The sequence below is a fragment of the Oncorhynchus kisutch genome, linkage group LG1 (assembly GCF_002021735.2).
Source record: "Oncorhynchus kisutch isolate 150728-3 linkage group LG1, Okis_V2, whole genome shotgun sequence".
NCBI lineage: Eukaryota > Metazoa > Chordata > Actinopteri > Salmoniformes > Salmonidae > Oncorhynchus > Oncorhynchus kisutch.
In genome coordinates this window covers 57,220,753-57,364,931 of record NC_034174.2, presented here as the reverse complement: position 1 = coordinate 57,364,931, position 144,179 = coordinate 57,220,753, and the positions used below count along the sequence as shown (strand labels likewise).

General features: G+C 41.6%; 3 protein-coding genes and 1 non-coding gene across 12 annotated transcripts; 2 read left to right on the top strand and 2 right to left on the bottom strand.

Annotated features, from left to right (window-relative positions):
* Positions 1-29,276: 29,276 nt before the first annotated feature.
* LOC109896851 (transmembrane protein 74B-like) lies at positions 29,277-57,429 on the bottom strand. 3 transcript variants are annotated; one of them, XM_020491303.2, is made up of 4 exons: positions 57,039-57,429; positions 54,912-55,537; positions 29,626-29,783; positions 29,388-29,517 (listed from the first exon to the last, which is right to left on the bottom strand). In XM_020491303.2, the coding sequence occupies exons 2-3, from the start codon at positions 55,474-55,476 to the stop codon at positions 29,659-29,661; spliced, it is 690 nt and encodes a 229-aa protein (XP_020346892.1). In that variant the 5' UTR covers positions 55,477-55,537; positions 57,039-57,429; the 3' UTR covers positions 29,388-29,517; positions 29,626-29,658. The 3 variants fall into 3 exon arrangements, 1 of the variants encoding a protein (XP_020346892.1); XR_002256162.2 differs by lacking the exon at positions 54,912-55,537 and having other exon boundaries at positions 29,277-29,517; positions 57,039-57,360; XR_002256156.2 differs by lacking the exons at positions 54,912-55,537; positions 57,039-57,429 and adding an exon at positions 39,877-39,989.
* trnaa-ugc (transfer RNA alanine (anticodon UGC)) lies at positions 54,272-54,342 on the top strand. Its single transcript has one exon. It is a non-coding gene; the product is annotated as a tRNA-Ala (tRNA).
* A 13,226-nt stretch (positions 57,430-70,655) lies between the features above and the next one.
* Positions 70,656-82,557, top strand: LOC109890971 (bladder cancer-associated protein-like). Of its 3 annotated transcripts, none has more exons than XM_020483201.2 (2): positions 70,656-70,802; positions 79,337-81,739. In XM_020483201.2, exon 2 carries the CDS (start codon positions 79,475-79,477, stop codon positions 79,736-79,738), a length of 264 nt encoding a protein of 87 aa, XP_020338790.1. In that variant the 5' UTR covers positions 70,656-70,802; positions 79,337-79,474; the 3' UTR covers positions 79,739-81,739. The 3 variants fall into 3 exon arrangements, 1 of the variants encoding a protein (XP_020338790.1); XR_004210401.1 differs by lacking the exon at positions 70,656-70,802 and adding an exon at positions 72,231-72,356 and having other exon boundaries at positions 79,337-82,557; XR_004210402.1 differs by lacking the exon at positions 70,656-70,802 and adding an exon at positions 73,566-78,514.
* A 202-nt stretch (positions 82,558-82,759) lies between these two features.
* Positions 82,760-140,782, bottom strand: ripor3 (RIPOR family member 3). 5 transcript variants are annotated; one of them, XM_020483213.2, is made up of 22 exons: positions 140,463-140,782; positions 121,551-121,662; positions 110,425-110,577; positions 110,097-110,175; positions 109,429-109,452; positions 107,230-107,283; positions 106,698-106,847; positions 105,888-105,951; positions 105,740-105,783; positions 105,420-105,545; positions 104,436-104,581; positions 101,675-101,804; positions 96,893-97,564; positions 96,314-96,462; positions 94,753-94,912; positions 93,240-93,369; positions 91,184-91,345; positions 90,066-90,224; positions 86,555-86,757; positions 84,083-84,166; positions 83,545-83,635; positions 82,760-83,196 (listed from the first exon to the last, which is right to left on the bottom strand). In XM_020483213.2, the coding sequence occupies exons 2-22, from the start codon at positions 121,646-121,648 to the stop codon at positions 83,096-83,098; spliced, it is 2,979 nt and encodes a 992-aa protein (XP_020338802.2). In that variant the 5' UTR covers positions 121,649-121,662; positions 140,463-140,782; the 3' UTR covers positions 82,760-83,095. The 5 variants fall into 5 exon arrangements, with proteins under 5 accessions (XP_020338802.2, XP_020338810.2, XP_031683325.1 ...); XM_020483221.2 differs by having other exon boundaries at positions 96,314-96,441; XM_031827465.1 differs by having other exon boundaries at positions 121,551-121,666; positions 140,463-140,779.
* Between the last annotated feature and the right edge of the window lie 3,397 nt (positions 140,783-144,179).

Here is a 144,179-nt window from a genome sequence, read left to right as displayed (position 1 = left end):
TTTACTAGGGTAAGCTTGGCGGCTTGAGTGAAGGAGGCTTTGTTGCGGAATAGAAAGCCGACTCTTGATTTGATTTTCGATTGGAGATGTTTGATATGAGTCTGGAAGGAGAGTTTGCAGTCTAGCCAGACACCTAGGTACTTATAGACGTCCACATATTCTAGGTCGGAACCATCCAGGGTGGTGATGCTAGTCGGGCATGCAGGTGCAGGCAGCGACCGGTTGAAAAGCATGCATTTGGTCTTACTAGCGTTTAAGAGCAGTTGGAGGCCACGGAAGGAGTGTTGTATGGCATTGAAGCTTGTTTGGAGGTTAGATAGCACAGTGTCCAAAGACGGGCCGAAAGTATATAGAATGGTGTCGTCTGCGTAGAGGTGGATCAGGGAATCGCCCGCAGCAAGAGCAACATCATTGATATACACAGAGAAAAGAGTCGGCCCGAGAATTGAACCCTGTGGCACCCCCATAGAGACTGCCAGAGGACCGGACAGCATGCCCTCCGATTTGACACACTGAACTCTGTCTGCAAAGTAATTGGTGAACCAGGCAAGGCAGTCATCCGAAAAAACGAGGCTACTGAGTCTGCCGATAAGAATATGGTGATTGACAGAGTCGAAAGCCTTGGCGAGGTCGATGAAGACGGCTGCACAGTACTGTCTTTTATCGATGGCGGTTATGATGTCGTTTAGTACCTTGAGTGTGGCTGAGGTGCACCCATGACCGGCTCGGAAACCAGATTGCACAGCGGAGAAGGTACGGTGGGATTCGAGATGGTCAGTGACCTGTTTGTTGACTTGGCTTTCGAAGACCTTAGATAGGCAGGGCAGGATGGATATAGGTCTGTAACAGTTTGGGTCCAGGGTGTCTCCCCCTTTGAAGAGGGGGATGACTGCGGCAGCTTTCCAATCCTTGGGGATCTCAGACGAGATGAAAGAGAGGTTGAACAGGCTGGTAATAGGGGTTGCGACAATGGTGGCAGATAGTTTCAGAAATAGAGGGTCCAGATTGTCAAGCCCAGCTGATTTGTACGGGTCCAGGTTTTGCAGCTCTTTCAGAACATCTGCTATCTGGATTTGGGTAAAGGAGAACCTGGAGAGGCTTGGGCGAGGAGCTGCGGGGGGGGCGGAGCTGTTGGCCGAGGTTGAAGTAGCCAGGCGGAAGGCATGGCCAGCCGTTGAGAAATGCTTATTGAAGTTTTCGATAATCATGGATTTATCAGTGGTGACCGTGTTACCTAGCCTCAGTGCAGTGGGCAGCTGGGAGGAGGTGCTCTTGTTCTCCATGGACTTCACAGTGTCCCAGAACTTTTTGGAGTTGGAGCTACAGGATGCAAACTTCTGCCTGAAGAAGCTGGCCTTAGCTTTCCTGACTGACTGCGTGTATTGGTTCCGGACTTCCCTGAACAGTTGCATATCACGGGGACTATTCGATGCTATTGCAGTCCGCCACAGGATGTTTTTGTGCTGGTCGAGGGCAGTCAGGTCTGGGGTGAACCAAGGGCTGTATCTGTTCTTAGTTCTGCATTTTTTGAACGGAGCATGCTTATCTAAAATGGTGAGGAAGTTACTTTTAAAGAATGACCAGGCATCCTCAACTGACGGGATGAGGTCAATGTCCTTCCAGGATACCCGGGCCAGGTCGATTAGAAAGGCCTGCTCACAGAAGTGTTTTAGGGAGCGCTTGACAGTGATGAGGGGTGGTCGTTTGACTGCGGCTCCGTAGCGGATACAGGCAATGAGGCAGTGATCGCTGAGATCCTGGTTGAAGACAGCGGAGGTGTATTTGGAGGGCCAGTTGGTCAGGATGACGTCTATGAGGGTGCCCTTGTTTACAGAGTTAGGGTTGTACCTGGTGGGTTCCTTGATGATTTGTGTGAGATTGAGGGCATCTAGCTTAGATTGTAGGACTGGCGGGGTGTTAAGCATATCCCAGTTTAGGTCACCTAACAGAACAAACTCTGAAGCTAGATGGGGGGCGATCAATTCACAAATGGTGTCCAGGGCACAGCTGGGAGCTGAGGGGGGTCGGTAGCAGGCGGCAACCGTGAGAGACTTATTTCTGGAGAGAGTAATTTTCAAAATTAGTAGTTCGAACTGTTTGGGTATGGACCTGGAAAGTATGACATTACTTTGCAGGCCATCTCTGCAGTAAACTGCAACTCCTCCCCCTTTGGCGGTTCTATCTTGACGGAAGATGTTATAGTTGGGTATGGAAATCTCTGAATTTTTGGTGGCCTTCCTGAGCCAGGATTCAGACACAGCAAGGACATCAGGGTTAGCAGAGTGTGCTAAAGCAGTGAGTAAGACAAACTTAGGGAGGAGGCTTCTGATGTTGACATGCATGAAACCAAGGCTTTTTCGAACACAGAAGTCAACAAATGAGGGTGCCTGGGGACATGCAGGGCCTGGGTTTACCTCCACATCACCCGCGGAACAGAGAAGGAGTAGTATGAGGGTGCGGCTAAAGGCTATCAAAACTGGTCGCCTAGAGCGTTGGGGACAGAGAATAAGAGGAGCAGGTTTCTGGGCATGGTAGAATATATTCAGGGCATAATGCGCAGACAGGGGTATGGTGGGGTGCGGGTACAGCGGAGGTAAGCCCAGGCACTGGGTGATGATGAGAGAGGTTGTATCTCTGGACATGCTGGTAGTAATGGGTGAGGTCACCGCATGTGTGGGAGGTGGGACAAAGGAGTTATCAGGGGTATGAAGAGTGGAACTAGGGGCTCCATTGTGAACTAAAACAATGATAACTAACCTGAACAACAGTATACAAGGCATATTGACATTTGAGAGAGACATATAGCGAGGCATACAGTAATCACAGGTGTTGAATTGGGAAAGCTAGCTAAAACAGTAGGTGAGACAACAGCTAATCAGCTAGCACAACAACAGCAGGTAAAATGGCGTAGACTAGGCAACGGGGCCAACAGATAAAACAAACAAGCAGAATGGAGTACCGTGATTTATGGACAGTCCAGCGTGCATCAGCTATGTAGCCAAGAGATCAGTGTCCAGGGGGCAGCGGTGGATGGGGAAGGGAAGCTGGACTGGCGAGTGTTATCCAGGTTAAAAAAACGAACAATGACTAAATAGCTTGTAGCTAGTTAGCTGGTTAGCTTCTGGAGGTTCTTGAGTGTGTTCTAAAAATAAATTTAAAAAATAATAGCGATTCCGTATCACATTGGGTGAGGCAGGTTTCCGGAAGGTATAAACAAATTAAAAGTCAAAAGAGATAGAAAGTAAATATGGGTCCGGTGGGCGTTTGGGACGCGGCGATTCAGGCGGTTAGCAGGCCTGTGCTAACAAGCTAACAGTTTGTAGGCCCGGGCTAGACAAGGTAGCAGTTAGCGGACCGGAGCTGGACAAGCTAGCAGTTAGCAGGCCGAATTAGCAAGCAGGGAGATAGCGAGGGCTAGAGAGTTAGCCTTTGGGGGACGTCGCGATGGGGTGAGTCTGTTTATTCCTCTTCATGCGGTGACATCGATAGACCGGTCGTGGGCCCGGGTATTGTAGCTCAGGAGTATGCTACGGTGGTAGCGCAGGCCGGGCTAGCTTCAAGCTAAGTGGGTGGAAACGCTAGCCAGGGGTAATCGTCCAGGGTTGCGGTTTAGCTAGATAGCTAGTTGTGAAGATCCAGCGTATTTGGAAGCTTAGGTTTAGCAAAATGTTTTTAAAGGGATAGCTATGTAAAAAATGAAAAATATGTAAAAAAAAACGGAAAATAAACAAAATATAAACAAAATATACAGGGACACGACACGACAGGACGACTTACTGCTACGCCATCTTGGATTCACAATTTGGCACAACTCCATGACAATGCCTTGAATACATTGCTGAAGCAATTCCGCGGATTATCTGTGAGGCAGCCTGCCACGACAGTAACCTCCCCAGTAACACTGCTGTCAGCAGTGTGTCTCTCCAGGCCACCCCGGCTTCCCGAGAACCCCACTTACCTCCTAATCTGAGATCAATTCACTGTAACATCCATGTTATTTTTTTGTTATTTGGTGTGTGTGCACACTTCCTCGTATGGTTTTTACAATGGTGAAACCCAAACACCTTGCTTTAAAAGTGGTTTATGTGGCTAAAAAGGACACCTGGAAGCCTATCTCATGAGCTATAATGTCTGCATTGAAATTGAATAACAATGATTGTAAAACATAGCTTTCACTTTGCTGGCTTTATTATAATGTAATTTTGCCCTGTCAAGTTTGTAGACAACACCAATCAAATCAAATCAAATCAAATGTATTTATATAGCCCTTCGTACATCAGCTGATATCTCAAAGTGCTGTACAGAAACCCAGCCTAAAACCCCAAACAGCAAGCAATGCAGGTGTAGAAGCACGGTGGCTAGGAAAAACTCCCTAGAAAGGCCAAAACCTAGGAAGCAACCTAGAGAGGAACCAGGCTATGTGGGGTGGCCAGTCCTCTTCTGGCTGTGCCGGGTGGAGATTATAACAGAACACTAACTGTGTAATGCACAACCGGAACTGAATACACAGGTAAGTTACATCTTTTCTCTCCGGCGAAGGAATGTGTCGGACCAAAACACATTGACATATCGTTTTCATTTCTGGTCTAATATTGCTATCAATTCCTAACTTTCCGAAATATGGCTGATTTAGAGTTATTGTACAGCTGCGTAGCAAGCAGCATTACCTGTCCACACAACTAAGTTGTGTGTTTCGTTCACTGGGAAATTGTTAAGCGTGGTTACAAGTGTCTTGGGTCAGGAGATGTGGTGATGCTAGCAGGCTGCTAATTACAGGGACTGTATAATTCCATGCTTTAATTTCATGGCATGCAATGTAGCTAGCATTAATAATGTCAGTTGGTGCTCCAGCCAGCTAGCTATAACGTTAGTTGGTTAGCGAGGCAAGTGGCACTGCAGATACAGTTAAGTGTTGTGTAGCCAAGTAATGTTAACATAAAATTAATCGTTGAGTTGGTGAGGTAACGTTACTTTGCTAGTTGTTGTGATGTTGTCAGCATACTTGGTTGTAGAAATCATTTGGTTTCTTGCATTTGTGTGAGTGATTATTTGAACAATACTCATTATATTGCTGATGATGTGGATGTATATACGTATGAGATGAGTAAAGCAAGATATGTAAATATTATTAAAATGACTAGTGTTCCATTTATTAAAGTGGCCAGTGATTTCAGGTCTATGTATATAGGCAGCAGCCTTTAATGTGCAGGTGATGGCTAAGTAACAGTCTGATGGCCTTTAGATAGAAGCTGTTTTTCAGTCTCTCGGTCCCAGCTTTGATGCACCTGTACTGACCTTGCCTTCTGGATGATAACGGGGTGAACAGGCAGTGGCTCGGGTGGTTGTTGTCCTTGATCTTTTTGGCCTTCCTGTGACATTGGGTGATGTAGGTGTCATGAAGGGCATGCAGTTTACCCCCGGTGATGCTTTGGGCAAACCGCACCACCCTCTGAAGACCCCTATCGTTGCAGGCGGTGCAGTTGCCTTACCAGGCGGTGATACAGCCTGACAGGATGCTCTTAAACAGCGATATAAATATATCTGTAAAATGCTAATATCAGCAGATAATATTGATCAACAGGAAAATCGGTCAGGCTCTATTTGTTTTGTTGAAAGCATTTTTAAAAAATTTGGGGGGCGGGGGGGTTACCTTTCTTTAACTAGGCAAGTTAGTTAAGAACAAATTCTTAATTACGATGACGGCCAAGGAACAGTGGGTTAACTGCCTCGTTCAGGGGAAGAACGATTTTTACCTTGTCAGCTCGGGAATTCGATCTAGTAACCTTTCAGTTACTGGCCCAATACTGTTAACTGCTGCAGTTAACTATTTACCTGTCCGAAAGCTCAAGTCACTTGTCCCCCTGACAAAAAGGTGAACGAAAATGGTGTTGTATGATGCAAGGAACCACTTCACAAAATGAAATGCATTGTTATCACTGGTATTGACAATGGAAGGTTGCTGGTGGTCACTGATCCTAAGTATTATATCTCCTCCTTTTGTGGCCATGAAATAAAATACTGCACTGATGGGCTACAGTATAAAACATATGTGGTCAAAACTCCCATCTGGAGAGCTACTGGGTGTGCAGACTTTTGATCCAACCCTGCTCAAACACACCTGAGTCAACTTATCAATGGACTGTTGACCAGCGGATTTTTTTTACAATGTGCTAGAACATGGCTGGAGCAAAAGCCTGTACACCCAGTAGCTCTTCAGGACTCTCCTGGAGGTTGGTTGGCGACCCAGCAACATTAGAATAACAACCAAATACATTTTGTATGTCTCTGTAAAATAATTAAATCAAATGGCTTAGCTGGGTGACTTCAAAGCAAGGTAGCTAACTGAGACATGTTTATATATTTGTAAGGCTAAAATAGGGGGAGTTCATGACAGCATAGGAGTTACATGTCAATTAGACTATTCTGAGAATATTTTTTTTTACGTTGTCAGTATTGAATAGAGGAGAATTCCAGCTTTCCAACGGTGAATAATTTCTCAGCACCCAATTAGCAGTTGTACACGAATGCGGGTGAAAAGTTGTTTAGGACATCGGACATGACAATGAAATTAATACATGCTAATAGCTAAATAGTTCACCAACGAGATAGCCAATTCAAAACATATTTTGTAGTTTGGCTGGTTATCTAGTTAGTCTGTTATATCATCATTTTACCTGCTGCTGCAATGTCTCTCTCCTCTGGCAAAGGCCCACTCACACTGGCACGCAAGCAGGTGATGCCCCCAACAGGATTTTCATTGCTGACCAAAAGTGTGCTATAACAGATCAAATAACTCACTAACTAGCAATGAATATCAACAAATGCGTAAACGTGGCTTGCTTGGATCTCAAAATTGAAAGACCGCTCAGGCCAACAATAACTACACTCTGATGCGCTCACCAGAGATTGGGAGGACAGCGCACAACTCATCGGAACGGGAGGACACTTTGATTAAATTCTGATCGGAGTAGCCTAATTGTTTGATATTGTATTTTTTTTTGTAACTTAAATCTATAATCTGCTTGACCAACATTTTTTTTACTTGCCTCAGGCAAGTGGACAAGGGTTAATGTCGAGCCCTGTATGGTTCGTCTATGAATAACACCCATCTACAAAAAAAGGAGAAAAATTCGACCCCAATAACTACAGAAGTGCTGTAATCTGGGGAAGATATTTTGCCCCATAATGAATACCAGAATTCTTACCTTCCATAAGAAACACAATGCCCTGATCAAATGTTAAATTGGCTTTCTACCCAAACATCACACCTCAGATCACATTTACTCCCTCCACGCTCGTAAATCAAAATATCAAAAGGAACACAAGAAATGTTTTTGCTTTGTAGCGTTTGAATAAATTTGGCATGATGAGCTATTATACAAACTTCCCCATATTGGTATGGGGGCGAAAACGTATGACATCTTGAAATCCTTGATATATGACATGGAGTTAGGCAGGGATGCAGCATCAGTCCAACATTGTTCAATATTTATATAAATGAATTAGCAACAATGTTGGTGCAATCTGCAGCCCCAGGCTGAGTGCCTGTTGTATGCTGACGACTTCGTTTTGTTGTCACCCATAGAATTACAACAGGGCCTATCCCTTGTAGAGCAAGTTGTGCAGTAAGAGTAAACGTAGATTTGTATTTATTTAATCATGATCTTTCAGAAGAAAGACAGATCCCAGGGAAACCGGTACCAGTTTACCTACAGTGGAACTACACTAAAGCACAGTACCAGCTATAATTACCACGGCCAAGAGATAAGCTCATCAGTGAGTTTCAGGTTGCTACAAAGTCACGGAGTGAAAAAAAGATAATTTTTTGCTGTCAAATCCAAATTCAGAAATGCAAATATCCCAGTAAAGATTTGGTTAACCAGCAAATGGAAAAAGGCCCTATTGAGTAATTACAATTAGAATGAATCAAAAGTAGTTTAGGTGTCCACCGAAATACTTCAAACAATGCCTGCATGGCAGAACTGGGACTTTTCCCTCTACATATTAAAATGCAGAAAATATCTTTTACATTTTGGCCGTGTTTAAATCAAGCAGACCAGAGCTCTATTAAATACAAAGCCCTTCTGAGTAACCATTTCTCCCAATAGGATGATCCCCTAGGTCAGCTTGCTCTGCAGCTCACTGGCAACATCATTCCTAAAACCAAAATCAAACAAATTGATTCCAAATTGAAAATCAACTACACTGAAAATTAGGGATGCACCGATATGCCATTTTTGTCCGATACCGATATCCAATATTTTCGTTGACATAAAAACCTATACAGGTTGCATTTTAAGCATTCTAGTATAGTTAAATAGTTGAAATACACACACGGACAAAAAAGTTATTTTGTTGGCATTTATGTATGTCCCCATTACCAGTAAAACATAATCAAAACCTATTTCTTTCACTTACTTGCTGTGCTGTTTCATTGTTCATTTGTTCAGCCTCAACCAGGATTTCATCATATCAAGCAGTGAAGTTTCAGTCTGTCTGTGGCCTCTCTTCCTCGGTGCGCACTGTCACTGTGTCCGTTTCCATCTTGTCCAGCTGTGTCTGTAACATTTCATGTAAACCCGGTTTCTTGTCTGCATCAAAGTAGCCGTCTTTGTACCTAGCATCAAGCATGGTGGCGACACAGTAGAGGCTCAGAGAGAATGCCACCGAATCACTTGTTCACAGCCTCTAGTAGAGTACTGTGTTGCCCGTGTAGCTCCATAAACAACCAAAGGTTGTTTGAACTGGACCTCGACCAGACATCTTGCAAGTGGTTTGGGAACTATCTGTCAGACAGGACACAATGTGTGCTTTCTGATGGTATCAAGTTACCTCGATATTACTAAAGGTGTCCCACAAGGGTCAACTTTGGGACCTGTCCTTTTTACTATTTATATAAATAATATTGGTCTGTCTGCAAAAACCTGTAGCATTCATCTGTATGCAGATGACTGTTATGAACGCTATTGCCTCTATGGCTGACCAGGGTATGTTGGAGCTGCAATTAGATTTTGTCGTCTTACAGAAAGTACTTGTTCATTTCAAATGGATATTTAATGCGAGAAAAACTAAATGTATGCTGTTTTCTAATTCTCATAGAAATATTTCAGATAGCGTACACATTTTATGCATTGAATGGTTCTTTCATCAAGCAAGTATCTGGGCTTTTGGATTGACTATTTGGCGTTTAAAAACATGAAGCTGAGCTAGTTAAGAAGCCGAGATTCTTCTATAGAAACAGATTCTGACTCTCCCTAAACAGCAGGAAGCAGATTGTACAGTCAACTTTTCTGCCAGTTCTCTCAACTATGTGACACCATTTATCGGAATGCAGCAGCCACTACTCTTAAACCTTTAGATGCCTTCTACCATAGCGCCCTTCGCTTTATCACAGATGACAGTTTTAATACGCATCACTGCATCCTGTATCAAAAGGTTGGCTGGTCCTCATTAAAGTTCCTTTCGATTAGTTAATTACTCCCTTTTTATTTACAAAGTTCTACTACACAAGCTTCCGACCTACCTCACTTAAAATTTAAAAAATATGAGACACCAAACCCGTTCACAGGGATGGTTAACACTCAGTTCTACTAGTATGCACTGATCTAGATAAATCCGCCTTCAGTTTTAGTGCCCCCATTTTTGGAATAGCCTACAAAACTCCCTACATTTTGACTCTCTGGTGCCTCTAGGACAGTTTAGGACTTTAATGTGAAATATATTTTCATGAGAATTTCAACTGTTTAGATTGAATGTAAATAATTGGGTTTGTCGTGTTTGAAGCTGTTGAGTTAATTCTGTAATTTGTAGTTTATTTAATTTTGATTGATCATTTTGAAATTGTTCTGTTGTTATTCTCAGGCCACCCTGGTCTCAATGGATTCCCCGGAATAAATAGTAAGTGATTCCATACTGTACATTGAAACTAGTTAGGTGGAGTTGACCTCCTCGCTCTCCTTGCAGTCTAAACTGGAAAGCTGCAAAATGATGCACTGCTTTGTGCAATACTAGCTCTGCTTCGTTGTCAGTCAAAGAGTGATTGAAAAATATGCAAATTGTGGACAGTCTTTGTCTTAATGAAAGTGTACGGCCGAAATGAGCAAAACATTTTGAGTCAGGAAATGTGTACTTTTCTACCTAAAACGATTGCGATTATTTTATATCATTATTTATGTGGCCGACTGCAACAGCAGAAATAGGCTCATGTGGGGGAATCCCTTTACGTAAAAATTGCATGTAAGGCTCTTGTTCACAATCACAGATGATTTTATTTTGCAATAAAATCTGATTAGCCAACACATCAGACATTGGAGATTATGATTATGAAAAAAAGCGAGTAGACCTGATTCTAAATAATTAAAATTCAACAAAACCGTTCATTTTTAAATCTGTCTATTCTGCAAGGTAAGATGACACAATTACTGTCTATCTCTTCAACCTAAGCTAACAGGTAGAGTGACTAGTCTACAACACAATAAGATCAATTCAAACTGCAATGATTAGACTACATAATTCCGCACGCTCGCTTTGGCGCTTGCTCTCCTCAAAAGCATCTCTGTATTTTGGCACAGCACCAGATCCAGCCCATGGGAATACACAAGGTACACACACGTATATTTGCAAGATTGACTGTAGGAGTGTTTACATAGTATTTCCATTTTCTTAATTGCTATTAGCCATTTTCTGCATCTTTCAACGGAAAACTGACATTTTGTGCTTTCTTCCTTAGATTTCTTATAGAAAGTGCAGCACCAGCTTACTCTTGCTGCCATCTCTTCAGATTTCCACTTTTCAGAATGAACTTTTGGTTACCTGTACTAAGTCAGTTCCTTCTCCCCCAATAAAACTCACATCTGTGATGGTGAAGCTCCAAATAAGGTTATATACAGTGCCTTGCGAAAGTATTCGGCCCCCTTGAACTTTGCAACCTTTTGCCACATTTCAGGCTTCAAACATAAAGATATAAAACTGTATTTTTTGTGAAGAATCAACAACAAGTGGGACACAATCATGAAGTGGAACGACATTTATTGGATATTTCAAACTTTTTTAACAAATCAAAAACTGAAAAATTGTGCGTGCAAAATTATTCAGCCCCCTTAAGTTAATACTTTGTAGCGCCACCTTTTGCTGCGATTACTGCTGTAAGTCGCTTGGGGTATGTCTCTATCAGTTTTGCACATCGAGAGACTGACATTTTTTCCCATTCCTCCTTGCAAAACAGCTCGAGCTCAGTGAGGTTGGATGGAGAGCATTGGTGAACAGCAGTTTTCAGTTCTTTCCACAGATTCTCGATTGGATTCAGGTCTGGACTTTGACTTGGCCATTCTAACACCTGGATATGTTTATTTTTGAACCATTCCATTGTAGATTTTGCTTTATGTTTTGGATCATTGTCTTGTTGGAAGACAAATCTCCGTCCCAGTCTCAGGTCTTTTGCAGACTCCATCAGGTTTTCTTCCAGAATGGTCCTGTATTTGGCTCCATCCATCTTCCCATCAATTTTAACCATCTTCCCTGTCCCTGCTGAAGAAAAGCAGGCCCAAACCATGATGCTGCCACCACCATGTTTGACAGTGGGGATAAGGTGTTCAGGGTGATGAGCTGTGTTGCTTTTACGCCAAACATAACGTTTTGCATTGTTGCCAAAAAGTTCAATTGTGGTTTCATCTGACCAGAGCACCTTTTTCCACATGTTTGGTGTGTCTCCCAGGTGGCTTGTGGCAAACTTTAAACAACACTTTTTATGGATATCTTTAAGAAATGGCTTTCTTCTTGCCACTCTTCCATAAAGGCCAGATTTGTGCAATATACGACTGATTGTTGTCCTATGGACAGAGTCTCCCACCTCAGCTGTAGATCTCTGCAGTTCATCCAGAGTGATCATGGGCCTCTTGGCTGCATCTCTGATCAGTCTTCTCCTTGTATGAGCTGAAAGTTTAGAGGGACGGCCAGGTCTTCACAACAGTATCTCGGACCTGCCTGGTGTGTTCCTTGTTCTTCATGATGCTCTCTGTGCTTTTAACGGACCTCTGAGACTATCACAGTGCAGGTGCATTTATATGGAGACTTGATTACACACAGGTGGATTGTATTTATCATCATTAGTCATTTAGGTCAACATTGGATCATTCAGAGATCCTCACTGAATAATTTTGCACACCCAATTTTTCAGTTTTTGATTTGTTAAAAAAGTTTGAAATATCCAATAAATGTCGTTCCACTTCATGATTGTGTCCCACTTGTTGTTGATTCTTCACAAAAAATACAGTTTTATATCTTTATGTTTGAAGCCTGAAATGTGGCAAAAGGTCGCAAAGTTCAAGGGGGCCGAATACTTTCGCAAGGCACTGTACATCACAGAGTTATCCCACAAAACCGCACATGCGCAGTTGTTACCCATCTCCGTTGTTGTTGCAGTCGGCAATATAAAATAATGATATAAATAAATCACAATTGTTTTAGGTGGAAAAGTACACATTTCCTCACTCAAAACCGAAAGTACTTTTGAGAAAAATAGCTCATTCGGCCATACGGGCAGGTAGGCTAGTGGTTGGACCAGTAACCGAAAGGTTGCTAGATCGAATCCCGGAGCTGACAAGGTAAAGATCTGTCGTTCTGCCCCTGAACAAGGCACTTAACCCACTGTTCCCCACTAGGCCGTCATCGTAAATAAGAATTTGTTCTTAACTGACTTTTGTTGCAAATGTTTTACTTCGGGACAACAGTGTTAGTGCTGTTCTGGATTTTACCATCTCCTGCTGCTAACGTTAGCAGGCTAGCCCCTGCTAGATCCAACTAGCTAGGTTACCTGGCTGTCACTGGCAAAATGTGTCTCACGTCGCATTTGGCTCTTGTAGCCAGGACCGCTGTGTCTGACCTGAGTATAACCATGTCTTACTCCTCTAATTTGGATCCAGAGATGGACAGTAAAGCCATCATATTGGAGACCTTTGATATGTTCACTTTAGTGAAAGATAAATAATTTACTATGTACACTTGTGAAAAGTGTAAACAACTTGTCGCCTCAAAAGACCAGAGAACGACTAGAGGAGAACAGGGTCCTAAAAGAAAGGTCTGTCTAAGGAGACTTCAAGACTGCATGCTGTTTTTGATGCAACAATTCAAACAATTCTTGAATACAAGATGGCGTAGCAGTCAGACGTCTTTGTCTTGTCGTGTCCCGTGTATATATCTTTTTGTATATTTTTTTCTTCGCATATATTTTCTTTAATATTTTTCTTAACCTCAACTTCAACATACTCTCCTATAATCCACCTCACCCAATATGGTATGGATCTGCTATTTTCTTTACTTTAGAACCGGAACCCCCAACAGAGGCAAGCCAGCTAACTAGCTTCTGGCTAGTAGTCAGCTAGCCATGCTAGCGGTCATCATGTAACCTTAGCCCAGACAACTCTTGCCAGTCTGCACAGCGTGATTCAAACCAGAGCATATCGGACATATTTTTCTCAATAGCTCCGGATTCCTACCGCAAGCTCTGAACCTTTTTACTTGGATCATAGAAGATAGCTAGCTGCTATCCGAGTGGCCACTCCTGGCTAACGTCTCTGTCCTGAAGCAAGCACCAATTAGCTTGGAGATAGCCTACGCTAGGCCCATCTCCTTAAAACACTAAAGCAAGCAGGCTTTCTAATCGACCTGGCTCGGGTATCCTGGAAGGATATTGACCATATTCCATCAGCCACTCCTTGGGCTACAATCCCTATTTTACCAATTGGCATGGACCCCGTTCACTGCCGATACGGAGCCCCACCATATGTGAAAGGGGTCCAGGCCTATCCATCCCAACTGGACTACCGACGTAATGTGCCCGAGGGGGTTTTTCAACTGGCTCCTCCGTCGCGATGTCCCCTGAATGCCCATCTGCTAGCCTGCTAGCCATGGCCTGCTAGCTGTCTAGAGCATGTTGGACTGTTAGCTGAAGAGGCCCATCGGACAATTTCTTGGGCCACTATACCTATTTTGCCTGGACCCTTTTTCTACAATAAACCCTGCTGATCCATCACGACTGGTCTGCCGACGTAACCGCATGAGGGGGCTACAACAGACTTCTTCCGCCATGCCTCGCCCTAATGTCAATATGCCTTGTCCATTGCTGTTTTGGTTAGTGATTATTGTGTTATTTCACTGTAGAGCCTTTAGCCCTGCTCAATATGCCTTAGCTAACCCTTTAATTCCACCTCCCAACATTTAAATTATGTTTCTAGAGACAATATCTCTCTTATCGTCACTCAATGCATAGGTTTACCTCCACTGTATTCACATCCTACCATACATTATGCCTTGAATCTATTCTACCGTACCCAGAAACCTGCTCCTTTTACTCTCTGTTCCGAACGTACTAGACAACCAGTTCTTATAGCCTTCAGCGGTACCCGTATCCTACTCCTCCTCTGTTCCTCTGGTGAAGTAGAGGTTAATCCAGGCCCTGCAGTGCCTAGCTCCACTCCCATTCCCCAGGCACTCTCATTTGTTGTCTTCTGTAACCGTAAAAGCCTTGGTTTCATGCATGTTAACATTAGAAGCCTCCTCCTCCTCATAAGTTTGTTTTATTCACTGCTTTAGCACACTCTGCCAACCCGGATGTCCTAGCCGTGTCTGAATCCTGGCTTAGGAAGACCACCAAAAACCCTGAAATTTTCATCCCTAACTATAACATTTTCCGACAAGATAGAGTTACAATCTACTGCAGAGATAGCCTGCAGAGTTCTGTGTTACTATCCAGGTCTGTGCCCAAACAATTTGAGCTTCTACTTTAAAAAATCCACCTTTACAGAAACAAGTCTCTTACTGTTGCCGCTTGCTATAGACCACCTTCTGCCCCCAGCTGTGCCCTGGACACCATATGTGAATTGATTGCCCCCCATCTATCTTCAGAGCTCGTGCTGTTAGGTGACCTAAACTGGGACATGCTTAACACCCCGGCCATCCTACAATCTAAGCTTGATGCCCTCAATCTCACACAAATTATCAGTAAACCTACCAGGTACAACCCCAAATCCATAAACACGGGCACCCTCATAAATGTCATCCTAACCAACATGCCCTCCAAATACACCTCTGCTGTCTTCAACCAGGATCTCAGCGATCCCTGCCTCATTGCCTGCGTCCGCAATGGGTCTGCGGTCAAACGACCCATTTGCCCTTGACCAGCACAAAAAACATCCTGTGGTGTACTGCATTAGCATCGAATAGACCCCGCGATATGCAACCTTTCAGGGAAGTTAGGAACCAATATACACAGGCAGCTAGGAAAGCAAAGGCTAGCTTTTTCAAACAGAAATTTGCATCCTGTGACACAAACTCCAAAAAGTTCTGGGACACTGTAAAGTATACAGAGAATAATGTTTGTGTATTCATGTGTATATTGATGTGTATGTTTGCTCATCTGTAAAAGAGACCATGGTCTCTGCATGACTCCCTGTCAAAAGAAAGGTTAGGAGGGCATCTTGAATTGGAGGGCATCATCTCAGCTCATATCCATCTTAGCCAACATTTACAGCATGGGTTTTTTGCCTCGGCTTCACTCCGGAAAGAAAGTGAAATGGATACAGAGACTAAGAATAGACGGGGTATGTGGAGTATTCTCAGTGTTCCGCACTGCAGACACATGGGGGCAGGGCATAGTGTGCGGTGCAGGAGAGAAAGAAGAAGAAGAGTCCTTAGGAAATGGCACCCGTCCAAAGATGGAGCCTGTCACTTGGCATCCACCACCTCCCTTTTCTCTCTCTCTCTCTCACTGCCTCCCTCCTCTCTCCTCCCTTTGCTTCCTCTGACCCTATCAGATTTGTCTCGTGATGTCAGCAATTTATCGACCTTGGTTCTGTCATGCCCTCGTCCACGAGGGAGAGGGAGCAGAATGATACAGCAGATTTACATTCTGTCTGTGTGAAGTATACAATGGTTAGGATAGGGCAAAGGGACACATTATTCACAAGATGCTCTGACATGCTGAGGAAATCAGTCAATAGAAATAAATCCACGAGGCCTAATCTATGGATTTCACATAACTGTGCAGGTTCGCAGCCATGGATAGGCCTGGGCATAGGCCCACTCACTGGGGAGCCAGGCCCAGCCAATCGGGATGAGTTTTTCCCCACAAAAGGGCTTTATTAGGCAGAAATACTCAGCACCCCCGCCTCAGACGATCCCACAGGTGAAGAAGCCGGATCTGGAGATCCTGGGGTGGCGTGGTTACACGTGGTCTGTGCTTGTTCTCTAAAACAACGTTGGAGATGACTTAGAGAAATTAACATTTAATTATCTGGCAACAGCTCTGATGGACATTCCTGCAGTCAGCATGCCAATTGCAATCTGTGGCATTGTGTTGTGTGACGAAACTGCACATTTCCGTGGCCTTTTATTGTCCCCAGCACGAGGTACACCTGTGTAATGATCCTGCTGTTTAGTCTGCTTCTTGATATGCCACACCTGTCAGGTGGATGGATTATCTTGGCAAAGGAAAAATTCTCAGTAACAGATGTAAACAAATTTGTGCTCAAAATTTGAGAGAAATACGTTTTTGTGTGCAATAAGCATTTTAAAATTGTATTTCTGCTCATGAAACATAAGGACCAACACTTTACATGTTGTGTATATATTTTCTGTTCAGTATAAATTACCAGAAGCTATTCTAATACCTAATCTTATGCATAGGGTAATATTAGGGTAACAGTACAGAATGAATACATACACTGAGTATACCAAACATTAGGAACACCTGAGTTGCACCCAACACCATTCTTCATACACACGGGAAACTGTTGAGCGTGAAAAACCCATCTATCAGGTATGAAGGTAAGACCCAGATGCAGACCACATCGAATAAACAATAGTTTAATGATCCAACAGGGGCAGGCAATAGACAGGTCAAGCCAGGCAGGGGTCATAAAATTAGAGGTCAGGCAATGGTACCAGACGACAGGCAGGCTCAGGGTAAGCAGAGGTCAAAATCAAACGGGGGGGGGGGGGGGGGGGAGTTACAGGTCGGTAGGCGGGCTCGGAGTCAGGAGAAACAGATCAGGGTGTGACACCATTAGCATTGCAGTTCTTGACACAAACCGGTGCGCCTGGCACCTACTACCATACCCTGTTCAAAGGCACTTAAATCTTTTGTCTTGCACATTCACCCTCTGAATGGCACATGTCGTGTCTTTGGCTATGCCGGATTATGTGATATGACTTGCTATTCTATAAAATTATTTATCTGTGATTACTATCACCTGATTGAGCTAATCATGTAAATGTAATTAACTAGAGAGTCGGGCACCACGAAATAACATTTATAGAGCGGTTATCTTCCGAATAAACTCTTAAAGACCTAGTAATATTTTACATCCATAGCAGTCAACATTAATCTTCATCTTACTTCTCATCTGAAAGTTGTGCAAGAACCCTGGCTAACAATTTGAATCAGCAATACAAATTGGGTTTAATTATTTATTTACTAAATACCTAACTAATCACACAGAATTCACATACACACAATTAATCATAACTTGATTACAAATGACGTCATAAAGGAAACCGTCCCTAGCGGGCGGAACAGAATTGACTGCTTGTTACACAAAGGAAAAGGGGCAGGGTTGAGTGAAAGAGCGGGAAGACAGGAACAAAGGAGAAGCTGTGCTATCGTAAATACAGTATCTTATGCATTCTAAATTACCGCCCATTTGGAAAAGGAAAATGCAATAAATATGTACTCTGAGCTGCGCTTCAGTATGTTGGTGGTAGATGGAAGGCCATGTTGCCAAACCGAGTCCTCTGTCCTTTGAAGAATGTCTCTGGTTGTCAATTGGATACGTTGTAGTAACGTCGTTGTGTGGTAGACGGGATACTCTGTCTGTTCCTTCCTAACCTGCGTTTGCAGCTGCGGTCGCTAACTCAACAGCTAGGAGGTATCACTTCTGTAGTGAATAAGAGTTCAAAGTTCATACCATTCACAACCAAAGCTCATGCTGATGTTGGCTTCGTTCTGAACCATTCTGACATAGGACCGTCGCCCTCATATCCTCGGAACAGGAAGTTATGTTGTCGTCAAGGGCTTATATAGGAAGGGAGAGGAGGGTGTGTTTGAAAAGTTTTATACCCCTTGTCCCTTCACAGGGGAGGGCCACTGATTGAGCAGCCCTATCTTATGAAAATCCAAATCTCACATTCTTGAAGCTAAAATCACATTTCATCCCATCACAAATAATTTCATATTCAAACATTTAAATTGAACAACAATTCCATGTGAATCTGATAAATCTGATGTGTAGACTTTCCACTGTAGCGTTTATGTCATCTTATCATTGATGAGAATGTCTCAGATGACAACCGAACTGACATCATATTCATTAAGTACCACCGTATATGTTCAATTGGGTTTTGTATGTCTGGTGTTTTGTAAGTCTAGGGGTTTTTGTATTTCTATGTTGGCCTGATATGGTTCACAATCAGAGACAGCTGTTTATCATTGTCTCTGATTGGGGATCATATTTAGGTAGCCATTTTCCCTTTGGCGTTTGTGGGTTCTTGTTCTATGTTTAGTTACCTGTCTGCACTATTCATATTAGCTTCACGTTTTGTTCGTTTTGTTAGTTTGTTCAGTGTTCATTCTTTAAATAAAGGAAGTATGTACGTATACCACGCTGCACCTTGGTCTCCTTCATATAACGGACGTGACAGCAAGGATAGCACAACAGACAATGTGGCAGACCATTCAACATTGAAGATCAATGAAGATCAGGCCCAAGTATTATGAAAGCGATTACTCTATCTGAGCCACTAACACCACAAATAGCACATCACAGTGCTGAGGCACTGTGCACCGTCTGGGTTAGGGGAGGGTTTGGCTAGCGAGGCTTTCCTTGGCTCATCGTGCTCTAGGGACTCCTTATCTTTGTATGGCTGCAATCGCGTTAAAGCGATCGATATGATAACAACTAGTGAAAGTGCAGGGCGCCAAATTCAAAGCAACAGAAATTTCATAATTAAAATTCCTCAAACATACATGTATCTTATGCCGTTTTTAAAGGTAATCTTGTTGTTAATCCCACCACAGTGTCCGATTTCAAATATGCTTTACAGCGAAAGCACCACAAACGATTATGTTAGGTCACCACCAAGCCACAGAATAAACACAGCCATTTTTCCAGCCAAAGATAGGAGTCACAAAAAGCACAAATTAATTATTATTATTATTATTAATAATAAATTAATCACTAACCTTTGATGATCTTCATCAGATGACACTCATAGGACTTCATGTTACACAATACATGTATTTTTTGTTTGATAAAGTTCATATTTATATTTAAAAAATCTGAGTTTACATTGGCGCGTTACATTCACTAGTTCCAAAAACATCCAGTGATTTTGCATAGCCACATCGATTCAACAGAAATACTCATCATAAATGTAGATGAATTATAGATATACCTCTCCTTAATGCAAGCGCTGTGTCAGATTTCAAAAAAACTTTACGGAAAAAGCAAACCATCTGAGACGGAGCTCAGAAAAATAATCAAATTAGCCGCCATGTTGGAGTCAACAGAAACCAGAAATTACATGATAAATATTCCCTTACCTCTGATGATCTTCATCAGAACGCACTCCCAGGAATCCCAGGTCCACAATAAATGCTTGATTTGTTCGATAATGTCCGTTATTTATGTCCAAGTAGCTACTTTTGTTAGCGCGTTAGGTATACATATCCAAACGCTCGTACATTACTTCGGACAAAAACTTCAAAAAGTTATATTACAGGTCGAAGAAACACTTCAAACTAAGTATAGAATCAATCATTAGGATGTTTTATTCATAAATCTACAATAGAGTTCCAACCGGAGAATTCCTTTGTGTCTAGAGGAGCAATGGAATGCAAGTCGATATCATGTGGAATGTGCATGACCAGGAAATGGCTCAAACAGTTTTAGAAACCGCAGAGTGTTTTCTATCCAATACTAATAATAATATGCATATATTAGCAACTGAGACTGAGGAGCAGGCCTTTTACTCTGGGCACGTCTGGGCACCTTTCATCCATGCTACTCAATACTGCCCCTGCAGCCATAAGAAGTTATGGCAGGTCGGGTGCCTGCAAGCTGACTTCTGTCGTCAGTCAGACGGTGTTTCCTCCGACACATTGGTACGGCTGACTTCCGGGTTAAGCGAGCAGTGTGTTAGAAGCAGCGCGGCTTGGCAGGTTATATTTTGGAGGATGCATGTCTCGACCTTCATCTCTCCCGAGCCCATTGGGGAGTCGCAGTGATGAAGCAATGTCCTGCCCCCGGGAGCTGTGCCACCTGGGGCCCACCCCTTTGGCGCCGTTGGAAGACACAGACCAGGGTACAAGTTATGTTTCTATTGAGAATTTTAATTGAGGTATTAATAACGTCCACCAATTATAAGGCATTCATAAGTAGTTTGCTCACCATTTGTGAATCATTATTCCTAAATTAGTCAATTTTAGTAAGCTATAAATAGATAATTATTAAAAACAATTGCCTTTAAAATGTAAATATTATATCTACAGTGCATTCGGGAAGTATTCATAACCCTCATCAATCTACACACAATACCCCATAATGACAAAGCAAAAACAGGTTTTTAGGGAAATGTATAAATACAAAAAACTGATATTACCATTAGATAAGTATTCATACCCATGAATCAGTACTTTGTTGAAGCACCTTTGGCAGCCTTGAGTCTTCTTGGGTATGAAGCAGTGGTGTATCTGTACTAAGTTTATATTTTTGCCAACTTTTACTTTACAACATTCACTAAGAAAATAATGTACTTTTTACTCCATACATTTTCCCTGACAGCCAAAAGTACTTGTTACATTTTGACAGGAAAATGAACCAATGAACCACTTACACTATCGTTCAAAAGTTTGGGGTCACTTAGAAATGTCCTTGTATTTGAAAGAAAATCACTTTTATTTGTCCATTAAAATAACATCAAATTGATCAGAAATACAGTGTAGACATTGTTAATGTCATAAATGACTATTGTAGCTGGAAACTGCAGATTTTTTTAATGGAATATCTACATAGGCGTACCAAGGCTTATTATCAGCAACCATCACTCCTGTGTTCCAATGGCACGTTGTGTTAGCTAATCCAAGTTTATCATTTTAAAAGCTAATTGATCATTAGAAAACCCTTTTGCAATTATGTTAGCACAGCTGAAAACTGTTGTTCTAATTAAAGAAGCAATAAAACTGGCCTTCTTTAGACTAGTTGAGTATCTGGAACATCGGCATTTGTGGGTTTAATTACAGGCTCAAAATGGCCAGAAACAAAGAACTCTCTTCTGAAACTCATCAGTCTATTCCTGTTCTGAGAAAGGAAGGCTATTCCATGCGAGAAATTGCCAAGAAACGGAAGATCTCGTACAACGCTGTGTACTACTCCCTTCACAGAACAGTGCAAACGGTCTCAAACCAGAATAGAAAGAGGAGTGGGGGGCCCCGGTGCACAACTGAGCAAGGGTAAATTAGTGTCTAGTTTGAGAAACAGACGCCTCACAAGTCCTCAACTGGCAGCCTCATTAAATTGTACCTGCAAAACACCAGTCTCAACGTCAATAGTGAAGAGGCGAATCCGGGATGCAGGCCTCCTAGGCAATTCAATCAATTCAATTTACCACAGGTGGTCTCCAAGTTGTAGAAACATCTCAACTATGATCAATGGAAACAGGATGCACCTGAGCTTAATTTCGAGTCTAATAGCAAAGAGTCTGAATACTTATGTAAAGAATATATTTCTGTTTTCTATATTTAATACAATTGCAAACATTTCTTAAAACCTCTTTTCACCTTGTCATTATGGGGTAATGTGTGTAGATTGCTGAGGAGCTGTTTTTGTTTAATCCATTGAAGAATAAGGCTGTAACGTAACAGAATGTGGAAAAAGTAAAGGGGTCTGAATGCTTTCCGAAGGCACTGTATTTTTAGCTGACATTTACGAATGTAGGACTAATGATTAAGAAATGGTGAGCAAACGATTTATAAATGCCTTATAAATGATTTATTGCTGGACGTTATTAATAAGTGTTCTCGCTTTAATTATGGAATTTATTTTAAATTGATAAGTGCACAATAATTACAATTTCAGTGGTTAAATCCATGTAAATGTGTCTGACATGGGCCTCCCGAGTTGCGCAGTGGACTAAGGTTTTGGCCGGCCGGGGATGTCCTTGTCCCATCGTGCACTAGCGACTCCTGTGGCGGGCCGGGCGCAGTGCACGCTTACACGGTCGCCAGGTGTTCAGTGTTTCCTCCGACACATTGGTGCAGCTGGCTTCCGAGTTAAGTAGGCATTGTATCAAGAAGCATCGCAGCTTGGTTGGGTTGTGTTTTGGAGGACGCACGGCTCTCGACCTTCGCCTCTCCCGAGTCCGTACGGGAGTTGCAGCGATGAGACAAGGCTGTAACTACCAATTAGATACCACGAAATTCGGGGAGAAAAAAGGGGTAAAAAAATAAATAACTGTAATGGCTCAAATCATTCATTTGAACAAGCAACAGTGTGCCCTCCATGGCTGAACTTAACAAGAGCACGTGTCACGCCCTGACCTTAGTTATGTCTGTTTTTTTATTATTTTGGTTAGGTCAGGGTGTGACTAGGGTGGGTATGCTAGTTTTTGTATTGTCTAGGGGTTTTGTATTCTCTAGGAGTTTTTATGTCTAGGGGTTGTGTAAGTCTAGGTATTTGTATGTCTATGGTGACCTGATTATGGTTCCCAATCAGAGGCAGCTGTTTATCATTGTTTCTGATTGGGGAAAGTATTTAGGGTGCCATTTTCCCTTTTGGTTTTGTGGGTTCTTGTTCTATGTTTAGTTGCCTGTCTATATTAGCTTCATGTATCGTTTTGTTAGTTTGTTCAGTGTTTTGTTCTTTATTAAAGAAGAATGTAAGCATATCACGCTGTGCCTTGGTCTCCTCCTTACAACGATTGTGACATGTAATCTGAGTGAATATAAAAATAATAATGGAATGTGAATGGACAATCGATGGCATGATTCCCATAAATGTATCTTAAAAATATATTGCGAATACACAAATGCATTTTATAATTTCTTCTAAGTTTCTGCAAGATGAAATAAGATAAGAACTGAAAAGATTGCCTTATGAATCATGATAGATCATACACAGTGATTATGTTTTCATGGCGAAATCTTGTTAATCAGTCTGTGGCTGAGTGATGATCTAGCTAGCTGATGCTCTGCCTGTGTTCTGATAATAGCCTGTGATCTAAAAGCCTGTCTTCTGTCTGATAGCCTGTGCTCAGTGCTGTGCTCCTTTGTACTGGAGTTTACCCTCATTGTCATTCTGAGTGTGTGCAGTTCTCCACCGTTACTGTCAGTGGAAACAAGAGTGCAACTTCAGTGCTCTCCTTTCAGTCTACCCTCTCACTGTCATATCAACAACAATCTACACAAAATAGTCTGTAATGTCAGTGGAATAAAAATTCTCCAAAAATGTATTGTTTTTTAAAAATAAACTTGAACACTAATTAATGTATTCAACCCCCCCCCCCCGAGTCTATAAATGTAATCATTATTTTGTCTTTCTGGGTAAGTCACTAAGAGTTTTCCAAACCTGGATTGTACAACATTTGCTCATTATTCTTTTCATAATTTTAAAAACTCTCATATTGGATGGTGATCATTTGTAGACAACCCTTTTCAGGTCTTGCCATAGATTTTCAAGCAGGTTTAAGTCAAAACTGTAACTCGGCCACGAAGGAACATTCACTGTCTTCTTGGTAAGCAACAGATTAGGCCTTGTGTTTTAGGTTATTGTCCTGCTGAAACAGTGGCGGCTGCTGAGGTGAAGACGGCTCATAATAATGGCTGGAACGGAGGAAATGGAATGGCATCAAACCATGTGTTTGTATTTGATTCCATTCCACTGATTCCACTCCAGCCGTTATCATGAACCCGTCCTCAATTAAGGTGCGTGCTGTGTGTGCTGAAAGGTGAATTCTGTCAGTGTGTGCTGGAAAGCAGACTGATCTGGACCAGGTTTTCCTCTAGGATTTGTCCTGTGCTTAGCTTCATTCCTTTACTTGTTTTTTACTGAAAAACTTCCAAGTCACTAACGATTACAAGCATATGCATAACATGACGCCGCCACCACTATTCTTGAAAATATCGAGACTGTGTCAGAGTCTATCTAGAGGATAGCGAAGGAGTCAGGCGCAGGACACAGGTAAGAGTAAAACCACTGTATTTAGTCCATCCGAGAATGGAACAAAATCCCGTTATAAAACAAATGCAAAAAAGGATACGAAAGACAATCACGCACAAAACAGAAAGGGAAACCAGAGGGTTAAATAAGGAACATAATCATGAGATGGGAACCAGGTGTGTAAAACAGACAAAACAAAAGGAAAAATGAAACATGGATCGGTGGCAGCTAGAAAGCCGGTGACGTCGATCGCCGAACACCGCCCGAACAAGGAGAAGGAACAACTTCAGTGGAAGTCGTGACAGACTGGTACTCAGTGATGTGTTGGTTTGGATTTGCCTCAAACATAACACATAATATTCAGGACAAAAAATGCATTGCATTGCCACATGTTTTTTGCAGTATTACTTTAGTGCCTTGTTGCAAACAGGATGCATGTTTTGGAATATTTGAATTATGTGCAGGCTTCATTCTTTTCACTCTAAATTAGGTTAGTTTTGTGGATTAACTACAATGTTGTTGATCAGTTCTCTGTTTTCTCCTATCACAACCATTAAACTATGCAACTGTTTTGAAGTCTCACTGTAAAACCTGATAAGTTCCGTGAACTCACTTTTTTTGGGGGGGAAACCGATTACTTTTTAGATAAAGTAAGGTCACACCTAATTATTTTGAATTACTTGTACTTAACCTAATGGTTTTATGCAAACTCTATTTTTTAACTGTACTTAACTTTAAAATATTGTTTAAATCATTTCATACATTTAATTGCTGCATATTTAATTGCTATGCTTTATCTGTACTCAACTTCATTGAGTATTGCAATAGTTGTACCAACTCAAATTCTTATGATCTTACTCCAACCATTTTTGGAAACCGATTTAGGTAGGTACTATTAACTCAGAACTTACCAAACCATACTATATTCTTACTACACACAACTCAGTCAGTCAATTTTCAGGTATTCAAGGAATCTTTATTATAAAGGCTTGAATAATATTTTTAAAAAACAATCATATAGATTGCTATAAATATACAGTACAAAATAAAATTAGGAATCAAATAAAGTAAACCATTTAAAATGTTCTTGACAACGCAAACTTTAATATTCCTATGCCTGTGTATTCAACTGAACAAAACGCCTGCCTCCAACACAATAACCAAATGTGACACTAACCAAGTTTCCATCTAACCTTTTTATGCAAGTAAAGACAAGTGGAAACGCTTTTATGAGGACCTTTTTAGATAACCATTATATTGAAGTAAACTTGGAGTTACACAATGATATGTGGTCCTCCCACTACGACTTGTCGGGAAAGCATGCAGTTTATTAGACGACAGGTGAAATAAGTTGTGATCAACTTCACAGGGTGGTGAAAGTGCAAGGTGCTCCTCTCCAATAAATATCAAGGGTCTTATTCTGGTGACATGATCATCGATGCTTGGTTGCAAATAAAAGAAGTATCTCGCTTCTTTGTCCAATCTCATCATGTAGGCTTTATGTGCGCTCTAGCATGAAATGGTTGGATAGAAACCTGGTTAAAACATTTTGAGCTTCTAGAGAACTTTGAATATTCTGTAACTCCATTTGGATAGTCCCCTGTACTGTACATGCTCAAACTATCAATAAACTAAGAAAATGTCAACTGTATCTCTGCTGATATGTTAGGGTTAGTTTGATAGCAATTTAATATTTGTTGATGGTCTTTGAATGCTCAATTAACTATCTACAGATGGAATATCCAAATAGTTTCACTGAATTTTCTATTGGAAACATTGTCCGCATGAGGCTGCAGCGATTAGACAAAAACAGGAAAATGAGGAACAACACATTAAAGCTGCAGCCATGATCAAAAACCATTAACTGTTAGAACCGTTGCAATACATACATTTTAGAAAATATGTTCCAGCTTTATTTTAAATAAACTCTTGCTTACCTCTTGCTTACCTCCATTACATTCAGAACATAGTGTACGTTACAACTTTATTTTAGTGCATATTAACTCTTGCTTACCTCCATTACATTCAGAACATAGTGTACGTTACAACTTTATTTGGAGTGGAAATCAAATCTCAATTCTCGCTTATCTCATCAAGCACTCCACATTGTTTACGGGTTGATTGACTGCGGCAGTACAAAAAGAGATCTCCGTTTCTATTGAGTTCTACTGAAGAGCAGAACAGCTAAAACATTTGTGAGGTCAAAAATAACACCCACTGGACGTGGTTTATGTCAAACATCAACGACAATGAAAGGAAAACATTTATAACTTTGAAAGAATGTATGGTTTTTGATTGCAAACACGCGAGGAGAGTGACAGGTGTGTCTAATGTCTGGCTCTTCAGTTTCCTCCACCTGAAACATGCATAAATGTAAGCTTGGCATAGAATCGGGCTCTTCAAATTGATGTTTGTTATGCAGTGGAACTCTGCACACATGCATCAACAAACCACAAACAAAAGTCCCATTGAACACAATGTTGACTGAAAGAAAGATCTTACAAAGGTGAAGAGGGTTAAGGGAGCAAGAGGGAGACAGAGACAAAATAAGAGAAAGAGAGAGGGATAACAGCTGTTTTACCTGAGACTCCATGGGAAGGGCTGGCCAGTTCCCTCGGGAATCATTTCACTGGCAGTCCATCATTTACGATCTCATTTCATCAAAGGGCAAAAGTTTCTCTCAGTCTTTGAAACTAGGTTGATGATTTGCTGTCTCAGCTGCTTGAGACTCTGGGTCTCTCAAGCATGGCAGGACGTTTACCTCAGCTCGTCTGGGTCTCTTGATGTTTGAGTGGGGTGACTCTCTCTCTAGGTTGTTTCTGCTCCTCTTGCTTGCATTCAGATAGAACTCAGGAACTCCAGCCCTGCTCAACTTGGTCCGATAGTTCCCCATCTTGAACTTCAGACTAGTCATCCATGCATACCATCCAGACCGACTCCCTGCTCCTTTGAGACATGGGTGCTTGGTAACAAGCGCTTTGGTAGCCTTGCCTATTTCTCCCCCACTTGGATAGGTCTTGAAGCTGTGTATTGCTTTAGCTATGTTCTCAAGAATGTCATGCTTCTGGGCTCTTGTTAATTTAAGAGTCTTTCCAGTTCTCATAGCAACTATTTCCCTCTCTAAGCATGTGCTCAATATCATAAGAAAAAGATGGCACCCGGAAAACCGTCAGGCCACTTCTCTAGGCACTATGGAGACTCTCTGGCGTGGGGCAGTATATCTGTGTCTCCAGATTCGGTTGAGTTGGCATCACTTTCTGATCCAATTACCTTCAGGACAGCTTCCTCAGGAAACTCCTCAATGTCCACTAGACAGCACAATTGTCCATCGAAGTCAGGATCTTCGTATTGAAGAGTGAAGTCATAGTCCAAATTCAATTTGTTTTACATGATGATCTTCAGGACATCCACCGACTGTGGACGGGAGGAGAGGGTCATCTTCCTCACCATATGCTTTGATATATGGAGTAGAGGTCGAAGATTAAATCGGAATGGCTGATTAATTAGGGCCGATTTCAAGTTTTCATAACAATCGGAAATGGGTATTTTTGGACACTGAATTGTCCGAGTTTCTTTTTTTAAATAAAAAATAAATGAGAAAATACACCTTTATTATACTAGGCAAGTCAGTTAAGAACACATTCTTATTTTCAATGACGGCCTAGGAACGGTGGGTTAACTGCCTTGTTCAGGGGCAGAATGACAGATTTTTACCATGTCAGCTCCGGGATTCAATCTTGCAACCTTACGGTTAACTAGTCCAACGCTCTAACCACCTGCCTCTCTCATTGCACACCACGAGGAGCCTGCCTGTTATGCGAATGCAGTAGAAGCCAAGGTAAGGTACTAGCTAGCATTAAACGTATCTTATAAAAAACAATCAATCATAATCACTAGTTAACTACACATGGTTGATGATATTACTAGTTTATCTTGCATGTCCTGCGTTGCATATAATCAATGATTTAACAAAAGTGCATTTGCGAAAAAAGCACAATCGTTGCGACTGTACCTAACTTTAAACACCAATGCCTTTCTTAAAATCAATACACAGAAGTATATATTTTTAAACCTGCATATTTAGCTAAAAGAAATCCAGGTTAGCAGGCCATATTAACTAGGTGAAATTGTGTCACTTCTCTGCAATTCATTGCACGCAGAGTCAGGATATATGCAACAGTTTGGGCAGCCTGGCTCATTGCGAACTAATTTGCCAGAATTTTACATAATTATGACATAACATTGAAGGTTGTACAATGTAACAACAATATTTAGACTTATGGATGCCATCCATTAGATGAAATACAGAACGGTTATGTATTTCACTGAAATAATAAACATTTGTTTTCGAAATGTTAGTTTCCGGATTTGACCATATTAATGACCAAAGGCTCGTATTTCTGTGTGTTATTATGTTATAATTAAGTCTATGATTTGATATTTGATAGAGCAGTCTGACTGAGCGATGGTGGGCAGCAGCAGGCTTGCAAGCATTCATTCAAACAGCACTTTCATGCATTTTGCCAGCAGCTCTTCGCAAGCACAGCGCTGTTTATGACTTCAAGCCTATCAACCCACGAGATTAGGCTGGTGTAACCGACGTGAAATGGCTAGCTAGTTAGTGGGGTGCGAGCTAATAGCGTTTCAAACGTCACTCGCTCTGAGACTTGGAGTGATTGTTCCCCTTGCTCTGCAAGGGCCGCGGCTTTTGTGGAGCGATGGGTAACGATGCTTCGACAGTGGCTGTTGTCAATGTGTTCCTGGTTCGAGCCCAGGTAGGAGCGAGGAGAGGGACAAAAGCTATACTGTTACACTGGCAATACTAAAGTGCCTATAAGAACATCCAATAGTCAAAGGTTAATGAAATACAAATGGTATAGAGAGAAATAGTCCTATAAATACTATACAACCTAAAACCTCTTACCTTGGAATATTGAAGTCTCATGTTAAAAGGAACCACCAACTTTCACATGTTCTGAGCAAGGAACTTAAACGTTAGCTTTTTTACATGGCAATAATTGCACTTTTACTTTCTTCTCCAACACAAACAAAATTGAACATGTTTCATTATTTATTTGAGGCTAAATGGATTTTTATTGATGTATTATATTAAAATAAGTGTTCATTCAGTATTGTTGTAATTGTCATTATTACAAATAAATACTTTTTATTTATTTTATATCGGCCGATTAATCGGAATTGGCTTTTTTTGGTCCTCCAATAATCAGTATTGGTATCGGCGTTGAAAAATCATAATCGGTCGACCTCTAATATGGAGACGAAGTAAGGTCTGGTATGTAGGTTCTGCCATCTGAGGGAGGAAAAATATAGATACACTGAAGTTAACGATCCATTTTTCCATAGCATATTCCTTTATTTAACAATTCCTTTTTCATGAGTAAGGGAAAATATCAGTCACCTTTTCAGTATAGTTGTATGAATCTCTTGAGCCTCAGGAGCAATCTGCCTCCTGTGTTGTATGCTGAGAGGGTGGATGTATCGTTGAACTCTGATATTGAGTTGCCTGAGGACAGTTCATAGGATCGAAGATGTTCCACATAGCAGGACTCTTACTTTCTACAGAGAAAGGAAACATTGTTATTCACAAGGAAGATCTGTTCAATTCTGCAGAACTGAGGGAGTCCTCCATCCACTCCAACTGATACAAACATGCCATTGGCATAATTAGTGCTATCAATGGTGACTTTTGATGTGCAGTAAATAGTGTTGCTTTCTGTCTCTTGTTCAATCTAGTGCTTATAGCTACTTCGGAGTGTTGAAACAATGGCAGAGGTGACAAAAATGATGGTGCACTGAGGTAATATGCCATCATGTGTTTGTTGACAGTTTCCAGGACATTCTTGAAGTTCTGAGTGCACAACCCGTTTGAAAAAGTGGTGTTTACCCTGAAACCTCATGGTCCAAATGTGTACAAGAGCCCCATAATGCTTGATGAGCTCAGGGTAATGCTCAACATACTGGTGTTTGGGACGAAGTCTAAACCCAGGAAAGACCTCTTGCAGAGTCTGTCTACGATCACGGATTTTAGATTGCAAATACTGGACAGTTTCAGATGTAAATGTAGGTGACAACACAAGCTCGACGATGTCTTTCAAATCCGTTAACACTGCCCACGCTCCATCTCCCTCTGTCACATCACTACCAACCATTTAAAGGAAGCAGTCTGAGCAAGGTTGCAATTTCATGCCCATTTCCACCAATAGTTCCTATGGTTGCAAATGTCTTTGGGATTGGATGTGGTCTGTTTATTTTGTCTGCGTACTGATATAGGAATGAAACCATTTTCTGGTTTAAATACTCAAGAGTGAAATACTTAAGACGTATCATTTTGCTGATGCAAAGGGCCAAGTCAACGGGCACAATAACTTAAAGCATGAAAGTATCGCAAGGTCTGGCTCAAAACACTGTCACGCTTCACACCATACTGACTCTGACCATTCAAAACATCTTGCAGGTTAAGGCCATGGGTGGCTCTTGTTCTCCTACTAAATTCTCCCTCACCAACTTCATGGGTTTGGAATTGGTCTTGCGTGGCTGTACAGAATCTACACACAAAGTCAGCACTAAAGGATTGTAAAAAGCCTGCTAACCCATGGGCTGCAAGACTGCCAGCTGCAACACACAGGACAGTACCCTGGACACACTTACCGATGGACTCGATGAAAACCCCATCCTGTCCTAGAGTGTGAATGTCTTATAACAAAGGGCCTAACACACATTCATAACCACCACTATGGAGATCAGGCACAGAACATAATGTGCCAGCTGAATAATGTGCAAGGCTGATCTGTACTTACTTGGCAGATTGTGCAGTATACTGGCTGCTTGCCAGAGTTTGTGTATTTCCTTGGAAGTGCCCAGTGGATTTGCTAGTTCTATGTCATCAATATACAAAAGCAATGACAATTTAAGTTCTCCTGCCGATAACAATGAATTTTTTGGAAAATATGAGCCATCTCTACGAGACATGTAAAGACCTGGCTGAGCAACGTTAGATTCTTGGATTTTGTTCCTGATATCAGTATGTTTAAAAATTTCCTGAAGCATTTGAAAAAGAGGAATATACACTGCGGTGTGTCCAGGATGCTCCATTTACATACTGCACTGACATGACTAAAGGGTAGTTATTTTCAACAAAGGTTTTCCTGCGCTTAGAAGTTGACATCTCTACAACTTAAGCAGTGGCACTGGCAAAAATATTGCTGTCCATGACCTCCTTGACTACTTCATCAAGGGTAGCATCGCTAATGGTGTGTTCATTTTTCAGTAAAACCTATTTTATTGCTTCCTTGACAAGAGGTTGAGAGAGAAAATATCTGCCCCAAGTGCTCAACTATTTCCTGTGTTGTGTAGTCAGAAACATGGAGAACACTTTGCATTTTTAAGAATGGACCGCCCAAACGTTTATTTAACTGAGCTCTCAACTCGTTTGTGTCAAACTGACACTCAGGGAGGTCAAAAGTATCTGCACTCTGAGTAGGACACTCTTCATCGGGTTGAACTGACCTAGTGACTGGGAGACTACAGCATCTTCACAGAAGTCAGAACTAACAGCAACTGCATGTTTCCTACTCTTGTCGGCATTAAATGAGGACTATACATTAGTGCGATAGTAACAATTCTTAAACGGGCATGTTACCATCTCATGGCTTTTTAAATGTCCCTTTAAATGACGTAAGAGTGTTACCTCTGAGAAGGGTTGTTTGAATCCACATATATTTTCCCTGACCTAAATCTCTCCCTGTCACGTGATGGAATCGAGATAAATACATTGAGTGCATTGATATGTGCACAGGCAATCATGATAAAGACATGGCAGTGGGCTTATTCTTGAGTAAAAACTGTGCGTCAAACGGTAGTGTTTAAGTCATTTAGCTTGTGTCTCAAAGGATGCGGCAGACAACTTACATTTCCACTCCATTGAATGAAAAATCTGAAAGTCAAACTAAAATGGTGTTCATTCCTTAGTCACTTAGATTGATCTAAATAGACTCCCGTTTAGGCTAATTCCCATATCTTATGGCATCACAGGACAGATTTTCATGGATACTCAAACGGTACAGCCTTCCATTGAAACACACCTTTAAGTACGGCATTAATTAAGAACTGCCACTCACCATTCTGAGCTTGTGCTTAAGGGAGGAAGAAAAAATGTGGCTTTTTAAACTTCACCTAAAATATAAACAAGAGTCAAGACAGACATTTGAGATTGCATTCAATATCTCACTGGATACTGGAACTTAGCTAATGGGTACTTATAAGTACATTACCATTTAACCAAAACCTCTTAACTGAGTAACACAAAATAAAACAAATCAGACAAAGCCACATGTCGATGCAACAAATGCATCTGAATCAGAAAATAGAGCACTCAATGTACTTAATCAACAGGACTTCGCTTGATGGTTAATGTTAACTAGCCCACATGTATCAATGCTTTGCAATTATCTGTTTCGCAAGCACGATGTACGATGGTAACTCCAATAGCTAGTTTGCTAAACTAAGTCAAATCGCACAGATTTGTTTGAATACTTTTTACACAGCAAGGAATTCAAGTGTGTTGATAATTTATAACTCCCCAGATCAGTGGGCTCAATAAACTATGACCACCACGCTGCAGCAGAAGATTAGGGTTATGCTGACACCAATGGAACCTACTACTTGTTGCTGCATCTCTTCAGCGCGTGCACCCTTGCCATAACGCTAAACCCATGCCGTCGCCGTACTGTACACACGCTCACAGCATGCAGTTGTCAAGCAGTGCGTTAACATAACCTAGACTAACGTTAGCTAAACTGAATTGCACGATATCTCCATAGAACTCACTAATAACTAAAACGCAATCAACATGCGAACATTAACTGTCCAATGGTAATATATGCTCACCTGTTTGCTAACATGCTGACCAAACCGGACGTGAGCATACCGATTTTCTACACCCACACCAGAAGTGATCAGGGCACGCAGGTTGAAATATCGAAACAAACTATGAAACAATTATATTAATTTGGGGACAGGTAGAAAAACATTAAATATTTATGGCAATTTAGCTAGCAAGCTTGCTGTTGCTAGCTAATTTGTCCTGGGATATAGATATTGGGTTGCTAATTTACCTGAAATGCACAAGGTCCTCTACTCCGACAATTAATCCACAGATGAGAAAATAATTTGGTTTACCGTTTTGTCATCTCTTCCTTCCTCAGGCTTCTTATTATTATTTTGGACTTAATATGGTGGTTGGCAACCAACTAAGTTCATCTTTCAATCCCCAATGTGGGTGTATGCTCCTAAAAACCTATGAGGAGATGGGAGAGGCCGGACTTGCAGCGCTTTGAGCATCACAAATAGAACAAAGGTTATGTATGTAACCACGGTTATGTGAGCTACATGGATCACTCCAATATATTGGCATCACTCCGCGGCAGAGGGATACATCCGAGGTCAGGATTTACAGATTTACTCCCGTGTACACCTGTGTCACGGCTGGGGTCCTCCCCTATATATAGACCCCATGGCCATGACATCACATTGGAGTCCTGGCGGGCTGTATCACCGCCTGGTATGGCAACTGCACCGCCCTCAACCGTAAGGCTCTCCAGAGGGTAGTGAGGTCTGCACAACGCATCACCGGGGGCAAACTACCTGCCCTCCAGGACACCTACACCACCCGATGCTACAGGAAGGCCATAAAGATCATCAAGGACATCAACCACCCGAGCCACTGCCTGTTCACCCCGCTATCATCCAGAAGGAGAGGTCAGTACAGGTGCATCAAAGCTGGGACCGAGAGACTGAAAAACAGCTTCTATCTCAAGGCCATCAGACTGTTAAACAGCCACCACTAACATTGAGTGGCTGCTGCCAACACACTGTCAATGACACTGACTCAACTCCAGCCACTTTAATAATGGGAATTGATGGGAAATGATGTAAATATATCACTAGCCACTTTAAACAATGCTACCTTATATAATGTTACTTACCCTACATTATTCATCTCATATGCATACGTATATACTGTACTCTATATCATCGACTGCATCCTTATGTAATACATGTATCACTAGCCACTTTAACTATGCCACTTTGTTTACATACTCATCTCATATGTATATACTGTACTCGATATCATCTACTGTATCTTGCCTATGCTGCTCTGTACCATCACTCATTCATATATCCTTATGTACATATTCTTTATCCCCTTACACTGTGTATAAGACAGTAGTTTTTTGGAATTGTTAGTTAGATTACTTGTTCGTTATTACTGCATTGTCGGAACTAGAAGCACAAGCATTTCGCTACACTCGCATTAACATCTGCTAACCATGTGTATGGGACAAATAAAATTTGATTTGATTTGAGTGATCCAGATAGCTCACATAACCGTGGTTACATACAATATAGTGAAACATAACAAAGGTTATGTATCACTTCAATATATTGGTACACCCGTACCAGATTTAGTCGGTGCTAAAGGGACCTGGCCAGCCAGTGGCGAAATCCCAGTGCGGAATGGAGACGCAGGGGCCGTCAATGTGGAAGGGGGTTCCGGCACAGTCCCCAGAAGGGGAGGCGATGCCCAGGACTGCTCAACCAACCACAGAGGGAGGTGTAACATTTACCCGATAGTACCTAGCAAAGTTGCAAGAGGAAGCCCAGCTGGTCGCAGCACAGATATCAACGAGGGGCACTCCTCTCAGTAGAGCCCAGGACGCAGCCACACCTAGTGTTGAATGTGCCACCACAGATCCCAGCCCTGTCCTGCCAGCCAGGTGGTATGCTGTCAAAATCGTATCCACGATCCAGTGAGAGAGCCTCTGCTTTGATAACCCAGCCCCCAGGACTCACTCACCACAGCAGACAAAGAGCTGGTCTGTTGTTCTCACTGCCCGTGTCCGCACCACATAAGCAGCCAGTGCCCGCACAGGGCACAGCATGTCGGAGGGAGGCCCAGACTCCCCTCCACTGCCGAGGGGGTCGTAAGCAGACAGGCATGTGAACATCCCTTTTATCCTGTCTGACAGAACCTCTGGGAGGAAGGAAGGATTGGGGAAATACTCCTCCCACCGAAGTCCATCCGGTAGCACTCAGAACTCATTGAATGAGCATGGAGCTCACCCACCCTCTTCATGGAAGTAATCACTACCAAGAAAGCCACCTTCATAGAGAGGTGTTTCAGGGAGGCAGACTCCAACGGTTAAAAAGGCGGTTTTGCCAAAGCTGCCAAGACAGCATCCAATTCCCAGCTCACCATTGAGCGGGTCCTAGCTGGACGCAGGCAACGAAGCCCATTCATAAACCTGGAGACTAAGGGATGGCGCCCCGCCGGCCTGTCCAGCCACACCACATGGCAGGCAGATATAGCGGCCAAATACCCTCTCAGCCTAGAGGCTGCCAAGCCCTCATCCATTGGAGGACATACTGCACCCCGCATGACGACTCGGGTACAACCTCAATACCAGTGCACCAAGAGCAGAACAACCACCAGCGCAACTGGTATGCTGCGGTTGTAGCCAGTGCCCTTGCGCTCTGCCTGGTGTACATTACGCCCTCCTGTAGTCCTAACATGGACCATTGGTGCCGTTCAGAGGCCAAGCCCACAGACTGAGGCGGTGCAGTCTCGGATGCCACAGAGTTCCCCCGCCTTGAGACAGATGCTCCACCATCCTGGTCCTGTCCTGCATAGCCTGGATCAGGGGAAAAAGGGGGAATGTGTAAAGCTCCAGCCCTTACCAATCGTGAGCCAGAGCATTCAAGCCCAGAGGCCCTGGTGGCTCCAACATGGAGTATCACAGGGGCCGTGTGCATTATCCAGGAAGGTATTGTCTCAGTTCCACCTGAGCCCTCCCGAACTTGTCCCACAGGTGCTGCACTACCTGGGGATGTAGGCTCCAGTCCTGACCAGGACATGTGTTCCCTTCAGATGTGGGAGGAAAGACCGCAGGGCCAGCGGTACAGCTCAGAGCTCTAGTGTATTGATGCACCTGCTGCTCCAAGGGGGTAGCCAACAGCCGCTGGCCGGCCTGCCCCCCCCCCTCCCACCGATCTGGGAGGTGTCTATGCTGACCAGCTACCGGCAGCACATCCTCAGCATCTCCACCCCACCCGAGAGAAAGGAGCGACAGCACTTCGGGTGCAGCCGGTGGGAGTTGAACCACCGTTGAAGAGGCCGGAGATGGAGCAGGTCCAGGGGAATCAGTAACGAGGCCGCCGTCAGCAAGCCCAACAGGCCTTGGCAGGTCAGGGCAGATACCACCCGCCCCTGCCGAAATTGGTCAAGACAAGATAAAATCACTTGAAATCTTCTGTTGGGCAGGCGTGCTCTCATGAGGACTGAGTCCAGTTCCATTCCAATGAAGGCCACCCTCACTGTCAGATGACTCTTCTTGTCGTTTACAGTAATGCCCAGCCCGTCAATGTGGGTCAGGAGCATGTCTCTGTCTGACAGGCTCTGGGTCCTGGTCGGGGCACAAATCAGCCAATCATCCAGGTAATTAGGCCAAACAATCCTCGGGACGTGAGAGGTGCCAGGACAGTATCCATGCACTTTGTGAAAGTGCGGGGTGCCAAGGAGAGGCCAAAAGGAAGAACCATGAATTTGTAAGCCGTCCCTTCGAAAGTGAATCGGAGGTACTGTCAATGAGCTGGGTGAAGAGGAACATGGAAGTACACATCCCTCAGGTCCAGCGTTACAAACCACTGGCCCCTGGACACGGCCTGCAACACTCGGGCTGGGGACATCATGTGGAACCTCAGTACCCATTGAGGTTGCGGAGGTCCAGAATTGGTCGAAACCCTCCGTCTTTTTTCGGAACCACAGAATAAGTGGAGTCGGTACCCCTCAAGCATTGTGGACAACACCCAGGGGGACTCCACACCCTCCTCCCACTTTGCCCTTTAAGATCGGGAGAAGTGGCCGGGGAATGGTGTGTCAGGGGTCTTCTGGGGTCCTGTCAGGGGTCCTGCTTCTCCTCTGGAGCCCCGAGCGCCTGGGTCCCCCAGGCACGTCCCTTTGGCAGTGATGGTTGACAGGTTGATGCTCCATCTCACGTTGTTGCCCCTCCCCGCTGTCATCCCTCAGCAAGAGGTGATGGGGCAGGAGAAGGACCCCACCATCGTTCAGGTGTGGGTGGGTGACGACGGCCCGTCTGTCTTGAACCCGGGGCCTGAGGAGGCATCATGAACCGTCTCAGGGTCTCCCGGTCCCTACGAATCGGTCTGCTCCCGAACGTCATCAACCCCTGGGCCAATCGTGAGCCCTGGGGTGATGAGGAGAGTTGATAATGTGCTCTGGAGAGCAGCTGGCAGACGGGATTGCGCCAGCCTGAGATGGTGCCGGGAGGTAAAGTCTCTGCTGTGAGTCGAAAGTGCCCCCTTGCAGAGGTCCAGCTCTCTTGCAAGACCTCGCAGAACTTGCAGAACTCAGCAGAGATGTGGACTGATGAAAACAGCACCATATGATGGAGTAACTCTGTTAACCTCTCTGCACACAGAACCCGGTAGCGGGATGAAATTCGACAACATACGGTGATCGCTACATAAATAGTCATATTAAACATTCATGAAAATACAAGTATCTCACATGTTTCGAAAGCCTAGAATCTTGCTAATCCAACTGTGTTGTCAGGTTTAAAAAAAGGATTTACTGCGAAAGAATACGATGCGATTATCTGAGGATAGAGCCCCATAAAAAAAAAACTATTTCAACCAGCACAGGCGTAACAAAATCAAACTGCAATAAAATAAATAGTTTACCTTTGACGATCTTCCTCTGTTTGTTTGTAATCCCAATGCTCATTGCTACACAATGAATGGTCTTTTGTTTGATAAAATCCATTTTTATAGCCTAACACAAAACATTTTGTGAACCACTTGTGTCGTGAATTCCGTCTTATTCCATTTTCGACGACACATTCGAGGTAAATACACACACAAAACATGACTTTTCCAGTCATGTTTGATTTCATTGCAATCACCTGTAACACAACCAAACCTGATGGATCATTTCGCGGGATGTATTGACTGAAAGAAACCGATTTGAAGACAACAAGTAATGACATCATTGTGCACCAATGATATGACCGCTGTTTCGTTGATTGACTGTATTTTAACCCAATGACCACTGATCGTCTTGAAATCTAGCTGGGTAGAGAACCAATGAGCGGAGGTAAACGGCAATATGTAATGTTTATGTGTTGGAAGACCAACCCATGTAGTAAACTCCGGCGTAAAGAGGTTCAGTCGCCATTGATGATTCATACCGGAAGGAGCCACGCATGTTACGCACAGCATTGTTTTGGTAAAGTGCATATTCAGCTGTTTATATATCAATCAGTATGGTGACTAAGTCAGGGAAAACTAAATCTAAGTATAGATATACAGATGTACACACAATTTTAGAAGAAATTGATCGAGGACGATTAATTTAGCGATTCCCAAATGGAGGAATATTTTTTGAACGGAGAGGACATCGTTTTGGACTGGTAAGTTCTTCTCATGCTAATGCCATTGTTTGAAATTAATAATATAAAATATTATTTGTGAAATGAAATAGCCTATTTGAGGCTGTTGGGGGAGGGCAGGCCCACAATGGCCAAAATGAAATGGAGACAGTAGATACAGCTGGTCTGTTGTAATATAATAAAGACAGTAGATTTAGCTGGTCTGTCATAATATAATAGAGACAGTAGATCTAGTAAGTCTATAATAATATATTCAACCTTATGTTCCCTGTACTCTATATACATCTGTTTATTATACCTGTTGACACAGGGCTCATATGTGAAACTATTCTAACTGAACATTTTCTTTCACAGTGACACTGACTCCGAATGGGAGCCCCCAGTGCCAAGGTGTCCATCCCCCACTGAAGCTGGCTCCTGCCACAAGTGGTGTTCATCTGCCCAAATTTATTTCTGCAGGCATGGATGTGCCTCAGGGCCAAAAGGGCACAGCATGGAGGCGTCGCTGTGTTCTTTGCAAAGTCCCCCATCACCTGCACCACATGCTTGGTGAACCTCTGCTTTACAGCAAAAAGAGACTGCTATGGCACCTGGCATCAGCAGCACAATATTGTGTAGAGGACTGAGGGTCCTCCAAATATTGAAAGTGTTATTTTGTAAATATATATATATTTTCCCCATGTTTTTTCTCAATTTTTTGGGGGGTGTGTGTTAGAATACCATTTTGGTATTTTGTATATAGTTTGATTTGGGTATGTCTTCAGGTGGAACCTCTAAGAGGTTTTAAGGAACTCCAAAGTTAATGTCTTAAAGTAGTGGAAAGCCCACCACGATACTCTTACACTCTGCAGGGGAAAGAACAAGAAGAAAAAACTAGAGGGTAATTAGCCTAGGGCAGAGCAGCATGTTAGAGCAATTCCGAACACACACATGGAACAAGCCAGTCGGCAAGTTGTGTAAGGTAAATTACAGTTTGTGGCAGCAAGAACCACCATACTAATGGATGCACACAGAGTCGTAGTGTAAAGCTAATCAAATACAAGTATGACAAACCACGGGCGGAAGATACAGATCAACCGCGTGCAGTGAGTGGAGCACTCTAGATGAGGGGCTGGCCATGTGGCCAAATGCTCCAGGCTGCAAACAGCCAGTGAGTTTACTTCCAAGCAAGAAATTACACTTACCAGTGGCTGACCAAGCGAACTTCAGAAAGTTTGTACCATAAACCATACGGACATCCGCCAAGAAAATCGCGGCCATGGGGTCTATATATTGGGTCGGACCCCAGGATATGACACCGGTGTACACAGGAGTAAATCTGTAAATCCTCACCTCGGACGTATCCCTCCGCCACGGAGTGATACCAATATATTGGAGTGATCCAATATAGTGAAACATAACCAATTTCTATTTTAGCGCCTGGCCACGCTGACACCCGCGAGCGTTTGAATAACATGAATAACATGTGTGTGTAAATGTATTTTGCAATGCTCGCGTACGGTCTGGTCAGCATGTAATCTTATTCTTCGGTTTGACGTTGCCAACACCGGAGCTAACAAAAGGGACTATTTAGTTCCAGCCACACACTGAAACCTGTTTGAATATACAGTAGTTGTCAAAACAGTTAATTAGCCGCTTACTTCAAAAATTCAAGATGTTTGTTCTTCTTACTAAGAAAACCCTTAAAAAGGTACTTGAATATGGCAGCCATCTTTGTCAATACAGAACATTGCTGACGCACATGATGTCAGAAGTCGTCTGGACGGATAATTAAAATAGGAGTACAGTTACAGTATTCAGATTAACTGAGTTAGGAAGGAATGCCTGTATCTTTGTAGTGAGTGGGTGTATTGATACACCATCCAAAGTGTAGTTAATAACTTCACCATGCTCGAAGGGATATTAAATGTCTGCTTTTTCACCCATCTCCAATACAAGTCATTCTTTGCCAGGCATTGGAAAACCTCCCTGGTCTGTGGTTAAATCTGTGTTTGAGGGGGCCTCCCGGGTGGTTCAGTGGCCTAAGGCATCACAGTGCTAGCTGTGCCACCAGAGATTCTGGGTTCGAGCCTAGGCTCCGTCGCAGCCGGCCGCAACCGGGAGGCCCATGGGGCGGCGCACAAGTGGCCCAGCATCGCCCCATGGGCATTCAAAAATCAGCGTCGCCCCATAGTCATTCAAAAATCATGTTAAACCCCATTATTGCACACAGCGAGTCAATGCAATTTATTACATGACTTGTTAAGTAAAGTTTTGCTCATTAACTTATTTAGGCTTGCCTTAAGAAAGGGGTTGAATAAAAATGTGTGTAGGGCAGTAATCCATTTTAAACTCAGGCTGTAAAACAAAAGAATGTGGAAAAAGTTGAGGGGTGTGAATACTTTCTGGAGGCACTTCATCCACGTTATTCAACATCCAAATTCACATGAAAACATGCCTGTCATTTTTTCAATCAACGATAGAACCTACTCTTTATATCGCCGTTTGAACTTCTAACATGGAAGGGATAATAAGAAAGGGAGTGGTTGGTGACACACAGGAGTAGCCACTCACCGATTTGTCAGCTCATAGCACAGTTACACCGGCAAAACAACCACTATGCGGATGTCGGCCAGCGCATGTTAACGCTCGATCTGATTTAATCAGATGCACTAGGGTGCCATGTGGGACGGAGCCTCAGAGGGACAAGACACAGGGAGAGACATTCATTACTCTTCTCTGTCATATATGTTTACTATGCATGTCACTATAGGGACAAGCTAAGGTCTTGGACAGCAACATGTTAGTCAGCTAAACATCCACTGCGCATGCAGTTGCTAGCACAACAAAAATCTATGCGTTGTCTACTACCAGTGGCAGAGGTTGTTTCCAATTATTATGTTGTGTCCTGTTGTGCTGATGCATTCTAAGAGCTTGCCCCTGTAGAAATGGAGCATATGGAGTGGACACAGTTCTTGATTCTATGATAGTTGGCGAGAATTATTTTAGCTTCTCAATCTAATCTGATTCATCAAAAATGTTCATTTGAATCTTAAACTACTAATTCAACTACTAATCAATTCACCTCAATGGTAAAAAGAATAGAAATATAATTCCTAGAATGTACAAAACCCCTTTAGACCACAGCAATTTGACTGGATCACTCATGGGTATAAACTCAACGTTTTAGTAATTATATTTCTATGGTGAAAACACCCAAAGGAAAAACCAAGAGGCATATATCTGAATTAAACTGGAGTAACAGGCAGACATACTCTGTGTACAGTATCCGTTCTGGATTGCACTCACATTAACTCAATAGTGGGCTTTTTCAGTAGTTGTCCCACGTTTTCCATTCAGGTTCTCTGTTACCCCTCTAGTAATTGTGTGTCCTGCATTTCAGCGAATGTCCCTTTATCTGCAGCTCCACAGCCTACAATAATAGGATCAGGGAGTTTAACTTGTCAGACATGCTAAACCCCAGGCCTATGTGCCTTCTAATGCCATTGGGATTTAGCTGGTCATCATATTAGCAAGTGGAAAACTAAAAGAAGCCCACTCATCTCAATGTCTTCTGACATAGTGACCCCTGACCCTTGATACCGTCTTACATGAGATGTGCTCGATAAGGCCATTAACTACTGTAGCTAGCCAATTTTACCTCAGAAGAACAGTTAGCTAACTTAACCTCAGAAGAACAGAAAGTTGAGTGAACGTCTTTCGTCAGTACCTGAGAATTGAGGAGTCCAAACGACCTTCGTGCAAATGAGGATCATCAGTGACAAAATCTATGACTCATGAGAATATAATCCATGTGTAATAACAACATAAAAAATTCATGAACGTGTTAAATTATTATGTACAGTCATATTAAGGTCCTGATTGGGCAACAAGATGATTTGACATTTCAAATAGTGTTATTTGTTGGGTATCTTTATGGACACGCAAAGACCCAAACTGCGTTCTATACAAAGGCTGACGCGAATACCAGATTAGTGACCAGAAATAACTTTTCATTTCCGTTTAATTTAGTTTCATTTCCTCCAGTTTTGCCTGACAAAAACAGATTATCATTGTCAACTACGTTTATCGTCCATATAAAATACATTTTAGCGATCTACTACTGACTCAATAGGCTACCTGACGATTTCATTGATCATTTTTGTATTTCAGGTAGGCCTAGTTTGGGTGGCTACCTGTTATATGTTTAAAGATAAGTAGCTGTAACATTGCACTGTCTTCAATATTATGGGATGAATAATTTATTAAGATATTTGTGAGGAAGTAAAGGGCTACCAGGCTGGCAACGAGCACTCGGTAGGCAGGCTGCCCTCCAACGTGATGGTACGTTCCAGACATGACATGCTTTCCATCCGATCCTGCAACCTCTTCTACAAGTAGGTCATATGGTTGTATGATTAATCTTTTTCTGGACTCCAGATATCGGCTGCTAACATGGATGACTTTCAGCTCCAAATGCAGCTGTAAAACGCAGTTTATTTCTGTAGCCCATCTTGAGTTTTGAAAATGCATCACCTTTATGGCTGTAATGACAGGCAACATTTGTAAATTGGGTTGGATATAGTAATGGTAGGTATTTCTTACAATCTTACATTTTTACTGGAATTGCGTTGGTTATTGCTAATAAGTGCAGAATTTATTCCATTTCAAAACAGCTTTGCAAAATACTTTACTCATCAGATTGGTCATCAGATTGTAAGAGAGTTGTAAGAGAGTTTCTAACTATGTTAGGGAAACCCTGATTTAGCAGAGACTCTTATCCAGAGCAATTAGGGTGAAGTGCATTGCTCAAGGGCACGTCGACAGATGTTTCACCTAGTCTGCTCTGGGATTCAAACCAGAAACCTTTCAGTTTCTGGCCCAACACTCTTAACCACAAGGCTACCTACCCGCCAACAGTTGGCCTACCATCATTTTACAGTTCAGAAGAGAGGTACAATTTGAAACGTAAGTAATGGGTAATGGGTTGACTAAATTGACTATCCAATGAGCTCGTAATGGCATAGGCCTATAGGATATCAGAGCCGTTTCTTTTCTTTGCACAGGAAAAAATATGGCCTTTTGACAAACATTTTATGCAATTCTACTACACTTTATATGTGTGGAGACATTAGCATACTTTTTATATGATGGTAACCTAGGCCTACTCTGCTGACAATGACAACAGATCAATAAAAACAAACTTGTCTTGAATGCAACCATGTAACGAATACCTATGTAAAGGGTTCATGGCTAGAAGGAATCCAGCTTTTGTCAAATTAACCTCAAAAGTTATTTTTTAAATTTTAGCTAACCCTAACCCTTTTCCTAAGATTAACCTCATTCTCCTAACCGGCTACTTTAATTATGCTAATCTGCTATGACAAAACCTTTCAAGACATGACCATGAAAAAAGGGGAGAACCAAATTGTACAATATGAAGTCCATATAGCCTGGAGGAGGACATTATTGTCCAAAAAAAGCTCAGTGGCACTGACCCAATGATAATTTGTTGAGAACTTATTTCATAAGAGGGAAAAGGTATGGACATTACAGCAATGGCCTCAATGGGATAAGACAACCAGCTGTTTTGAATATTGGTTGTTCCAGCCCAACAATATATATACTCTTTATTTGATACCAAAACAGCTGAATGAATTAAACACAACTAAACAATTAAGAGCCCTGATGGTATGGGTGACCTGAATAAGTGATCATCTAAAATCAGGTGGCTTTTAATTTGTTATGTACTGTAGGTTCACCAGCAGACCTCTATCAAGACACCCATGTCGACTGGATTCCCCCTGTGAAAATGAGCAATGGTGCAGCAGCATCAGTTTCTACGACTTCGTCCTTATCCAGATATGAAAAGGAGACATCCCCCCCCGTTGTGCCATTTGAGTCGAGAGCACCTTCACCTTGTTGACATGACACACACACACTTAAACCGTATGAATATATAACATGTAATTTAGAACATGTAAAATACTATTGTTTATGTAAACATAGTGTACTTTAATAATAGGCTATATTGTTGTATGGGCGACATTCAAAATATTTTTCCTTGCGCCATTGAATAAAATGTATTTCTTATAGCCTAACTTTTCTTTATTTTACCATTCAGACACATTTAACAGACTATCACAATAATGACATGTTCTAAGGCAAACCATCTTCATTATCACAGTGGCACCTCCAAGTGCCACTCAGACCTTCTGGGAGAAAAGTGTCGAGCATTGAACTTGGTAGTAGTTGTGTGTATGTTTTAAGATAAAGATTCCATCATCTCCTGCTTCCAGACATCTCACCACCTAGATTGCAAAGGTTGGATTTGCACTAAACAATTAAAAAATGTCAGCATAAGGCATGTACAAACTCTACTATAACGATTAGCCTCATACTTTGTCTTGTATCATTTTTAAATTGAGAACATCTAGCTCAACAATATGTAAACAATGAGGGAGTTAATCTATTCTCGGGTCAGATGCAGAATGTCAATTGGGTGCCTTGCAAACACCCATAAGACTAATGCCATCATACTGTAGGTCAATGGTTCCTAACTCCGGTCCTCAGGTACCCCCAACAGTTCAGTTTTATTGAAGCCCCGGGCAAACAAACCTGATTCAACTTGTGAACTAATCATCAGGCCCTGAATGAGTTGAATTATTGTGTGTACTGTTGGGAGTACTCAAGGCCTGGAGTTGGGAACCACTGCTGAAGGCCTATGACTACATTGGTGTTGCAGACCATAACAAGCTGCAAAATGGGTTCACATGGCTGATATTTGATTGTCACTCTTTTTTTCCAGGATAAAACTAATTGGAGAGTTTCAGACTGAACAAAGGAGGTACCGTTTGTTCATTTGAGAATACATCACAGAAGCAGACAAATTAGAGACATATTCTCTTCCCCTCTTTCTAACACAATTGTGATCTGTGATTAATTAACATTGACAGTACTTCATCACAAAAAAACGAGTTCAAGCACTTCACTTCAAAGAATGATCACTTTCATATTTCAAAGTATAAAAGTAAGCTAACTCATATGTAAAAGGTTGGACATCTTAGTAACAAGTAGGCTATTATTACTAAAGCATAATTTCAGGTGAACAAAAGAAAGTCAATACCAGAGGTGGCGAACCTCCTTCCACTAATCCCTGATCTACTGGGTGAGCAGACTTCTGTTCCAGCCAAGCGATAGCACACTTGATTATCAACTACTTAGTAAAAAGGCATGACAGCCCGCTTGAAGCTTGACAAAAGGAACCTAATAGACTCTCACAGCAGAAACAAGATACTCTGGTCGGGAACCAAGATTGAACTCTCTGGCCAAGCGTTACGTCTGGAGGAAACCTGGCACCATCCATATGGTGAAAGATGGTGGAGGCAACATCATACTGTGGGGATGTTATTCAATGGCAGTGACTGGGAGACTAGTCAGGATCGAGGGAAATATGAACGGCGCAAAGAGATATCCTTGATGAAAACCTGCTCCAAAGCGCTCAGGATCTCAGACTGGGACAAAGATTCACCTTACAACAGGACAACGACCCTAAGCACACAGCCAAGACAGGAATGGCTTCGGGACTAGTCTCTGAATGTCCTTGAGTGGCCTAGCCAGAGCCCAGACTTGAACCAGATCTAACATCTCTGGAGAGACCTGAAAATAGCTGTGGAGCGAGGCTCCCCGTCCAACCTGACAGAGCTTGAGAGGATTTGCAGAGAAGAAATGTGAGAAACCCCCAAAATACAGGTGTGCCAAGCTTGTAGCGTCCTACACAAGAAGACTTAAGGCTGTAATCGCTGCCAAAGGTACTTCAACAAAGTACTGAGTAAAAGGATTGAATACGTGATATTTCAGCTATTTTATTTATTGCAAAAATTCGATTTTTTTGCTTTGTGATTATGGGGTATTGTGAGTACATTGATGAGTGAAAAGAAAAAAAAGGCTTTAAGGTAACATAATGTGGAAAAAGTCAAGGGGTCTGAATACTTTCCGAATGCAACTACATACAGTTGAAGTCGGAAGTTTACATACACCTTAGCCAAATAGTGGGGCAAAAAATAATTTAGTCAGCCACCATTTGTGCAAGTTCTCCCACTTAAAAAGATGAGAGGCCTGTAATTTTCATCAACTCCCTCCAAAGATTTTCTATGGGGTTGAGATCTGGAGACTGGCTAGGCCACTCCAGGACCTTGAAATGCTTCTTACGAAGCCACTCCTTCTTTGCTCGGGCAGTGTGTTTGGGATCATTGTCATGCTGAAAGACCCAGCCACGTTTCATCTTCAATGCCCTTGCTGATGGAAGGAGGTTTTCACTCAAAATGTCACGATACATGGCCCCATTCATTCTTTCCTTTACACGGATCAGTGGTCCTGGTCCCTTTGCAGAAAAACAGCCCCAAAGCATGATGTTTCCAACCCCATGAATCACAGTAGGTACGGTGTTCTTTGGATGCAACTCAGCATTCTTTGTCCTCCAAACACGACAAGTTGAGTTTTTACCAAAAAGTTATATTTTGGTTTCATCTGACCATATGACATTCTCCCAATCTTCTTCTGGATCATCCAAATGCTCTCTAGCAAACTTCAGACGGGCCTGGACATGTACTGGCTTAGCAGGGGGACACGTCTGGCACTGCAGGATTTGAGTCCCTGGCGGCGTAGTGTGTTACTGATGGTAGGCTTTGTTGCTTTGGTCCCAGCTCTCTGCAGGTCATTCACTAGGTCCCCCCGTGTGGTTCTGGGATTTTTGCTCACCGGTCTTGTGATCATTTTGACCCCACGGGGTGAGATCTTGCATGGAGCCCCAGATCGACGGAGATTATCAGTGGTCTTGTATGTCTTCCAAATAATTGCTCCCACAGTTGATTTCTTCAAACCAAGCTGCTTACCTATTGCAGATTCAGTCTTCCCAGCCTGGTGCAGGTCTACAATTTTGTTTCTGGTGTCCTTTGACAGCTCTTTGGTCAAACGTTTCGGGTAGTCTTCCACAAGCTTCCCACAACAAGTTGGGTGAATTCTGGCCCATTCCTCCTGACAGAGCTGGTATAACCAAGTCAGGTTTGTAGGCCTCGATGCTCGAACACTCTTTTTCAGTTCTGCCCACATATTTTCTATAGGATTGAGGTCAGGGCTTTGCGATGGCCACTCCAATACCTTGACTTTGTTGTCCTTAAGCCATTTTGCCACAACTTTGGAAGTATGCTTGGGGTCATTGTCCATTTGGAAGACCCATTTGCGACCAAGCGTTAACTTTCTGACTGATGTCTTCAGATTTTGCTTCAATACATCACCAAAAATGTCCTCCCTCATGATGCCATCTATTTTGTGAAATGCACCAGTTCCTCCTGCAGCAAAGCACCCTGCTAACATGATGCTGCTACCCCGTGCTTCACGGTTGGGATGGTGTTCTTCGGCTTGCAAGCCTCCCCTTTTTTCCTCCAAACATAACGATGGTCATTATGGCCAAGGAGTTCTATTTTTGTCTCAACAGACCAGAGGACATTTCTGAGAAACAGACGCCTCACAAGTCCTCAACTGTCAGCTTTATTAAATAGTACCCGCAAAACACCAGTCACACCTGGAATGTCCAACATTTGACCATTATTCTTTTCAGAATTTTTCAAGCTCTGTCAAATTGGTTGTTGATCATTTGTAGACAACCATTCAGGTCTTGGCATAGATTTAAGTCAAAACGGTAACTCGGCCACTCAGTCACATTCACTCTCTTCATGGTAAGCAACTCCATTGTAGATTAGGCCTTGTGTTTTAGGTTATTGTCCTGCTGAAACAATGGAGGCCGCTGAGGTGAGGACGGCTCATAATAAGGGCTGGAATGGAGCAAATAAAGTCGTGGCCAAAAGTTTTGATGACACAAATATTAATTTCCAAAGTTTGCTGCTTCAGTGTCTTTAAATATTTTTGTCAATGTTACTATGGAATACTGAAGTATAATTACAACAATTTCATAATTGTCAAAGGCTTTTATTGACAATTACATTAAGTTGATGCAAAGAGACCTCTGCAAGGTCTCTGCAAGGTCTCTGCAAGACCTCTGCAATCTGCCCTGGCATGCTGTCAATTAACTTCTGGGCCACATCCTGACTGATGGCAGCCCATTCTTGCATAATCAATGCTTGGAGATTGTCAGAATTGGTTGGTTTTTGCTTGTCCACCCGCCTCTTGAGGATTGATCACAAGTTCTCAATGGGATTAAGGTCTGGGGAGATTCCTGGCCATGGGCCCAAAATGTTCCCCGAGCCACTTAGTTATCACTTTTGCCTTATGGCAAGGTGCTCCATCATGCTGGCGAAGGCATTGTTCGTCACCAAACTGTTCCTGGATGGTTGGGAAACGTTGCTCTCGGAGGATGTTTTGGTACCATTCTTTATTCATGGCTGTGTTCTTAGGCAAAATTGTGAGTGAGCCCCTTCCCTTGGCTGAGAAGCAACCCCACACATGAATGGTCTCAAGATGCTTTACTGTTGGCATGACACAGGACTGATGGTAGCGCTCACCTCGTCTTCTCCGGACAAGCTTTTTTCCGGATGCCCCAAACAATCGGAAAGGTGATTCATCAGAGAAAATTACTTTACCTCCGTCCTCAGCAGTCCAATCCCTGTACCTTTTGCAGAATATCAGTCTGTCCCTGATGTTTTTACTGGAGAGACGTGGCTTCTTTGCTGCCCTTCTTGACACCAGGCCATCCTCAAAGTCTTTGCCTCACTGTATGTGCAGATGCACTCACACCTGCCTGCTGCCATTTCTGAGCAAGCTCTGTACTGGTGGTGCCCCGATCCCGCAGCTGAATCAACTTTAGGAGACGGTCCTGGCGCTTGCTGGACTTTCTTGGGCATCCTGAAGCCTTCCTCACAACAATTGAACCGCTCTCCTTGAAGTTCTTGATGAGCCGATAAATGGTTAATTTAGGTGCAATCTTACTGGCAGCAATATCCTTGCCTGTGAACCCCTTTTTGTGCAAAGCAATGATGATGGCACATGTTTCTTTCCAGGTAACAATGGGTGACAGAGGAAGAACAATGATTCCAAGTACCACCTTCCTTTTGAAGCTTCCAGTCTGTTATTTGAACTCATTCAGCATGACAGAGTGATCTCCAGCCTTGTCCTCGTCAACACTCACACCTGTGTTAACGAGAGAATCACTGACATGATGTCAGTTGGTCCTTTTGTGGCAGGGATGAAATGTTCATTTGCATGGCAAAGAGGGACTTTGCAATTAATTGCAATTAATCGTATCATTCTTCATTACTTTCTGGAGTATATGCAAATTGCCACTGAGGCAGCTGACTTTGTGAAAATTAATATTTGTCATTCTCAAATCTTTTGGCCACGACGGTAGAATGGCATCAAACCATGTGTTTGTATTTGATTCCATTCCGCTCCAGCCATTACCATGAGCCCTGTCCTTCTCAATTAAGGTGCCACCCACCTCCTGTGTGCTGAAAGATGAATTCTCTCAGTGTGTGCTGGAAAGCAGACTGAACTGGTACAGGATTTCCTTTAGGATTTTGCATGTGCTTGGCTCCATTCCATTTATTTTTCATGTTGAAAAACTCCCAAATCACTAACAATTAGAAGCATACCCATAACATGACTCAGCCACCACTATCCTTGAAAATATGGAGAGTGGAACTAGGTAATGTGTTATAAGTGTTATGTTTGAGGCAAACCCAATACAATTTTCAGGACAAAAGGTTAATTGCATTGCCACATTTTTTGCAGTATTACTTTAGTGCCTTGTTGCAAACAGAATGCATGTTTTGGAATATTTGAATTATGTGCAGGCTTCATTCTTTTCACTCTAAATTAGGTTAGTGTTGTGGAATAACTACAATGTTGTTAATCCATCCTCAGATTTCTCCTTTCACAGCCATTCAATTATGTAACTGTTTTAAAGTCACCATTGGCCTCAAGGTAAAATCTCTGAGCGTTTTTCCTTCCAACTGAGGAAGGATGCCTGTATCTTTGTAGTGCCTGGGTGTATTGATACACCATCCAAAGTGTAGTCAATAACTTAATTTGTAAAAATGTGTGTAGGCCAGTGACAAAAACAAAAATAATTCGGAATTTAATACATTTTTAATTCAGACTGGAAAACAACAATGTGGAAAAAGTCAAGGGGATGTGAATACTTTCTGAAGGAACTTTAACCCCCACACACACAATCTAAAATGAACGTGAAAACATGCCTGTCATTATTTCAATCAACGATAGAACCTACACTTTATATCGCCGTTTGAACTTCTAACATGGAAGGGATAATAAGAACGGGAGTGGTTGGTGACACACAGGAGTAGCCACTCACCGTTTTGTCAGCTCATAGCACAGTTACACCTCCAACACCGGCAAAACAACCACTATGCGGATGTCGGCCAGCGCATGTTAACGCTCGATCTGATTGAACCAGATGCACTAGGGTGCCATGTGGGACGGAGCCTCAGAGGGACAAGACACAGGGAGAGACATTCATTACTCTTCTCTGTCATATATGTTTACTATGCATGTCACTATAGGGACAAGCTAAGGTCTTGGACAGCAACATGTTAGTCAGCTAAACATCCACTGCGCATGCAGTTGCTAGCACAACAAAAATCTATGCGTTGTCTACTACCAGTGGCAGAGGTTGTTTCCAATTATTATGTTGTGTCCTGTTGTGCTGATGCATTCTAAGAGCTTGCCCCTGTAGAAATGGAGCACATGGAGTGGACACAGTTCTTGATTCTATGATAGTTGGCGAGAATAGTTAGCTTCTCTATCTAATTCATTAAAAAAAATGTTCATTTGAATCTAAATCTATCAATCAATTCACCTCAATGGTCAGTTCTAGGGTTTATATGTATTATTACAGACCCATAACAATGTGAACAGAAGGAATTACAGTAAAAAACATAGAAATATAATTCATAGAATGGACAAACCCCCTTTAGACCACAGCAATTTGACTGGATCACTAATGGGTATACACTCAATGTTTTAGTAATTATATTTCTATGGTGAAAACACCCAAAGGAAAACCTAGGGGATCTGACCCAAGGCTTCTGTCTGAATTAAACTGGAGTAACAGGCAGACATACTCTGTGTACAGTATCCATTCTGGATAGCACTCTGCATTCACTCAATAGTAGTTGTCCCACGTTTTCCATTCAGGTTTTCTGTTACCTCTCTAGTATTTGTGTGTCCTGCATTTCAGCGAATGTCCCTTTATCTGCAGCTCCACAGCCTACAATAATAGGATCAGGGAGTTTAACTTGTCAGACATGCTAAACCCCAGGCCTATGTGCCTTCTAATGCCATTGGGATTTAACTGGTCGTCATATTGGCAAGTGGAAAGCTAAAAGTAGCCTATACCTGCCCACTCATCTCACTGTCTTCTGACATAGTGACCCCTGACCCTTGATATCATCTTACATGAGATGTGCTCAATAAGTTCATTAAAGGAATAGACCAGCCCTAAGTTGGGGTCGGTCAATTCCATTTCAAATCAGTCAATGGAATTGACCCCAACCCCAAACTAGCCAGATGGTCAGCATGGAAAATATGCACAAAACTTCCAAAGGGGCTCTCTACCAGAGTATGATGGCACTGCATAATGGCACTGCAGCTACATTGAAAAATCAAGATATTCAAAAAAGATACAAGAAGTATTCAATACACTGTAGAAAAACCTACCTGTGTTCCACTGCCTTTATCAATCAGATAACCAATTCTATCACAGGACAGTCTTATTTAAATACACAGATGGTTCTGAATGTTTATATGGTGCTGATAAGCAACAAAAACAGAGTCAACCACAGAGGAAAAATAAAAGAGGACACAAGAGACAGAGTTGAGAGAGAAGAAACAAAAGTTTGTCACGTTGAAATTATTCTTAAATTGTCATGAGGCATTGGATTTTGAGTCATTGGATTTTGACATTATCTCACAAAATTACATATGCAGTTTCAACAGCGTCCTCTTTGTTACTCTTGTACCACCACATGTACTCGACTTTATCAAAATGTTGTTACATTACAGGCTTATTCTAAAATGAATTAAATAAATACAAACTCTTCATCAACCTACACAAAATACCCCATAATGACAAAGCGAAAACAGGTTTTTAGAGTTTTTGGCAAATGTATAAAGAATAAAAAACAGAAATACCTTATTTACATAAGTATTCAGACCCTTTGCTATTACACTCGTAATTGAGCTCAGGTGCATCCGGTTTCCATTGTTCATCCTTCATTCTTAAATGGAAGAAGTTTGGAACCACCAATACTTTTCCTAGAGCTGACTGCCTGGCCAAACTGAGCAATCGGGGCAAAAGGCCCTTGGTCAGGGAGGTGACCAAGAACCCAATGGTCACTGACAGCGCTCCAGAGTTCCTCTGGAGATGGGAGAACCTTCCAGAAGGACAACCATCTCTGCAGCACTCCACCAATCAGGCCTTTATGGTAGAGTGGCCAGACGTAAGCCACTCCTCAGTAAAGGCACACGACAGCCTGCTTGGAGTTTGCCAAATGTCAACTAAAGGACTCGGACTCTGCATTGTGTCGCGTCACCCACCACCCCCTCTTTTACGCTACTACTACTCTCCATGTATCATATATGCAGTCACTTTAACTATACCTACATGTACATACTACCTCAATTAGCCTGACTAAGCAGTGCCTGTATAGAGTAGCCTAGTGGTTAGAGCGTTGGACTAGTAACCGGAAGGTTGCAAGTTCAAACCCCCGAGCCAACAAGGTACAAATCTGTCTTTCTGCCCCTGAACAGGCAGTTAACCCACTGTTCCTAGGCCGTCATTGAAAATAAGAATTTGTTCTTAACTGACTTGCCTAGTTAAATAAAATAAAATATAGCCTCGCTACTGTATATAGCCTCCTACTGTTATTTTTCACTGTCTTTTATTTCTTTACTTATCTATTGTTCACCTAATACCTATTTTTTACTTAAAAATTGCACTGTTGGTTAGGGCCTGTAAGTAAGCATTTCACTGTAAGGACTACACCTGTTGTATTCGGCGAAGTGACAAACTGATTTGATTTAATATTTATAATACATAAATGACTTGTGTGCTGGTGTTTAACTCGCTGGTTTTTAAAAAGAAAGCATGAGAGCAAGAGCCCGAGAGAGAGGAATTCACACCTACACTTCCATTATTAACTTTAGATGACTGTTTTACCAAATGACTCTGATGTCTTTATAAAGATAAAGGCTATATTTGTCCAAACCACTGGGATGATTGTGCGGACATCCTCCCCTTAACACATTCTGATGTAAAAGTTGTTTCTAGTTTTCCAAATTTGGTATATATTTCTACATCATTATGAAATAAAATCATCGGTTTTCTTAAGTTAATCAAAAACCTGTCCAAAAGCCTCTAATGCAAATCTAAACATTTCACTAAACATTTTTGTTTGTTTGTGCTGCTGTATATTCTTACCAAGATCACGTTATAATACAAATCCAATAGATTAAGTGGTTCCAGTTAGTTGCTACATATTTACCTTTGCTTATTGGCTCACAGGAGCTTGGTATGTTTACAGTGACTAAGTTTAAGGCATATTGTATCCTTACATGATAATAATGTCCCGTGTGGCTCAGTTGGTAGAGCATGGCACTTGCAATGCCAGGGTTGTGGGTTTGATTCCCACCGGGAACAAATATGAAAATGTCTGCACTCACGCTGGATAAGAGTGTCTCCTAATGACTAAAATGTCATGTAAATAACATTTGTAGGCCTATACATATTGTACATGTTTTGTTCATTAATGATATGATAGCCATTATTTGAATGTCAAGTTAGCCTATCCTATTCATTCCTCAAGGGTGCCCATTGTGCTTTTCATAGCCTATCTATTTCAGTCTCTGACTTGATCCTACATCTAACAATACATGATGTGCATTTCCAAATGTGCTCTTACATAGTCTTAACCACAGTCGGCTTACCTTGCTGGCTTCACTTTTTTACAAAGCCCGTTAAGTAATAATTACAACCCTTGAAATAGGTCTGTGGATAGAAACGTGCTCATATTGTGCTACTCCTGTTGGGTGCCACTGTGCACCTGTGTTCCATCTGTAGGGCTAGTGGCTAGAGCTGTGGTGCCAGTGTGGCTAAGTTCACATTCAAACAGAGATTCTTCCCCCTCGCCCAACTGTCTCATCCGGAGGTGAATCGACCCGTATGTTTTCCTGGGTTGGAAAAATGTCCTCCGGTGGTACAGCTCACCTTTGCATATGGACACCATTAGCAAGATGGACAAGAGCATTCCCCCTAGAGTCAACAGTCCCAGGCCTGCTATGATACACTTGTCGAGGTGCGAGCCCAGTTGTGTGTAGTACATCTCCAGTTTCTCCATCTGACGAGCTGACACCAGGTCTGGGTTGACCTTAGCCTCTCGGGGAATGGTGTAGGAAATGACCACCAGTACAATTCCACTCACCAAGAACACCATGGCAAATAGGAACCCGTAGTCGAGTGAATGGTTTTTAAAGTCAGCCTCATGTCCTGCCTCAGAGCGGTGTGACAGCTCATCTCGCTGGAAAGGCCTGGGTTGTGACTGATAGCCCCTGTCATTAGACGTGGACAGATGAACACTCGAGCTGTCTGCTCCCTGGGGACTGAACCTCATCTCGTGCTCCTCGTCCTGATATGACGTGTTCTCGATTCCAGTGCTAACTACTGTCCGAGGTCTTGACTGGGTAGCTTTTCGCGGAGTTGTAGTGACCTCGCAGGCAGCGGGCTTGTCGCCATCCCCCAATTCACAGAGCTCTACGGCATTCAAAGACTCCATCGAAATTCAGTCGATCTGCTCAGGTCATGATTTGGCCACCCTTCCTTATTTTGCCAAATACCTGCAGGAATATTTTAAATTATGAAATAGCATTAACAGGCTGCATAGGTATCATGCATGCGGTGTCTGCCGCTCAAATTTGAATAGTCCGCAATATTTTGTGAAATATAAATACAATTTAAATCTAATTTTAAGCCATATATATCTTTATTCAAAAGCGATAAAATAACATATAGCCATAACAAAACAACAAAGCGTTGAAGTGTGTCAACCTTGGTCATGGAGTGAGACATCCCAACTAGTACATGACCTCCTGAGAACCTTAAGTGGGAATTTCAGCACAATGTTTCCTCATGTTTAAAGTAATGATCTCAAAATGTTTAGAGAACATTTAGAAACAACGTTCTTCTGTGGAAATTTCAGTACTTCGGCATAACATTTTCAGCAGGGTTCCTCATGGTTCAATTTAAAGTCATGTTCTCAGAAAATTAAGAAAAGTTTCCATAAAAACCACAAGAAAACATTTATAAGAATATTATTTAAAAACATATACATTCCATTCTCAGGGTCAACAAAACTCTCTATCCTCTACCCTGTTAAGTGTGTTCAGGTGTGTTGGCCACACCCATTAATTAGCCACACCTGATTTTAATAAGCACTTTTTTCCTTTGAAATGGAGTCTGTTTTAATAGACTAAAATTAACAGCTTTGTATGAGTTACAAAAATATGGCATGTTAGCTCCATCCTGGTGTCTCAGTGGATTCATTCCATGGACAGAGGACATAAAATAGCTTTGAATCTCACTGACTCTGTGCCACAATAAAGTGTTTGCATGATTAATTCTAAGCAAAATAATTTCCGTGCTTGGAGTTAAACTAGCAGTGTTATTAAAAGTCTTACAAAAAAATATATGTTCTCAGATTCATATAGAGGCTATCCTTATACTGACATTATGCATCTTAAAAACACTTCACTCAAGTCACTGATTGTAGGCTATTTATGGGAATGAATTCATCCCTCCCACCCTCTAACCTAGAAGGAAGACCATGTAGTGCGACTGGTAAACACAGCTGCTCTGATTATCATTAAACTGGGTGGAGAGAGTCAAGGCTTCAAAAAACGTTGATATGTTAACAAGAACAGACTTTTCATTATCAGTTTAGCCTACAATTAGCAGATTATCTAACAGTTCGATAAGGGTCTGTGACAATATATGCTACATATACCAAGAACAGTGTGCTACTGACATTTTTATATGATTTACATTTCATGAAATACCTTATATTTCTGCCCATGATAGGGGTTTAATCGTCTTTAAAAAGAGCGCAAAATCAACCCTGGCATGACCTTGATTCCCATCACAAAAACGTAGCCTATGTATTGGATTAAATTAGGTATGTTGACCGGTAGTATATCTCCTATCTATATCTAAGTATCAATCAATTAAAGAGGACTATTCAACAAGAACCGCATACACTACAATAATATTATAAACATCATATCCAAAAAAAGACAGCCTACTCTATTGATGTATCAATATTAAACACAAAAACGGACCTACCCCCAAGCGTTGACGCTCCGGTGATAAGATGTTGTAGTGCAAAGATGCCGGTTGTTTCGAGGGGGACCGAAAGACCTAGAGAGCAACTGGCCATGCGCAAACAAACGGTGCCATGAAATTGGTGGTTGAAAGGGAGCGCATCGCTTCAGCTGGTTGTGGAGCTGACAGTAATGACATTAAAAACGTTTACCTGCACTATGGGGGGTGATATGTGCCAGAATTAAGCCTAGTCAATCATACTACCACGTGGCTGTCCATTGAACTTCTGACTGACTTGACATGTGTAACGAACATGCATAGTTTATATTAATTAAATCTCAACCATAAATGTTAAAAATGTACAGTTTTTCCCATGCACGCCGACATTCCGAAGTAGCCACCTTGAGCTATAGTGTAGCCTATGGCTTGTGTTTTTCCTGTTATCGCTATCCTGTTATCCCTAATTGCCTAGAAAAGATTATGTCCAATCTATAGGTAATCTGTCTAACATCGCATGGTATGTTATCTTATCTCGCTGTATAGCCAATCACAGACTCTGTTGTTACCAGTTCCCAGTAATCTACATCAGACAACCAATAAGAGTTGTGTCCATGGCTTTCAGTCAAATAGAGGAGTTCATAGGTGTTTCCAGAGGGTCCATGCTATTCAGGATTGTTGGGATATCACTCCCTCAATCAACTATACATGTAAAATGGTTAAGTTTAGTGTTAGTTAGGGGTTATAGTTTAGGGTTCAGGGTAGGGACGTCCTAAGGAATCTGGATTGCAGTGACTGTTCATAGAGTGAGAGAAGGGCACGTTATTTGAGAGCTCGGCGGCGACACAGACATTCATTCTTTTTATTTTTTTACAAGAGACAGAAGCGATTTTCGAGAGTGTCTGCCCCAGATAATTATTTTCAACGACTCTAAGGAAACTATCAAGATCTCCCTGATCCGATTGAGTAGTAAGTAGGCTAAATTTAAGTTGTGATATCGATAGGTAATATAGGCCTACTGTGTTGATAAGGCAAATTTGGTTAATTTGAAAATAATTACTATTTATTGAAAACGAGTTGATAACGTATTGTCGAAAGCACTTAGGCAATACTATTTAATGTGTCGATAGGGGAGTAGGCTGGTGTACAATAATAATGCAATTTGATGTGCTAGTATTATTTATTTAATGGGTTAATTAAATTGTAAAAGAAAATATGTGGCCAGTTTTAGGAAACTAGGCATATGTCACAGGTCACTACTTCACAGAGAGCTGTTTGAACATATGTTTTTTTAAATCAAAATGAGCCTAGTTGGTTTAGCCACAGAAAAAGTCAGCAACCTTCCCGTTAGCCATGATTTTCTGAAATAATGAGTGGGCTGGACATGCCCAGAGGCGAGTTTGGATTGGTCTGCCATATAGCACCCATTTATCTATTTGAGCTGGTCTGTGTGCCTAGGTAATCCTATCTAAAACAGCTTTTTTATGTATCACATAGTAAAACTGGATAAGCCTAATGTCAAGTTTGAGTGTACTGTTAGCTCGCTAACAGTGAGTGTATGGTCTCCACATTCTGGAGGACCGAGTTTTGAAATCAGTGAAATTTGAGTATGATGGCTAAGGAGATGGAGAAAAAAAGCCTGTCTCCGGATTACATCTTCAAACCAAGGGCAACCATGGCATCCGACAGGAGACGCGTCCATCCATGATGTATGTAGGTTAGATAATGTAACTCGCTAGACTTTCAGATATTACATGTTTAAAATTTTGACAGAAAGTGGTTTCATTTCAAGTTAAAGTGTTGGCTGGCCCGCTAGCTAACATTACGTGTATGATCTTATTATTCGTATCTCAGAGCCATTTGCTTGACTAGTTATAGCCTAATGTTAGCTAGCTAACATTGAACCTGATTGGTTAGCTCCCTGCAGATTCATGCAGTGTAGTAACGTCATGAGCTGGGATCATGGTTCATTGTTTAGCTAGCTATATGTCTTAACAAAAGACTCTCATCTGAGTGTGTCAGCCTAACTAGCTCTGCTAGGGCGAGTAAAATGGTCAGAGTGGGGTGTTTTCTCATTCATGTCTGGAAGTAGCTAGCCAATGTTAGCCAGTTAGCTTGGGTGCTTGACTGCTGTTATGGTCAGAACGTTCGGATCAACCCTACTCATCGGCCAGAGTGTCCAGTGTGCGCTCTGAGAGCGAAATGCTCTGAACTTTCGAACGGACAATCTGGCAGCACAGTGGCAGTCACCAACGCTCTGGTTAACATAACAGCCTAACCAGTTCTGCTAGGGCGAGTAATGTTCAGTGAGCTGTTCTCTCATTTGTGTCTGGAAGTAAGTTAACAAACAAGCTAGCAAGTTAACCTCTCTGCGCACCGAACCCGTTAGCGGGATTAAATTCGACAACATACGGTGATCGCTACATAAATAGTCATATTAAACAATCATGAAAATACAAGTGTCTCACTTGGTTCGAAAGCCTAGAATATTGCTAATCCAACTGCGTTGTCAGATTTAAACAATTATTTATTGCAAAAGAATACGCTGTGATTATCTGAGCACAGACCCCCATACCAAACTACTTATTCAGCCAGCACTTGCGTAACAAAATCAGAGATTGCATTGCAAATCCCAAGGCTCATTGTTACACAATGAATGGTCTTTTGTTCGGTTAAATCTATTTTTTATAGCCTAACACAAAACATTTTGTGAACGCTTATCTCGTTGAATTTTGTGTCATTCAATTTTCGTAAAATCCAACGTAAAATAGACAGACTTCCCCTGACTTTATCCAGTTATGTTTGGTTTCCTTGCAATCAACACAACCAAACCTGATGGGTCATTTTGCGGGACGTATTGACCCGAAAAAAACGATTGGAAGACAACAAGTGACGAGCCCATTGCGCACCAGTTATATGACCACTGTCTCGTTGATTGACTGTATTTTAACCCAATGGCCACTGATCATCTTGAAATCTAGCTGGGTAGATAGCCATGATTCTTTGTTGTAAGACAAACCTTTCCATTGAACGCTGGCGTAAAGACCGTTCTTTCGCCATTGCCAATTCAACCGTGGAGGAGCAAAGCTTATTACGCACAACAGTATTTCGGTGACTTGCATCTTCAGCTGTTTATTTATCCAACATCATGATGAATAAGTCAAGGAAAGCTAATTCTAAGACTAGATATACGAATGTAGAAACACTTTTAGAGGAAATACATTGTGAAAGTGAGACAGATCTGTTTTTTGAAGACTCCATTTTCAAGGCATATTTTTTTAATGGAGAGGACATTGTTTTGGACTGGTAAGTTGCTCTCATGCTAATGCCGTTGTTTGAAATGAATATAAAATATTATTTGTGATTGTTTTTACATTTTATTTGCAAAATATAAAGATGTAATGAAATGGGTAAAGTACACGTTAGCTAGTCATTGTGAGTGAGGTTCTGTTTGTTTGTATGAGAACGACCATAGCCTATGTCTGTGTGTGTGTGTATACAGTGGGGCAAAAAAGTATTTAGTCAGCCACCAATTGTGCATGTTCTCCCACTTAAAAGATGAGAGAGGCCTGTACTTTTCATCATAGGTACACTTCAACTATGACATACAAAATGAGAAAAAAATATCCTGAAAATCACATTGTAGGATTGTTAATGATTTTATTGGCAAATTATGGTGGAAAATAAGTATTTGGTCACCTACAAACTAACAAGATTTCTGGCTCTCACAGACCTGTAACTTCTTCTTTAAGAGGCTCCTCTGTCCTCCACTCGTTACCTGTATTAATGGCACCTGTTTGAACTTGTTATCAGTATAAAAGACACCTGTCCACAACCTCAAACAGTCACACTCCAAACTCCACTATGGCCAAGACCAAAGAGCTGTCAAAGGACACCAGAAACAAAATTGTAGACCTGCACTAGGCTGGGAAGACTGAATCTGCAATAGGTAAGCAGCTTGGTTTGAAGAAATCAACTGTGGGGGCAATTATTAGGAAATGGAAGACATACAAGACCACTGATAATCTCCATCGATCTGGGGCTCCACGCAAGATCTCACCCCGTGGGGTAAAAAATTATCACAAGAACGGTGAGCAAAAATCCCAGAACCACACAGGGGGACCTAGTGAATGACCTGCAAAGATCTGGGACCAAAGTAACAAAGCCTACCATCAGTAACACACTACACCGCCAGGGACTCAAATCCTGCAGTGCCAGACGTGTCCCCCTGCTTAAGCCAGTACATGTCCAGGCCCGTCTGAAGTTTGCTAGAAAGCATTTGGATGATCCAGAAGAAGATTGGGAGAATGTCATATGGTCAGATGAAAACAAAATATAACTTTTTGGTAAAAACTCAACTTGTCGTGTTTGGAGGACAAAGATTCCAAAGAACACCATACCTACTGTGAAGCATGGGGATGAAAACATCATGCTTTGGGGCTGTTTTTCTGCAAAGGGACCAGGACCACTGATCCATGTAAAGGAAAGAATGAATGGGGCCATGTATCGTGACATTTTGAGTGAAAACCTCTTCCATCAGCAAAGGCTTTGAAGATGAAACATGGCTGGGTCTTTCAGCATGACAATGATCTCAAACACACCGCCCGGGCAACAGAGGAGTGGCTTCGTAAGAAGCATTTCAAGGTCCTGGAGTGGCCTAGCCAGTCTCCAGATCTCAACCCCATAGAAAAACTTTGGAGGGAGTTGAAAGTGCGTGTTGCCCAGCAACAGCCCCAAAACATCACTGCTCTAAGGAGATCTGCATGGAGGAATGGGCCAAAATACCAGCAACAGTGTGTGAAAACCTTGTGAAGACTTACAGAAAACGTTTGACCTCTGTCATTGCCAACAAAGGGTATATAACAAAGTATTGAGATAAACTTTTAATCTAACTGCACTGTCCAATTTGCAGTAGCTATTACAGTGAAAAAAGACCGTGCTATTGTTTGAGGAGAGTGCACAACAACAAACTTTTATCACGCTAATTGGTTTGATACGTTCACCTCTAAAGGTAAATAATGTACTTACATTCAGTAATCTTGCTCTGATTTGTCATCCTGAGGGTCTCCGAGATAAAAAGTGGCTTAGTTTTGTTTGATAAAATCCATTTTTGTATTCAAATGTAGGAACTGGGTTCTACAGTTTGAAGCCCCTTCTTTTATGGCCCCACACCCTGGGAGTGTGTAAATGTACATTTTTTATTACCATAAGATTTTGTATGTTCTCTGTAGTTATGTTCTTGGAAATGTATCAATTGACCAATTCGGCACATTTGGGCAGACTTGATTCAAAATGTTGTGCAGTAATGTAATGCTTCACTGGATCAGTCTGAAACTTTGCACACACACTGCTGTTCTGGTGGCCAACATCTAAATTGCACCTAATCTACTATGTGATGTTATGGCCTTTCTCTTGCATTTCAAAGACGATGGAAAAAAAATGTTTGTATTATCTTTTACCAGATCTAATGTGTTATATTCTCCTACATTGATTTCACATTTCCACAAACTTCAAAGTGTTTCCTTTCAAATGGTATCAAGAATATGCATATCCTTGCTTCAGGTCCTAGCTACAGGCAGTTAGATTTGAGTATGTCATTTTAGGCGATTTAAATTTGTTAAAGGGGGTCCGATCCTTATGAGGTGTGAACAATGGATGGGCATAGACAAAGAAGCTCTCTCCAGTAGCAGTACCAAAACATTCAAAGGCCATTTTCTCAAAAGTGAGATTATGTTTATCAACTTTCAAAGCAAAATTATGTTCTCATTGTTCCTCAACTGTACTGTATGATATACAATTTTAAAATAATATACTATTCTAAAATAATGTAACTATGTGCTTGTATTATTCATCTAAATGATGAATTAAATTGGAAATGTGGATGGGTACGCTACTTCATTCAATGATTATGGTATTGCACAAGGTAGGGGCGGCAAGTAGCCTAGTGGTTAGAGTGTTGAATCCCCGTGATGACAAGGTAAAAATAATTTTTTCTGCCCCTGAACAAGGCAGTTAACCCACTGTTTTTTGTTCTTAACTGAGCTTGCATAGTTAAATAAAGGTAAAATAAAAAATAAATAAAGATACTGGAGTAGTATATAATCTACAATAGTAATGTCATTGAATGTGCTATAGTATAACTTATTTAATTGATGAATGAAATTGTAAATGGGGATGGGTAGGCTACTTCATTCAGTGAATATTGAATGTCTTGCTATCTCTGGGAGTATGTTAATGAAGGCTTTTCAGCTGTTGAACTGTTGAGCAAGATCGAACTAATTTCTAAATCTATCTTTCTTTTAGCCAAGAAGTGATGAGCCAGAGCAACCAATAAGCGTCACTGTAGCTGTTCTACCCACCACCCACACAGCTCTCCCTCTACAAGCAACCACATCCTCTTCTCCTGTTCAATTAATTTGCCGGCACACTGAAAAGGACTGTACATGCATACCTCTGTGCCCATCTCATTGCAACATGATCCATCCAAGGTCAAAGCTGGAAGCCTAAAATGTGAGAAATGTAAACAAGATGAGTAGTGTGTGTTGTGTATGGATGGCGTTCCAAGAAAAGACACGAGAAAAGGGCAAAGGAGATAGTGATGAGAGTGAGAGCATACAGTATGAAAATAAAGACCCCTTGGGATCTAAAATGAGTGTGGGTGCCCTCGTGTCTCCTTTTTATTCATTTGAGGATACTACAGTCACCCCTGGTGGAGGTTCTTGGAACACTGCTATTTATGTCTGCGTAGCCTAGTGGTTAGAGCGTTGGACTAGTAACCGGAAGGTTGCGAGTTCAAACCCCCGAGCTGACAAGGTACAAATCTGTCGTTCTGCCCCTGAACAGGCAGTTAACCCATTGTTCCCAGGCCGTCATTGAAAATAAGAATATGTTCTTAACTGACTTGCCTGGTTAAATAAAGGTAAAAAAAAAAAATATCAAAAATTCAAAAAAAAATATATATATATATATATGTCTGAGCAGAGGTTGTCAAAAACCTTCAAAGGTGATGGTGCTATGTTGCGTGTTTTCAAGAATACCAGGCAGATGTTTGAGTACATAATTAAAAGTGTGTAAACTTAACAGGTTAAACCTTTCGAGTACACTCTTTGAGAAAGGGGTTCCAGCATGGTTCTGTGGCTACCACCAAAGGAGAACACTTTTTGGTTCCAGGGAGAAGTCTTTTTGGTTCCATGTAGAACCCTCTGTGGAATGGAGCCCAAAAGGGTTCTACCTAGACACAGAAGGGGTTCTACCTGTAACCAAAAAGGGTTCTCCTATGGGGACGGTGGAAGATTCATTTTTAGTTTGTAGATAGCACCTTTTTTTCTGAGTGTAGGCCTATATTGCAGTGGTGGTTCTGTGGTTTTCTGTAAAAAAAAAAATGCAAATGTCATTGGTGGTGGGAGTATAGATAATCAGAATTACTTTGAAACATCCCCACTTTTAGCACACATTTGCAAGCAGGCAAAGTAACCTATGTGTGCTGAGGCATGTGTGATCACTTAACATTGACAGGACTGACAAAAAAGACATGCTCACATATGCAAACAAAAGATAACTTGTGTTTAGCTTGCACCGTTATGCAATTATTAGGAGATACAAATAGCTAATCCTGGCTACCAATGTTCTAGCGTTCATTTATTGAGGCAAGCAGATCAGAGATGTCAAGGTGGTACCCAAGCATATGCCATGTGTATGTGACACACACAAATATGTATGGTCATATTTTTTATGTTTTATTTTGTTTGTTATTTTATGGAGCCATCCCTTGTATCATTTTCTAGGCCTCCCAGGTATTTAAATGTAATGTATGTATATGATTACTACCGATAGGGGGAGCTGTGGTGCCAATGGAGTGAGTTAGTGAGATCTTGGAGATTTCTTCTTCAATCTTGGAGAATGACTATTACTGAAAATGAACATTTCTCCGTCTCATCATTTCACTCTATTAATTCAGGTATATAATGTGCAAAAGTGCCATGTGACTCAAAATATTGAGGTAACATGGTTAATTAGATTGACCATGAGTTTGGTGATGTTTGAAGGCAATTGAAGGGAGTTTTCACAGAGTGAAAAACTGGTTGGTATTTTTCCCATTGTAAGTAAATGGGGTTTGCGAAATTGCTAATGGTTCACATGTAAGAGAAAGGATTAAGATGGCGTCTGAACTTTCTGTACTTTTTTTTCACAAAAGTTTATTTTCTATGAACAAAGGCTCAGTTTACTTTAGGTATTATGTAAATATGTGATGAGACGATAAAATGTGTTAGTGTCAATATTAGTACAAGAATAAGAGTTTAACAGTTCGCTAGCTTGATGCTAACCAAATTGAGCGTGGCTAAGTGTTGGTTAGCTCTAGGCTAGTTGGTGTCAGTGAATGTCCGCGGTTAATAATGTAATGGTTGTAGCATTGTTTTGCATAGGCCTCCAATAATTTAGCGTTTGTTTTTGAAATTGACACTTGAGTACAATATATAATGTGTAGCTGTATGGTGACTCCAGGTTTGGATGTACGGACCAATGGGACTGCCACGGGTACCTGGAATGGTGGGAGGACAATCTGAAGGTAATTATCGTTGCACACAACGGTAGCGTCCAGGCCTCCAGAGTTCTCACCCTATCGCCTGATGTACGGACAGGAGCCACAGTTGTTTACTGAGGTAGACAATGCAATTGTATATACAATTATTGCATATACTGTAGTATAAAAATTGTGTGATTGACTTAGCTCTAGTGATTTTTTTCTATTGCTATTTTTGTATAACGTACTTTGAGGTCACTGAAACTCCACCTGATGTGATAGAAGTTGTCAAACCAGATCAGAACACCTTCGAGGACCACCTTCAGGCACGGGATGAGAAGGATGTGGAGATTTTTGACCAGGTAAGAACTGTCCGCTGTTATTTATTTTCTGGCCTTCCAAGAGATGTATTTGTTATAATATGAAATATAATTGCATTTATTTCTATTATCAATCAAGGTGAGACTGTACATGGACAAGGCACAGGAGAAACAGAAGGAAAGCCACCAGATGAGAATCAAGGGGACCAAGTGCTTCGACATCCGGGCGAATGACTTGGCTTGAAAGAAGGACAAAAGGAAGGCGAGACCTGGGAAACCTTGCTGCTCATTCGCTTCTGGCTGGGGTCCCCATCCGTTAAGGTAAATATAAAAATCTCAGATGATAACTATTTGCATTTGCCTTCTCGTATTGGGTGGCATCGCCATACTGTCAGAAGTACCAAAACTGGCCCAGGGGTTTCTCCAAATAGTCCATCTCAAGGCTAACCACTGGGTCACGTTAAGTAACCGCCACTTCCAGGTAGGTACTGTTAAGGTGTATGACTCCAGGGGTCATGACACCACCCTGGAGTTTCTCTATCTTTTCCAGGGACCATCCCTTACCTCCCATATCAAGCCCACTGACATAAAAAATTACAGACAGGTATCCTTTCTTTTGTCTGCCTTTTAACATTATTGCATATTTAATCAAACATTTACATTTGTAATTTTATTTATTTCACCTTTATTTAACCAGGTAGGCTAGTCGAGAACAAGTTCTCATTTGCAACTGCGACCTGGCCAAGATAAAGCATAGCAGTGTGAACAGACAACACAGAGTTACACATGGAGTAAACATGTCATTCAATAACTGTATTTTTACATACAGTACCTGATAAACCTGCAACCTGTGTGTTTGCTTGTTAACGTCTGTCTCCTACCCTGTTCCCTTCACTCTGCTCCTGTTCTCCAGGACCTAGGGGTTCTGCCTAAAACCCAGACATGGATCCACTTGATCCTCGTTTACCAACCACCCTCCAACTTTTCACTGCATCAGCTACTCTTATTGTCATGTGGTCATTATCTGCTAAGAAAGAGCAAGAACATGATCGTACTGGGCACATAATGTGAGATGCACAGATAAGCTAAAAACACTAGCACTGCAAACACTCAGAACAAAGAGAGCAGCAGCGCCTGGACTTTGCAGTTTCCCTCTTCGAGTCCCCCTTCCGAGACTGACTGCCTGTTGAAAATAAGTGACAGGCTGAATCTCCCATCCACACAGCACCCACCTCCTCTCCATTCCACACGCCAGAATTCAGTATTTCAGTCTGATTGCCATGTGAGTGTACAAAAAAATCTGTGAATGTAAACGGACACACGTACCAAAAAAATATACATATTTTTTTATTTAAATTTAAAATATTGCCAGCTTGGTATTCACAGGTGTTTCATGAGGTGTTTATTATTGTAATTTGTTATTTGTTAGCTCAATATTATTCATTGTAGCTATGATTTGTAAAAAATAAAATAAAATCATAATATTATTTCTGTGTAGATAAGGGAAGGCCTGTTTTAAAGTGAAAACATCCCAGACAGACAAACCAGTGTATGAATCAAATGTATTTGCATATGAATGGAGTGGAAAGTGGATGACTTTGTGATCAGCAAGGTAAGTAACCATGTGTGGAGGGGGGTCATTAAAATATACACGTTTTTTTTTACCCCAATGTCTATTTATTCATAAAAAGCAGAAGATGGCAAGTAACATTAATAGGAATACATTAGCCTGATCGGTAACAAATATGACGTGGGGAAAAGTCAGGGCCCTCATTTATTAACGTTGCGTACGAATAGAAATGTTCGTAAACAATGCGTGCGATCATTTCTAAGCAAAGTGGGATATATCCATTTGTACTTATACTTGAATGTGTGTAAAAAATTAAGCGGACCTCTGACCATGTGGTAGAAAAGTCAAACTGCTAATGAAATGCCATCCACCAAATGGAGAAAGGATTGACATACTGGACCCAAATCATAAACTATGACGAAAAAAGTTAATACATGAATAGTTTATTTTTCATTTATAGACAAAACAGGCTGGGGTGTTTTCGGTTCTGTTTAGGCTAAAGTTATGCGTAAGAATGCAACTGCACTGAAATTAATAGCCCGATTCAATGCAAAAAAAGTATTTATCTGTAAAACTGTTTGGTCTATGCATAGACCCATACGATTCTATCTTTTTGGTATTTTGCGGTAGGGGGGGGACGAGGTCAAATCATGATATCAGTGATTTTCAGGTCAGAGAAAGATGCCAGAGTTTCTGGATTGTAATTCTGAGTTGGATGACCGTTCCAAAAATTGAAATTCTTTCTGAGTTCGTTTTTTTCCGAGTTCCCTGTTGTCTTGAACGCACAGAAGTCGGAAGTCAGAGATTGACGATTTCCGAGTTGTTTTGAATGTGCCACTAGAGACCTTGACTATCCCTTATTTTCCTCCAACAAAGAAGCCCTTGTGTCTGTATTGATGTGAGAAATAGGCATATCTACACAGTAATGGTGGCTGGCAGAAATATCAACTAGCCTAATAATTTTTGTATTGAGGTGATATGCCTATTTTAGCTAAATTGACAAATGAAATTGATTAGATTACTCTGGCAATGAAAAAAAATGTTGTACATGTAGACGTTTTTAAGGCGTTCATGGTAAGATCTTTCATAATAAACTTACAAGCAATCTGACACGTGACGTTACACGACTTGAACACTATGTCTACATGACGTGTACGTGTCACGTGACATGAATAAAAAAAAAATGTAATTCATAGCGGTATTTTATGGCGCTAGGAAGATATTACATACATACATATGTTCAATACCGGAGATAAATAACGAAGTCCAAAATGAGAGCCACCTTGAAAAACTCAAATTATTAACTAATTTTTCTAAAAACAAGCCTGAAACCCTTTCTAAAAACTGTTGACATCTAGTGGAAGCCATAGGAACTGCAATCTGGGAGGAATTCCTTTGAATACCCCATAGACAAGCATTTGATAAATAATTCTGGATGGATTCTCCTCGGATTTTCGCCTGCCATATCAGTTCTGTTATACTCACATACATTATTTTAACAGTTTTAGAAACATCAGAGTGTTTTCCAATCCAATGCTGCCAATTATATGCATATCCTAGCTTCTGGGCTTGAGTAACAGGCAGTTTACTTTGGGCACGTCAGTCATCCGAACGTCCGAATACTGCCCCCTAGCCTTAAGAAGTTTTAAAGAGATGTCCAGTTATTACACGTGAATACATACATTTCACATATGCACAACTGGAATACACTACAATACCTTTCCACTTAGCCTGGGTACCAGTCTGTTTTTGCCATCATGCCACTCCTTGCCACTTTTTGTCATGCCAAAGATGACAAGGAGTTGACATGATAGCACAAACAGATCTGGGACCAGGTTACTTCTCACTCAAGGTTCATGAATGAAAGTAAATCAAAAGGTGAATGTGGGTGGTATCACAATAATGCTCACAGGATCATATTACGGTTAATACAATATTGATATTTTGAAGTTTGACAATTGAATGATCGTTAACATGATGTCAGCTTCACATTTTACACACAAAAACCACAAAAGAAGTCATGTTATCACAATCGCATCATCTTCAAGGTAATCGCCACACTGTATATTCCAAACATTCCTGTTTGTTTTGACTTGAAAGTGTCTATATGCCCTTAAACGAGAACACAAAACATTAATGAAGTTGATTCATCCTGATACCTTTGAAAACCGACCTGTGATAACTCAATCGTTTGTAAACCGATGACAATGATACAAATGATCAGCACAGCAAAATGAACTAGCATGATTGAGGCTTACCATACCATTGACTGTTAGCCATTGTGTGCCTTGTTTTTAAGGAGCACAGTCATACAATTACTTAGTGATGGAGTCTCACAGTACGTGGCGGTACAAGAGTAACAGAGAGGAAGCTGTTGAAGATGCATGTCTGTTTTGAGAGATATTGTGAAAATGCAATTCCTAATTTTTGTTGCATTTATGATATATCTAAGAGCTGTATATGTGACCATTTTGAAGAATAATTTCAATGTGACAAACTGTTGTTGTTTCTACTATCTTGACTACGTCTGTATTGTGACCTCTAATTTTTGCTCTCAGTGGTTGACTCTGTTTTTGATGCTTATCAGCCCAATATCAACATTCCGAGCCATCTGTGGATTTATAATTATGCGATGTCTGTACGAAGAACCATTTTTTCCAGCTAGTTTGTATTTGTAGCTAGTTAAAACTGCATCGCCTGTCAATGCACAATTGTCATCATAAGTCAGAGTCTCTGCAAGTTGGCACAGTTTAGACAAGAGCACACTTTAGGGGTTGTTAGCTACATAAAAATAAAATGTCACTGGGCCAATCGGATCTGCGGTCTATTTTTCAGGCTAGAGACCATGTTGCGGAGCCTTTGGCGGTCATTTGATTGATGAAGAGGTGGCCAGCAATCTAATTGCTGTTGCAGAGGAGTTCCTGCAAGAGGCAAATGACATCAACAACGGGAACCTTACCAAGATGGCAAGTTGTTACATTTGTATAATTTTTTTTGTAAGGCATGCGTGGTAAAGGCTGAGATTGTGTCATTGTATTTGTCCTGTGTTGTCTCCTGTGTCAAGTCTGGGATTTTATCTGTGCACTTCTATCTTGCGAAGTCAGTCAATAAAAAAAAACATTCTAATGCTGTTCCTAAATTCTATATGGTGCTCTTATAGTCTTTTAACCTAAAAAAGTTTGTAGGAGTGTATGGGACACAATTTATTGTATTTTATTTTTGTAGCCTATCAAGACCCTTTGGAGGGAAGGCGGTAATCAGATCACCAAGGAGCAGTTTGAGTTCCTCATAGATTGACTGAATATGCAGGCCATGGAAGATCTGGGACATTTTCAACTTACTACATGGGGCCGTGCATTATCATGCTGAAACATGAGGTAAGGTGAATTTTGTGCACAACATTTGAGAGAAATAAGCTTTTTGTGCTATTGGAAAATTTCGGTGATCATTTATTTCAGCTCATGAAACATGGGACCAACACTTTACATGTTGCATTTATGTTTGTTCGGTGTATATTTGTAAGTACGGTGTCTAGTAGAGGTCGGTGTTTGAAGGCAGCTTGGAATCAAAGAAAGCTTCGGAACCGCGGAGAAATCAGTGGGAGCTCGCATTTTGTAACACGGTTTGAAAAAGCACATGATCAAACTAAGCTTTGGATGTCATTGATGACATACAATCAATATACCGATATAATCCATCCACCTGACCGGTGTGGCATATCAAGAAGCAGATTAAACAGCATGATCATTAAACAGGAGCACCTGGGGACAATAAAAGGCCACTTTAAAATGTGCAGTTTTGTCACACAACACAATGCCACAGTTGTCTCAAGTTTTGAGGGAGCGTGCAATTGGCATGCTGACTGCAGGAATGTCCACCAGAACTGTTTCCAGAGAATCTAATGTTAATTTCTCTACCATATGCCGCCTCCGTCATTTTAGAGAATTTGGCAGTATGTCCAACCGGCCCCGACAACCGCAGACCACATGTAACTACACCAGCCCAGAACCTCCACATCAGGCTTCTTCAATTGTGGGATTTGTCTGAGACCAGCCATCCGGACAGCTGATGAAACTGGGGAGTATTTATGTCTGTAATAAAGCCCTTTTTTGTGGAGTAAAAACTGATTGGCTGGGTCTGGCTCCTCAGTGGGTGGGCCTATGCCCTCCAAGCCCAGGCTGCGCCCCTGCCCACTCATGAAATCCATAGATTAGGGCCTAATAGATTAATTTCTATTGACTGTTTTCCTTATATGAACTGTAACTCAGTAAACTCGTTTAAATAGTTGCGTTTATATTTTTGTTCAGTATATTTCTTAGAGTCCTGCAATGGAAACGCCAGACTGGGTCATCACTAGTCAACACAGCCACAAAGTCAGATTCCACAAGTACAAAGTCAAAAATGGCTTTACATTTTTTAAATTTCCGGTCTTAATTTAGGGTCAGGTTTAAAATCAAAATGTAAGAAGATAAATTTCCGCACAGAAATGTGCGGTGTTTCGCCATAATTAAGACTTTGTGGCTGTGTTATCTAGTGACAACCGCTGGTGGCTACGCAGTCGTCTAGGGGTCAGTGCTAGCTGGTATCCTTGGGACGTCCCTATATCCTAATGTTTCGAAAACACCGACAGTGTCTGGCATTTTGGTACACCAGAATTACATTAATTTCCACTGAAACGTTGCAGATGCATTGTGTTCGGTGTGAATGTTGAACTTTTGTTGCATACATATCCAGATGATGCCGCTTACTATTATGCGTAAAACACATTACGCATAATAGTGTGTTCGAAGCGTAACCATTTTAAACTGCAATGGGGGGGGTGTAGGGAAGTCCCAAGTATCCATCATAGTACGGACCGTCGTCTACTCTTAAGGCAGCAGCAATGGAGTCGAGTAGTGTGCTCGAGCAAGAATGAACCTGGAAATTGGCAGGTCTAGTTTTATTCTTTAAAGCGTTTATGCAAATACTTAGCTAGCTATTAACACTAACTTGTATGTATGATTCAATGTGACATATTATTGACTCTTGCTATGCAAGCAAGTAGCTAGTGTCTCACTAGCCAGCCAGCTAATTATTAACAAGCAACGTAACGTTAACTACATGTTTTATTGTTTTAGCCAACGTTAGCGTTACTGACTGTAGCTAGCTAGTCAACCAAATCAATCCCACCATAGTTAACCGGCCTTGAATGCAAAAAAAACATTTGTTGTCCTGGATCTTAGCTAACCAAATCCGCTTTAGCTAACTGCTCACTAGCCAGCCAGTAACTTCGACCCTACGTATTAGCAGACTAGCGTAGCTATTTTTGCATTTGCAGGGACATTTTACTAGCTAGCTATTTAATAAGACAATTGTGTGCATGTGATCCTTTGTTTCTATTAACTAACAAAGCAAATAGACTGAGTCGGAGCTTGATTAGCCATGTTGCAACAAACTTGCTAAAGCAGCTGGGTGAAGGGGACCAAGTGAATCTATGGTTCTGGTAGGCTGGACATTAAATTAATGTTTTTTTTTTTCAGATTTAAAAACTCGTTAATTGCATCCGCCGTGGAGTCCAGTTAAATAATATTACCATATGCCCCAGCTGCCTTATTTTAGGGCATTTTTCACCCTGCCAGCTCCTATTGGTTATATTGCACCGTGGCACCAATCTTCCGAGTGTTCTATTCCTAGCCTATTGTTCTGCGTCACAAAGCCTGTTTTGCTATTGCTGGCAATGAGCCCACGTTAATTTCGTAGATTTACCTCAAGTAATCTCTTCCTGCTACTTGGTGTGGTAACGTCAGCTCACTTTTCGCCTGGGTGAATTTTGTGGTGACAAACAGTGTAATGTATGATAACGTTTGGCTGGCGCATAGCTTTCTGGTCATGGTTAACCATATATATATATTTTTTTTCATAAAAGGGTCTAAACCTAAACAAAACATGTCGTGTCCTATTTTTCAAGATGTGGCCGATTTTAAACAGCTAGAAGACATATTTTTTTATAATTTTTTTCTTTTCGATTTAATGTTATGACAGGTAGCCTAGTGGTTAGAGCATTGGACTTGTAACTATTCGATCATCGAATCTCGGAGCTGACAAGGTAAAAAAACAGTTGTTATGCCCCTGAATAAGGCAGTTAACCCACTGTTCCTAGGCCGTCATTGAAAATAAGAATTTGTTCTTAACTGACTTGCCTAGTTAAAGGTCAAATAAAAAAAATGGCTGCTGGGTAATTTGATATGTGTCAATCTGTTCCTTCTAATTGAGGGAATGCTGCACAGCTTCAATGAGTTGCAAACCAAATGGATAGGTTAATTTTATTAACAAATATCTACAAACGAGGAATGGTCACATGCAAACAAGCATACATACAAACAAATCATATTCATTAATACGACAAGTTTTAATTGCCTTTTTGTGTTTCATTTTAGATAAAGTAGTGCCATATTGTTTTAAATTCATTTATAAAGTGAAAAAGTTAGGTTTTGAATTAGACCATTTGCATTTGTGAATAGGAAATTTACTTAGTATTAGCAGTTGAATTAAATATACTACATTTTTATCTGTCAGAATTTAAATAAATCATTTCAAAACCATCAAATAGTACAGTGTGCCCTATTTTTTTGTAACAAAATTCTGTATGTCAATCCCAAAAATTCTACTATAAATACAGGCAAAAAACAAATGCAAAATGGTCTCCTTCTCCATTCCACAGAAATCCCGTTTATAGTCAATATTCAGCTTGAATCTTTCCAAAACATGTTTCACAGGATAAATTCTATGTAACATTTTAAATTAAATTTCCTTTACCCTGTTACTGATATAATATTTGTTAGCAATTTTCCATGCTTTCCCCCATTGTATATCACCATAGATATTTTACCAAAATATAATCTTGCTGAGGGAATTGTAGTATCACAAACAATATTCCTAATCTGTTTATTACTACATTTATCTTCGATGTTAATATTGCCAATGAATATATTTTCATGTAAGTCTGTTACTTACATCAACCACAGAGGAATTTAAAAGATACAACCCCCCCCCCCCCGTAATTGCATCAAAAACAATTGCATATTCTTTCGGGGTTATTGGAATTTTAAACTTATCAAGAAATTCCCCATATGACAGTAGATATCCATCCTCATTCAGTAAGTAACTGACCAACCAAAAATAATTGTATTCTCAAACCAATTACAAAAAAAAGAGAATTATTTTTTAAATACTTTATATGGAACAAACAAAAAAAACTATCTGTGAGGGGGAAATTGTTTTTACGCCAACATCCAAGCTAAAATTGCCTGCTTATGGAATTTGGCAAACTTTACTGGGATTTTATCAACATCAAAATTACATCAAAGCAAAAATTCTAAACCAACAACAGAGTCAAATAAATACTTAGGGAAGACATTCCAAATACAGTTCTGGTTCTTAACATACTTTAAAAAATAAATTAGATTCTAAAGTATTATTTAGGATATTTAAATCTAAAACCTCAAGACCTCCTTGTTCTTGGGTATTGGTGAGAATATATTTTCATAGATAGTGAGGCTTGTTCCTCCAAATAAAATGATAAAGAATCGTATCGAAGTCCTTTACAATTTTAGGGGATAATTCAAGTGATAACGAGACATAAACTGATCTGGATAACCCTTCAGCTTTGGACAATAAAACCTGATCGTATAACATATCTCTCAGCAACCAGAGGTTCAATTTCTTCTTTGTTTTCTCAATAATGGGGTTGTAGTTTAATTCCCTCCTTTGTTTTTCATCCTTGCATATAACAATTCCAAGATAAGTATCCTTAACTTTAATTGGGATACCATATACTTCCTGTAAAACACAATCCTTGAGTGGAAATAAGAATGACTTGATATTAATTTTCAACCCCAAACTAAGAAAAAGTCTTCAATACAGGAAACTGCTTTAGAAACCTCATTCCGGTCTCTTACAAATATGGTGGTATCATCAGCTAGTTGACATAGTGTAAATTCATTGCCAAGTGCTGAAACACCTTGAAAATTCCCTTTCTTGATATGAAGAGCCATAATTTGAGTAACCAATAAAAATGGACCAATTGGGCAGCCCTGCCTAATGCCACGGCCAATATCAAATCTTTGGGATGTCCTGTGAGCTAATTTTACAGAGCTAGTACAACCACTATATAAAGTTTGGACTGCTTTAAAAAAAAAAAAAGAGTCACCAAACCCCCCAAAAACGTATTGCTTTGAACATAAACTCAAGTTCTACAGTGTCAAAAGCGTTGTAAAAATCAAGAAACATAAGAACACTATCAACAAGGATGAGGTCATTATAGTCAATCATATCTAAGATCAACCTGATATTATTACTTATGTGTCGACCATGCATAAAACCAGATTGTTCTTCATCAATTATATGATGCAAGCCTTGTTTCAACCTCTTAGCAATACAGGGGCAAATCATTATTAAACAGGCTAATGGGTCTCCAGTTGTCTATATAGAGTATCCTCACGGTTTGGGAATCAAAGTAATTACACCTTGCCTTAAGGAAGCTGGTAACTCCCCTTTTTCTATTGGTTCTTGGAACATAGCAAGAATGAAAGGAATCAATTGATCATTAAATGATTTATAAAACTCGCTTATTAAACCATCATTTCCAGGGGACCTATTGTCCTTAAGGCTTTTAATACAGTCGTTTATTTCAATTTCAGTTAACTCATCACAAAAATCCCTGAAAATATGATCTATCTACCTTAGCAATGTTTGCTACGTTGTCTAAAAAAAATGATCCATAATTGGAAGTTGTCTGGGCTGATGTATACATATTCTGATAAAACTGGGCAACATGCTGAGAGATGGATTTTGGATTTTCATTGGAAATATTATTAATCATTAATTTACATATGGAAGTCTTTTCGCCTGCCCTTTTTTTCTAAATTAAATAAATATTTTTCTCTCCCTCTTCCATCTTCCTCTTGATCTTACAAACGCTCCCCGGGCCTTTTCCTCGTAGATACAGTCTAACTGCTTTTGCAATGATGATAGCTCCAGTAATTCCTGATTAGTTAGTTCAGTTTTTTTTAGTACAATCCATTATTCCCTTTGTCATTTTCTTTCTCTCTCTTGGCACGAGCAATTTCTTTCCCCATTGAAATAGCCAAAAGCCTTATATCAAATTTCATTAGCTCCCAAATGTATTCACGACACAGGCACAATTCCAGTGTTTAGCAATAATTCCTGCTATTTCCTTCTTAAATACTTAATTCTCGAGTAAAGTCTTGTTCATTTTCCAGTAACCATTAATAATAAAAAAATTGTAGACAAACCATGCGTATTTATCTTTATTGAGATCCCTTTGTGGTCTGTTAAAATTGATGGTTCTATAGAGACTGTATCAACCTTGTCAGCCATATCTTCAGTTATCAGCCAGAAATAAATACGGGATTGTATAGATAAATCTTTGGTACTCCGTGTAAACATAATGTTATCTGGGTTCTTATGTCTCCAAATATATACAACACCTAACCGTAGACATATATTCCTTATATCACAAACAGAATTGCTATCTTTAGGAGGCCATCTATCTCGATTATCATGTAATACTGTATTAATCTTCACCCCATATTATTTTGGCCAATGGAAATTTAGACATAATTTCACTTATTTTACTCTCAATGTCTCTAAATAAAATTGTTACTTGACTTTTTTTATTGGAAGCATAAGTATTTACAACAATGAATTGAATGTGGGTTGACAATAGTATAACCCCTGTATTACCTGCTTCATGACTCAATATATGACCCTTACAGTTGCCTTTTAAAGTAGCGACCCCTGCTGACCGATTAGTACCAAATATCATTCCGGCATCGACACTTCCAAAACGCAGTATCTGTGGACAGACATGATTCAAACTGTTTTAGAAACTTCAGTGTTTTCTATCCAAATCTACTAATAATATGCATATCTTATATTCTTGGCATGAGTAGCAGGAAGTTGAAATTGGGCATGCTATTTATCCAAAAGTGAAAATGCTGCCCCCTATCCCAAAGAGGTTTTAAGGATCAGACCCTTTTTTTTAATTTTGCCAAAAATTACTTAACTGAATCTAACTGTCTACCTCAGGACCTGAAGCAAGGATATGCATATTCTTGATACCATTTGAAAGGAAACTCTGATGTTGAAGTTTTTGGAAATGTGAGTAGAATGTAGTAGAATATAACACATTAGATCTGGTAAAATATAATACAAAGAAAAAAACGAAACACACAATGTGTATATTTAGAGTTTAAGTCAGACACCATTTTAGTCAGGACAATCTCCTCTTTGTAATAAAGTATGTCTGGGCAGCGAGCTCGGTGGTCGTTGATCACTAGACCAGAAAGAGTCCCAAGTTTTCATTTTTTCCCTACTTCCTCATTACGCAGACAAGCTCAGTTGATACCATCAAGGTGTGGTTTGTTTACTTTCTACACATGTAATTTTTTTCAGTTTCATCCTAAGAACAGATTGTAGTGGTAAAATAGAAAGGGATTTAAAAAATTCTGCCATTTAGGGGAAATGGAATTCTAAGCAACACTTCAGTCAGAGGCTCTGCGACAGTTTGTTTCAATTCAATTTCTATGGCCTCGCGCTAGTGTTCCAAGCTCAGCCAACGTTCTTTGGCCATTTTTCAAGCCTTTGGTGAGTTTTGACTCGTTCTATTGTCCAGCCTAGTTCTGGTGTTGTAATGTTACTTCGTTGTAGAGAATGTTCTCAGGAACACAACACTTCATTTCGTGAGGGTAGGACTTTGCTTAGATCTTATTTTCAAGTTATCGGAAAAGGTCAAAAAGGTCGCAGACAGATCAATGTTAATCACGAGTCAATAATGGCATCAAATCACCTGTCTGGTTTCTTAAATTAAACGCGTTTTGACCAAGGCAAAGAGTTGCTACTTTGAAGCATCTCAAATATAAAATATATTTTAAGTTTTGTTACTAAATGATTGCATACGTGTTATTTCATAGTTTTGATGTCCAAACTTTTCACTTGTACAGTATATATCTAGCTATGGCTCTACAAAAAAAATCCCGGTCTACAAGCAGCCTATCACTGACGAATTGGGGTCAGCCCTACTTCAAAGGTATGCCTACACATTAGCTGGGTTACATTGTAATGTTATTTTTGGTGTTGATGAGTTTGAAGGAAGGATAAACTGCAATGTTTCCAGCAAATAATTAGCCTAGGCTCAGAAGAAACAGTGGGTTACCTGCTAGCCAGCTGCACAGAAAGAGAGATTTGACCTATTTTCAATTCATTATTTTCAAGCCACTGAATTCTGGTAGTTTTTACTTGAAAGAATAAAACCATTAATCCAAAAATTTGCAGATGGCACAAAACGGTCAGTGCTGTGAAGCACTGCCTCTCACCCGGCTCATTGCCTCAGTGAACGGCATGGACCAATCCTTAAATTTCAGTCAAAAGACGTCCGGGGACCTTGCAACAAACACCCTGAGGACTTTCCCATACTTCAAATGTCACATCGATCTTACTTTGATAAGTTGAGGAATACCCATCACAAAGAGAGCAAATACGATGACACTGGTTTTGCAAAAAGGGCTGTCCCACAGATTTGAACGCTCTTAGCACAGCACATGCTTTACATTTGGACTCATATTGCGTAAATATCGTAACGAACAGTATTGGGATTTTTAGACATGGGTGATAACTGCCACATTGTTTTCAAATAATCTATGTATTTTGACAACCACATTATTGACAATAAGTGAAAACAGATTTTACTGCATTTTTTTGTTGTAGAATTGTGTCAATTTTTTTGTATCGTTTTAAGACCCTACCAATAGCTACACTACGCTAAAAGTTCTTCATTGTCATGTCAAAGAGAAACTGATGGCTTGTGTTGTGTTTCTGCACCTTTTTAATTAATTGTATGCTCTCCTTTTAGGCCTGACCTGAAGGTAACAGATTACAACCTGCTCCGACGTCACAACTGCGATGGTTAGGAAACCCCACTGTGCCATTCCACCCAGCCCTGTGGCCACCTGATTGAGCTTGGTGTGTGTTTGCCTTCCCCTCAAAGACGATGTACTGCCTTCAGTGGTTGCTCCCGGTTCTCCTCATCCCGAAACCTCTGAACCCGGCTTTATGGTTCAACCACTCAATGTTCATGGGCTTCTACCTGCTCAGCTTCCTGCTGGAGAGGAAGCCATGTACCATTTGTGCCTTAGTGTTCCTGGCAGCTCTGTTTTTCATCTGCTACAGCTGCTGGGGGAACTGTTTTCTGTACCACTGCCATGACTCCGCACTACCAGATTGTGCACACGACCCCAGCATTGTGGGCACCTAAGAGGATTCCCCCTGACGTGATGCGCAGATGGATCCTGGACAATATGTATCTAGGCTGTGAATAAAATCTCCCACCTGACACTGTCCATGTGGAGAAACATAGACTTCATCCTGATTCTCATCCCCTCTGCCCTTAGTGTGCACTTGTTCACGTCTCTTAATGGATTTAAAAGGAATTGACTGGTGTATGAAATATGGTTACTCCCCCATGCATACACCAGTCCAATGCTTTTAAATGTGTGGGCATGTGTACGCTTCCCAGAGAATAGCCTACCCTACCCTCCTCACTACTGCCCTCCACCCCTGCCTTTTCCCCCTGTTTTTTTTGTGAATGTCGCCTACCCTGGCCTCATTGGATCTAAACGTTTGCATGGGTTGCCTTTTTTAGAGTTTTCAAAAGTCGTGTTAATACATATGTTTTAATTACAGAAATCTGAAAGTTTCCAAAGGGTAGAAATCAAATGTGTTGTTGGTGTGAAAATGCTGACTATCAGTATAAGTTACAGTAGCAGGAAGGTGAACATGAAAATCCTGCTTCCCTGTTGAGCTTTGGATGTCAAGAGGAGGCGAGTGATGTGAATCTGTTATCTAGAGTGCCTTCAGAAAATATTCATACCGCTTCACTTACTCCACATTTTGTTGTATTACAGCCTCAATTCAAAATGGATAAAATAAATAAAACCTCACCCATCTATAAACAATACCCCATAATGACTAAGTTAGAACATGTTTTTAGAAATTTTAGCTAATTAAATACAGAAATATCTCATTTACGTAAGTATTCACAGCCCTGAGTCAATACTTTGTAGAAGTGCGGTTGGCAGCAATTACAGCTGTGTCAGTCTCTAAGATCTTTCCACACCTGGATTGTGCAATATTTGCCCATAATTATTTTCAAAATTCTTCAAGCGCTTTCAAGTTAGTAGTTGATCATTGCTAGACAACCATTTCCAGGTCTCGCCATAGATTTTCAAGTAGATTCAAGTCCGAACTGTAACTCTTCCACTCTGAAACATTCACTGTCTTCTTGGTAGGCTATTCCAGTGTAGATTTGGCCTTGTGTTTTAGGTTATTGTCCTGCTGAAAGGTGAATTAATCTCCCAGTGTCTGGTGGAAAGCAGACACATTAATTTTTTTATCGGGAAAAACTCCCCACAGTCCTTAACGATTACAAGCATACCCATAACATGACCACTATGCTTGAAAATATAGAGAATGTTACTCATTAATGTGTTGTATTGGATTTGCCCCAAACGTTACACTTTGTATTCAGGACAAACAGTTAATAGCTTTTCCCACATTTTTTGCAGGCAAACTTTTAGTGCCTTGTTGCAAACATGACAGATGTTTTGGAATATTTGTATTCTGTACAGGCTTCCTTCCTTCAATTAGGTTAGTATTGTGGAGTAAATACAATTTTCTTCTATCACAGCCATTAAACTCTTAACTCTTCAAGTCAATGGCTCATGGAGACATACCTGAGCGGTTTCCTTCCTCTCCGTCAACCTGACTTAGGAAGGCTGCCCGTATCTCTGTAGTGATTGGGCGTATTGATACACCATTCGACGTGTAATTAATAACGTCGCCATGCTGAAAGGGATCTACCAATAGGTGCCCTTTGCGAGGCATCGGAAAACCTCCCTGGTCTTTGTGGTTGATTTATGTTTTGAATGACCATACGCATACAGAATGATCTGTATGTGTGGGGTACAGAGATGAGGTAGTCATTAAAATATCATGTTAAACAATATTATTGCATACAGTCCATGCAGCGTATATGACTTGTTAAGCACATTTTTACTATTGTGTGTAGGCCAGTGACACACTTAAAAAATAAAAAATATGTATTTTTTAAAATTTGTGCTGTAACAACAAAATGTGTAAAATGTCAAGGGGTATGAATACTTTCTGAAGGTGCTGTATGTCACTTCTGCAGAGTTCAAATGCTACTACTGCTTTTCATTTAATAAAGTTCACCCTCTGAAGGTGTTATCACACTTGAGCATGATGCTGTGGCCTTGTTTTCTCAGTTCTTCTAGGCTTCATATCGACTTCCAAGTGTTATCAGTTGCCCACTATCTGCATTTGAGAAGGCAAGAACCCCATGCCCAAGACCGAAAAATGAAAATACAAATTTGCTGAAAAGAACAATGATTTGATTTTTGAGATTTCACAGAATCATAATATTTGAAAAGACAAAAGTTTGCTTTTATAAAGTTTTGTAACTCTAGTCATTGAAATGTGAAGTACAGTATACTAATGCTGTCTGCTGCTGGAGGGATATTAACATTGATTATTTTCGGTTGGGCCATAAAGAAACTGCTGGACAAGATAATGAGCTCTTAATCAAAATGTTTTGGGATTATTTTTAACTCCAGCACGGTGTGATACCTATCAGGGAAAGTTCACCATTTTGCAGCTGGTTATCCAGTGAACCACAGACCACACAAAATGTTTATATTTTGCCCGGTCTGGTTTTGAGAACTTTTGACAATGAAACTTAAGTTAATTATGTTCTGTTGCTGTAGCAAATGACATTGTTTGCCATTAAGAGGTTAGGTCATCAGTCTCGATTTGCTCTTTCATGAAAATGTTGACAATTTTATTTATAGGATATATTCAATATGTGGGAAGTTTGTAATGCAAATAGTTATTTTGGCTTTGTTAGTCATTCTGTTCTAATCTTTTTTGGCTTGTAATTAGCTCATTGTGCTTTTTAATACCTTTACACACCTGTCAGTGTGGTATATCTAGAAATGACATCCAATGTAATTTCTACATATAGATGTAAATAAACAAAGATGGAGCTTTTCACTGTAATGCACAGGGAGCGAGTTTTTTGTTCAAAGGGAGATTTTACAGCTAATTTTTCAATAAATCTTTGCTGGTCTTGTCTTGGCAAGGCGTTATATGTAGAGTTACCTGTCCAATTAATGCTTCCCAACATGTTCCGGCCAGTTGAAACTTTGGTCACACCCCAGAAACATTTATCAACACAAAGATGCTTGGTTCGAAGCAAATATGTACATGTATCCACTTTATTTGTATTGTGTACATTTCATATTGATACTGCTAAAATATAGAATAAATATCTGAAGTGTTTTATATCATACAGAGTACCTAGTGGTTATACAGGTTTTGCCTGTACATGAAGCCGGGTGACTGTTTAAGGCCCCATACACTGTCAGGACAACTGCTTTGTACAACATCTGTACAGTTTGAGTATGTACAGGGATTATGGCCCATTATGTTTTGCTGCTGGTCTATTCTAAATGTTCCTCTGGCTCAGATCCAGTCACTGCAGTTTGACAGCCCAACCGGGAGAGGGGGGTACATTCATATGACTTTTCTCTCAACTTTAAAGGATTGTGATTTCAGTATCCAAGTTCTGATACGCTTCATCTTGCAACTCACAATAAATCTTGTCCATTCGCTGGAATGCAAGGTGACCTTTTTTACCTAAAAGAAGAAAAAAATGCATCAGGTCTACAAAAAAAAATCAAGGCTCACATTTGTAAAGCGTCTCAAGAGTACGATTGTTGACCTCAGATCAGTTTTGCCTTTTAAATCATAATGGATAACTGTGGGGACCTGATCCTAGGTTAGCACTCTTACTTAGAGGATTTGTGATGTAGGCCCAGGTTTCTTATCATTCACTCAAGAACACAATATAAGAATTCAGAAAATGATGCATCATAGGTAGAAATCTAGCCCAATTGAACACAGGACAGTTATTACAATTATTTATGAAATCAAGTAATTGCATGCAAATGAACATGTTAATGAAAACAACATCTGACTGATTACCAAATGATAGCACAGTCTCTCTAGCAGCGCTGCGTAGGTCCTCGTCAGCCGACCGCCACAACTCAGCCACCTGCTCCACGCTCTCAGTCGCCTGCCAAACACAGGAGTTCAAAGTTCAAAGCGTGTTATATAAACCAAACCACTAGGGTGCCATCTCCTCAAAACATAACCACAACACATCTCAAGAAAAAACACCCGTAGCTTTACACTGGCTTGGTGTCTTTATTTTCAAGCAGGGCCAAACGTCTACCACTTGAGTGGCTCCCTCAAATATGCCACCAAAAAATCCCAATGAAATAGGGTGGTAGAGAGAACTGCCAGGCCAAAACAAACAGGATTATAGCATTGGCAGCCAACGGGCTGGTAATCTACAGCATTCGTGTCCAGGATAAGATGGAGTGTGTTGACGCAGAGTGGCAGATGGCAACATGTGGGCAGACAGAGGAGAGATCATCTGTGTATTCTGGGATTTGAGTTTGGTCTCCTTGTGAAACCCTGTGGCTTCGGCACAAAGACATCACACACCAAGAGGACTCACTTTGAGACACTTGAGGGCCAGACAGGCAGCCTGCTGGAGCTGGACATTGCTGTCCCTCAGGGTTTCCGTGTAGTAGACGATAGCCTAGGAGGATAATACAATTACAAGGACATAAACTACTTCATGTTCCAGTTTCCCAGACTCAGATTAAACCTAGTCCTCGACTAAAAAAACTATTTCAATGGAGAATCTCCATTCTGAATGCTTTTTACTCCTGAACAAGGCTTAGTCTGTGTCTGCAAAACCGGTCCTAGAAGAACTTCACTAATAAAGCATCATATGACAATGATATGCACTGCTGCTCAGAGTCTCACTTTAATCAACTGTAATAAATACCATCCCAACCGAGGCAGGGATGATGGATCTAGACTAGAGCTACAGTAAAGACTAAATATTAGGATGAGATGCTTTTGTTGTCCTTCGGTAATGGATTTGTTTCTTATGGATCCCAGGACTCTTTGAGAATAATTACACAATTAAGAAAGGTAAAGAAATTAGTATTTCATTATTTATAAAACATTCATAGGCATTACAATTCATTAGCATTTATAACATTTAATAAATCCTCTTAGATGTAAAGTCCCCTGTTCTGGAGACCTGTGTGGTTCTGGTACCGGTTCCAACCGACATTTTTGCTTATACATCGATCTGTGGACACCGTAGATCGAAATTGCTTGCGAAGCCCTGGTTCCCATGGACACTAGTATATTTAGTCCGCCTGTGTGACGTAAGATGTGACATTTGAAACCACTTGAAGCTGGGATGTCCCTCCCTTCGCTCTTCCGACTGTCCACCAACTCCTGGCTGAACCCTATGTCACCGCCACTGACAAAGCACATGCCTGCAATCCTTACATCGTAGCGCAGCGCAACACTATAGCACTTTCAGAGATTGATTTATAGCTATTAATCTAAAATGATTAATAGATTCTAAACAAAAAATACTTTGTCATAGATGGACAAGATTAATATGAGATGAAAGGCTGGTTCCTAATGAGTTCAGGAAGCCAATCTAGAAGTAAGGAAGCTAGAGCTCTGTGTGATATTCATAGCGGTGGGAGCAGACATTTTGATCAAAACAGACCTTTAGAAAATATGCACATTTTCTCTTACACTAAACATACAAATATGTATTTTACAGTTATAAGGAAGGTGAAATCTTATAGTTAGTGGTTTTATCATTTGATTATACTACATTTAGAAAGCATATAAGTTATTTCAGTGTTATTCATAGACTTTTGTTGAATAGTTTCATATTTTCATATTTTTATCATATTTGTTCTGTGTACATGCAGCTTGTGTCCTCAAAAGTGACTACACCTCAGCAATTTATAACAATTTTTTACCAGAAAGGTGACAATTGAACCTTTCTTGGAATATTTCAATTTGACCTTTTTAAAATTTAACCTTTATTTAACTAGGCAAGTCAGTTAAGAACTCATTATTATTACAATGACGGCCTACCCCGGCCAAACCTGGACGAAGCTGGGCCAATTGCGTGCCTCCCTATGGGATTCCCAATCATGGCCGGATGTGATACAGCCAGGATTCGAACCAGGGACGGTAGTGACGCCTCTTGCAGTGTCTTAGACCGCAGTATCACTCAGGAGCCCATTACTAGTTATTGTTTATGGTCCTCTCATGATAAATAATTACTTTTGGGGATGATGTAGATTACATTTTAGATTATAGGCAGTTACATTTCAGAGGTTTTAAACAAAGAAGGATTTATAAACATTTATAAGCTTTTTGCAACTTGTACTTGACACCCAAGTGTTAAGATTATTTTTTTCCCTGCCAAGAAGTTTCCTTCCATTTGAAAGTTTATTTCTTAAATCCCGTTGTAATGAATTATATACAGTTATCTTTTTTGTCATCGTATTTGAAATAACTTGTAGAAAATACACTTTATGACTCTGTCATGAAGCATTATGACCATCCTGTGTCACTACTTGGACTAAGAAATTACACTTTTGACAATGACAAGAAGCATTATGACCATCATAATCATATAAGCCAGAAAGGCCTGTCACATACATGCCATTATATCAGTCATCAGTCGAAAGAACAATGTCTCGTCCTGCTCCTAAAATATGCTCCTCCATTCATCCCAGTCATCAGCAGCAAAGCATTGGGGTAGGTGCATGTCTGACATCAACGTGTGCGCAATTACAAAGATAATTTAATATGGTCAATACAATTTAAAAAAAAACTAAAATAAACATACTGTTGACACGTAGGCTATGGTGTAATGGAATGTTTCGCCTTGTGTGGGAGGTTTTGTGGGTTTTATGTATTATGTAGGTGTCATAATCAGCCTTAAAATGACGCAATATATGTCACAGGTCTAAATATATGTGTCGTGACAGTGTTATAACCATGTTATGATACTGGGTGTCATATAAAGTGTTACCAAGCAGGTAATGACTTAAAAGTTTCACCGAACTATCAAAACTATTGGCCTCATCCGTACCTTTGTCCTGAAGGCCTTGTAGCCCACGGCTCTGCAGAGACAGTTGCTGGCAGCCTGGGACACCTTGTGGTTGGCATCTGTCTGGAGGCTGGCTAGGCGCTGGAGGGTATAGCCCAGGGGCAGCAGTTCGATGATGCGCCTCCCTTTCAGCTTCTTCAAGGCCTTTCTCCTCTTAGGACTCTCCAGAGCAGACACCAGGTGCACTGACACACACACACACACCAAAAGATTGTAAGTTATTTTCACCTTTCTATATAAAACATTAGGAACCACCTGCTCTTTCCATGACATAGACTGGCCAGGTGAATCCAGGTGAAAGCTATAATCCCTTACCTATGTCACCTGTTAAATCCACTCCAATCAATGTAGATGAAGGGGAAGAGACAGGTTCAAGAATGATTTTTAAGCCTTGAGACTTAAATGGGCAAGAAAATTGAGTGTGTCAAGAACTGCAACGGCTGGGTTTTTCACACAACAGTTTCCTGTTTGTATCAATAATGGCCCACCACCCAAAGGACATCCAGCCAACTTGACACAACTGTAGGAAGCATTGGAGTTAACATGGGCCAGCATCCCTGTGGAACGCGTTCAACACCTTGTAGAGTCCGTGCCCCAAAGAATTTAGGCTTTTCTGAGGGCAAAAGGGGGTGCAACACAATATTAGGAAGCTGTTCCTAATGTTTTGCACACTCAGTGTATAATTAAAAATCTGGGTGCCAGTTTGCTTTTGTCTGCTTAAAGACAACTTGTCATTAATTAGCCGAACAACTCGGTAGGTATTGTTGAATGCAGAAACAGTAAGGAAGGTATAGACAGGCTAAATATTTGTACAACAACAGTTGGAAAGGAAATAGATAGAGAGATAAAGGACACACATGTTGAGGAGATGTTGAGCAGAAACCCAAAAGGGCTTAACAATAAAAACCACAAAACTGAACCATCCCCTATCAGTCAAAATGCATAGCCTATTGTACAATAATAAAACAAATTATGCATGGCTTCCATCCAATACAGTACTCTAGGCTGTTCCCCAACTGCTGCTGTGGCAGCTCAGACTAGACCTGGGTTCAAATACTATTTGAAATACGTTGAACACTTTATTGAGCATGTCTGAAGTGCCGGGTGGATGGTTTTGCACTTTTGGGACTTTTCTGTTGGTTCCACATTGCAACGGGCACACTAAACCAAGCACATCTGATGCATTTCAAACAGTAGTTGACCCCAGGTCTGGCTAGACCATACATGCCCAATTATCTAAGCTTTTCTGCAGCATTCTTCACAGGGTAACTCATCACGTTCTGCACATGCAGATTTACAGTAGTATGGATCTTTCAGTGTGTGGTGTGAGTTGTCCCCTGGGCTTTCTGAAGACACAGCTGTAGGGGCCACTAACGAAACCTGTCCTTTGTTTCACACGATGGGTCTTTTCATGTCCTAGAGTACCCACATGCTTCAGTTTATGACTTAATTTAGTTCTGGTGTACATGGAATAGGAATAGTGTCGAGAGATTCCATCCAGATGTATAGTGTGTCTTGGGAATGTTTTTGGGACTCTCATGTTCTCCTGGATCTAAAATACAGTTGAAGTCGGAAGTTTACATACACTTAGGTTGGAGTCAGTAAACTTTTTTTCCACTCCACAAATTTCTTGTTAACAAACTATAGTTTATGCAAGTCGGTTAGGACATCTATGTGCATGACACAAGTAATTTTTCCAACAATTGTTTACAAACAGATTATTTCACTTAAAATTCACTGTATCACAATTCCAGTGGGTCAGAAGTTTACATACACTAAGTTGACTGCGCTTTTAAACAGCTTGGAAAATTCCAGAAAAGTATGTCATGGCTTTAGAAGCTTCTGATAGGCTAATTGACATCATTTGAGTCAATTGGAGGTGTACCTGTGAATGTATTTCAAGGCCTACCTTTCAAACTCAGTGCCTCTTTGCTTGACATCATGGGAAAATCAAAAGAAATAAGCCAAGACCTCAGAAAATAAATTGTAGACCACAAGTCTGGTTCATCCTTGGGAGCAATTTCCAAATGCCTGGAGATAACGCTTTCATCTGTTCATCTTTCATAGTACGCAAGTATAAACACCATGAGACCACACAGCTGTCATACCACTCAGGAAGGAGACCTTTTCTGTCTCCTAGAGATGAACGTACCTTGGTGCGAAAAGTGCAAATCAATCCCAGAACAACAGCAAAGGACCTTGTGAAGATGCTGGAGGAAACGAGTACAAAAGTATCTGTATCCACAGTAAAACGAGGCCTATATCGACATAACCTGAAAGGCCGCTCAGCAAGGAAGAAGCCACTGCTCCAAAACCGCCATAAAAAAGTGAGACTAAGGTTTGCAACTGCACATGGGGACAAAGATGGAGAAATGTCCTCTGGTCTGGTGAAACAAAAATAGAACTGCTTGGCCATAATGACTATAATTATATTTGGAGGAAAAAGGGAGTAGCTTGCAAGCCGAAGAACACCATCCCAACCGTGAAGCATGGGGGTGGCAGCATCATGTTGTGGGGGTGCTTTCCTGCAGGAGGGACTGGTGCACTTCACAAAATAGATGGCATCATGAGGGAGGAAAATCATGTGGATATACTGAAGCAACATCTCAAGACATTAGTCAGGAAGTTAAAGCTTGGTCGCAAATGGGTCTTCCAAATGGACAATGACCCCAAGCATACTTCCAAAGTTGCGGCAAAATGGCTTAAGGACAACAAAGTCAAGGTATTGGAGTGGCCATCACAAAGCCCTGACCTTAATTTGTGGGCAGAATTGAAAAAGCGTGTGCGAGCAAGGAGGCCTACAAACCTGACTCAGTTACATCAGTTACTGTCAGGAGGAATGGGCCAAAATTCACCCAACTTATTGTGGGACGCTTGTGGAAGGCTACCCGACACGTTTGACCCAAGTTAAACCATTTAAAGGCAATGCTACCAAATACTAATTGAGTGTATGTAAACTTCTGACCCACTGGGAATGTGATGAAAGAAATAAAAGTTGAAATAAATAATTCTCTCTACTATTATTCTGACATTTCATATTCTTAAAATAAAGTGGTGATCCTAACCTACCTAAGACAGGGAATTTTTACTGGGATTAAATGTCAGGAATTGTGAAACTGAGTTTAAATGTATTTGGCTAAGATGTATGTAAACTTCCGACTTCAACTGTATTTATGCTGTGGTCTACTACATTGTCTTTGCCTCTGCTTCCTGTAGCTCTTCCATTATGGTCCTAAGATTAACATACTGTAGCTAACTTTTCTCAAATGCATGGAACTGAATGAGGTGATACAGAAACACTTCAATGTTGAAGATTGTCATCGGTTGTCTATGTCCCTCCTTTTTCTTTTTATCTTTGCTACTTTTTTGTACAGCCCCGGAGCTTTGCCTGGATGGCATGTAAAATGATCCTCTTGCCATGTAAACCAAGCCAGCACAGTTTGGTTCAGGTCAGGTCAGCATGATAGTGTGAAAGAGTCCTGTGACAGGATACCTTCTCTGGAGAGGCGGGAGATGTGTTCTCCCAGGTCTGTGAAGCTCCAGCGGCTCAGGTAGGTGGAGAGCTGGAAAACTGTGACCCTCTGTGGACTGTAGCGGGCCATAGGCACCATCCGACAGCTAGCTTGGATCTGCTGCAACAGCTGCGCAAACACTGCAGACGACACAATGTATCAGTGACCCACTACAGTCAAATACCAGCTAGCCTCTGGGTCATTCCACCAATTTGGAGAGAATTATGTGGAATTTAATTTAAAAAATCTGAATTCATGTAAACATTACAGTTTTGAAAACATAGCTTGTCCATAAAAAAGTGGTTAAGCTGCCTACAAATGTCTGTACTGATTGAAATATTACCACTACTTTAGTAAAAACCATGTCTATCTTTATTTCCAAAACACAATTCAACACAATCACAATCGCTTGTTTGTCTTTTAATAATGTTAAGCATCTTTTAACACAGGCTTAACACCTACTGTAACAAACACTTTGTACGTTTTCTTTTTACACGTTTAACATAGGCCAGGCCCTGTTGTTACCTCATATCCCAGTGATAATGCCTTGCTTCAATTGGCTCAACCATTGGCTCAGCTTACCCAATTTTGACTATATTAGTCTACACAGCTACAAGGATGCACATTCATGCTGGGGTTATGACCTCATATTGAAGCTTATAGAGAACCCAACTGATATATAGAACAATTAAAACATAATCTACTTTGGTTTAGATACAAGCACCATGAAACCTCTAACACAACACATTAATTTGACAGGCTCTGTTGGCACTCTTTTCATGGAACGACCCCTCTATCTACCTTAGGCATAGTTGTTTTAACGAAACCGAAAGGAGCAGTTGGAGGTAAAGGATGACAGCTGCCATTTGGGACATTTTGCGTAAGTCAACAGATTTGATATTGTGACTAATACTGGAACATATCACTTTTGGCCTGATTACCTGCTTCTGCATTCAGTGACACTATATACGCCTTGGCCTGCCAAGACAACAATTAGGTGGCCAAAGCAATAAAAGACTAGCAACCAGGCTAGCAACTATACTGAAGCCATGCCCTTTTATTGTTTCCATTGAGTTAGCTGTTGTGCTACGGTGCTGACCTGCGTCTGGCTGGCCGGGCTGCTTGGCTTTGACCTTGTGGATGTAGCGTTTCCTTAGGGTCTGGACAAACGTGTCAGTGGGGCAGCAGAGGGGCGACTCGGTGCTTGTACACTCCTCCCAAAACACCAGCAACTCCCTCTGTCTCTGGGCCTTTGGGAGAACTAGGGGAAGATCAGAGGAAGAGTTATACAGATGTACTATGTTAATTTGACCAGTTTCTCACAGCAAGAAAATAATCCTGCAGCAACAAAAAATGTGAATTATTATATGGATAATGATTCAATTGACCTTTTTTTAGGGGTTGGTCTATTTTTTGGGGTGGGCAAATCAAACTTTAGAAGCCTTTTTAAACCTTGCATTCACTACAAGTTTGCATTTCCTGTCTGCGACAACAGAGTCATCAAATTAAGAGCGAACACCTGTACATTTCTTGATATGTTAAATCAGATCAGAGGCCTCACACTGATCACTATTGACAGAGGTGTGTAATTCTGTCTATGCAACTATGACAATTTATATCCAGTATCTAGGAAAGTAAGTTAATTAGTCATATGCAAAGCTTCTTTTTTAAAGGGAAATGGAGCTTCTCTTCCCTGTCATACATTTGATTTAAAACAATTACAGCGGGACAGGAGACAGAGACACAAATCAAATCAAATCAAGCTTTATTTATACAGCACATTTCAGAGCCAGGAAAACAATAATAAAAACAATGAAAATAAAAACTGAAATATTTACTACACAACAAACATAAGAGGATAAAAAACAAAAGAAAAGCAACGCTAAAAAGTTGTGTTTTAAGAAAGAAAGGGATAGACAAATTCTTATTTACAATGACGGCCTCCTGGGGAACAGTGGGGATAGGGATCCTTCTTTGGGATAGGAGGCAGCATTTTCACTTTTGGATGAAAAGCGTGCCTAGAGTAAACTGCCTCCTACTCAGTCCCAGATGCTAATATATGCATATTATTATTAGCATTGGATAGAAAACATCTGAAGTTTCTAAAACTGTTTGAATTATGTCTGTGAGTATAACAGAACTCATATGGCAGGCAAAACAAATCTAAACCAAAACAAATCTAAACCAGAAGTGGGAAATCTGAGGTTTGTAGTTTTTGAACTCAGACCCTATCGAATACACAGTGGGATATGGGTTCTTTTGCACTTCCTAAGCCTTCCACTAGATGTCAACCGTCTTTAGAACATTGTTTCAGGCTTCTACTGCGAAGGTGGCCGAATGAGAGCTGATTGAGTCAGAGGTCTGGCAGCAGCCTCAATCTCAGTCATTCACATGAGAGGTAGCTCTCGTTCCATTGCTTTTCTACAGACAATGGAATTCTCCGGTTGGAACATTATTGAACATTTATGATAAAAACATCCTAAAGATTGATTATATACTTAGTTTGACCAGTTTCTACGACCTGTAATATAACTTTTTGAACTTTTCGTCCAACGTTCGGCTGGACCTGAATGCGCGTTTGCATTTGTTTATCAAACGCCCTAACAAAAGAAGCTATTTGGACATAAATTATGAAATTTATCGAACAAATCAAACATTTATTGTGGAACTGGGATTCCTGGGAGTGCATTCTGATGAAGATCATCAAAGGTAAGTGAATATTTATAATGCTATTTCTGACTATTGTTGACAACACAATATGGCAGATATCTTTTTGGCTGCTTTGTTGTCTGAACGCTGTACTCAGATTATTGCATGGTTTGCTTTTTCCGTAAAGTTAGCAGAACCCCAGTCCTAGACAGGTTTTAACTGCCTTGTTCAGGGGCAGAATTACAGATTTTTACCTTGTCAGCTCAGGGATTCGGTCCAGTAACCTTTTGGTTACTGGCCCAACACTCTAACCACCACCCCTGTGCTGAAGGTACTGCTAAGGCTTTCGAACCCTCGCCATATGTATGGTCCAGAAGCAGCTCTGTTGGCTACGAACCCAAACTCTAACACATACAAAGATATTTTTGTTATTTTCCCCCATTTTTTTAAATAGTTGAACCAGTCTCTAAATCAAAGCATTTGAGAGAGAAAATATGGCTACTTACTGTTACTGACAGAGAGCATGTCTGCCGTCTCCAGCATCAACCTGCTCACTTTTTCAAGTACCTCTGCTTGGAGTGACATCTCTTCCAAAATGTCCCTGTGAACTACCGCTGACTCTGAACTCCTCATTGCCTGTAAATCAGGGCCACTGGTTACACACTTTCAATTTTAGGCTGCATAGTTACACAGTTATAACTACTTCTATTACGATTTACTTTGTTATTTTAATTAAAACTAATCCCTGTGTCCCAATTCTCTGTATTTTCCCCTGAAGAGTGCACTTGTTCACTTACCCATTGGATTTAAAAGGAAATGACTGCTGGACCATGCTTACACCAAAACAATGCTTGTACATTTGCGGTGAAAAGTACATGATCTCACACTTAAAACCTTTTGTGACTAGGGGGCAGTATTTTCATTTTTGGAAAAATAACGTTCCCGTAGTAAACGGGATATTTTGTCAGGAAAAGATGCTAGAATATGCATATAATTGACAGCTTAGGATAGAAAACACTCTAAAGTTTCCAAAACTGTAAAAATATTGTCTGTGAATATAACAGAACTGATATTGCAGGCGAAAGCCTGAGAAAAATCCAATCAGGAAGTGCCTCATGTTTTGAAAGCGCTGCGTTCCAATGCGTCCCTATTGAGCAGTGAATGGGCTATCAACCAGATTACTTTTTCTCCGTAATCCCCAAGGTGTCTACAGCATTGTGATGTAGTTTTACGCATTTATGTTGAAGAATACCCGTAAGCGGCTACATTGCGCAAGTGTTCACCTGATGCTCTCAGAGTGATTCTCGCGTAAAATACAGAGGTAGCCATTATTCCAATCGGTCCTACTGAAAAACCAATTGTCCCGGTGGATATATTATCTAATAGATATTTGAAAAACACCTTGAGGATTGATTATAAACAACGTTTGCCATGTTTCTGTCGATATTATGGAGTTAATTGGAATATTTTTTGGCATTTTCGTGACTGCAATTTCCCGGGCGATTTCTTAGCCAAACTTGAAGAACAAACGGAGCTATTTCGCCTACAAAAATTATATTTTTTGGAAAAAAGGAACATTGGCTATCTAACTAGGAGTCTTGTGAGTGAAAACATCCGAAGCTCATCAAAGGTAAACGATTTAATTTGATTGCTTTTCTGATTTCCGAGACCAAGTTACCTGCTGCTAGCTGGACAAAATGCTATGCTAGGCTATCGATAAACTTACACAAATGCTTGTCTAGCTTTGGCTGTAAAGCATATTTTGAAAATCTGAGATGACAGGGTGATAAACAAAAGGTTAAGCTGTGTCTCAATATATTTCAGTTGTGATTTTCATGAATAGGAATATTTTCTAGGAATATTTATGTCCTTTATGCTAATTAGTGTCAGTCGATGATTACGCTCCCTCATGCGGGATGGGGAGTCACTAGAGGAGAAAGGACAAATACAGACTACTAAACACAGACTAACAACCAAAATGGCCGTCTTGTGTTTGACAGTATTGGACAGGCCCCATACCTCCAGAAGTAGAGTGCAGATGCCCAGGTGTGTTTCCAGAGCATGGTCCAGACTATAGTTCCCGGTGGTCAGCGTGGCAACATCTAGCTTGTCTCGTGATTGGCTTTCCTGATAGAAAAGCCCCAGGCTCCTCAGCGTGCTTTCCTGGAATGAGCTGATTCTATTGGATGAAAGAGACATGAAAATATTGGATGAAAGAGACATAGTGGAATACAGTAGGGTCTACAGTAGGTCAGTGTGGGCCTGCTGTACTTAATTATCTCAGGTTGGGTGGTCCACAGACTACACATTAATCCACATTATTATAATGTGATAGTATTAAAATCACATTTCACAAATGTGTATGATTGAAATGGGAATTATGGATTTATGCTACTCTATGTCATGATATATTTCCGATATTTGCTTAGGTCTATCATATATTCAATAGCGCTACACATCCACAAGGGGGCGAGTTGGAGATTTCTCCATGTAGCTACTCTGCTAGTCTCATCTACAGTCAGTGCTGTGGTGGTGCCTAGAGAAGTGGGTATATTCTAATTTGCCAAAAATTTACCAAATGTCCCTCCCAGCGAAGGAAAGGCACCCTGTGTGAATAACCTACAAATATAAATCCCATGTTGGTCGTTCACTGTCAGACCAACCCAATATGTACTGTAAAAGGAGAAATGAGGCTGTCAACTGAGGCAGAATTCACAGATTTCAGAATTTTCCCTTTTTTTCAGGATTTTGTTCTTATACTCACACTTTATTTTTTATTTTTTTAAACAACAACAAAAAGCATAACAATGCTTAAACCAAACCAGGAGACCACTTTTGAGGTCTGGGAACAATCTAAGATTTATTTTATTTTATTGTGTAGTTACCCTTTCATTCAAGTGCACCTAGCACGGTTGTTTGGTTAGCAGTGTTTCTGTAGCACATGAGATGGAGTTTGCGAAACAAATGGCCACTGGGTTTATGCAAATAAACAACAACGGTATCTGGATCCAATCCTGAGCTGACAAGGTAAGCAAGGCAATTAACCCGCTGTTCCCCGGGCGCCGAAGACATGGATGTCAATTAAGGCAGCCCACCACACCTCTCTGATTCAGAGGGATTAGGTTAAATGCGGAAGACACATTTCAGTTGAAGGCATTCAGTTGTACAACTGACTCGGTATACCCCTTTCTAAATTTTAAGTGGATACTTCAGTCTCTGTCCATGAAACCGTTTGCCTGTGCGTTGCACATTTTAGAACAGTGTTTTTCCCGCACATTGCATTTTGGAACATTTGCACGTATAGGCCAACAACTGTATGCACATTGCTGCCCCTAAAATGTGAAGAAAAAGCTAAATATTCTGATCTGTTCCATCAGCCTTATTAATTGATACGGTGTATACCTCCACAACACGACTTTGATACGCATCATGGGGATTAAGAAGTGAACATATGCAATGCCCATTGAAAAATAAGTGGGTATATGGTGTATACCTGCATATACCCTCCACTACACCACTGTCTACAGTCTCATCTATGGCTGAATGGGAGTATGTTCATGAAGACTCTTTCACAACCCACCCTGTGTCATTGAGGCGCACGCTGCCCATACAGGAGACGTCTTCATCAGCATTGAAGTCTGTGGAGAGGAAGTCAAAACTCTCCAGCACCTCCTTCTCTTCCACAGCAAGTGTTTTGGCAGAGGAGCTCTTCAGCAAGGAAAGGTCATTCTGAGAGGGTAACACGCACATGTGCAGACACACACACACACGCGTGCGCACACACACACACACACAGGCACGAATGAGCACACACACATGCACGCAAGCATGATTGCATGAGCACAGACACAAACACACACACCTTCATGTACTGTATTAAACAACTCCATCAGTTGCTGTGAACTCAGATTAGTTCCAACTTTAATTCACTCAGCACTTTGTTTTAGGAGGGGATAGTGTGTTACAGTAAATTGCTTCAACATTCTGTCCATACATTCTGACCATACATTCTGTTGTAAGTGCTTTTTCACTGGGATTAGAATATCATAAACAATATTTGTTAGGGGAGTGAAAGTCGGGGGAAACGGGTTCCAAGGGCTAAAGGGTAAAGGGGTTCAAAAGGTTACAGCATGTGTCAATGCTTTCTCTAAGCACTCACTTTTAAGATGGTGTTGAGGTGCAGGATCTGGTTGTCTAGTGTCCTCAGCTCTCTCTCTTTGCACTCCTGGCCCTGTAGAGCCGACTCCAGCTCCCCCAACAGAACACTGATCCTCAGAGCCTGAGCCTTGTGCTGGTTACTGGTCACCACCGGCCTGGCTAGAGCCTCCTTCTCCTGCTCCTCAATGTCCTCGTACCCCAGCCTCACCTCCACCTCCACACCTGGCCCCCCTTTGCTGCTCCTTATTGGAACAGTCTCAGTGTCTGTCTCTCTACCAGGACTTGGGCTAGAACTGGGACCCCCTCCATTCTGCCTGAGGATGTCCGGAGTGCTGTACCGCTGCTGCTGGGCTAGCAGGGACCCCCGCTTCGTCTCCCCGGGTGTTGAAGGAGAGGAGAGGCCCGTGTCCGGATCGGTTGGGGGCCACTCGTCCCCTGTCTCAGAAGTCCCTGGAAGTCCCCTCGACGTCCTCTCTTCTGGTGGGCTGCTCTCTGAGACAAGGTCCTCCGTCAGGCTGATTTGGGTCTGGCTGCCCCCTTGGCTGTACGTGGGGGTGCGGTTGAGGGCCTGGGAGGTGTCAGCAAGGAAGCTGAGTAGAGACACCCCTCGAGACTCCCGTGACACCAGGGAGAAGGAGCCCTCTGGGTCGTGCTGGAGCTGTCGTACCATGGACTAGATAGAAGACCACAGATATTTTAGCCATGTTTCAAAATGGTTCTTTAGAGATCTATTTGAAGGGTAGTTCTTGGAAAAACCCATAGAATTATTAGGATCTCTATGGAAAAGAGCACCAGAAAGCAGCCCCCTATATGTGTCGCCAATGTGAAATGGCTAGGTTGTTAGTGGTGCACGCTAGTAACTTTCAGTCGATGACGTCACCCACTCTGAAACCTAGAAGCAGTTGTTTTCCTTGCTTTGCTAGAGCTGCGGCTTTTGTGAAATGACAGGTTGCGATGCTTCCTGGGTGACATTTGTCAGTGTGCTCAGATGGACGGAAGCTAACTGTTACATAAGGATAAGACAAATAACCCTCATGGTGCAAGGTAGCACCCTTTTTCAACAATATAAAGAGAGAGCTAGGATAAGGAGAGAGACAGCAGGAAAAACATAAGTATTTTGATGTGAAAAGCAGTGCATCCATATGTCCAAGCCTGGCATATGGACTGGAGACACATTCCAGATTCCTGGATTGCACAGGTACATGGGAGACATGCTTGGAAAAACATCAAAGCCCAACAAATACAGAATAAAACACCAACCTACAAAAGCATTACAATACATTTCCTCTAATACAATAGCCTTTACAGCTTGTTGAGCAGAATCCATAATTGAATTAAAATATACAAAATACAGGGTTTTCTTTGGTAAGACTTAACAGATAGGGACCATGGGGTGTGCAGGCATACCATACAGAGTAGTGTGTGTGAGACTGCCTAATAGAGGTAGGTTAGAATAGTCCCATACTCTTGTCCTATAGCCAAAATTCTTTTTTGGGTCAAAAATTCATATAGTTAATTTATACAGATGTCAGATCTTAATCCTTACTAGTCGATTGACGCACCCGAATTTACATATAAACGTGTTACAAATGACGGAGTCATCCACGATTCACTAAAATATATTTTGAAAGAGTATATGTTCTCCTTTCAGTCTCCTCCATTTGCACTAACTGAAGTTGCCTGTAAGGAATTATTTCCTAATAATAATAGTGTAAAAAATAGTATATTGACGCAATCTAAGTAACATAAAAAAATCCCCATCAAAATCTGTCTGTTTAAGATAGAGAGAGCTGTTTTTTTTTGTATGGGCTGCGTCTCAATGCACCACATCTGCCTATGTCCACCTTCCGCACCTGCGGTAGGAAGTGGCAGAACTACAGCGCTGTTTGTCAGATTTAGGAGACATCCCCCCCCAAAATCGGTCTTCCTACGAAAACATCTGAAAGGTTTGGCCTACAAACTAATTTGACCACTCCATGGAAAAACAAGACTCTCACTAACACGATGGGGACTCGTCTGGAGTCGGTACAGCCGATGTGTCAACTTCCGCATGAGGCTACAATACTTCGAGTTTCCTGGGGATGCTGTGAACCAAGCTGTACTCATTGTGTGATTGTGTTTATGAGTCTGTGACTAAAGAATGTGAAACAATGTGTATGTTGACTGCTTTTCATTAAATAAATGTTAATTTATAAATGTTTTAATAGCCTATAGGCTTAGGAAAAGGGGAGACTCTCAAAAACACGATGGTGTTCTCCGTTTTTCCCAAGTATCACAGGACTTGTCTGAAAGTAACCCAGTACTGGTTTAAAAACTGAATGGAAGTATGGAAGTAGTTTTGCGTCAACAAAAAAAGGGGTTAAATGTGTCGCAAATGTTTTTATATAATACCTGAGCTTTCTTATATCTCATAGAAATAGAACAGACTCTTCAAAACCATATTCCTATTTTATGACTGTTTGTTTGGCTATTTATGAATGTGTCATTCAATGTGTTTCTATGGGCTATAGCAGTAAAGGACAAATTCAATATTTTATCAAATCATTTTTGTACATATTGTTATACCTACAGAGGTCCTAAAATTCTAAATCAAATAGCTACATTACCACCTCCCTAGGTATCAACATTTTTATTTATTTATTATTTGATCAAATATTGCATTTGGCCTTTCTGAAAATTACCTGTTCCCTTTCTCTCCATGCGGGGGCAGTCGAGTCATGGGATCAGGGCTTGCTATCAAAATTATTTTCTCTCTCTCTCGCTCAAACGCTCGGCCTAGGTCCTATTACTGCAACATTCAAATGTAATTAAAAAAAAACTGAAATGCAGCCATACACATAAACAACCGTCATTTTCTAAAGCTTAATAAAAACAAGTTAGATATTGGTCTTCACTAGGCTACGACATACAAGTGTCAAGTGTATGATACGGTCAAAATTGAGTTAAATTGTTATGGCTGCTGCCTCCAGAGTGCAATACTGTATAGGCCTACTGTGTCGGTGTTGGTTTGATTCCGGCCCATGCCCTTTCGGCACAAATAACTCCATTGACTTGATTTAGTTACACACGTTTAAAATATGAACAGTCCAGGGATATTTTACCCCTTATCTCGATAAGAAATGACCGTGCTAGACACTTTTGGATAACATAAGTAGGAAACAAATAAAATAATAACAGCAGACTACACCAACAGTTTCCATTCATACAAAGTGTTGGCTAAATTGCCACAGTACATTTGCCATGGTAAACGATGAAATGCTTTATTTCTATTTTAGAGAATGCTTGTCAAATAGATATATCACCCATAGTCCGTTATAAAATGACAAAATTATTCAGATTACAGTACCAACCAGAAGTCAAACATATCTTGAAAGACTTTGGTTGCAAAGCAGGACTAAGGGTAACACCGACATCATCTTTCAGGGAGTGGTAATGAGGTGACCAATAATGGTTGCAATTGTGATCAGCTGTGTGTGTGAATTTAGCGCATATTGATGGTTTAACAAGACATCAGCTGGCGATAATCTAGTGCCATCGTTGGTTGCAACAGCCCCCTTGTTATTTAATTATATTCCAAAAGGCTATATTCTGGAGGCTACTCATTACCCTATCCAGTGTCACATAATGAAAGGTGTGAAAACCAATAATGGGCTACTGTGTTTCCCTGGCCGAGTTGATGAGCTGATTTGGGCCATCTGTTGATTGACAGATGTAGGCCTAATGTAGAACAATACACTTTTCTGCAGTAGGGATGCTCGCCCATGTTTTATAATTAGGTCATGAATAATTTGTCAATATAGTTCTGACCTTTGGTGTGGATTGAAAGCCTATATTGTGTGGCTTTAATGTTTACTTTCGTAAAGCTGTCAAGATGTTTATGCATTTGAACCTATCCGACGATGATTTCGTTGAGCCGATACACGTTGTGTCAGTGATCAGACTATTCATTTTACTTCTAGGAAAAATGTAAATAAACTAAATGAACTTGTGGGCTTCACGTCTGCTCAGGCTGATCACTATGTCGCCCAGCAATTCAGGAGGCTCAGAGATGGAGCACGTAGCTTAGACCATTCTAGCAAGCGTTAACAATACTATGGATACATAGGCAAAACGTTTTTTGGATTATTTTCTTTAAGCATTCCCCAAACCATAGCCCTAACTTTAAATAATTTGGAATTAACACCTAAACTGATAACCTTTGAGTTGCTTCTATAACCCTGTAACCACACACAATTAACCCGGTAACCACGCAGAGTGAATGCCTAAAAAAAAAATCTGGAATATGTGTGCCAGGGTCAGTGACTGTAACCACTGGACCACATAGGCACTGAGAAAAACAATAGTTTATTCTGCCTATTGCTTGCCTTCAACATACAGTATACTAAAGCAATTGATGAAATCCACATTAGAAATCACACAAGACATGCTGTAGCCTGCACATGGCCTACAGAAGGTACAATGTAGGTACGGTCCTGCATTGTATACAAACACCTCTTCCGGCTGCCCCCTGGTGGCGATTCTAAATATTTGTTCAGCGATTCAAATCCTCCTGCTGGAGTATTATTTTCCTCTTGTGGCGAAAGGGGTCAAATTAAGATCCAACACCTGTACAGTCCCAATCCCAGTGGATAACACACGAAAGCATTAAATACAGTTATTATTTCCAAAGTGATCAACTCTTCTATCATTCATTGTAAAAGCATACAATAGCATTACAATGAAGGATAGAAGAGTTGGCTATAGCACATACAGTATGGGACGAGGCTATGTCTGGGTCACTCACAATGAAGTATTTCTCTGTGAAGCTGGGTGTGTTGGGAGGGATCCAGCTGTACACTGAGCCCTTCCTGCTGTGGATGGACTGCCTGCTGGATGCAGTGGTGATTGACCTCATCTCCCCACTGTCAAACGGACTTGGGAGGGAGGAAGGGGAGAGAGAGAGAGAGAGAGAGAGAGAGAGAGAGAGAGAGAGAGAGAGAGAGAGAGAGAGAGAGAGAGAGAGAGAGAGAAAGAGAGAGAGAGAGAGAGAGAGAAAGAGAGAGGGAGGGAGGGAGAAATAGAAAGAGAAAGAATGTACACAACTGTTCAAATGTTTGGGGTCACTTAGAAATGTCCTTGTTTTTGAAAGAAAAAACATTTTTTTGTCCATTAAAATAACATCAAATTGATCAGAAATACAGTGTAGACATTGTTAATGTTGTAAATAACTATTGTAGCTGGAAATGGCAGATTTTTTAATGGAATATCTACATAGGCGTACAGAGGCCCATTATCAGCAACCATCACTCCTGTGTTCCAATGGCACGTTGTGTTAGCTAATCCACGTTTATCATTTTAAAAGGCTAATTGATCATTAGAAAACCCTTTTGCAATTATGCTAGCACCGCTGAAAACTGTTGTTCTGATTAAAGAAGCAATAAAACTTGCCTTCTTTAGACTAGTTGTGTCTGGAGCATCAGCATTTGTGGGTTCAATTACAGGCTCAAATTGGCCAGAAACAAAGGACTTTCTTCCGAAACTCGTCAGTATATTCTTGTTCTGAGAATTGAAGGCTATTCCATGCGAGGAATTGCCAAGAAACTGAAGATCTCGTACAAGGCTGTGTACTACTCCCTTCACAGAACAGCGCAAACTGACTAAACAGAAACGAAAGAGGAGTGGGAGGCCGCCGTGCACAACTGAGCAAGTGGACAAGTATATTAGAGTGTCTAGTTTGAGAAACAGACGCCTCACCCGCAAAACACCAGTCTCAACGTCAACAGTGAAGAGGCGCAACTGGGATGTTGGCCTTCTAGGCAGAGTTGAAAAGAAAAAGCCATATCTCAGACTGGCCAATAAAAATAAAAGATTAAGATGGGCAAAAGAACACAGACACTGGACAGAGGAACACTGCCTAGAAGGCCAGCATCCCGGAATTGCCTCTTCACTGTTGACGTTGAGACTGGTGTTTTGCGGGTACTCCATTTTTATTTTTATTTTAGTGTAACTCATTCTCAGAGTAAACCAAAAGGTAGTTTATATGGCTGGTGGTCTGACTGAGAAAACAGGTCAGATTAGCATCATGACAGAATGGCGGAGCAATCAGAAGGCACTTATTTATGGCCGAGGTTTAGGATCTGGTTAAACTACCAGCACTGTGAAGAGAAACCATGAAATGTCCTCCACCTGGAGTCTATATACCCACTGTAATCTGATCTGTTGTGTGTGTGTGTGTGTGTTTCTGTGTATGTTTGTGTGTCCATGGAAGGGGATGGATGAGGTAGTCTATAGTCTGTATAGGATCAGCTGTTCTGTCACAGCTGGGTCATGTTAGAGGAGAGGTACAGTAATGGTCTGGTCTGTGTTTCAGTCAGTTTCAGTCCTCCCTCTCTTAGGAATGAATGAAAAACTGGCAGAGAGAAATACTCAAATGATCTAAATCTGTCTAGCACTGTCTGAGTAGCAGCTGCAAATGTCCTTCTATTGATCTAATACATGCTTACATTCAATTCTCAGAGAGAAAAAACACTTAACTTCCAAACCTATGACCTACAGTATGACCTATAAATAAGAACCAGCAGATTTCCCTGACCATGTGACCTTCGTATAGTTTTATTTATAAGGAAGATATTTTTATGTTTTACTATTTTGAATTCCTACCTGCACACGTCACCACTAACTACTCAGTATAATCAGGAATAATTCAGCACCCTATAACCATATAAACAGTGTACTGAAACTGATACAAATGTTAAAATGAAAGTTTATTTCGAATGAAACCAACACCACCACCTCTCTGTCATGGTGTATACCAATGACAGTTGGTTCAGGTTCTTTCAATTGCCTTCTTCTCTCTACTCTGCCTTTCTTGCATCTCTGTCTGTCTTGAGTATTTGCTAGCAAACTGGGCCCTCACAGTTTCCTATGCCGATGAGCTCAGGACAGACACAACTGTATTTGTTTCCTGTATTTCAGCCCCTTTTCAGGTGTCCCAACGTTTCTTTTTACAAAAACATTTCAATTTGTCAGCAAGATGCATCAATTAATTCAGGCTACAAAAGTGGTCGCCTAATGACAATCTGCGAATGTAATGACACGTTTTGGTGTTTTAAAACAGATGTCTATTTCCATTCATCAAATGGCCGGTGCACAGTGCACTGGTTAGGATGCTGGAATTATTTTTGAGTGGACACACGTGAGCAGGTAGCCTACTTTTTGAAGTGATTTGTTTGACACTCAGATGAAAACATCAGGACTGGTTGTGTTAATGCCACATTAAAAGGTAATACATGTTGACCGTTATAATACATGTCTTATAATACATGTCGAACCCATACATGCTTTTGTGCATTCACCTGGAGTCCTTTGAAAAAAAATAGAGACATGACATCAATCAAACATTTTTACATCGTTCCCATTTTAAATGAGGACTTGCAAGCATTTATACTTTTACACCCCCATTTATACCCCCCCCCCCCCCCCCCCATGTCACGGTATAATTCGTACTCTGCATATAAACATAAACCTTGTAAATCATTTTCCAAATGGCTAACTGGTGTACTTACTTCCACACCACCTCTAGTTGGAGCTTGACGGTGCCTAGTTCAGTGATGTCCACTACCATGAGCTGGGGTCGAGACATGAAGAAGTCAGCACTCTTACACATTACCATGCCAACCAGCAGGGAGCCCAGCCCCTTGACCTCTGTTACCTGAGTAGAGACACATGATTGGTCAGTTGAAACGTCACGCAAGGTCAGGACTGTCTTACTCCTCATTCTTCAGGTGTCGACTCTTAACAATACAACGTTCTTCTTTCTCTATCCTTTTCATTCATAGCCATTTACTTTTTCCGGTTTTCAAGGTGTATTATCATGCACTTGAAGACTACTGTTTCAAGCTTTGAACATCTGCAACTTCAATTGGACTTAGTTTGACTGGAAATCCTTTGGCCTTTGTAAAGATACCTCACTTAGCCAGAAAATGGGCTTCATATCTCTTTCACAGAGGGGATGTTGTTTTCCCCATCAACAGAGAATGTAACTTCATCCACATTGTGCGCTGTTTGCCACTGTGTTTCCGCACACAAAGGACAGGAATACGCCTGTCATCACCACCCACATGGTCGTCCCTGACAGGATGTGACGTTCACACTGGTGTGTGGGCTTGCACCCGGAGAGCATCTGACTGTATTGTCATGTGTGATCCTGATGTGCCTGGATGTACCTGACAGACACACAAATGAAGTTTCCACAGGGGGAAATCAACCGCTTTCAACTCCTTCTCAATCTCAACTGTCACCTCATTACCTCTGTAGTAGTGTGCTATGTGACCACACGTTGCTCCAGTCAAAAGTTATGTACGAGTTAGACTGTCATTTCAGATGCAGCTCAGTCTAAATCTTTAGGGCCCAGTTTCCTAGGCACTGATTAAAACTAGTACCGGATTAAGAGCCAGCTTCAATACAGATTCTCATTTGAGCAAGGTTTTCAGTCCAGGACTAGATTTAATCCGTGTCTGGGAAGCCGCCCCCCCCCCCAAAAAGCTCACCTTTATATCAAAGTTCTCGTGGATGTGAGCGAGGAAGATCATCTCCTCCACATCCCATGACTGCCTATCATCCGTCTGGATTTTTCCCCGGATCTTCCACCTCTGCCTCCCCAGACGGATCACAACCTGGATGGAAAAAAGCATACATCTTTGAGACCGTGTCCCATATTCCCTATTCCCTAGAAAGCTCACTACTTTTGACCAAGGTCCTTAGAGCTATGGGGATATGGTGCCATTTCGGCCGCAGCCTGGGTCTTTTTCCTCAGTTGTGGTTCCTCAGAGCGTTTTTCACCGGGATATGTTTTGATAGAGGCACTCACTTCGTATTGGTCGCCTGGGCATAGTCGAGCGAAGCCGATCAATCCTGTTGGAATAGATTTTTCAGACTAAGTTCAAGCTTGCCACTGAGGTGTGCCATTTTTTGTATTCCATTTCACTAGAATGATGAAGGTTGAACATGTGTTTTACCTTTCATTTTGATGTGAAGCTCTCCCAAGAGAATCTCCAACTCCCCCTCCATGACACACATATCCTGAAAATATGTGTAGGTTATGATCAGCAGTGGATTGCTACTGTACTTCATTTTCACAATTGATTTATTGATCTAACTGGACCTATAGGAGTTGTCTGCATGATCAGAGACTTATAATGTCTTGGTAACACTTTACACAAAGATTAACTTTATAAAGTATTTCTAGGTAGTTTGTACATTGTTTATTATTAGTTTATAATCTATCTATGAATTAATCAAACCTGTTTATAAACTACTTAAAAAATCCTTCAAAGTATACTTCAATATGTCTAATAGATCTTATAGTGAAATTCTGTGTGTGAGAACCCATGACAAGAGAAGACAAATGGGAGATTCAAAGTCCATCTGTGAACCATACCTGCATACTATGTCAGTGGTAAAGGGGGTTACGCTAGCTCACGTGTGACCCATACCTTCCCTCTGGCAATGGTACATAGAATTATGGTGGGTATTAGAACCCATGAAATATGAAGAGTAATGGTCCTTCAAGTACCCATCAGTGACCTGTGACTCCAGACTCAGCGGTTGGCTGCTAAGCGTATAACATGCGAATTAACTCATGAAACAGGACGATGAACAAGCTTTTGGTTGTCTGTCCATGTCCCATATCCACCCGTATGTTCTAAACATGGCAACCGAAGGACACGTTTGACCAGAGGATCTGTGTATACGGTGTGTGAGATAACCCATGAAATTGTTGAGGTAAACAAAGTTGTGTGGCACCCGACCGCGTGTGACTGCAATACCTCCAGGCTGTGGCGATGGTTACGGTTGAGTTCCTGCAGGCTCTCTCTGGAAGCCCGTGAAGAGGGCGATAGAGCGAAGGCTTTCTTCATGTTCACCGCCCCCTGACACAGACGCCACTGAATACAGTAAGTCTCGTACAGCTCTTCCACCTGGAAATGTAAATACAAACAGGCAACCATTTTGCCCTCCCTCTGGTTATTTATGAGGCTGTTGCTCCCACATGGTGTTATTCTTCCTGATGCATCGATGCACATTGGTTGGTGGGAAAACCCCTCCGTGTTTGACAGTGGTGGAGACAGAATTGACACTACATAGACCTACATAGAGGTCATAGAAGTGTGGCCTGTGTTATCTAGCGGTTTGTGCTGTTGAGCCTGGCATGCATGTATACCGGAGAAAGAACGGGTTCGAAACTGAACCACTGCCCCTCTGACTCATAGATGTCATACCTTTCCTGTCATCTCTTCAGTATCATGTCTGTTAAATAAAAACACCAGCAATATGCATTAGGAAAGTTATAGAAGTTGTTACCTTGCTGATTTGGAACTCCAGTCTTCTTATGTATCTCTCCAATGCTCGGATCTCCTGACATCGCAAAATCAAGTGGTACATTTTATGACAACAATTTTTAAATGTACAGTGCCTTGCGAAAGTATTCGGCCCCCTTGAACTTTGCGACCTTTTGCCACATTTCAGGCTTCAAACATAAAGATATAAAACTGTATTTCTTTGTGAAGAATCAACAAGAAGTGGAACGACATTTATTGGATATTTCAAACTTTTTGAACAAACCAAAAACTGAAAAATTGGACGTGCAAAATTATTCAGCCCCTTTACTTTCAGTGCAGCAAACTCTCTCCAGAAGTTCAGTGAGGATCTCTGAATGATCCAATGTTGACCTAAATGACTAATGATGATAAATACAATCCACCTGTGTGTAATCAAGTCTCCGTATAAATGCACCTGCACTGTGATAGTCTCAGAGGTCCGTTAAAAGCGCAGAGAGCATCATGAAACAAGGAACACACCAGGCAGGTCCGAGATACTGTTGTGAAGAAGTTTAAAGCCGGATTTGGATACAAAAAGATTTCTCAAGCTTTAAACATCCCCAGGAGCACTGTGCAAGCGATAATATGGAAATGGAAGGAGTATCAGACCACTGCAAATCTACCAAGACCTGGCCGTCCCTCTAAACTTTCAGCTCATACAAGGAGAAGACTGATCAGAGATGCAGCCAAGAGGCCCATGATCACTCTGGATGAACTGCAGAGATCTACAGCTGAGGTGGGAGACTCTGTCCATAGGACAACAATCAGTCGTATATTGCACAAATCTGGCCTTTATGGAAGAGTGGCAAGAAGAAAGCCATTTCTTAAAGATATCCATAAAAACTGTTGTTTAGAGTTTGCCACAAGCCACCTGGGAGACACACCAAACATGGAAGAAGGTGCTCTGGTCAGATGAAACCAAAATTGAACTTTTTGGCAACAATGCAAAACGTTATGTTTGGCGTAAAAGCAACACAGCGCATCACCCTGAACACACCATCCCCACTGTCAATCATGGTGGTGGTAGCATCATGGTTTGGACCTGCTTTTCTTCAGCAGGGACAGGGAAGATGGTTCAAATTGATGGGAAGATGAATGGAGCCAAATACAGGACCATTCTGGAAGAAAACCTGATGGAGTCTGCAAAAGACCTGAGACTGGGACGGAGATTTGTCTTCCAACAAGACAATGATCCAAAACATAAAGCAAAATCTACAATGGAATGGTTCAAAAATAAACATATCCAGGTGTTAGAATGGCCAAGTCAAAGTCCAGACCTGAATCCAATCGAGAATCTGTGGAAAGAACTGAAAACTGCTATTCACAAATGCTCTCCATCCAACCTCACTGAGCTCGAGCTGTTTTGCAAGATTTCAGTCTCTCGATGTGCAAAACTGATAGAGACATACCCCAAGCGACTTACAGCTGTAATCGCAGCAAAAGGTGGCGCTACAAAGTATTAACTTAAGGGGGCTGAATAATTTTGCACGCCCAATTTTTTCAGTTTTTGATTTGTTAAAAAAGTTTGAAATATCCAATAAATGTCGTTCCACTTCATGATTGTGTCCCACTTGTTGTTGATTCTTCACAAAAAAATACAGTTTTATATCTTTATGTTTGAAGCCTGAAATGTGGCAAAGGTCGCAAAGTTCAAGGGGTCCGAATACTTTCGCAAGGCACTGTAATTAAAAAAATGTTGTCTTATTTTTTTTTTACCCCCTTTTCATGGTATCCAATTGGTAGTTATAGTCTTGTCTCATCGCTGCAACTCCCATACGGACTCGGGAGTAGCGAAGGTCGAGAGCCGTGCATCCTCCGAAACACAACCCAACCAATCCGCACTGCTTCTTGACACAATGCCCGCTTAACCCGGAAGCCAGCCACACCAATGTGTCGGAAGAAACACTGTACACTTGGCAACCGTGTCAGTGTGCATGCACCCGGCCTGCCACAGGAATCGCGATGGGACAAGGACATCCCTGCCAACCAAACCCTCCCCTAACCTGGACGACGCTGGGCCAATTGTGCGTCGCCCCATGGGTCTCCCGGTCACGGCAAGCTGCGACAGAGCCTGGACTTTAACCAGGATCTTAGACCACTGCGCCACTCGGGAGGCCCCATGACAATTCATTTTGACCATTCGAAAAATAATAAGAGAGCAGGCAAAAAAACGGTATCTCACCTTCTCCAAATCATACAGAAAAGCCTGAAAACAGAGGAGTGTCTACGTTTATTTCTGGGAGATCTATATGTTTTATGAACTCGATACAAAAGCAATGTCTTAAAAGATGTTACTTTATTCCTCACATTCTCTTTCCTCGCCTCTTTCTCAAACCGTTTTGGAGGAAGAGATCCTAGATGAGGAACCTCAGATATTCTGCTACAATGTGTTTTGAGGAGACGAGAAGAGTGGATGTGAGAGATTGAGAAAAGACTGTTGATAAAGAGCCTAAATTGTTCATTGTGACTGGACTGTGTACTAGATGAGGCTTTCTATTCCATGTGTTTACTGCAGTTCCACTCATTACACTCTTTGAAAAGAAGGTTATATCTGGAATATCTGGAACCATAAAGGGCTCTTCAATTGTCCCCGTAGGAGAACTCTCTGAAAATATCTATTTTTGGTTATAAGTGGAATCGTTCAATTAATACAAGGTTCTACATGGAATCGTTTGTCCACTAAAAGGTTATAAGTAGAACCGTTTTCACCAGCAAAGGGTTATACCTGGAACCAAAAATTGTTCACCTATGGTGACAAACAAATAAACTTTTTGTTTATCTAGGAGTGTAATGCAATGAGCCCATACTTCCCATTTTCCCATCCAACAACCTCGACTACGATATACTCACCAGTCTGGAGTTCCTCTTGGTGTCTCTTTGCTGGGAGGACAGGAAGTCCATCTCCGTCTGATGGCCATCTAGATACTCCCTGCCAACAAAGCTCAAAATCAGCCACCAAGCACTGTGCGTGATGCTGATTGGTGCAGTACAGTACATGAGACTTCTGAATTAACAGCAAGTTGCCCTGATGCACAGATCGAAGATCATCTTATGTTTCCCCAAGCGTACCCCCCCTACCAATTAAAGGGGAAAACATAAAACCTTAGATCGGCGACTAGGGGCAACTTCACACTTGTCTACTCCATTGGACATTCATATGATTGGAGTTGCTACTTACTTGAGGCCTTTCCGTAAGGCTTGAAATATCCGGTCCACCTGCTCAGGTTGCTGTCCCCAGATACTGGCTCCAATCCGACTGGGAGAAGGATGCACCCTGGTAGATTTCCCCGACAGGGCCTTGGATCGAAAAGAGTTCTGTAAAGTGGAGACCCTATATGGAGGAGAGGATGAAGAAGGCAAGCATTTACACACAGTGATGATTGCGTCTCAAATGGAACCCTATTCCCTATATAATGCATTACTTTCGACCAGAGTCCCATGAACCCTGGTTAAAAGTACTGCACCATATAGGGCACTCCAGTCCTCGAGTACCCCTAATAGGGCACTCCAGTCCTCGTGTACCCCTAATACGGCACTCCAGTCCTCGAGTACCCCCAACAGCACACCTTTTTGTTGTAGCCGCGGACAAACTCACCTGATTCAACTCATTGAGGGCTTGATGATTAGTTGACACCTTGAATCAGGTATGCTTGGATTTAGGGTGCCATTTGGGACACAATTTGTAATGATTATTTTTTTACCTTTATTTGACCAGGTAGGCTTGTTGAGAACAAGTTCTCATTTGCAACTGCGACCTGACCAAGATAAAGCGTAGCAATTCGACACATACAACAACACAGAGTTACACATGGAATAAACAAAATATACAGTCAATAATACAGTAGAACAAAAGAAAACAAAACGTCTGTATACAGTGAGTGCAAATGAGGTAAGTTAAGGAAATAAATAGGCCATGGTGGCGAAGTAATTACAAAATAGCAATTAAACACTGGAATGGTAGATCGGCAGAAGATGAATGTGCAGGTAGGGATACTGGGGTGCAAAGGAGCAAAATAAATAAATAAATACCAGTATGGGGATGAGGTAGGTAGATAGATGGGCTGTTTACAGATGGGCTATGTACAGGTGCAGTGATCTGTAAGCTGCTCTGACAGCTGGTGCTTAAAGCTAGTGAGGGAGATGTGAGTCTCCAGTTAACACAGTGTCCAAGGAGGGGCCAGAAGTATACAGAATGGTGTCGCCTGCGTAGAGGTGGATCAGAGAATCACCAGCAGCAAGAGCAACATCATTGATGTATACAGAAAAGTCGGCCCGAGAATTGAACCCTGTGGCACACCCATAGAGACTGTCAGAGGTCCAGACAACAGGCCCTCCGATTTGACACACTGAGAAGTAGTTGGTAAACCAGGCGAGGCAATCATTTGAGAAACCAAGGCTGTCGAGTCTGCCAATAAGAATGTTGTGATTGACAGAGTCGAAAGCCTTGGCCAGGTCGATGAACACGGCTGCACAGTAATGTCTCTTATCGATGGCGGTTATGATGTTGTTTAGAACCTTGAGCGTGGCTGAGGTGCACCCATGACCAGCTCTGAAACCAGATTGCATAGCGGAGAAGGTATGGTGGGATTCGAAATGGTCAGTAATCTGTTTGTTAACTTGGCTTTCGAAGACCTTAGGGTAGGATAGATATAGGTCTGTAGCAGTTTGGGTCTAGAGTGTCACCCCCTTTGAAGAGGGGGCTGACCGCGGCAGCTTTCCAAACTTTGGGAATCTCAGACGATACGAAAGAGAGGTTGAACAGGCTAGTAATAGGGGTTGCAACAATTTCGGCAGATAATTATAGAAAGAGGGGGTCCAGATTGTCTATCCCTGCTGATTTATAAGGGTCCAGATTTTGCAGCTCTTTCAGAACATCAGCTATCTGGATTTGGGTAAAGGAGAAATGGTGGGGGCTTTGGCGGGGTGCTGTGGAGGGTGCCGGGCAGTTGACCGGGGTAGGGGTAGCCAAGTGTAAAGCATGGCCAGCCGTAGAGAAATGCTTATTGAAATTCTCAATTGTAGAGGATTTATCGGTGGTGACAGTGTTTCCTAGCCACAGAGCAGTGGGCAGCTGGGAGGAGGTGCTCTTATTCTCCATGGACTTTACAGTGTCCCAGAACTTTTTTGAGTTAGTACTACAGGATGCAAATTTCTGTTTGAAAAATCTTGCCTTAGCTTTTCTAACTGCCTGTGTATATTGGTTCCTAACTTTGCATATCACGGGGGCTATTCGATGCTAATGCAGAACGCCACAGGATGTTTTCGTGCTGGTCAAGGGCAGACAGGTCTGGAGTGAACCAAGGACTATATCTATTCCTAGTTCTAGGGGCATGCTTATTTAATATGGTGAGGAAGGCACTTTTAAAGAATAGCCAGGCATCATCTACTGACGGGATGAGGTCAATGTCATTCCAGGATACCCCGGCCAGGTCGATTAGAAAGGCCTGCTTGCAGAAGTGTTTCAGGGAGCGTTTGACAGTGATGAGGGGTGGTCGTTTGGTCGCAGACCCATTACGGATGCAGGCAATGAGGCAGTGATCGCTGAGATCTTGATTGCTCCTCATAGATGCACTGAGGCCGTGCGTAGACTTCCTGTCTCACTCTACCACGTGGGAGTCGTCTGAGGGGCCAAATGATTTCATACACAGCGTATGACAACAAAGAGTGCACCAAACGCTTATTGGAGCTATCTCAACTCATTCTAGATGTGCACAACAGATATGCCTCTTCTCCGACTTCTGAACTCTACAAATAGAGACTGCTACACATCTGAATTTGTCAATCTTTCCACCAAACAAATGGAGCAGCTGTTTAAGTCGAGGCAAAAATTCTATGAACACGGATAGATAGAAAGCTGGCAAGTTGTTATCTCACCAGCTTTGACAATCCGCTGCTAGCAGCACTATACCTGCGTTACATCTGCCCCTGCCCCGCCCTCTACTTCTCATCATGTGTCTCCCTAACCTGCCGCCACTCCCCCAGTGCTCTCTCCCTCTCTCTCGCTGTGTGGGTGTGTCTGATTGTGTGAGTGGAGACAGGTGTGCTGGAGTCAGAGCAGATCCCCACCAGCTACAACCTGTTCCATAATCAAGACCTCATACTCAGCCCTGCCACTCCCACGCTGTCAGATCGTAGCCTCTGCTCAGTCAGTCTGCATTTCAAGCCGTTTGTTCCTGCATAGATAGTGTTATCCTGTGGTGCCTGTTTTCCCTAGCCTTGCACTGCTTTTCTCTCCGCTACAGTTCCGTCCGTCCTGACTCTGGTCCCTGTCTCTAGTCCCTTGTCTCGTCAGTCCTGCTTCCCAGCCCTGGACCCCGCTCTACTGCTTCCTTGGATTCCGCTTCGGACCTGCTTACCATGCCCTACTCCCCTTGCCCCGGCCGCAGCCGCAGCCGCAGCCACAGCCGCAGCCACAGCCTCAGTTCTTGGTTCTCTGCTACCCACCCAAGCTACCCCTGGCATGCACCCCCCCCCCCCGCTTTTCACTAAATAGCTTGGTTACCTTATCCCTGTCTCCTCATCTGTGTCTGCACTTGGTTTCACCTGCTCACTGTACGATCTGGCCCAAAATATGAACCCAGCAGACTTAGATCCTCTCCACCAAACCCTCGCCTGCCAAGGCACCCTGCTCGAGCAACATGACCAAGCCCAAAACCCCTTCTGTAGCACGTCAATTAGTTTTTACTGAGCCTTTCTGACCTGGAGGGCCGGACCTGCCCCCAGAGCTCGCAACCAGCCCTTAGTCCTTCTCCTCCACCCTGTTCGGGCTCCTGAGCGTTATGATGGCAACCTCAGAACTTGTAGAGCCTTTTTGGTACAATGTTCACTAGTATTCGAGCAACAGCCCTACTCTTATGCTAGCGAATGGGACAAGATTTCCTTCCTGATTGGCTGCCTCCGTGGAGCAGAACTCTCCTGGGCCATGGCGGTGTGGGAGAGACAGTCTCCCATCTGCTTCACCTACTCCAGCTTCACGGAGGAGATGAATAGAGTCTTTGACCACCCTGTCAATGCTAAGGATGCCACTAAATGACTTCTGTCCTCCGTCAAGGCTCCCATAGTGTCGCTGAATTGGCGATTGAGTTTCGCACTCTTGCCGCTGAGAGAGGCTGGAATGAGGAGGCCCTTCAGGGAGCATTCCAGAATGCTCTCACTGAGACCATCAAGGACGAGTTGGTGTCCAGGAATAAGCCTGATGGACTCGCTGAACTCATCTTTCTCGCCATCTGAATCGACAACCATCTCCGTGAGCGTCTGAGAGAGAGGGCAGTTAAGGTTGCATGCCCCATAACATCTGCTTCCTTGCCTTGTTCCCCTTCCCCGAATGCAGCTCGACCGGGCCTGTCTCTCTCCAGAGGAGAGGCACCGGCGAATCAGCACCGACGAATCAGGAGCTGCCTATACTGTGACCAGGTTGGTCAGTTTGTTTCCACTTGTTCCCTGCGTCCAGCAAAAGAGGTGGCTCGGCAATAGTGGGGGATATACTGTTGAGCCAAATTGCCTGCCCATCTCTCCCCAGACCCCTGCTTGACGGCGTCCTCATGCAGTAGAGCCAGGCTTTTCCTCTGCCAGCTCTCATCGACTGGGGCACCGACGAGATTTTTCTGGACCGTGGTGTCGTTACTCAGTTGGGCCTGGACACTGTTCCACTCGATCCACCCCTCGATGTCAACGCTCTCAATGGACAGCTGTCTGGGAGTGTCTGGGAGAGTCTGGGACAGTGTCTGGTAGAGGACCGTCCCTGTCATCCTGCATCTCTCTGGAAACCACCAGGAAAGGATCACTTTCCACATAATCGACTGCCCTCACTCTTCCCTGGTTCTTGGCCATCCATGGTTAAAGCTGCACAACCCTCAGATTGACTGGACAGACGGAATTGTATGATTGTATGCTGTAGTGTTAAGATTTCCCTCCACTGGAACGAAGGGGCCTTGCTCCAACCACGAAAAACAATCCCAGACCATTATTCGTCCTCCTCCAAACTTTACAGTTGGTATTATGCATTCCGGCGGGTACCAATCTCCTAACATCCGCCAAACCCAGATTTGTCCGTCAGACAGATGGTGAAGCGTGATTCATCACTACAGAGAACACGTTTCCACTGTTCTAGAGTCCAGAGCTTTACACCACTCCAGCTGACAATTGGCATTGATCTTAGGCTTGTGTGTGGCTGCTCGGCCATTGAAACCCCTTTCATGAAGCTCCCAATGAACAGTTCTTGTGCTGACGTTGCTCCCAGGGGCAGTTTGGAACTTGGTTGTGAGTGTTGCAACCGGGGACAACCAATGACGATTTTTATGATCTATGCGCTTCAGCGGTCCCGTTCTGTGATCTTGTGTGGCTTACCACTTTGCGGCTGAGCCATTGTTGCTCTTCGACGTTTCCACTTCCCAATAACAGCACTTACAGTTGACCGGGGCAGCTCTAGCAGGGCAGAAATTTGAAGAACTGACTTGTTGGAAAGGTGGAATACTATGACAGTGCCAGTTGCAGTCAGTAGTTACGGTCAGTAGTTGTGGTCAATAGTTGTGGTAAGTAATTGTGTTGTTGTGGGGTTGGTTTGAAGGTTCTTTGGTCCCTACAGTATGGACCTGGTCAGTAGTTGTGGTCAGTAGTTGTGTGCTTGTGGTCAGTAGTTTTGTGGTTGTGGTCAGTAGTTGAGGTCATAACTTAGATGGTTCAGTGGTTTTGTGGTTATTAGTTGTGTGGTTGTGGTCAGTAGTTTTGGTTCAGTAGTTGTGTGGTTGTGGTCAGTAGCTGTGGTCAGTAGTGGTCAGTCATTGTGGTCAGTTGTTTTGTGGTTGTGGTCTGTAGTTGTGTTCAGTAGTTTTGGTGAGTAGTTTTGTGGTAGTGGTCAGTAGCTATGGTCAGTAGTTATGGTTAGTAGTGGTCAGTCATTGCGGTCCCAAGTTTTGTAGTTGTGTTCAGTAGTTGTGGTCAATAGGTGTGATCAGTAGTTTTGTGGTTTTGGTCAGTAGTTGTGGTTCAGTAGTTGTGTGGTTGTGGTCACTAACTGTGGTCATTAGTTGTGTGGTTGTGGTCATTAGTTGTGTGGTTCAGTAGTTGTGTGGCCAGTAATAGTGTTCAGTAGTTGTGTGGTTGTGGTCAGTAGTTGAGATCAGTAGTTGTGGTCAGTAATATTGTTCAGTAGTTGTGTGGTTGTGGTCAGTAGTTGGGGTCAGTAGTTGTGGTCAGTAGTGGTTAGTAGTTTTGGTAAGTAGGTGTGTGGTCAGAAGTTGTGTGGTTGTGGTGAGTAGCTAGTTGTGGTCATTAGTGGTCAGTAGTTTTGTGGTTGTGGTCTGGTTCAGTAGTTTGGGTCAGAGGTGTATGGTTGTGGTCAGTAGCTGTGGTCAGTGTCTAAACTACAGTTGTTGTGTGTGAAAACTGAAAGAAGTGCAGGTCAGAGTAAAAACCAAGCCATTGGGTCGAAGGAATTCTCTGTAGAGCTCAGAGACAGCACAGTGGCCTACATAATTCTTAAATGGAAGACGTTTGGAACCACCAAGACTCTTCTTAGAGCTGGCCGCCGGGAGAAGGGCCTTGGTCAGGGAGGTGACCAAGAACCCGATGGTCACTCTGACAGAGCTCCAGAGTTCCTCTTTGGAGATGGGAGAATCTTCCAGAGTACAACCATCTCTGCATCACTCCACCAATCAGGCCTTTATGGTAGAGTGGCCAGACGGAAGCCAATCCTTAGTAAAGGGCACATGACAGCCAACTTGGAGTTTGCCAAAAGGCACTTAAAGACTCTCAGACCGTGAGAACCAAGATTCTCTGGTCTGATGAAACCAAGATTGAACTTGTTGGCCTGAATGCCAAGCGTTACATCTGGAGGAAGAACCTGGCACCATCCCTACGGTGAAGAATGGGGGTGGCAGCATCATGCTGTGGGGATGCTTTTCAGCGGGAGGGACTGAGAGAGTCAGGATCGCGGGAAAGACGAATGGAGCAAGTACAGAAAAATCCTTGATGAAAACCTGCCCCAGAGCGCTCAGGACCTCAGAGTGGGGCGAAGGTCTACTTTCCAACAGGACAACAACCCTAAGCACACAGCCAAGACAACGCAGGAGTGGAATCGGGACAAGTCTCTGAATGTCCTTGAGTGGCCCATCCAGAGCCCGGACTTTAACCTGATCGAACATCTCTGGAGAGACCTGAAAATAGCTGTGCAGCGACGCTCCCCATCCAGCTTGACAGAGCTTGAGAAGTGGTGCGTGCATATGCATTCACCCCCTTTGCTATGAAGCCCCTAAATAAGATCTGGCACAACCAATTACCTTCAGAAGTCACATAATTTGTTAAATAAAGTCCACCTATGTGCAATTTAAGTGCCACATTATCTGTCACATGATCTCAGTATACATGTATAAACACCTGTTCTGAAAAGCCCCAGAGTCTGCAACACCACTAAGCAAGAGGCACCACCAAGCAAGCGACACCATGAAGACCAAGGAGCTCGCCAAACAAGTCAGGGACAAAGTTGTGGAGAAGTACAGATCAGGGTTAGGTTATAAAAAAAATATCCAAAACTTTGAACATCCCACGGAGCACCAGTAAATCCATTGTTAAAAAGAGATTGGAGTATCTGTCCATAGGACCACTTTGAGCCGTAGACTTCACAGAGCTGGGCTTTATGGAAGAGTGGCCAGAAAGAGCCATTGCTTAAAGAAGTAAATAAGAAAACACATTTGCTGTTTACCAAAAGGCATGTGGGAGACTCCCCAAACATATGGAAGGTACTCTGGTCAGATGAGACTAAAATGGATTTTTATGGCCATCAAGGAAAACGCTATTTCTGGCACATACCCAACACTTCTCATCACCCTGAGAACAACATCCCCACAGTGAAGCATGGTGGTGGCAGCACCATGCTGTGAGGATGTTTTTCATCGGCAGGGACTGGGAAACTGGTCAGAATTGAAGGAATGATGGATGGCGCTAAATACAGGGAAATTCTTGAGGGAAAACTTTTTCAGTCTTCCAGAGATTTGAGACTGGGACGGAGGTTCACCTTCCAGCAGGACAATGACCCTAAGCATACTGCTAAAGCAACACTCGAGTGGTTTAAGGGTAAACATTTAAATGTATTGGAATGGCCTAGTCAAAGCCCAGACCTCAACCCAATTCTCAATCGAATCTGTGGTATGTCTTAAAGATTTACTGTACACCAGCAGAACCCATCCAACTTGAAGGAGCTGGAGCAGTTTTGCCTTGAATAATGGGCAAAAATCCCAGTGGCTAGATGTGCCAAGCTTATAGAGACATGTCCCAAGAGACTTTCAGCTGTAATTGCTGCAAAGGGTGGCTCTACAAAGTATTGACTTTTTTTGGGGGGGGGGGGGGGGGGGTGAATAGTTACACATGCTCAAGTTTTCTTGTCTTATTTCTTGTTTGTTTCACAATAGAAAATATTTTGCATCTTCAAAGTGGTAGGCTTGTTGTATAAATCAAATGATACAAACCTAAAATAAATCTATTTAAATTCCAGGTTGTAAGGCAATAAAATTGGAAAAATGCCAAGGGGGTGAATACTTTCACTGGCCACTGTATGTCACCATGAAAGCTTTATAATAACAATGTATGAGGACCACCGCCAAGTGCTGTTCATGCTTAGCACAATAAACTTTGTGACTTTGATAAATTGTTTATCATAACGCACTACGCATTATTACAGGTGACAGGTTCTGTACACATCATTGCTTTCTGTATCAGAAAGTAGGCCTGGCCCTCTGTGAAGTCTCGTAGATTGATGCATTGCACTCTTTTTGTTTATAAAGCCCTCTTGACTTGCATAAACTTATGCTGGACCTTACTTCATTGTTACAGACGTACGAGCTGCCAGACTCGATCTCAAGGATGGCTAACTCTGAAGAGCCCTTCGATATCCGCTGAGTTAGGTTAATCTGATTTGATCTTTTTTGCAATTGGAAGCGTTGGTGTCTCTGGGGCTATTCAGATGGCTGAATGAGGGCCTTTAAACTGAAGAAGGTGTTTGTTTTATATGATTGTGTTTTGCATTTTGTGTATTTCTATATGTATATTGGTGTGTATTGAGTGTATTGATGTGTATGTTTGATTCAGGGCTCATCTGTAAAAGAGAACTTGGTCTCAGCATGACTCCCTGTCGAAAGAAAGGTTAAATAAATCAAATAAATAGCCTCAGTTTTCCTCTGTCCCCCTCTGCTTTGAGGCAGGAAATGCATTCCAGTGTGTTGCTCCTGGGTTCTTGAGATGACATCACGTCCCCCTTTGCTAACCCATCAGAATTCCAGGAGCGTTTTAGTGCAAAAAAAGTGTGACAGTTGGTAGAGCATGGTGCTTTCAATGCCAGGATGGGAGGTCTGATTCCTACTGGGGCCACCAACACAAAAATGTATGCATTCACTACTTGAGCGTGCCAGATCCAGTATTTCAGAAACAGCCGCTCTCCTGGGCTTTTCACTCATGACAGTGTCTAGGATTTTACCAAGAATGGTGCGACAAACAAGAAACATACCGTCAGCGGCAGTCCTGTGGGCAAAAACAGCTCGTTCATGAGAGAGGTCAAAGGAGAATGGCAAAAGGCATGCAAGCTAAAAGGCGGGCTACCGATAGACAAATAACGGTGCAGTACAACAGTAGTGTACAGAACATCATCTCAGAATGCACAACTCGTCGATCCTTATTATGGATGGGCTATTGTAGCAGGCGATCACACTCCACTCATATCAAATAAAACAAGAAGAAGTGTATCCAGTGGGCATTTGCTCACCAACACTGGACAATTGAGGTGTTGAAAAACTTTGCATGAAACATGACACCAAGTTCAGTTTACTTGAGGGGTCTGCGCAATCCCCAGACCTCTTTGGGATGAGATGGAACAGGTTGCTGTCCCATGTGCTATGTTTGTATTAGTGTTCAGTAAATAGGACACTAAAATTGTTGAAAATCCCCCCTCTCCAACTGGCAGCTGTGTCTTACACTCATGATATGATATACACAGTGCACAGCAAACTAAGGGCTTTGGGTTGAAATTAATAGTCATTAAGGGTGTGTTCGTACATTCAATCTTGATTGCCAGAGTGTGCTCAGAGTGAGCTCTGGGCGTTCAAAAATTCAGAGCGTTGTCAGATTGTCCATTTGTAAATTCAGAGCGTTTCGCTCCCGGAGTGTTCAGAGCGCACACTGGACACTCTGGCCGAAGAGTAGGGTTGATCCGAACGTTCTGACCATAACAGCAGTCAAGCACCCAAGCTAACTGGCTAACGTTGGCTAGCTTGCTAGGTACTTCCAGACACAAAAGAGAGAACACCTCACTCTGACCATTTTATTCGCCCTAGCAGAACTGGTTAGGCTGTTTTCATGTTATCCAGAGCGCTGGTGACTGTAACTGTTCTGCTGGCACATTTGAATGACCTTTTTCTGACACCGGCCATATACATTTGTAAACTCATCAGTTAATCTGTGTTCTGGCACACTCAAACGAGAGTGCTCTGAAATCGAAGTAGAAAGCCAGAGCAAATTTACATGCACCGTATGACTGAATTTTCTTCTGCTGGCTCACCTCTTGAGTTCTACTTGTCTCGCTATTCATTATTGATATTCGTTATTGATAACGTACTGTAAGTAAGTCAAGCGTAAATTAAGCAGTGGAGGGATTCAGTCATAAGGTTCTTTATTTTATTTAACCTTTATTTGCCTGTTGATTGTTTAACTGTTGTTGATTGTTGTCCTTGTGACTGAGTTGCTTAATGAAGTATTTATATCTGTCTATCTAGAATACAAGGTGATTGGCAGCCAAGACTAAGGTTGTGGGAGGAGGCTGACTGTCTCTTGTACTACATAGTGATTGACTATCTCTAACACTGGTCAAGTGAAGTGATTGGCTCTCTTGCAGAGCAATATTTGTGCCTGAGGCAATCCAGGAAGCACTCTTTTCACGCCACTTCGATACCGAAATGACCTTTTCGTTACAGGTTAGATTATAAGGTTAGGAAAAGGGTTAGGGTTAGGGAAAATCCTAACCTGCTACGAAAATCACTTTTTAATGAAAAGTGTGTGTCCCTGTCAGCAAAGACATCAATACACACTAATAAAGAGTGAATGTGTGGGGGTTGATAGGGTGCTTATAAGTACATGTATTTTAGACTGCAGGGAACAAGCTCCTGTTGAGCTGGTCAGGATGATCCTGGTTCCATAGCCATGGGTCTGTCTGATAGTTCAGTTGATTGGACCATGGTGTGTGACCATGTTATACGTTATATATATCATATGTTATATGATAGTTGTTTATCGCCTTAGTAGTCGACTAAGGATGTCACTCACCGGCGGCGTCCACTCACGGGGCTGAACCTCGTGAAGGAGCAGCTCCTCTGGACCACGCACCCATCCGCGGGACTCTCAAACCGCAGCTTCACCGACATTGTTCACTGCCTGCCTGCCTGACACACACACACACACACACACACACACACACACACACACACACACACACACACACACACACACCCACACACACACACACACACACACACACACACACACACACACACACACACACACACACACACACACACACACACACACACACACACACAATGTTGATTTAGTTACTGTACATTCAGCCTACAGTGAACAGACTGAGGGCCTTATCACTCAGGTTATTTTACAATTCCAGGTTTTCTAGGATCCCTCTAAAATGTAAACAAAGTTTAATTGTTTTGTTTCACAGTAAACATTGCTACATTGATAATGAAATCAAACCCCCATACTCACAGCACCAGAATACTTTCTCTCTCTCTTTTATCTCAAGGACACTAACCTTAAATGGTTTTGGCCAGAAAAGCTGGTTATTTGTATTGATATACAATCCAGATAAACAGGATAGGAAGGATATTTTCTATCACAACATAAAAAGAGTATCACTCCTTCATCCCCTCATCTATCCTCCCCCCTCACACACCCTCTTGTGAAGCCAGAAAGACACATCATCAATACTTTCCTCCCTTTCCTCTGTCCCATCCCTCACTCCAAACTAGGAGCGCAGTGACATTCTGTGTGGTGAAGGATGTCTTACGTTTTGTTTTGGACTGTCAGTGTTAATAAGTTAACTTGAGTTAACTTTTTGACATTTTAGTGCAAAACAATGGTTTTATCGCAATTAATCGCATTGTCTGAAAGCATTCAAAACACACTGAAAACATCTAGAATACCTAATCTATACAGTTAAAACAACAAGGTGATGTCAAAACAAGTTGACATTGAGGTTAAAAGAAAGTGTATCAATTTACCTGATTTTGCTAAATCAAGACGTAAATATTCTTCTAAGGCTTTTTGTATAATACTTCTTAAATTACAGATCAATTTCAGCAAATTCAGAAAAAGCAATTGATTTATCACAGTAAATTGTGCTATTAACTGACTACATTTAAAAAATAATTTGACAGCCCTAGTTTTATACTGTCTCCCCTCACATGTCTCAGTTTGTTGTCATCCACTTCATTTGTACATTCTTTAGTGTCAGATGGCTTTTTACTCTCTTCCATAGCCCGCCAGCATCACACACACACACGCGCACACACACACACACACACACACACACACACACACACACACACACACACACACACACACACACACACACACACACACACACACACACACACACACACACACACACACACACACACACACACACACTCCAGCCTTGTCTCTGTGTAAGTTAGGCTCAGATCTAGGCGAGGGCCATGGAGAGATACTGAGATTGAGAACCCAGAACTTCTCATCCTCCCTCGGGTTGTAACTCATGCAATTTCCTGCCGGAGATAGAAATTTGCACAGAACTAAGCAATAGTTTGGACAGTTAAAACATTTTGCTGTTACTCACTAATAAAGGCAACTTAGTGAAACCAGACATAAAATGTCAACACTTTAAACAACATTATACAACTACTAAAATATATTGTAATTAATTTAGACTTTGAAGAAGTAAACATGTAAACATGTCTTGTTCCCTGTCTCCAGTGTGGGTGAGAGCCTTGTACATGTTTATATCTACAACTAAAAAGGATTTGCTTGAGAGGCCATAATGACCAATGCAGCCATTTCTATATCAACATCAAATAATTTCTGGATAACAATTAAGTACCTTACTTGGATTGTTTTCAATTAAAATGGGCATAATGAAACCAAAATAGCTTCTTAGCAAAGAGCAATTTCACAAGCAAGAATTTTGCTAGGCCTGTCTGGGTGTGGTCTGAGTGGGGAGTGTAAAACTGAAAACTAGCTGTTATTGGCAGAAAAGTTAGGATCTCTCGTTCTTATTGGTCTATTAATTACCGCCTGGTAATGTCAGAAGGCAGGCCAAAACTCCATCCCACCAAAACAGACAGACATTTAAGGCGGTCTTTTAAACAGCTCTTACACTAAAAGGGCATTATCATTTTAATAGTATTATTCCAACCTCATAGTGTGGAAATATATAGAAAATCATGTTGAAGGGCCTTCAATGTTTCAACTCAATGACGCAATGCAGGGTTATCCAGTTTAAGATAGTCCTTTCTGTTTAGCTACATAATACTTTATGAATGGAGGTAGCACAAGATCAAAGAGACTCCAGTCAAGGCAAAGAGGCAAATCAGCCTATTAAAATACTTTATGTCAGTTTGTGTCTAACGTGTCACTGGATATACTCTAGCCAAGCACATCTCTGCTGCAGTACTGATTCATTGTAATTGTGAAAGAGTCTAAGGGAAGCAATGGTCAGAGTAACCAAGGGAAGTAATGGTCAGGGCACTGCGAGTGGCGCAGCGGTTTAAGGTATTGCATCGCAGTGCTTGAGGTGTCACTACAGACCCAGGTTTGATCCCAGGCTGTGTCACAGCTGGCTGTGACCAGGAGACCCATGAGGCGGGCGCATCCTTGGCCGGCCAGGATGTCCTTGTCCCATCGTGCTCTAGCAACTGCTTGTGGTGGGTTGGGCGCCTGCAAGCTGACTTCATTCGCCAGGCTGGCTGGCTTCCGGGTTAAGTGAGCAGTGCAGCTTGGCAGGGTTGTATTTTGGAGGCTGCATGGCTCTCGACCTTCGGCTCTCCTGTGTCCGTACGGGAGTTGCAGCGATGGGACAAGAGTGTAACTACCAATAATAATAAAACGTTTCAAAAATGGTCTAATATGCGGAACAACCATGCCAAGAGGTGAAATAAAAGTGTAGGCTAGGATAGAGATCAAGACAGAGACCGACAAGAGGCAAATGTTACGTTCACACACTCTCCGAGAAAGACCTTTGGATCTCCTGAGGTAACTTCAGCGTCTGTGTACGTTTGGATCCTTCAGCTTTCAGTGTCAGATCTGCACAACCACCAGAGAAAAAATGTACACAACAGGGGAGGGACTCAGCGAGATTAACTTTGAAAAAAAAAACATTTTTGGCTCATCTGAAAACGGTTACATTCTCCCTGTGAGAGATTTGTCCCCAACAGTGGCAAAATAAACAGGGATGATTTGAGTGGGAAGGAGTTGACTTTATGAGAGCCATCATCGCACATGTTCCAACACACGGCTTTAATAAACACATCTCCTCTGCTCTCTGAGAGTGTATGGCTCAGATGGTGTTCAGAGCAGCGTGTACCATTTCCATAATAATATTAGCGCTGGTATATCTGTAGGAAGTGAAAAAGGATTAAGATTCAGCAACTTCATGGCTGATGAAGTTACTGAAAGTCTTTTAATCTTGACACCGGTGTTCACTTTGACTCGGATAGCCGTGTCTCTCCACATGACAACGCTGCAGTTACCAAGCCCGGGCCAACTGAAATATTAGCACAAAGAAAGGATCCAGTAAGAAAAATGTCCTTGTGGAAACTCACGAGACAATCTGGAGACTCACATCTCACAGTTCTTGTTTGCTTGTTTCTTTGCTATTTTCCATGCAGTGGCCCAGATTCACTAGAATTATTCTCATATTTGACACAATGTCGAAACATTATGTCAAGGCAGTGTTGAAATCTGTATTTCATGAGTCCACTTAGTCGGTGTTGACTTTTACAAACCTGCGTTTTTATTTCGTCGCCTGAATACCTCCCCTCACGACACAAAAAGGTGACATAGTCTAGAAATTTAGTCCACATTCTAAAGTCATGTTCAAAATTATTGGCACCCTTGATAAAGATGAGCAAAAAAAGACAGCATAAAATAAATGCTACAAATACTGAGCTTATATGTACAACCTTATATATATTATTTTATACTAATATAATTACTCAGCGAAAGAGATTTTGTTTAACAAGTCATTCGATAAAAAATAAAAAAGATTGGCACCCCTGTTCTTCAATTCCTTTCAATACCTCACATTGTGAGCATAAAGGCACTGAGTCTTTTTCTAAAATGTTTCCAAAGATTGGAGAACACATTGGGAAGGATATAAGACCATTCCTCCATACAGAATCTTTCGTGATCCTTGATATCCTTCGCTCTGCACTTATGGCCTGCCATCTTCACTTCAAACCACAGGTTTTCAATGGGCTTCAAGTCCGGAGATTGCGATGGCCATTGCAAAATGTTGGTTTTGTGGCCAATGAATTATTTCTTTCAAACCAGGTTTTTTGGTTGTGTACACAGTTTAGCAGATGTTATGCTGTAGTAGGTGTAGCGAAATGCTTACGTCTTAACAATGCAGTAAAATGTCAAACAAGAACGCAAATAATTCAAATGTTATTATATATATATATTTTTTTACTAGAAATCAAGAATGTTTGGACGAATCCAATTAACAACCCAAATAGCGCTGTAACAGTAATCAAAATGTAATTTACACGTATATACACCAGACAAATGTACACAAGATATACTAAGAATTATATGTACAGTAGTAAATATATTAGAATGAGCTATGTCAAGAATCTAGTATATGTCAAAAATCTTTGTGGATTTTAATGTGTGCTTGGGGTTATTGTCTTGCTAGAAATCCACTTGCTGGCAAGTTTCAGCCTCCTGGCCGAGACAATCAGGTTTTTGGCGGAAATGTCCTGGTACTGGGTAAAGTTGATGATGTCATTGACCTTAACAAGGGCCCCAGGACCAGTGGAAGCACCCTCCTTTTGAAGCTTCAAGTCTGTTATTTGAACTCAATCAGCATGATAAAGTGATCTCCAGCCTTGTCCTCGTCAACACTCACGCCTGTGTTAACGCGAGAATTACTGACATGATGTCAGCTGGTCCTTTTGTGGCAGGGCTGAAATGCAGTGGAAATGTTTTTTGGGGGGATTCAGTTCATTTGCATGGCAAAGAGGGACTTTGCAATTCATTGCAATTCATCTGATCACTCTTCATAACATTCTGGAGTATATACAAATTGCCATTATACAAACTGAGGCAGCAGACTGTGAAAATGCATATTTGTGTCATTCTCAAAACTTTTGACCATGACTGTATATATAAAAAACATTCTTAAAAAGTTGACATCACTATAGAAAGAATTGGCATTGTGTAAACCTTTTTAGTTTTCTTTGACTGATTGAGGATGTTGTCTATTGTAATGATGAGCATTCTTTTCAGTTACCCGGATCTTTTGGCTCTGTTCACCTAAAAGAGCCGTTCATTTTTCTGCCAAACAGCTCTACGTTGAGTGGTGTGTGGACCAGAATGAGGATCTCTCCTCACTACCTAATGAATGGTTATTTTACAGATGCGATCCGGTTCCTGACGTTAACCAAAAAGAGTAGTTCATTCGCAAACGACCCTTTCTCGTTGTTACTAAGTCACTGTTTTGGGAAGTGATGTTTCTCCTCTCTTCTCTGCATGTTGAACATAGCTGTTCACTCAGGGGACTGTTAGTCATCAATGCACTTTAACTCCAGCATGACCGTTCCCCAAGAGCCAGTCAGCTTCCTTTGGCTCTGAGCCACAGATGACGGGGCCTCGCAATGCATAATCTGATAATCATAATAGTATGTCTGTTTCTTTGCTCTCCTCGCAAAAAAAAAAAACGAACAACGAGCCTCTCCTAAGGAGGCATTTGTAAAGTATAAACACCCTGGAACATTTGGACCTATATGGAAATAAAGCGTATGAAAGTTGTTGAACCCAATTAAGTCCATGGCGCAACGTATGTTTAAGTAGTGAGTGAGTGAGTGAGTAGGTGAGTGAGTGAATGAGTGAGTGAGTGAGTAAGTGAGTAAGTGAGTGAGTAAGTGAGTGAGTGAGTGAGTGAGTGAGTGAGTGAGTGAGTGAGTGAGTGAGTGAGTGAGTGAGTGAGTGAGTGAGAGAGAGTGTAAGAGAGAGCGAGATACATGTTTTCACTGACACTGAAAAGCTGTTTCACAGAGATGGAGGAATGGGGAGGGGAAGGGGTAGGGGCTACAGAGGGAAAACCAGAATCCCCAGAAAGCAGCATTTATTGAGCAGGGTGGAGGTGGGGAGCGCACAAAATGTTCCACCTTTTTGTTTTGAGTTTTACTGACTGGACAAGAGGTAAGGAGACTATAAGCGTTTCTCCATATGCTGTGGTTGAGTAAAGAGACGTGAATTGTTGTTTCCTAGGAGATAACATCCTGCAATTGTGTATGTAATTCATCCTCCAACCACAAGGGAGAGGAAAGCAACGGAGCGCATCGTTCAATTCTATCAGTGTATGGGTATGTATGCATGTGCATTCACTTAGACTTAGAGAGTAAGGCTAAAAGAGACACAATATCAAAAACAATCAGAACTCTACCTCAACTTCGCTTCATCCAAATGTACAGAACCAGTCATAAGTTTGGACACACCTACTCATTCAAGGGTTTTTCTTTATTTTTCCTACTTTCTATATTGTAGAATAATAGTGAAGACATCAAAACTATGAAATAACACATATGGAATTATGTAGTAACCAAAAAAGTGTTAAACAAATCAAAATATATTTTATATTTAAGATTTTTCAAAGTAGCCACCCTTTGCCTTAATGACAGCTTTGCACATTCTTGGCATTCTCTCAACCAGCTTCATGAGGTAGTCACCTGGAATGGATTTCAATTAACATGTGCACCTTGTTAATGAAAAGTTAATTAGTGGAATTTTTTCAACAGCTCAAGTAAGCAAAGAGAAACGACAGTCCATCATTACTTTAAGACATGAATATCAAATTTCAAGAACTTTGAAAGTTCCTTCAAGTGCAGTCGCAAAAACCATCAAGAGCTATGATAAAACTGTCTCTCATGAGGTCTGCCACAGGAAAGGAAGACCCAGAGTAAACTCTGCTGCAGAGGATAAATTCATTAGAGTTAACTGCACCTCAGATTGTAGCCAAAATAAATGCTTCACAGAGTTCAAGTAACAGACACATCTCAACATCAACTGTTTAATGGAGACTGTGTGAATCAGGCCTTCATTGCTGCAAAGAAACCACTACTAAAGGACACCAATAATAAGAAGAGACTTGCTTGGGCCAAAAAACACAAGCAATGGACATTAGACTGGTGGAAATCTGTCCTTTGGTCTGATGAGTCCAAATTTGAGATTTTTGGTTCCAACCGCCGTTTCTTTGTGAGATGCAGAGTAGGTGAATGAATGATCTACGCATGTGTGGTTCCCACCGTGAAGCATGGAGGAGGAGGTGTGATGGTGTGGGGGTGCTTTGCTGGTGACACTGTCGTGATTTATTTAGAATTCAAGGCACACTTAACCAGCAAGGCTACCACAGCATTCTGCAATGATTTGCCATCCCATCTGGCGTTGCACTTAATGGGACTATCATTTGTTTTTCAACAGGACAATGACCCAAAACACACCTCTAGGCTGTGTAAGGGTTATTTAACCAATAAGGAGAGTGATGTAGTGCTGCATCAGATGACCTGGCCTCCACAATCACCCGACCTCAACCCAATAGAGATGGTTTGGGATGAGTTGGACCGCAGCGTGAAGGAAAAGCAGCCAACAAGTGCTCAGCATATGTGGGAACTCCTTCAAGACTGTTGGAAAAGCATTCCTCATGAAGCTGGTTGAGAGAATGACAATAGTGTGCAAAGCTGTCATCAAGGCAAAGGGTGGCTACTTTGAAGAATCTCAAATATAAAATACATTTTGATTTGTTTAACACTTTTTTGGTTACTACATTATTCCATGTGTTATTTCATAGTTTTCTTGTCTTCATTATTATTCTACAATATAGAAAATAGGAAAAATAAAGAAAAACCCCTGAATGAGTAGGTGTGTCCAAACTTTTGACTGGTGCTGTACATGCAAACATACTGTATGAATACTCCTCGCATCCCACCCAAGAGAGAGGGAAAAAGAGACACGCCCCAAATCAGTTCCTTGTGTTTCCAGCTTCACATGTGCTTGTGTACATTGGAGAAGGGGGCCTATGTTTACATGTGAGAGGTATGACGTATGCTGGGCTCTCATAAGGGGGCTACTCAAACGTCCAGAGCCAGCCCCACCCAGAGATTGTGTAAATCACTCACAGGTCAGCAGTAATTGTTAAGAAACAGCCTCCCCAATGGGCAGAAAGGTCCACAATAGGGCCCAGAGGAGGGACCCTGACACAAACACACACAGACAGACCTAGGCTATACACTTCCCCCAATATACCTACACAATACTCACATACACTACATGACCAAAGGTATGTGGACACCTGCTCGTTGAACATCTCATTCCAAAATCATGGGCATCTTTACTGTTATAACAAGCTACACTCTCCAGGGAAGGCTTTCCACTAGATGTTGGAACATTGCTACTGGGACTTGCTTCCATCCAGCCACAAGAGCATTAGTGAGGTCGGGCACTGATGTTGGGCAATTAGGCCTGGCTCGCAGTCGACATTCCAATTCATCCCAAAGGTGTTCGATGGGGTAGAGGTCAGGGCTCTGTGCAGGTCAGTCAAGTTCTTCCACACCAATCTCGCAGGTAGCGTTCTTCTGTATGAACCTCACTTTGTGCACGGGTATTGTCATGCTGAAACAGGAAAGGGCCTTCCCCAAACTATTGACACAAGTTTGGAAGCATAGAATCATCTAGAATGTCATTGTATGCTGTAAAGTTAAGATTTCCCTTCACTGGAACTAAGGGGCCCAGTCCCAACCATGAAAATCAGCACAGGCCATTATTCCTCCTCCACCAAACATTATAATTGGCACTATGCATTCAGGCAGGTAGCGTTCTCTTGGAATCCCCCCAAACCAGATTTGTCCGTCGAACTGTCAGATGGTGAAGCGTGATTCATCCCTTCAGTGAACACCTTTCCGCTACTCCAGAGTTAAATGGCGGCAAGCTTTACACCCTTCCAGCCAACGCTTGGCATTGCGCATGGTGATCTTAGGCTGACATTGCTTCCAGAGGCAGTTTGGAACTCTGTAGTGTTGCAACAAAGGACAGACGCTTCAGCACTCGGCGGTCCATTTCTGTGAGCTTGTGTGGCCTACCACTTCGCTGCTGAGCTGTTGTTCTTCCTAGACGTTTCCACTTCACAATAACAGCACTTACAGTTGAACAGGTCAGCTCTAGCAGGGCAGAAATTTGATGAACTGACTTGTTGTAAAGGTGGCATCCTATGATGGTGCCACGTTGAAAGTCACTGAGCTCTTCAGTAAAGGCCATTCTACTGCCAGTGTTTGTCTATGGAGATTGCATGGCTGTTTGCTCGATTGAATACACCTGTCAGAATCGGGTGTGCCTGAAATAGCCAAATGCACTAATTTGAAGGGATGTCCACATATACAGTGCCTTGCGAAAGTATTCGGCCCCCTTGAACTTTGCGACCTTTTGCCACATTTCAGGCTTCAAACATAAAGATATAAAACTGTATTTTTTTTGTGAAGAATCAACAACAAGTGGGACACAATCATGAAGTGGAACGACATTTATTGGATATTTCAAACTTTTTTAACAAATCAAAAACTGAAAAATTGGGCGTGCAAAATTATTCAGCCCCCTTAAGTTAATACTTTGTAGCGCCACCTTTTGCTGCGATTACAGCTGTAAGTCGCTTGGGGTATGTCTCTATCAGTTTTGCACATCGAGAGACTGAATTTTTTTTCCCATTCCTCCTTGCAAAACAGCTCGAGCTCAGTGAGGTTGGATGGAGAACATTTGTGAACAGCAGTTTTCAGTTCTTTCCACAGATTCTCGATTGGATTCAGGTCTGGACTTTGACTTGGCCATTCTAACACCTGGATATGTTTATTTTTGAACCATTCCATTGTAGATTTTGCTTTATATTTTGGATCATTGTCTTGTTGGAAGACAAATCTCCGTCCCAGTCTCAGGTCTTTTGCAGACTCCATCAGGTTTTCTTCCAGAATGGTCCTGTATTTGGCTCCATCCATCTTCCCATCAATTTTAACCATCTTCCCTGTCCCTGCTGAAGAAAAGCAGGCCCAAACCATGATGCTGCCACCACCATGTTTGACAGTGGGGATGGTGTGTTCAGGGTGATGAGCTGTGTTGCTTTTACGCCAAACATAACGTTTTGCATTGTTGCCAAAAAGTAAAATGTTGGTTTCATCTGACCAGAGCACCTTCTTCCATGTTTGGTGTGTCTCCCAGGTGGCTTGTGGCAAACTTTAAACGACACTTTTTATGGATATCTTTAAGAAATGGATTTCTTCTTGCCACTCTTCCATAAAGGCCAGATTTGTGCAATATACGACTGATTGTTGTCCTATGGACAGAGTCTCCCACCTCAGCTGTAGATCTCTGCAGTTCATCCAGAGTGATCATGGGCCTCTTGGCTGCATCTCTGATCAGTCTTCTCCTTGTATGAGCTGAAAGTTTAGAGGGACGGCCAGGTCTTGGTAGATTTGCAGTGGTCTGATACTCCTTCCATTTCCATATTATCGCTTGCACAGTGCTCCTTGGGATGTTTAAAGCTTGAGAAATCTTTTTGTATCCAAATCCGGCTTTAAACTTCTTCACAACAGTATCTCGGACCTGCCTGGTGTGTTCCTTGTTCTTCATGATGCTCTCTGCGCTTTTAACGGACCTCTGAGACTATCACAGTGCAGGTGCATTTATACGGAGACTTGATTACACACAGGTGGATTGTATTTATCATCATTAGTCATTTAGGTCAACATTGGATCATTCAGAGATCCTCACTGAACTTCTGGAGAGAGTTTGCTGCACTGAAAGTAAAGGGGCTGAATAATTTTGCACGGACAATTTTTCAGTTTTTGATTTGTTAAAAAAGTTTGCAATATTCAATAAATGTCGTTCCACTTCATGATTGTGTCCCACTTGTTGTTGATTCTTCACAAAAAATACAGTTTTATATCTTTATGTTTGAAGCCTGAAATGTGGCAAAAGGTCGCAAAGTTCAAGGGGGCCGAATACTTTCGCAAGGCACTGTATATAGTGTATGTATACCCCCACACTCAGACATTCAAAGAAATAACAAACACATAAATAAGCACACAACACACACAACCTGGACCACAGGCTAACCACTGGAACCCTCACCAGAGAGACCAAGACAAGAGGGTCTTGTAAAGAAAAGGCCCGTAACGTGAATACCCATTAAACCTTGATACTAATTCTGTAACCCGAAACGATGAGATGCTTTAGCGCCATACAAGCCAGCACAAACTTGCTTTAAACACATCGTTCACATACAGGGAACGTTTACATTTTTGTTGTTGTTGAGATATTCGGGTATATAATGGTTAGTCAAAATGTTTTCTCCAGATGCTGCATGCCTCTCTCCATGCTTGCTCTCTGTTCCCTTTCGGTGATGAGCTTGGCCCCTGCATGATTTATCATGGCATCTTAATCATTCCCTTATTGTTGTCATATCTTCATCATGGCATAATTAACAGCATTATTTATTTGCTGAAATGAATCAAATGTAAATCAAATGACATTTCTGCCTCTAAAGTTGAAGTCAAACCCTGTTTTGTAGTGCCAAATGTGAGAAATTATATCTGAACGATTGTTGCCCTTTCCCCATATTAGTATTGTGCTCATCAGTTATAACCTTTCTCTTGACAATAGGAAGGCCATGCATATCTATCTTCCAGGTAATGTCCCAAATGGCACTCTATTCCCTATAGGGTGCACTACTTTTGACCAGGGCCAATAGAGTACATTGTGTATAGGGAATAGGGTGTAACTTCAGACATTCAAATCAAGTCAAACTTTATTTGTGCGCCGAATACAACAAGTGTAGACTTTACCGTGAAATGCTTACTTACAAGCCCTTAACCAACAGCGCAGTTCAAGAAGAGTTAAGAAAACATTTACCAAGTAGACTAAAATAAAAAGTAATAATAAAAAGTAACACAATAAGAATAACAATAATGAGGCTATATAGAGGGGGCAACTTGTACCGAGTCAGTGTGCGGGGGTACAGGTTAGTTGAGGTAATTTGTACATGTAGGTGGGGGTGAAGTGACTATGCATAGATAATAGACAGTGAGTAGCAGCAGTGTACAAAATGGGGGGGGGGGGGGGGGTCAATGTAAATTGTCCGGTGGCGATTTTATTAATTGTTCAGCAGTTTTATGGCTTGGGGGTAGAAGCTGTTGAGGAGCCTTTTAGTTCTAGACTTGGAGTTCCAGCACTGTCTATAACTTGGGTGACTGGAGTCTCTGACAATTTTATGGTCTTTCCTCTGACACCGCCTATTGTATAGGTCCTGGATGGCAGGAAGCTTGGCCCCAGAGATGTACTGGGCCATACGCACTACCCTCTGTAGCTCCTTATGGTCAGATGCCGAGCAGTTGCCTTGCCAGGCGGTGATGCAACCGGTCAGGATGCTCTCGATGGTGCAGCTGTAGAACTTTTGAGGATCTGGGGACCCATACCAAATCTTTTCAGTCTCCTGAGGGGGAAAAGGTTTTGTCGTGCCCTCTTCACGACTGTCTTGGTAGTAATCGCAGTTCTGATGTCCAGAAGTTATTTTCGGTCATAAGATACGGTAGCAGCAACATTATGTACACAATAAGTTTAAAAAATAAGTTACACAAAACAAAACAAAAATAACAAAATACCACAATTGGTTGGGAGAATGTAAAACGCCAGCCATGTTCTTCGGCGCCATCTTGATTCAAAGCTGTTACGAAAAATAAAATAAAATAGGAAAGACTCCACTTCCTGACTTACATAAAGGACGGTTCTTGGGGTATTCATGTAGGTTTGTACCGTGGGAGCATCAAAGGATATCCCACACCTCTCCAAGACCTGTATATGTGTATGTATACTGTATGTGTACTTCGATGGGGTGGGTTCAAAGCAGGAGTATACTTTTGGTTGGACCTTAAGTGCAGTTGACCAATACATGTATCTTAATCTAAATGTGTGTCGTCGGTCTAGACAGACAATGACGATTATTTAAGGTGTGTGTGTGTGTGTGTGTGTGTGTGTGTGTGTGTGTGTGTGTGTGTGTGTGTGTGTGTGCTTGTGTGCACATGCGTGTGCAGAGTGAGGAGGGAATACATTCTAATGTACTCCCCTGCTGACTCTGTGAATTGAAGGCAAACCTGGAAAAGATGTCAGATTCTGTTATGCGTTACTTGAATGCAGTGCTTGGCATAGGGAGGGAAAAGGAAGGACTATGTGTCTGGCTAATCGCTAGCCAGCAGGTAAAATTGTATAGAAACAGATGATAGTTTTCAATATTTTATATGAAAAAAGTTTTATGTGCATTTTGACTTTATGTGAATATAATGTCTTTCCCATGCAACATTCTGCATCATTATGATCACCATATTGTTCAAAAACAACTGTTGTTTTCCCCCAAAAAACATGCTAATAAAATGTGATGAGCAGGGCCAGTTCCAAGCCTAAGCAACGTAAGTGGTCGCTAGGGGGCCCCCAATCCGAGTCACCCCCCCCACCCCCAAATCAAAAAATATTATTATTTGGGGCCCAGTCCCAACCAAATATTATTATTTATTTTTTGATTTGGGGGTGGAGGGGTGACTCAGTCGGGGTCTCAACTTACTATTGAGAGTATAAGAATAGTAGAAAATACCAGGTACAATTTCAAAATTTGGTAGTGCATTAGCAGTTTTTCTCATTAGTTCTTCTCATTATGTCAGTCACTCAATTAGCCATGTCAGCTAACAATTTTGAGAGTGGAGGTTAGTCTAGCCAGCTATTTTATCTTTATTTTACTAGGCAAGTCAGTTAAGAACAAATTATTATTTTCAATGACGGCCTAGGAACAGTGGGTTAACTGCCTGTTCAGGGGCAGAACGACAGATTTGTACCTTGTCAGCTCGGGGATTTGAACTTGCAACCTTCCGGTTACTAGTCCAACGCTCTAACCACTCGGCTACCCTGCCGCCCTAATATCTATACTTAGTAGTAGTAGTAATCATGTCTGAATACCGACCTGGCACAAAGGGCACGTGCCCAGGGGCCCTGACCTCCAGGGTGCCCCCATTGATTTTGTTAATCATTCTCACTCAGATATCATATTAACATGGCATACTGTAAGTGATTACAAAATGTGTAGAATTGCAGGAAATTAGCTATAAAACAGAAGAAATTATCTGAAAATTATCTGTTATTGCCAGAGAGGTTTGGAACTGTCTTTATTTTTGGTCTATTAACTACTTTACTGCATGGTGATGTCACCTTGGAAGGCCAACACACCATCCCACCAAAACAGCCTGAAATTTCAGGCAGCTCTTACCAATAGCTCTTACACCAGAAGGGCATTATCATCATGTTCACAATTTCACAGTATTATTATAAACTCATAGTGCGGAAATATATATGAAATAAGGAAAATATTTTTGACTGCACTGGGCCTTTAAAACTGGTGATGAGGAGACTGGTTAAACAGTCAATGTTTCAGGGAAACAAACAAATGTTTTTAACAATTCCCTTTAGAAGCAAAGAGGGTCACATGCACACGATTTCCACAGTGTCAACAAAAATAAAGGCTAGGTTTTTTGGTTTAAACCCGAGCCCAAACTCTCTCCCCTTTAGTATTTGTAGAGAGCCACTTTGAAAGCCTGAGAGATGACAGGGCACTCAGAGACATATCCACGAGGAGTTCAATCAAGGCTTCTTTCAAGTTGATATTTTTGTTCTGTTTTGTTTTAATGGATCCCAGAGCTACTGGTGCCCTGCATCCTGTTTGTGTGGAATGCCAGATGGGCTGTATTAGTTCTGCATCCCAAATGGCACCCTGTTCCCTATGGACCCTGCTCAAAAGTAGTGCATTACATGTTCATAGGGAATAGCATAACAAGCTTCCCCCATGTCTCCCCATGACTAGACTCCTGGGATCATGGCTCCTGTACAGTGGCCCTGAAGGGACATTCACGACTTACACTGGACCTTGTTTACTTTAGGCTGTAATGGATACAATAAAGGGCACAGAGGACAGTACAAACTGTCCAGTAAGTGTTCTTTTTTAAAATGTCTCTCTCTCTCTATCTCACATATATATATATATATATATATATATATATATATATATATATATATATATATATGTATGTACATACATACATACATACACACACACCTCAGTTGGAGGCAATGGGATGTTGGCTCTCGTTTGAAATGCAAAACACTCACAGGCCTGCATCCCATTCCCATCCTTCCTCTATTACTTCTCTCCTCATTCTTATTTTCGAAACGACTTATGTTCCAGGCAGAGGCAAAATCCCATTGCGGGAAGAAAAATAAGAATTCACAGGGGAAGAATCAGTATTACATGCTCTGGTACACCAGTGGGAAGTATAGCCATTGAAGTCACTGCAAAAAGTTTGCCCCCACAACAACTAACGTTCAGCAGAACTCCTAGCTCAATAACTTCATGATGAAGTCTTGTTTCCTATTAGCACTGCACCTTTTTAGCGGCATATGCCAATGCCTCCATACATTACTAATGTAAATGGTCATCTGGAAAAGTAAAACCGGATATGTGACTCCAGAGGATGGGGGTGCATAGAATGTTCCTATGTGTGCCATGGCATAGTTCCACAAATACCTTCCTGTAGTAGATGCCATTGTTCTCCAAAGCCACAGAAAGTGACACCCTTTTTCTCCAAAGCCACAGAAAGTGGCACAATCCTATTAATTATCATAGATGAACAGCTACTGCCGACCTGTTTTGATCAATCTTATTCCATATCTTTATCGGATATGGACAGGCTAACTCTATCAAAAGGTCTAGTTAATCATTGCAACTCAGTAGGTCTACTGTTACAAGAGAGCCTTCTGAGGATGTTTCCATAAAACATTTCCGTACACATTTTTTCCTCTCAGAGTAATCAATGTTTTGGGTGTTAGGCACCATTCTGGGTATTATTTCGAAGCCAGGGAGGGATGTGTGTGGTTGTGTCCCAAATGAACCCTATTCCCTATGTAGTGCACTACAAGCTAGGAGGCTTCATCCCTGGGGGTTGAGGAGGGAACATGGGGCACACAGAGGCCATGTGTCAGTCTTAAAAATAAATAGTTTGCAAACTTTTGCTAACGCTAGCTAACACATTCCATTTGTTTTCTGTTAGCCAAACATTCTATACTAACTGTACAAATCAATCTTCACATGCCGTTCTTATATGGCCTATTATCTAATATATAATTCATTTGAAAGCTTTATTTTTCTCAGTAAAACGATACAGTTCTTATATGATCATTTACAATTTTTCCCATTTACTTTCTATGGTTTTGGACAGTCATTTGTTGTTGTTTCCTTTCCGGAAGGCTATTTTGTTTATTTAAGATATTCGATTTTGGGGGGATTGAAATGAAGATCTTGGAATATGGCTAGCTGCCATGGAGTTTATTATGTGCATGACGGAGTTGACATAAATCCACCTTATTTGGACAGTCCGGATAGTCCATCTGTAGATGCTCTACAGATGGTCATACTATCAACAAACCAAGGTTATTATAGTAAACTAAAACAAAAGCTAATCATGAAATTACTATTTCGTAAACTGAAATAGAATAACTAATAAACCCGTTTGAAAAACTAAAACAATACTGAAATTATTATCTTTGACTCCAAAAGGAACTATAAATAAAATAAAACCATCATGAATTATGTTCAGTAAAAAAATTAATTGTCTACATTTTGGGTAAAAATCGAATGGGGGTTTTAAGCTATTTTTTCGAATGTGGTTTTCAAGCTTCTGAATCTTACGGCCCCACTGAGAGGACGTTGCCACGCGCAGCACCGCAGATATTGGTTACGTTCCCCTGATCAGACGTCACATGCATCAACCAGCAGTGAACTGCGCAATATATTGATAAATTCATCTTGTCCGAGAGAGATTCACATGGTTATCAAAGCATCACGTAGGCTAAGCCTATACGAAAACAGAACCCTTATTTGAAGTGTTTCTAAAAATCCCCTATGGGAAAAATGAATGGTGGAAAAACAACAAGATCCATTTCTCTGTCTGTTCTCTGGATGTTCTTGTCCCATCATGCACTGGCAACTCATTTGACGGGCCGGGCGCAGTGTACACCTGACAACACATTGGGGCAGGTGGCTTCCGGGTTAAGTGGGCATTGTGTCAAGAAGCAGTGCGGCTTGGCTGGGTTGTGTTTCGGAGGACGCATGGCTCTAGAACATTGCCTCTCCCAAGTCTGTACCAATTGGGTAAAAAAAATACAGGTGTGCAAAGCTCTTAGACTTACCCAGAAAGACTCACAGCTGTAATTGCTGCCATAGGCAGTTGAATATCTGATAAATTACATTATATTTTTTAAATGTTAGAATTTTTCCTCCACTTTGACAGAGTGTATTTTGTGTAGGTCATTGGCAAACAAATGACAATTAAATCCATTTTAATCCCACTTTGTAACACAACAAAGTGTGTAAAATGTCAAGGGGTGGTAATTCTTTCTAAAAGCACTGTACATGGTGTGATAGCTGATACTGTGGTCTATACAAATATACAACAAATGTTGTTAAAATGAAGAAAAAAGATGTGATTGTCCCGATTTACAAGAATAACTATCATCACAGAGACAGACCTACACTCTAAGAGAAAAAGGTTATTCCATGTTAATGGCTTGTCTAGGCAAGGTAATGGATCCTGAGAGCTGCTCAACTGACGTCTTTATTTTTCTCTTTGATTTAAAAACATTTACCTCTTCCACTGAATTCCATTGCCATACGGTATGGGGAAAAAACAGTTCTCACAACTGGAACTGAAACATTAATTCCTGGCTTGGATTTTCTCTCCCTTTCAGAGTTTCATATTTCATATTTCTCAAGTGAGTAGTTTAATCTGGAATTCAGTTTCAGGTTCTCACAAAATGGCATCAATGCGAGTTGCAGAGGGGTGGTGGAGGAAGGGTGGGATGGGGATTGGTGGGTGGGATCGAGTGGACGAGGGTGGAGGGTTATGATGACAGTACACTACTAAGTGGGATAGCACCATTGAAAGCATGTCCTGGGTCTAAGGCATTGTTCAGTCATTTTTAAGAGACATAGTTTAGCCATTTTTCACAATTTTGCCCTATTTATCTTTAAATTAAGGATTGCAGCAACCCTCCATGTCACCCTGCTATTAAGCCTACATGGGACCTGTCCGACTCTTCCTTGGAGGCTGCTTTTGATTTGCGTGTGTCAAAGCTCTGTTAGCCCTCATTACTCACACCAAAGCGGGTATCACTTCAGAATAGACATCATCTGCTTTGCAATCTCTGGGAGAAACCCCAAGATAAAGTAGCCCAAAGAGAGCCCTAGTGTACAGTAAACAAAAACACCACTTCTACACAACCATGCAACGTTATACAGTATTTAACTCGAAGCTAGAGGTTCCCCCACCTGTGGAAAGCACAGCTTGAAAGCGTTCAGTCCCCTCAAGTTTTCCCATCAGATAGATTGGGGCTCACCATTTTCCGTGAGCACGTGCCAGAGTTTGAAAAATAAACACGGAGGCTGCAGACTTGTGAGAAGACATGAGGCTTACTTGTTTTGAAATATCGCCCTGCAGAAGTCAAACCTCTGCTCCAGCCTTGTTGTTTATGTTTGATCTGGCAAGCAACAGTCCAAGGGGTTCATGAGAAACTATGGCCGACATGCACTGTAAACAACTTTATCATCTGCATAGGCTCTCTGGATAAATGCAAACATGTTTTTGGGCTAAAAGTCTCATTTTCATCCCCTGGAAACAAAATTGTACGTATGACTGTCATCCTGATGAGCGATTGCCTTGAAATCTAAAAGGTGGACACTGAATGAACACAGCCAAAGCATGCGATACCTTTGACAGATCAAGAGGCAAAGTAAATAATGGAAGTACAGTATTAGCACTGAATGCAAATGTTTGACCTTACCTGATAGAAAACACACTCCTATCCTAGGGTGAATGTGTATCCGACAGCCTCTTGAAGTGCCTCTGTGCTGCTCATCTCCAGAGCTATTGGTGTGTGTGTGTGTGTGTGTGTGTGTGTAGGCTGGGCGGCTGCCTGCTGACTTCTGATTGCAGAGAGACGGCTAAGCTGAGAGGCTCCAGGAGGTAGAAGTGACACTGGATTCCGAGAAGCTGCTTGGAAGAGAGGCTCGACACATCAAATACTACTCGGCAAATTCTCTCTCCCTCTCTCTGCTCCCACTCTCTCCTCTGCATCCTCTCTCTCTCTCTTGCTCCGTGTCATTCCCCCTCTCACGTCCAAGTTAAGGGTCTCCACTCCACTCCTCCCCTGCACTCTTTTCCCCAACCCCATATGCTTTGTCATTTCTCTCTCCTTCTCTTCCCCCCGCCCATTGTTTTCAGTGTAATTTCTATTCTTTTGTCTTTCTGGCCCAGTGTTACTTTAAAGCTGTAAATTAAAATGCTTCAGAGCCCTCTCCCCCTCCCCTTGGTCAGTTTCACGTTTGGCAGCTTGACTGAAACAGAAAACTTGGCAATCACACCGTCCATACAGCTCTATTACACAGAGTTATTGCGACTCTACTACACAAAGGAATAACCCAAGAGGTGTCATGTGGGGAAACCAGCAACACTGAGAGATTGAATTAAATGAACCCACAATACCTGTCACAAAACATCTCTAGAGGTCCCAAATATAACATTTTGAGAGAAGGGCGACATAGTAACTCTTTCTCCCTTTCCCTTTGAACACGTGCAAAAAGAGATAAGGAGTGCAAAGAGACTTATTTAGCGGCTCCACTTCACTCCCCATATCATGTGACAGAGTAGACGGAGCTGAAGCATCTGTGTGTGGAGAGAATCTTTCGGCACCTGTGATTGGCTCTTCAACATGTGTCCAAGAGCCACATAAAGCATCATTTTTATATACTGTAACTCTCACCCGGTTCCATTGTGAAAAAGAATAGCTTTAACAAACAGAATCCTACTACTGGATCTGATCAATCTTTATGCTACGCTTAATATTTTACTTGCTGTATGTTTACAGACTATGCTACTGGTCTAATCACTCTGTTGATGGTTCATGCTGACATATCAGTGACATACACCAAATATTCACAGACTTAGTTTAGACCATGGAACGTTTACACTTTCATGATCCACCTTTATCTGATTACAGCTGCACATATTTTAGCATTTAGATGTACTGTTTTTGAGTAACACAAACACTGCTCCCATCACAGCAAGAGACCATGCATTCAGCTGTACTGATATCTTGTTCTGCATGTAGCCAGTGATCTGTACTGTATATGACCTGTCTGTGCATATGGCTAATGTGACATAATAGCGCCCTCTGTTGTTGAATGTGTAACTCGCAAAATAAATGAGACTCATCTCTCCATTGAAGTGCAGATTATTCACCCCACTTACCCATGGGTCTACAGCATCACTTAGTTTCCATGGATGAGGCAAGATAGAAATTACTGCATGTCAATCGTACTAACACACCAGCCCACCCAGAAAACCCAGACAGGCCAACTGGACCATCTGACATTTGACCGCGCTGCCCTATGGCCAGTCCATTTCTGCATTCATATAATATCATATGGAGAATGAACATAAGCGGTTAGGTTATGGAGTGGAGCTGACTAACCAGGCAGTCAACTCATTGGCTTCGTCTTAATGAATTTGAGAGGAAAATCCTAATGGAGCCAGACAGTGAGTACCAGCTATCCCAACTTGCTTGAAACAATGACGAGAAGATAGAAACAACTTCACTGAGAAAAGCAGAGAAGTTTAAGGTCGAAATCATTAAAAAAAAGATTGGACTTTCTAGCTTTCTCTGGGCTGAGTTCCAAGCGAATTAGGAGAGGAGTGAGAAGGGGGAGCGCAGGGAAACAAGGCAAATGTCGGGGATTGCAGGGGAGCACGGAACAGATGCTTAACTTCTTTAACCCTTACAGAACCAAATATGTTTCTCATAAAATGCTCAAGTCGCATATGGATTGGGGATTTCTAAGCGTGGAGCTCTTAATTGTGATTTTTACACAAGAACTCCCAATGATCGTTTATTAACCAGTATTACTGAACTACAATAAAACTTGAATTTGAAACTTTTTGAAACAGACAAGCCCAGGCAGTTCCTCCTGGTTTTAGTCTGTTTTCCTCTGTTTGGTGCATAAAGAACATGACCCAGTGCTTTGCTTACTGCAGTAACTGGTAGAGCAGATGGGTGGAGAATCAGCTAAGCTCTTGAGACTCAATCAAAGCATTGGCAAGATAAGCAGAATTGCAGGTGTAGCCTCCTGTACAGACATTGGGCAGGGTCAGTTTTTACTTCAGAATATCGAAAATGAGTAAATACATACTGAACTGTTATTTTACGAATTCAACAGCAATTTGTTGTCATCAAGAGAGTATAAGTACTTATTTTTTTTAAACAGAAAGAAGTCAAAAAATTTATTTCAAAAAACAAAGAAGACATCTGCAGGTCGTTCCAATGTACGAAAACTGTTTCTACATTGTATTTTTAATATTTATTAGGATCCCCAATTAGTTGCTGCCAAGGCAGCCTGGAAAACAACACAGCAAACAGGAAACAACACAACAAATGAAATATATAAATATATAAATATAAATATACATAGCACTACATTTACATTACAATTGAGTCATTTAACAGACACTCCCATCCAGATCAACCCACAGCAAGAGCATCATTTTAAGACTGCCAGGTGAGACAAGTACAAATCACAGTCGTATCCCAACCATGTATCACATACTGTACATAATACAATAGAAAATGCATAAAAATGTCTGTGTGTCTCTTCACAGTCCCCGTTGTGCTGTAAGGTGTTCTTTTAACCGTTTTTTTGCTATGGGTTTATTGCTATGTTAGGTTACCTGGGGTGGCAGATAGTTCCATTTAGTCATGGCTCTACTTAATACTGTGTTTCACAGCTTTTGTTCTGGACCTGGGGACTGTGAAGAGACCTCTGGTTGCATGCAACTCCGTGCCAACTGTTGAACAGACAGGTTGGTACTTTCAACACATCAACACCTCGCTCAAAGACCAATAGTGATGCAGTCAATCTCTCCTCTACTTTGAACCATGTCATTGACATTTGGCTGCCGTGTACCGACTTGCATTAAAAGTTTTAGTCCCACTTTGAACGAACTACGCACTTTATGGAGTCTTTTCAAAACTAAGACTACATGCTTCAGAAACTCATACTAATGAAACAGGGTTGGGTAGGTTACTTTGTAAATGTAATCCATTACAGTTACTAATGACCTGTTGGATTACCCAAACTCAGTAACCTTTATCTGATTACATTCTGTTGGTTTTAGATTACTTTCCCCTTAAGAGGCATTGGAAAAATGTATGCTACCAATTGAACGACATCTATTGCAAGATAAATCAATGTTAAATTTACATTGCTGGCCATATATGGATGTTCAATTTGAGTTTATGGGTTGGTTATGTAGGTTTCTTCTAACCCATCGCGTTCTACTACATATAATAATATGATTAAATGATATCTTTACATTAAAAAACAAAGCCTATCAGATTTCCAGTCATTCCAATAAATGTTATACCCCTTGATCTTCAAGAAAAGGACTTGGAAATACAGAAGCATAGATTAGCCAACTTGTTTTACCTGAGCATAACCCCTAAACT

Bases quoted from the DNA above. Each gene is read 5' to 3' on its own strand.
- LOC109896851 (XM_020491303.2), bottom strand. From the start codon at position 55,476: ATGGAGTCTTTGAATGCCGTAGAGCTCTGTGAATTGGGGGATGGCGAC. The intron at 29,784-54,911 runs GTGAGCTGTACC...CTTTCTCTGTAG, and splicing joins AATGGTGTCCATATGCAAAG to AAAGTAAGAGTCCTGCTATG.
- LOC109890971 (XM_020483201.2), top strand. From the start codon at position 79,475: ATGTACTGCCTTCAGTGGTTGCTCCCGGTTCTCCTCATCCCGAAACCT.
- ripor3 (XM_020483213.2), bottom strand. From the start codon at position 121,648: ATGTCGGTGAAGCTGCGGTTTGAGAGTCCCGCGGATGGGTGCGTGGTC. The intron at 107,284-109,428 runs GTGAGATACCGT...TTGCGATGTCAG, and splicing joins TTCTGTATGATTTGGAGAAG to GAGATCCGAGCATTGGAGAG. The intron at 106,848-107,229 runs GTAACAACTTCT...TTACATTTCCAG, and splicing joins TGGAGTTCCAAATCAGCAAG to GTGGAAGAGCTGTACGAGAC.